We start from the raw sequence: 144,179 nt of genomic DNA, 5'->3' as shown, positions 1-144,179 counted from the left end.
TCTAGGAAATGGCACTTTGTTGTTGTTCTCCTCTTTAAACCAGGAGCCCCCCTCAGGCCCATAGTCTCATTACCTGGAACACCTATATACAGACTAGTCAAAGACCTCCACTAAAGACTAAAACACCAAGTCGAAGATTCATGCCACTCCATTCACTCCACCCAAGAATTCCTGAACACCAAAGACACCAAGATAGAAGAGGATGAAATAATGCTGTCCTTTGACATAACAGCCCCGTTCACATCCATTAACATCAACGTGGCCAAAGAAACACTGACTACACTACAAGAACCACCAAAGACACAAACACCAAACAGCACCAACTTCATCAGCAAAGATAACATTGTCAAGCTTGTGGACCCGTATCTTATCACCTACGTCACATTCAATAACAAGCCCTACAAACAAATCAACAGAACACCCATGAGACTACCAATATCAAGATTCCGAGCAGAAGCAATAATGCAGAGACTCGAACAAACAGCCCTCCCAATGCTCCAACCCAAATTTTGGGTCCGCCACAGTGATGACACCTTTGTCATCAGAAAATGAAACAAATTAGAGGAAACCTACAACACCATCAACAATATCCTTACTGGCACAAAATTCACAAAAGAGGAGAACAACAACAAAGTGCCAGTGGTTAGCACTGCTGCCTCACAGCACCAGAGACCCGGGTTCAATTCCCGCCTCAGGCAACTGACTGTGTGGAGTTTGCACATTCTCCCCGTGTCTCCCCGTTTCCTCCCACAGTCACAAAAATGTGCAGGTCAGGTGAATTGGCCATGCTAAATTGCCCGTAGGGTTAGGTAAGGGGTAAATGTAGGGGTATGGGTGGGTTGCGCTTCGGCGGGTCGGTGTGGACTTGTTGCGCTGAAGGGCCTGTTTCCAAACTGTAATGTAATCTAATCTAATATAAAAACACTATTTCAACGTGCCACTACACACTGCACCACCCAGGAACTACGAAGAGCAGAAAATAAATTCTTATACAGCATATTCAAGAAGAACGGTACCCAATAAACCCTGTCCGCTGATTTCTCAACAACAAACTCAAACAAGCAGACACACGCGAAGAAACCCTAGCCACATTACCTCACATCAAAGACATCTGTGAAATGATGTCCAGACAATTCAAACCTCTCCACATCATGGTAGCCCACAAATCTACCAACACACTTAAGCAGCAGCTAATGAACCTGAAAAAACAAATGTTATTTACAAATTACCATGCAAGGAAGTATAGACATGGACTCTACCCCCATAGTTCTCGGTGGCAAGAAATGCTGGGATGAGATAAGGAAGATTTTTTTCAGTCAGAAAGAGGTGACTCTCTGGAACTCATTGCCACTTAAACGAGGCAAGTAACTGAGTGCTTTTAAAACAGATAAAGATAGTAAGGAAATTACTATCATTAGTAAGGAAATCAAGGGTTACAGGGGGGATGCAGGAGAATGGGGTTGAGAAACATTGGCCATGATCGAATGGTGGAGCAGACTCAACAAGTCGAATGGATTGATTCTGCTTCTGTATCTTATGGATCTGTAACCACAAAGATCTGACTTAATTTTCACTACTTTTACTGTGTTCCTGTCGTATTTATGGCAAGCATGTGGCAATACGTTGTAGATTTCTCAAGCTAGATCTTCTAATTTCATATCAAATATTGATAATTGGAGCTAATATTAGAGAGAATAAAGGTGCTTATTTCTTGGATAAATAAACCTGTCATGCATTTTAAGCTTAAACCTTGCATACTTGCGAAATTAGAGTTGCCATTTTGCCCGCTGTCATCAAATCTCCAATAATACTTCCCTTTTACTTGATAACCCATTTTGGGAAATAATAAACATAACAGGTTTCGTGTTTTATGCAAGCGCTTTAAGCTTTTGATATAATGATTTTAAGCCATCTACACAGAGTGTGATTGAATTTCTAAACTTAAGTAACAGCCTTAAAGTATTGTTATTTGTGTCACTCACATAACTGTAATTAATGTAAATATTGAATTAAACTTATTGAAAAGAACATACTTGCTGAATTAGAGTCAGCATTGTTTTCAATCCTTTGTCCATTATTCCCTTTCACCTCATTACCTATTTTAGAGAAAGAAAAAGATTGCATATGTTTGAACATTTACTTTTTTTGGCAATATTTTAAAATGAAGAAAGCTGTTCAGTCAACTTCAATCTTCATCCGGTCACTTTTTAGAAAAGGTTTTGAGCACAGTTATAAAATAATACTTGATAGAGGTTTATAAGATAATCAGAGGAATAGATAGAGTAGACAGTCAGAAACTTTTTCCCCGGGTACAACAGAGTGTTACAAGGGGACATAAATTTAAGGTGAAGGGTGGAAGGTATAGGGGAGATGTCAGGGGTGGGTTCTTTACCCAGAGAGTGGTGGGGGCATGGAATGCGCTGCCCGTGGGAGTGGTAGAGTCGGAATCATTGGCGACCTTTAAGCGGCATTTGGATAGGTACATGGATGGGTACTTAATCTAGGTTAGAAGTTCGGCACAACATCGTGGGCCGAAGGGCCTGTTCTGTGCTGTATTGTTCTATGTTCTAATAATGCAAGGTTACCTAATTTGCACCATTGCTTGAGACAGATTTAATAGTACAAGAAGTTATGATCTCCATTCAGTAATGTCTTGATTTGAACATAGTTTAAGTTAAGCTAAGGGTGTTGCAGGAATTGAAGTCATTGTGAAAATGTTACCAGGGAAAACATTGGATAAAAAAAATTCTGGTTTGAGTTTGTTCTTTGGGTATAAACAGATACTGAATCCAAGTGTCCTCCCAATCTTCTTAAAATATCCCACAAAATAAACACAATGCAACCTAAATAAATCAGGCCCAAAAGAAATTCAGAACCCACACTAATATATGGCAAGGAGGAAAGTTTTAGACTACAGGGCAATAAAGATGGGTTGGTCAGATGGGCAGAACAATGACAGATGGAGTTCAATCCTGAAAAGATTGAGATGATACATTTCAGGAGGATCAACAGGCAAGGGAGTACATGATGAATCACAAGAACTTAGAATGTACTGAAGATCAGAGAAAGGTATATGTGTTCATAGATTCTTGAAGGCAACAGGACATGTGGATGAAATGGTTAAGGCAGCATATGAAATACTTGCCCTTAATAGTTAAGGCATTGAACATGAGAGCCAGGAGATCATAATGGAACTGTACAAGACATTCGTTGGGCCACAGCTGGAGTAGTGGATCTGGTCGTCACATTATTAGAAGGATGTGATGGCACTAGAAAGGGTGCAGAAGGGAATACTAACCCAGGGTGGTGCATGTTGGTGGGTTTCAGCTATGAGAGTGATTAGATCGGCTGAGGGTATTTTCCTTAGAGCAGAGAAGGATGGGTGAGGACCTGTTTGTACAGATAAGACACTTAGGGTCTAGATTGGAAGAAACTTTTCCCCTTGGTGGACGGCTTCAGCAATTAGGGGACATAGATTTAAGGAAAGAGATAGGACATTTTAATGGAATTTAAGGAAAAATATCACCTAGAATGTGCTGGAGATGGAGGAATTTACTTATGGGAAGAATTGGTTTGTTTGAAGGGATGGATATAATGAAATAAAACTAGTTCAGAAGATCATTATAATGTGCTAAGAAAAAGAACTGGAGGTAGAATAGTGGAAACAATCTAAAGAAGTTTCATTGTCCCATCTGAGAAAAACAATTCTGCTAAACTTCTCAAACGAACCCAAACATGTGTCAGAACTTGTTTGTTTAAAATCAATTGAATCTATTCCAAGTATTTAGGAAAATGAGAATCATCTTTAATCCTGGCCCTATTGGCTGCAACCAAAAGTGATAGGAAGCTTTTTCAGTTTCATTGAAATGGAGCTGTCAGAGATATTGGCTCATTAGAAGAACAGAAGAGGGTTGTTTGAGCTTATTGAGCAGTTTGTAGACTCAAACAAGGATCCAGAAAACAATTTTCTGTGGCGCAGAAGCAAGGACAATTAACAAGGATTGATGTTGGTACTGTGTGTCCAAGTGTCTCAGCCTTCAAAGTTCTAGATAAGTTAAACTTCTGAAAAATTGAAGGTGTCAAAGGAAGATCAGTAGGGAATCAAGGGTTTTGGGGAAAAGGCAGGAAAATGGAATTGAGGGTTATCAGATCAGACATGATCTCACTGAATGGTGGAGCAGAATGGCCAATACTGCTATTTCTTGCGGTAAATCGATCTGGGAGTTGATAAAAGCTTTTGTATGATTTTTCTTTGTAGTCAGCAACATTTTGTACTTGGAAGAAGTTGGCTTTTGTGTTGGATCTCAAATAACGCTTAAGGCTCCACTGAGCAACCGAGGTTACATATCATCAAGTTAAATCAAAATAAGCAGCAAAATATATGGTAAAAGTGTAGGTGTGACTGCTGAAGGCCAAATAAGACAGTTTCAGTCGTAAAAATGTCTTTACTTCATAATATTTCGTTTTACATGCAGTCAGCGACAACTCAAGCCAATCAAGGTGTCGCAGAGTAAAGTTAGGTCTCACCAAAACAGCTGACATGTCCGTACAACACTGTTGTAGCGCTCTTTAACCACAGGGTATATACTAGTGATTCATTTATTTTTCACTTTCCCCAACGCCCCAAATTAGGTTGAGGTTTGTTACAGCATCCTGATGGGAAGCCCGATGTAACGTGCTCAGATACTGCTGCAGTAGTGTGATGTGTTAAATTCCCAATGATTTTCAAAAAAAAAGGTGAAAGGCAGTGGTTGCATGTGTTGACACCACAGGTATTATTTATATTGGCTTTGAGATAGGGAACAACCATCACCTCCCAAATTGTGTTTTGTTTGCACAGCAACTTTGAGTATGAAAAGCATTCTATTTTTAGACGGCCTAAATGCATACATCGTTTCTTATCAGCATACCTTAAAATCAACATTAAAAAGCACAAACAATTCATTTTCACTGTAAATTACATATTTTAAATTCAAATATTGCAAGACATACAAACACATCAAGAAGTCAAAATTTGTGAAGAAAGCACATCTTTTTTGACAGTTCAGTCAGGGAAAATCTTTGTTCTTGTGGTGGTCACTGGAGACTTACTCGATCAAATATTAACTACCAGTGTATCTCACAGAGATGCTGTATAAATCAAGATCTTATTGATCACTGTTGACAAAATTAAACCTATTGACCTGACTCTTTACAAAATAAGAACAGATTTTAGTGCATAACATTTTCCCATAATACAGACATTTTCAGTAGTGCAGTTATGTGAAAAGAAACCTGCGTTGTTAATTTAGTTTGTTGCTCCAATTCATAAATGTTGTTTTCATTTATTTTGAAAAATCAACCCTTCCACTCTTTCTAAAGGTACATGACACTTTATTTTTTTTTCTTTGCCAATTTTCTTTCACAACAAAAGCATTAACTTTTTTGGCATTGGGTGGGGGAGCTCTGCCAGCTGCCAATTTCTTCCTGAAATTGTTTCACTTGACATGAGTCTTGCCAATAAATGACAGCAACAGCAGCAGCTAATACTGATGATAACATTTCAACAAAAGTATACCAAGGTGCTTCACATTATGTATCACCCAAGCTGGAGAAATGTGAGGATCTCCTTCTCGGCCTTTCCCCTCAGCTGAGGTGTGGTGACCCTCAAGATAAACCACCACCAGCCATCTCTAATGAGAGAGAACAGTCTAATCCTCTGGGAAAACTGTGATGAATGTGTTTAAAGTTGAAAGACTGTTGAAATATAAGTGGTTAGCACTGCTGCCTCACAGCACCAGGGACCCGGGTTCAATCCCATCCTGGGGTGACTGTCTGAGTGGAGTGTGCACAATCTCCCAGTGTCTGTGGTTTCCTCCAGATGCTCCGGTTTCCTCCCACAATCCAAAGATATGCAGGCTAAGTGAATTGGACATGCTAAAATTGCCCATAGTGGTACATAAGTCAGGGGTAATTGTACAGGAATGGGCTTGGCTGGCATACTCTCTACAGGGTCGGTATGGAGCTGTTGGGCCGAAGGGCATATTCCCACACATAGGGATTCTATGACTGTAACAAACACGACATCTGACAAACAGGAATAAAACTAGCCACCAGGATATATGAACATCAACTAGCCACAAAAACACATGATTCACTATCACTAGTATCTTTACATACAGACAAAGGAGGACACCATGTTGACTGGGACCATACATCCATCCTATGACAAGCTACCATCCAATAAACCAACCAGAAACACACACAAGACTTCCTTGGAACATGTCATTCCAACTGGAAATCTATTGATTTGGACCCCATCTACCATGCTCTGAGAAAAAAGAACGGAAATTATATCACCCATCCTAAAACCAAAAGACATAAATAGAAAGCAGGACATAATACCAGCGCTTCACTCGACTCACTGATGTTGTTACCCAGTATGGTGATGAAACATCTGAAAATGACCTTCCAGCTCAGCGAGCAAACTTACATCCAGAATGATAAAATTCTGGTTGACACAAAGGCTGCCACAAAGTTGGAATTCTCTCCCAGAAATGACAGTTGATGGTGCCCTCACCAAGATGGATGCTCGCGCTCCCCGCCCCAAGACAACATGCATCTTACCCTCACGAATATGGCGACCGGTTGCCCCCAGAGGTCCTTCCCCAAACAAAGTAAACACTGGGCCTGTAGAGCTTTTGTTCACGGCCTCAGGCCTCCCCTAGGAGTTTATAAACTCCCCAGTCTCCCTCCTCCCGCGGTTTCCAATCCTCTCCTGTCTCACTGTCTCCTCTCGGTAAAAACAATGACTGCAGATGCTGGAAACCAGAGTCTAGATTAGAATGGTGCTGGAAAAGCACAGCAGTTCAGGCTGCATCCGAGGAGCAGTAAAATCAACATTTCGGGCAAAAGCCCTTCATCAGGATTACAGGCAGAGATCCTGAAGGGTGGAGAGATAAATGAGAGTAGGGTGGGGGTGGGGAGAAAGTAACAGAGTACAATAGGTGAGTGGGGGTGGGAAGAAGGTGATAGGTATGGGGGGAGGGGGTGGTGGAGTGGATAGGTGGAAAAGAAGATAGGCAGGTAGGACAAGTCATGGGGACAGTGCTGAGCTGGAAGTTTGGAAGTGGGGTGAGGTGGAGGAAGGGGAAATGAGGAAATTGTTGAAGTCCACATTGATGCCCTGGGGTTGAAGTGTTCCAAGGCGGAAGATGAGGCGTTCTTCCTCCAGGCATCTGGTGGTGAAGGAGCAGTGGTAAAGGAGGCCCAGGACCTCCATGTCCTCGGCAGAGTGGGAGGGGGAGTTGAAATGTTGGGCCACGGGGCGGTGTGGTTGATTGGTGCGGGTGTCCCAGAGGTGTTCCCTAAAGCGCTCTGCTCGGAGGGGTCCAGTCTCCACATCTGGAGCAACGGATACAATGATATTGGTGAATGTGCAGGTAAAACTTTGACGGATGCGGAAGGCTCTTTTAGGGCCTTGGATGGAGGTGAGGGAGGAGGTATGGGCGCAGGTTTTGCAATTCCTGCAGTGGCAGGGGAAAGTGCCAGGATGGGAGGGTGGATCGTAGGGGGGCATGGACCTGACCAGGTAGTCAGAGGGAACGGTCTTTGAGGAAGGTGGAAAGGGATGGGGAGGGAAATATATCCCTGGTGGTGGGGTTTGTTTGGAGGTGGCAGAAATGTCGGAGGATGATTTGGTTTATGCGAAGGTTGGTAGGGTGGAAGGTGAGCACCAGGGGCGTTCTATCCTTGTTACGGTTGGAGGGGTGGGGTCTAAGGGCGGAGATGCGGGATGTGGACAAGATGCGTTGGAGGGCACTTTAACCATGTGGGATTGGAAATTGCAGTATCTTAAGGAGGAGGCCATCTGGTGTGTTCTGTGGTGGAACTGGTCCTCCTGGGAGCAGATACGGCGGAGGCAAAGGAATAGGAAATACGGGATGGCATTTTTGTAGGAGGTCGGGTGGGAAGAGGTGTAATCCAGGTAGCTGTGGGAGTCGGTGGGTTTATAAAACGCCGGTGTCGAGTCGGTCGTTATTAATGGAGATGGAGAGGTCCAGGAAGGGGAGGGAGGTGTCAGATGGTGCAGGTAAATTTAAGGTCAGGGTGGAATGTGTCAGTGAAGTTTGCTCAACCTCCTCGCGGGAGCACAAGATGGCGCCAATGCAGTCATGAATGTAGTGGAGAAAGAGGTGGGGAATGGTGCCGGTTTAATTACGGAAGATGGACTGTTCTACGTAGCCAACAAAGAGACAGGCATTGCTGGGGCCCATACGGGTGCCCATGGCTGTCCCTTTGGTCTGGAGGAAGTGGGAGGATTCGAAGGAGAAATTGTTAAGTGTGAGGACCAGTTCAGCCAGATGAATGAGAGTGTCGTGGAAGGGTACTGTTGGGGACGTCGGGAGAGGCAGAAACGGAGGGATTGGAGGCCCTGGTCATGGCGGATGGAGGTGTAGAGGGATTGGGTATCCATGGTGAAGATGAGGCGTTGGGGGCTGGGGAAACGGAAGTCTTGGAGGAGGTGGAGGGCGTGGGTGGTGTCTCGAACGTATGTGGGGAGTTCCTGGACTCGGGGGGAATAGGACAGTGTCGAGGGAGGTACTCACTGTCTCCTCTCCCCGGGCGCTCAGGCCTGGCGACCTCTCCGGGATGTTTCCGAAACCTGTTTCTGTTCTGAAGGAGGATCACTGGACCCGTAACGTTCCCTCGGATTCTCTTGACACATGCAGCCAGGGCTGCTCAGCTTTCCCAGCGGGTCCTGTTCTTGTTCCTTAAGCCACCGGCGCCATTCCTCTCCCACACTCAGTAACACTCCCTTTGTCTCGCTACATGACCTACACTGCACATGCGCCAACTCACAAGGGGCTAGGTGGCCAGACCGTGACGTCACCCCGCGTGTCGTGGGCGCGGTTCGACGAGGCATCCAGCCAATCGGAGACAATGGGGGCGGGGCGAATGTGTTCCCTGCTCCCCTCGCCAGCCACCTGAAAGGTGGGTTTGTCTTTAAGTTTTAACGTTGTTTTAAACATTTTCAGTCTTTTCCGAAATGTTATTCCAGACCTCGAAGGCTGAAACATTGGAAAACTTGCAAACATAAAACGAAGGTTCTACTAAAAAAAAATGAATAAAGATAAATTACGAAAGAAACCTAGCGAAAAATATCAAAAAGAATAGCAAAAGCTTCTGTTGGCATGCTAAAGGGAACAGAGTCGCTATGGTCCCTTGGAAAATGAAACCACTGAGTTAATAGGAGGAACACTGAAATGTCAGAGATGCTAAGTCAATACTTTTCCTCAGTTTTTCAAGCTGGAGGACAATAGTACCATTCCTATTGGAATGGGCAAGTCAGAGGTGATAGAAAGGATAGAACTTAAACAATCCACGTTGAGAGGGAAAAGGTACACAGCAAACTATTAGGATTGAGGGCAGACAAGTCCCCTGGGCCTGACGGCCTACATGCCAGGGTACTAGATAGACTTTAGTAAGGCGTTTGACAAGATTCCCCAAGGGAGACAGGTTCGCAAGGTTAGATATCATGGAATACAGGGAGAACTAGCCATTTGCATACAGAACCAGCTCACAGGTAGGAAGATAGAGGCCTATGATCAGTAGTATACCACAAGGATGGGTGCTGGGTCCACTACTTTTCATCATTTATATAAATGCTGTGGATGTCAATATACGAGTTATAGTTACTAAGTTTGCAGATGACACCAAAATTAGAGGTGTAGTGGACAGTGAAGATGCTTAGCTCAGAGGATAACAGGGTGGAGTTTAATTTAGATACATATGCGGCACTGCATTTTGGAAAAGCATATCAGAGGAGGACTTATACACTTAATGGTAAGATCCAAGGGAGTGTTGCTGAACAAAGAGACCTTGAAGTGCAGATTCATAGCTCCTTGAAAGTGGAGTCAAAGGCAGATAGGATAACGAAGGTGGCGTTTGGAATGCTTTCCTTTATTGGTCAGAGTATCAAGTTTTGAAGTTGGGAGGTGATGTTGCAGCTGTACAGGGCATTGGTTAGACCACTTTTGGAATATTGTGTGCAGTTCTGGTCTCCTTCCTGTCAGAAGTTTGTTGTGAAACTTGAAAGGGTTCAGAAAAGATTTAGAAGGACGTTGAGCTATTGGGAGAAACTGAATAGATTGGTGCTGTTTTTCCTAGAGCGTCGGAGGCTGAGAGGCGACCTTATAGAGGTTTATAAAATCATGAGGGACATTGATAGGATAAACAGACAAGGTCTTTTCCCTAAGTTGGGAGGAGTCTAGAACTTGATGGCATATATTTAGGGTGAGGGGGCAAATAAATAAAAGGGACTTAAGGGACAACCTTTTCACGCAAAGGGTGATGTGGGTATGGAAATTAGCTGCTTGAGGAAGTCATGAAAGCTGGTATAATTACAACATTTGAATGGAATCTGGATGGAAGGGTTTAGAGGGATATGGGCCGAGTGCTAGCAAATGGGACTAGACTGTTTAGGCTAACTTGTCAACATGGATGAGTTGGAGTGTCAAAGTAGGGATTTGAGACGGCCCAGGGAATCCCTCGTAGACCTGCAGCCTCTCACAATTCGTCCCGGAGTTCGTACTCTTTGAGAGTCTGGAATAAAAAAAATCCTCTTACAGGCAGTTTAGTTTAATTTTAGTTAACCCCTTTATTTAGCAATAGCTTCACTGATACCGATAAGCTAAACTAGCTAGGTTCTAGTAACCGAGAAGAGTAGGGGACCAACTCTTCAAGTGCCCTGGCAGGTTACTTTGATATACTGCTACAAAGTGGTTTCCTTTACACAAAGGTTTACAAAAACATTGCATGTTCTAAATTCGTAAGGAAGAAAAGTTAATTGACAGGTCCCTGTATGCTTGACTAATCACTCCTACAGGCCCTAAGCCTGTAGGGTGAGAAAAACATATCCAGCCGAGTTAGGTGCCTGCTAGCGAGATTAACTCCTATCATAAAGAGGTACCAGTCTGAGCTAATTGGAGAGTTCCTAACCTTGCACAGGTCACAAGTCAGATACAACTATTTTCCAAAACGGCTTCTTAGCAGGAGGGCAAACTTTTGACCATAAAATGGCTTCCTGACACATTGTGCCTGAATCTCTTCAATGTTAGGCTGAGAATAATTTCTAAGCTAGGAGTAAACTCCTGCTTTTTAGGCACTGAATCATACTGTACCTGAGGCTGAGATGTTACCAAATGGTTGCATTTAAACTGATTCATTAGTCTTCGAATTAAACATATTCTCTTTTCAGGGTTGTGATTCAAATAAGTCATAAGATCTGATTAGTTGGAATTGACAGTGGGGTAGTCTGAAAGGTCTGTAGAGTGGTCTGCAAGAACTGCAAGTAAGTTAAAGCTTCGTCAATGTTATCTTTTACAGAGTTCATATTTAATAACCGGTAATGGCTACTCAATACCATCATAAACTCAAAAATACAATTATGTTCAATCCAAAGCAGGTTTTTTTTAATGGCTTCGGGAGCCCCAGTGCTACAATGGTTTCTCTCTCTTGTCCTTTTGAACTCTCAAGTCAGGGACTTTTAACAGCAAAGATGTTTTCCCTCTGTTTGCCTAGCTTGCAAAGGGTAATAGGAATCTATTATAATTCACAGGACCTGACTGTCAATTACAAGGCTTTTGACAGTACCAAGTTTCGTTTCGGGGTCAGAATCAAACGCTGTCATTAATTTCACAAGGGAACAGCCATGAATGTTATCACTCTGTGTCCTATTTACACAGATTCACTGTTAAGGCAAATGTACTTAATTGCATCAGGGTATCCTGTTATCACTTGGTTATCTTCTGCATACCTTGAGTTCTCCCCTTTTACCAAGCCTCCCTGCCTGTCTATTTTCTAGTGTGCAGCAACTGTGCTCGATAATTCAATGTTATATTTTAGTTTAAATGTTTAAAAACAAGTTTTATGCTATAGACTTTCTTATTCCCTTCTTTTGTTATTTCATGACAACTACTTGACTTATAACAATAATTAGTCCATTCAGTCAATTTGTATTTTCAAATAAGTCAAGTGCCTCCTCTGCCAGGTCATCGTCCAGAGGAGCAGAGTCTGAAAGATACTGGATTTCAGCATGGAAGTTCAGGCATGGAGGTAGAGGGGTAGACAAGGGTCAAATAAGCAGACTCTTCTTTGGCTTAGGTGAAAAATAATGTACAGTCCATTTCACGCATAAGGATGAGACCAAGTACAATCCATCCACACAGCGATCATAGCCAGCAAGTAAACTTCCATCCATATGAATCAGACGACAGTTGGGCAGGTATCTTCCCTGCATCTTGACCAGTTTTGTTGATCACATCTGTGTTGTCCGAAAGATCAGGACATGGTTTAGTAACAAGTTCATGTATGAGAACACAATCATGGGGAGGATCAGGCAGTTCAAGCGGTTCTTCCTGCAGGAATGTAGGGGATTAATGTTAGAGCAGCATTGAAAGGAGAGAAACGGATTCAGAAGTAATGAAATCTCACAGCGACTGAGACGAACCTTAACGAGGTGTTGAGTATGTTTAGAAATCAGCAAGGATACTGCAGAATGTGAGGTACAGACTTCTACATTTTGATGTAAAGTTATATTAGAGGCAGCCACTACCATAGTATGGATGGCAGAGAGAATCTGGGTGCAGGAAGGCATACCTTGAGCAATGGGGTCAAGCTTAGTAGAAAAATAGGCAATAGGGCGCCAAGAGGAGCCATGTTGCTGGGTGAGAACAGCTGAAGCACAGGTATCAAGGATGCCAACATAAAGATGAAAGTGGCAGTCATACAAACGTTGGCCTAGCGTGGGTGCTGAAGAGAGGGTAGTTTTAAGCTCCATAAAGACTTGTAGTTGTTATGGGGTGAGTTCATACCGTTAAAGCTCATTAGACGAGGACAGGGGAGATAATGTTTGGGTCAGAAAGGCACAATTAGGAATCCATTGTCGGCAATAATTGATGAGGTCGAGAAACTACCGTATGTTTAGGAGTGGTTAGAGGGGCAATACAAAGAATAGGATCAATACGTTCAGGTGTCAAGCACCGATCGAATTCAGAAATGAGAGTACCTAGGAACTTAACTTCTTTCTGATTAGTCTTAACTTTGCTTGGGGGTACAATATAGCCACATTGATGTGGATGGTTGAGAAAGGTAGTGGAGTCAGTGTGATTGGACACTTTGTCAGGGCTAGCGAGGAGGTCATCGATGTATTGAACTAGGGTAGCATCGCCAGGAAATTCAAATAATTCAAGCTGGGCGTGAAGAGTCTCTGAAAAGAGTGTTGGCGACTGAATAAACCCTTGAGGTAGGCAAGTCCACATATATTGGTGACCCTTAAAAGGAGGCAAAAATGTATTGGGCTATCTGGATGCAAAGGAAGACAAAAGAATGCATGTTGGAGGTCAACGATAGTGAAGAGCTTGGCATCAACTGGAACTTGGCTGAGGATAGTAGCAGGATTAGCAACTGGAGGATTATGAGCCTCAATGATTTTATTTCCTTCACGAAGGTCGTGAACGACATTCAGGACATCCCGGTGTAGGGATCGGAAAGATAGGTGTATTGACAGAAGAATGGCATGGGACTAGAAGGCCTTGCGGTAGAAATGAAGCAATGACAGGTTGAATGACAGCTTCACCTTCTGGTTTCAGGGGGTATTGAGGTATAGACAGGAAGACAGAATTAGGTTTGATCAGAACAATGATGGGTGGGACCTTAGCAAGGCCCACTTGTGTTTTAGAGTCCACCCAGACTCCAGGGTATACTGCGTCCTGCGGGTGAGGGTGGGCATGATGATGATGAAGACTGCCATGAATCGACTAAGGCTGTGCATAAAATAGGATTGATCCTTGAGTGAGCAGCTGAATTTCACGGCAAGTTTGGTGTCAAAACCTACTTCTTAGGCTTTGTGTTCTGGGTTCAAGAGAGTGGTGACACAGGGGAAAATGAGAGGGCCAGTTTTCCAGCTATGAAGAGGAACTGACATGAAAAGAACGCCACCAGCTAGTGATCTGATCTCACCAATCACCCAAGCGTGCCGAGTAGTGCCCAGTAAGGGATTATAGTGTGTGTTCAAACCTGAGATCATTCCCGGATGAGTCATAAGCTAAAGTAATGTGGGGGTGAGGGACGTTATGTAAAATAGGATCGAAAGCATAAGGATCCAAATCAAATGACCACCATCGAGGAGGCTTTGGTTTTGATGCATTGAACAAAATGAGGTGGATCCTGAATCAGGATACCATCATCATGACATTCAATAGTAAGATTTAGAGGACAGAGGAGATCTCTAGCAAGTAGAGGGATACATAATCCATTAGTAACAACAAAGCAAAAAGGGAGCGTGGCACAATTTTTCCACACCACTGTCAGATGGACAGCGTATGCATGTTTATTAGAGGAACCATCAAAACATTGCAGGATTTCATCATCGTCCGAGTTTTGAAAATCAAAAGCATTAGCAAGATGGACGGGAAGTGATGAAACAGTGGCTCCTGTGTCAAACATAAATTCAATATTGTGGCCATTATGGTTAAGAATTAGCATAGGTCCATCCTCTGGGCTAGCGGTAAGTATGGGAAAATTCAAAGCAGGAAGCTGCCCTATATCCGGGAAGTAGTTTTGAAAAGGGTTTTGTGCAGTAAAAGGGGCAACCTGCTGAGGTCACTGGGGAGGGAGACCAGGAGATTGTCTGTTGTTTTTACTGCGGTGATGAACCAGGGACTGCTATGGAAAGGGCAGTTCTTGGACTAATGTCCTAGTTCACTGCAATTGAAACAAAGGTGTAGTTGTTGAGGGACTCTTGGGGGTAGGGGAGGCAGGGAAGAGTAATGAGGGGATGTATAGGGGCATCATGGACTGTTGGGGAAGGATACATAGGAGGACCGCAAGGTCCATTGGGATGTTGTGAATACACAGTACCATTTCTACTGAAGTGCCATACTGGACGATAGTATGAGGGTTTCATTTGCTAGCTTGACTGACCTTGCAGACGGAAAGGTCTTCTTTGAATCCTGCGTTTAAGGTTAGCCACTGTAGTTTGGGCAAGTTCGGTCTTGACCGTGCCGATGGTAGCCTTACTCTTGGGATCCTTTAGTTCTCAGAAATAACAAACCTCTCGGCTGAATTGTGCAACCTCAGCATCTTGCCAGTGGATATTGTGTGTTTTAATAGCTTTCTGTACCTGATCAGGTAAGAGAGTCATACATAGGGCATTAAATTGGGATGATCATCCTTGTGGTAGTTAGTGTCACCAGAAGAAGCGCCATAGCATTCCTTAAAATGGGTAAGGAACTCCTCAGCCTCTTCGCCCGAGCTGGGTTTACATGTTAAGACTTTACCCACATCAACTACATGATGCACTGCTTGATGGAGACAGGTAATAATCCAATCTGATAGTTTCCACCGGGTGCCGGACTACAAGCTGGGTATGATTATTACCTTGTAAAATTTCTCAGAACTCGCCCATTATTCAGGCAAAAAGCTGCATTCTGAGGTGAATTAGGTCTTGGGAGGCAGCATTATAAATGGTCTTAGTCCTATTAATGTAATTAACAGATCCCTCAGGATTCCTTCCATAATCTGCAGCCTTATTGATAATGCTTGAGTGTCATGAGGTTTCCATGGTTGGTAAAGATCCATAAATTGGGCTTGTCCTGGATTCAGAGCCTGTGGGTTAGGAACCTCTTCTATTCGGGAAATTTCTTTTTGGCCCTCCCACATCAGGGTGAGTGCAAGGTCTGATATTAAGGTCCCGAGACTTTGATTGCAAATCATCGGTGTCTTCGGGACTTATTAGTTTAGGGGCAGTGGAAATCAAAAGGAGTCTGTTCAGTGTTCCTTCCAGGTTTTAATTTTAATTGACTCCTAGTACAGTAGGCACCGGGTTTGTGGTAAGCCGAATTCTTATTCGGCAGAACAGCTGGGGGGAGGTCATGAGCCTTGGCACGTTCGTCATCAGAGTAAGGGGGGAGGGTTCAGGCAGGGAACCGGAGGTGGTCAGCTGACAGAATTAGAGGCATAAAATATTTCCTCCTCCGAATCAGTATCCCACCCACCATCTACAAACGGATCAGGATTCTTTCGTAATGGGTCTTTGGAAGAGGGGAGGGTGGGGTATAAGGAACAGTCCTTGTCAGCTTCGTCCTGCGCAGCTGCAATTGCAGTCTGTTGTTTATTCACCAGTTTCCTTTTTCTTTGGTGCCCTTGACGTTTCAACGTAGATTCTGAATCTTCGCGTTTTTGTAATTTTCTCCCTTGCCTATTCCAATTCTACTTCTAAATCATGTGCTTCACATTTATGTTTTAGTTCTGTCCAATTTAGTTCACATCCTTCCTCAGTTAATGGACTAACTCCCCTTTTAATACAGTTTTGTCTCCATGATGATTGCATGGATTTTTCCCATTTTTTCCCTGAGCTACCCTTTTCCACTCTGATTAGACTTCTTCCTGCTTACTTCCCTTTCTTTTTTCCCAAATCCCTTGTTCAATTTTAGTGAATAGAGTTAAATCATGTGCGCCTTCTAGAGACCAATCCTTATTCTGTTGAGCAGCTGCAGCTGATATTCTCCTTAATTGTTTCTCATAATTAATAATACAGACTTGTTATTTCTGTTAGGGGACATTTGTCTTCCATCTTATCTAGGGGCACACTCATAGTTATCCGACCTACTTTAAATCTTCATAAAACTACTGATCAACAAGGGCTCCAACCCCACAAAATACAAAAGCAAACATTCATTCATCAACAAGCAAATGTGCATCCAAACCAAATCTCACAGGATTAAACTTTCTGCAAGCTGCAGGGAATCAGTGCTGAGTCTCTGTCTGTCTCACACGCGCGCTCTCTCGTACATACACATGAACATTTTAAGAGAAATTAGGCACTCACATTCCAGATGTCTCATAAATCCTGGATGTGGCACATAGTTGCTTAACCAAGTATGCAAGAATTCTATCACTGGCCAGCATTTTTCTTATATACATGACAAAAGCAGCAGCCACCCTCTATATTACATAAACGAAGAACACCCAACAGAACAAAACTATAACTAACAAACAAGACAAAACAGCAAAGCAAGACAAGCCAAGTTGAACAGATACAACAGAGAAGATAATCTCGACTTAAAACTTTCACTAATCAACAACCCGACAATGAACAACAAGACTAATGATTTCTGCAAAACATTCTCAACATTGTAAAATCCTGACAGTTTCTGTTTTTAGTCCTATTTAAACGATCTCATTTAGGGTTCCGTCAGGGTACCGAGAGAGTGAAATGGGGGAAACACCACGCAGATGTAGACAGAGAGTAATCAAGGTACAATTTTACCTTATGGGCCCATTGGTCTGGAGTCCAACCCTTCGATGGAACTCCTCTTTTCCAGTTTCACTCAAATGTAGCCCTTGTTGGAACCCTGCTCGCAGTGCCAAATTGAGACAGCCCAGGGAGTCCCTTGTGGACTCAGACCTGTCAGCCTATCTGGGTTCATCCCGGAGATCGTACTCTTTGGAAGTCTGGAATAAAAATAAAACTCTTACAGACAGTTTAGTTTAATTTTAAATTATCCCCTTCATTAATACCATCACCGTTACAACATAACACTGATACCTATAAGACAAGCTAACTGGATTCTATTAACCCAGAAGAGTAGCAATCACTCTTCTTCCAAGAGCCCTGGCGGGCTACTCTGTATACTATCTTTATACACAAGTTTTTTTGCAAAGGCGGTGCTGTGACAAACACGCTTTCTTTATATGAATTTTTTTTTACAAAAGCACTGCATGTTCTGAACTAGACAGATAACAGTGAAAGGCAATAATTCGGGAGAGAAGTAATTGATACAGAGTTTCATTTCGAGGTCAGAATCAAACACTTATTCATTTCACAAAGGAACAGCCGTGAATGTGATCACCCAATATCCTGTTTATACAAATTCACTGATGTTAAGACAAATGTTCTTAAATGCCTTATCCTCCCTGCCTGTCTATTTTCTAGTGTGGAGCAAATGTGTTCTATAATTCAACATTACATTTTAGTCTAAATGCTTAAGGACAAGTTTTCCTTACAAACATTCTCACGACCCCTTTCAAAGTTTCATAAGTTCTTTCCTATATCAGGGGGAGCAAAACTTAACGTAGTTTCCAAAAATGCCCTAACCAATGTACAGCCACAATATGACCTCACAACTCCTTTATTCAATGCTCTGACCAATAAAGGAAATCATACCAAACGCCTTCTTCACTAGTCTATTGACCTGCAACTCAAAGATCTCTTTGTTTAGCAACACTCCCCTTAACTGTCAGTCCTGCCTGGATTGCTCAACCAAAATGCAATACCTCATTTCTCTGAATTAAACTCTATCTGACACTCCTCAGCCTGTTGCCCACCCCAAAAATTCTAACTTATAGGCCCCCTCTGTTTTCACTTTGTGAACCGAATCCCTGCTGTACCTCACTCTGAAGGGTCAAAATATTGACCAGCCGGGACAGAGTGGACGTTGGGAAGATGCTTCCATTGGTAGGAGAGACAAGGAGCAGAGGGCACAGCCTTAGATAAAGGGAAGATGTTTTAGAAAGAGAGAAGGAGAAACGTCTTCAGCCAGACAGTGATGAACCTATGGAATTCATTGCCGTAGACAGCTGTGGAGGCCAGGTCACTGAGGATATTTACAACATGAGATAGATAGGTTCTTGAGTATCAAGGGGATCGAGGGTTACAGTGAGAAAGTGAAAGAATGGGATTGAGAAACTTATCAGCCACAATTATGTGGTATGAACAGACCTGATGGGCTGAACGGCCTAATTTCTGCACCTATGTCTGATGGTCTTTTGCTGTCCTGGGCACAGAGTGTCAGAATTGGGAGCAGGAGTAGACCATTTGGTCTTTCGAGCCTGCACCAGCATTGAACACATCATAACTGGGAATTAATCTACCTACATCTTGGTAGATAGACTGTGACTTTTCTCACTGGAGCACAGGAGGTTGAGAGGTAACCTTGCAGAGGTTGTATAAAATCATGAGGGGGATAGAGGAGATGAATCGCAGGTGTCATTGCCCTTGGGTGGGGGTTTTAAGATTAGGCAGCAAATTTTGAAGGTGAGAGGAGAAAGATTTTAAAAAGACTTGAGGGGCAGAATTTTTTTTAAAAAAGAGAGTGGTTTGTGTGTGGAATGAATGTCCAGACATTTTCTCACTTTCCCCCCCATACACATCCACTTCTTTGTTGTTCAAAAATCACATGAACTCAGCCTTGAATATATTCAATGACCCCTTAACTGCAGGAAGAAATCCCCACTTCTGAACTCAATTCCTCTTGCTAATGTACCACTTGCACTACTCATTGCTCGCTGCACCTGACAACTGGCATTGTCTGGTGAGGAAGGATGCTGAGGCCTGAAAATGTGTTGCTGGAAAAGCGCAGCAGGTCAGGCAGCATCCAAGGAGTAGGAGAATCGACGTTTCGGGCATGAGCCCTTCTTCAGGAAACTCATGCCCGAAACATCGATTCTCCTGCTCCTTGGATGCTGCCTGACCTGCTGCGCTTTTCCAGCAACACATTTTCAGCTCTGATCTCCAGCATCTGCAGTCCTCACTTTCTCCTAAAGGATGCCGAGGCCCCTTTGTACATCCACACGTCATTCCTGATAAAGGGTTCATGCCCAAAATGTCAATTCTCCTGCTCCTGGAATGCTGTTTGATCTGCTGTGCTTTTCCAGCACCACACGTTTCGACTCTGATCTCCAGCAACTGCTGTCCTCACTTTCTCCATATCCCAAAACAGTATATCAACATTTAAACAATGCACCTCCTTTCTGCTTTTTTTTTAACACAGCAAAAGCTCTAACTTCACATTGGCCACGTGTTTGCCAATTGTGGTCTTCTCTACACTGGGGAAACTGAGCATAAACTTGGGGACCAGTCCGCAGAGGCTGACCAGACCTCCCAGTAGCCACCCATTTTAATTCCCCTTCCCACTCCATTTCTGATATGACCATCTTTGGCCTCCTCCATTGCCACAACGAACCAAACCGCAAATTGGAGGAACAACACATCTTCCACCTGGGCAGCCGACAGCCTGGTGGACTCAACATGGAGTTCACCAATTTCAAATAACCTCCCTCGCCACCCCTTGAATTCCTTCCTAGCCCCTCCCTGCCACCACCAACCAGATTCCTTCCTACCAGTGACCAACCAGGTTGTACCCTCTACCTGTCCCCGCCTATCCCCAATTCACCACCGTGCCCCCAGCACATCCTCGTTCTGCAGCTCTCCCTACACCCATCCCCAGTCCTCAACAAGGGTGACACCCAAAACATCGACTTGACCTCCTGATGCTGCCTGGCTTGCTACGTTCTTCCAGCCTCCTGCATGTCTATTTTGCCAATTAAGTCACAGACCTGGCCCAACTTTTCCCAAGTCTGTTCCCTCCCTGGATTCACTCCCTTTCCTTTCAGTTGCAGCAAGTCAACAATTGAACATCACAATGGAAAATAAATGGAAAAGGGGATGAGAAATGTGTGTGTCGTACTCTTGGTCAATCAAAAGAAGGTCTCACACCTTTTCTGCCGACAGTGAGGAACATGTGCAATGTTTTGGTGACACCGGTGAACATGGCCGTGCTTGTTAACACAGGAACGCACACAATATGCTCAGTGGCGCTGCTGGTATTATTGACAGATTTTAAGTGTCCAAATGCCAATAGGAGAAAAAAAGGGTAGAGCCACAATTGTTTTCCCCATACGGCACAACATTTTATTGCTTTTCCATCTTGTCTGGCTGCTCAACGTTTTTGACTTTTCCCCAGTGTAGGGGTGAAGTTCAGAACTAGAGGACATAGGTTTAGGGTGAGCGCGGAAATATATAAAAGGTATACCTAAGGGGCAACTTTTCCATGCAGAGGGTGGGGTGGTGTGTGTATGGAATGAGCTGCCAGAGGAAGTGGTGGTGGCTGGTACAATTACAGCACTTAAGAGGCATCTGGATGGGTATATAAATGGGAAGGGTTGAGAGGGATATGAGCCAAGTGCTGGCAAATGGGACGAGATTAATTTAGGATATCTGGTCGGCATGGACGGGTTGGACCAAAGTTGTCTGTTTCCGTGCTGTACAACTCTGACGACTCTAAATAATACAAAGTATAATTTGACAAATAACAAACTATATCCATGTTAACAAGGCTTAGCACACCACGTGCTTTACTAACAATTCTCCACAGGTCCTATCCCTTCAATGACTGAGGAACATATGCTGGTGCATAATCTCCTCCACTAGTATTTACACACTAGTCTAAGGAATTGCACAAGTAACAGAGAGGGTAAAAAGCACAAGGATTAAACACACAGTGAGGGTAAAAAGCACAAGCCCCAGTAAAAGCAGATGGAAAGTGAGTGTAAAATGTCACTATGACAGGACAGGCCCCACATTCCTTCCCCTCCGTCCCCCCCAACCTGCCTCACCTTTCACCTCCCGGGCCCAGTACCTTCCAGGTGGCCCCATAGTTGACACAGGGGCCGCCCCACGACCAGTAGAACTCCACCACCCAGGCGGCCGACGAGTTCCCAAGCAGGCCCTTAACCCCATCCGCCTCCAGAATGCTCACCGGCTCCTGGCTGCTGTACAGCCGGCCGGTGTGGCCGTGACACAGCAGCTGCGCCAGGAAGGCGGCGGTGCCCAGTGACGGGTGTCTGCCCCGGGCCGCACGGCGCCATTTTCCTAACGGCCGCCCTCCCGCCGCTTCCCCGCTCGAGCGCTTTCTCCTCCCAACCGCCTTCGCCCCCGCGTGACGTCTGCACGGGGGGATGGGCGGGGCCGGGGGAGCCTCACCGTCACCAAGCAACAGCCACCTCGCGCTACAACTGCTCATTCACAAAAACAAACTCTCCTGTCTCGCTCTGCAGCTGCAGGGGGGACACCGCCACGTTTCCAGGAGCCCTGTCTACATTGGGAAAGCTCACGGCTCAATTTAAACAGATATTCCGACATCTAACGGAACGGTGTCATATCTAAAGGGGGCAATCTGCATTTTAAAAGGCATGGACACTTTAACGGGCTATTTCTGCAAATAAAGAGATTTAAATGAACAAGATTATATTTCAAACGGATGCGTGCACATTAAAAGGAATATCTTAATATGTAAAGTGACGCAGTCATATCTAAATGAATCTACATTTCGAGGAGACGTTGCCCTATTGATAAGCAGAAATATCCCTTTAAGAGACAATAGGTGTGAATTCTGCCTGTCCCCCAATGTTGTCAGACTGACATTTTTCTTAGAAAAGCTCTGCATTTAAATTACATTCTCGAGAAGGCAATTTATAGATGAGGGTGCAGGTTAGGGTGGATTGGTTGTACTATATTGCCCATAGTGCCCAGGGATGTGGTGGACTGGCCATGGGAAATATGGAGTAACGGGTATGGGTGGGATGCTCTTAGGAGGGCCAGTGTGGAATAGATGGGCTGAATGGCCTGCTTCCACATTGTCGGGATTCTATGACTCCCTCCACAATGGAGCATTTTATCTGCATCTATCCTGTCAAGCCCCTTTCAGAATTCTATTGGTTTCAATAAGATCACTTCTTTGGTTCAGAGACATATAGCACAAAAACAGACCCTTCGTCCAACTCATCCATGCCGACCAGGATTCCCATACTAAACTAGTCCCACTTGCCTGCAATTGGCCCATATCCCTCTTAAACCTTTGACAAAGGGTCAGTGAGACTCGAAACGTCAGCTCTTTTCTCTCCTTACAGATGCTGCCAGACCTGCTGAGATTTTCCAGCATTTTCTCTTTTGATTTCAGATTCCAGCATCCGCAGTATCCCTCTTAATCCTTTCTATTCATGTACCCATCCAAATATCATTTAAACGTTGTAACTGCCCCTACATCTACCACATCCTCAGCAAGTTCATTCCACATGCAAACCACCCTCTATCAAAACGTTGCCCCTCAGGTTCCTTTTAAATCTCTCTCCTCTCATCTTGAAAAAAATGCCCCGAGTTTTGAGCTCCCCTTTGCTGTTCACCTTACCTCCACTCATGATTTTATAAATCTCAATAAGGTCATCCTCCTGTGCTCCAATGAAAAAAGTCCCAGCCTCTGCTTATAGCTCAAACCCTCCAGTCCTGGGAACATCCTGGTAGATCTTTACCGAACCCTCTTAATAGAATTCTTCCTGTTACAGGGCCACCAGAAATGCACTCCGTACCTGGAAAGTGTCCTCACCAACATCCTGCACAACCTCAACATGATGTCCCATCTCCTATCCTCAATGGTGTGAACAGTGAAGGCAATGGTGCTAAATGACTTCTTAACCACCATGTCTACCAGTGATTCAACTTTCAAAGAACTATGTACCTGAACTTCTCACTGTTTTGCAATACAACCCAAGGTCCTACCATTAATTGTACAAGTCTTGCACTTCCTTGTTTTAGCAAAACGCAACCCCTCGCTTTTATTCACACCTCTCTCATACACACACACATACAACCCCCAACACTCTCACAGGCTTATATTCCATCACACTCACAATTTACCAAGCATGCAAACACTCTTACACACACTCTCACGCACAAACTCTCATGCACACAATCACACTCTCTCATGCACGCACACACACACATATAACTCTAAGGGGTGAATTTGTATTGGCAGAATTACATTTGCAGATACTTTCAATTTTGCTCAAAATGTGCACAGTCTGCAGGCAGCCAATCTATGTAATATTTTATAAGGTTCCTACTTTGGAAATAGAACCAGTCTAATTCAAGATTGGGATACTGACAGACTCAAATCCCACACCGTTCACGCATTTTCTGAGCTGTCACTTTTTTTTTAATGAAATCTTAAGTCATCTTAAGAACGTGACAGAAAGGATGTTCTGGGATTTACATATTAATGAACTGAAACCTGCAACCCATTCTAAAAGGTGAATGACTAACAGCAATCTAGGTTTGTTCAATATATCCTATCAGTTGCATGACACTGAACTTTGACTACAAAATCTGTGCCTTTTGATCCTGCTTCACAGCTACCCAATGAAGGAGCACTGCTCCAAAAGTTAGTGCTTCCACATAAACCTGTTGGATTATAACCTGGTGTTGTGTGATTTTTAACTTTGTCCTTCCCAGTCGAACACTGGCTCCTCCATATCATTTCTAGTGAACGCAGCCCACACCTTGGTGCTGCCAGTAAATTTTACAATGCCGATGAAACGATGCACTCTGCGCTCCTGAAAAATTAACAATTTCTAATGATACCAGCTACTCATTCACTGCTCCACCTGATACACGACATTGGAAAGAAATGAGCAGCTTTAAAACAAAAACTCTTGGAGCTCAAAGCTTTCATTGAGAGTCTGAGCCCGGCCGTAAGTTCAGATAACCTTTATTGTGACTCAACTTTGTTACAGCTTCAGATCTCCCCAGCAAAAAGGTGTAGAAAAAGTAGCTACTTTTTAAACAGCTCGAGGTCAAAGCGCGCACACTCCCCTCCGCTCCCCCCCGCCACCTCACTTCTTTTACTATTGGTCCAGTTAATAATGGCACTCGGCCATTGTTCCTTCACTACCCTTGCGATGGCACATGAACTCGCTGGTGGCTCTGTCGGTGGGAGGTGTGGGTGAAGCCCTTCCCGCACAGAGTGGGTGATTGGCCTCTCCCCAGTGTGAATCTGCTGGTACTTCAGCAGGGTGGAGTAATTGCTGAACGCGTTCCCACACTCGGGGCACAAGAACAGCCTCTCCCCAGTGTGGACCCACTGGTGCTTCAACAGGGCAGAGGAATTGCTGAAGGCCTTCCCGCACTCGGGGCAAGAGAATGGACCCTCCCCAGTGTGGACCTGCCGATGCCTCAGCAGGTTGGAAGAATTGCTGAAGGCCTTCCCACATTCAGGGCAACTGAAAGGCCTCTCCCTGTGTGCAACTGCTGGTGCTTCAGTTGGTTGGAGGAATTGTTGAAGGCCTTCCAGCACTCAGGCAGCTGAAGGGCCTCTTCCCAATGTGGACCCGCCGGTGCTTCAGCAGGGAGGAGGAATTGCTGAAGGCCTTCCTGGACTTGGGGGAAGAGGCCTTTCAGCTGCCCCGACTGCGGAAAGGCCTTCAGCAATTCCTCCACCCTGCTGAAGCACTGGTGGGTCTACACGAGGGAGAGGCCTTTCAGCTGTCCTGTGTGGGCCCACCAGTGCTTCAGCAGGGTGGAGGAATCGCTGAAAACTTTCCCGCTGACAGGGCAGGAGAACGGCCTCTCCCCAGTGTGGCTGCGCCAATGAGACTCCAGGACAGATGGGACATGAAAGCCTTTTCCACGGTTGCCACACTTCCATGGTTTCTCCAAAGAGCAGGATTCCTCCGGTTTCTCCAAGGCCGAAGTTTGCGCTGCACACAAACGCGTGTACAGTCCCTCTCTGCCGTGAATTCCTTTTCCAGACCGTATCAGTGTTACATGATCCACATTCAGTGCGCTGCACCAATAGGATTTCTCATCCAGTCCCACTGACGCTGAAAATGTATCGAAACAGGAACCAAAAAGCTTTGCTCCTTCTCACAGAATTATAGTTGAAAATTGTTGCGGTCCCGATGGATTGAGTGACTTTCAGACATTGACGTCAAAGTGAGGACTGTTGACGCTGGAGAGTCAGTGTTGAAAAGTGCGGCACTGGAAAAGCACAGCAAGTCAGGCAGCATCCAAGGAGCAAGAGAGTCAATGTTTTGGGCAGGCGGCCTTCTCTGTTGACTTTGAAACTTCTGTCTTCAGATCTTCAAATACTCTGCAAAAAGAGATTACAAAAGTCATTATTACCATTGCAGGGTAGAAATTCAGAACAAGCAATTCTACTTTCTGCAGAATATTCTTTTCTTTTGTTATTCCACAAAAAGGAAAACACCATCCCACTCTCTCTCTCTCCCTCTGCTCTAACTAATCCTCCTGAAGGTGCTGATTCAGGATCTTACAGGGGCAGAAAAGCGAAAACATCAAGACTGACACCTCTCTGAATTTTGGGTAACTCCACCTGAAAGTTAATATCTTTCACAACATTGGGCTCCTGCTGACAGTGAACAAGTCTGATTTTGGAAAGCAAAACAAACGTTTGTCAATTCAGGGTGAACCTGCAATTCAGCTTCTTGATGAACAACCAGACATGAAATGGTTAACATCCCCAGAAAGGTGGGAACAAAATGAGACATCAAGGCATTAACACCGACACACTTCAGTCAAATTCTTCTGTTCCCAGTCAGAGCAAAACATCCTTGAAAGCTGCTCTGAAAGTCCAGTCTTCACAACGACCTTTTTGCTTTCACCGCCGACGATTAAAGTCATATAGCACGGAAACAGACCCTTCGATTCAACTCGTCTGTGCCAAACAGATATCCTAAATTAATCTTGTCCAATTTGCCTGCATGTGGTCCATATCCCTCTAAACCCTTCATATTCATGTACCCATCTAGATGCCTTTTAAAATTCCCCTCTCACCTCAAACTTCTGCCTTCTAGTTTTGGACTCCCCTACCCTGGGCAAAAGACCTTGGGTATTCACCCTATCCATGCCCCTTATGAACGTCTATAAGGTCACCCCTCAGCCTCCGATGCTCCAGGGAAAATATCCCCAGCCTATTCAGCTTCTTCTTGTATCTCAAACCCTCCAACTCTGGCAACAGCCTTGTAAATCTTTTCCGATCCTATTCAAAGTTTCACAATATCTTTCCTATAACAGGGAAACCAGAAATGAACGCAGTCTTCCAAATGTGGCCTAACCAATGTCCTGTACAGTCACAACATGACCTCCCAACTCCTATACTCAATGCTCTAGCCAATAAAGGAAAACATACCAAATTCCTTCTTCACTGTCCTGTCTACCTGAGACTCCACTTTCAAGGAACTATGAACCCGCACTGGAGGTCTCTTTGTTCTGCAACACTCCCCTTAACTGTGTCAGTCCTGCCTGGATCGCTTGACCAAAATGCAAACCACACACTTCATTAAATTAAACACCATCTGCCACTCCTTGGCCCATCAGCCCATCTGATCAAATCTAATTTATAATGAACTCTCTTTCCTCTCTTATTCCTTTGAAGCTGAAAATCTCTATCCCACACACACTCCCTCCATTCTCACTTTGTTGAACCTCATCCCTGAAGGGTGTGGTTCATGCTGATTAACAGGGCCACACTCAGGGGGGTTCCAATTGAAACATTCAAAATCCTGACCAGCTTGGACAGAGTGGACGACGTTTCCATTGGTTCTAGTCTCTCCAACCAGTGGGCACAGCCTCAGAGTAAAGGGAAGACCTTTAAGAATGGAGATAAGAAGAAACTTCTTCAGTCAGACAGTCGTGAATCTATGGAATTCACTGCCACAGAAGGCTGTGGTGGACAGGTCATTGAGGATATTGAAGACTGAGATAGATAGGTTCTAGAGTATCAAGGAGATCGAGGATTATGGAGACAAAGTAGGAGAATGGAGCTGAGAAACCTATCAGCCATGATTGAATGGCAGAGCAGACCCGATGGGCTGAATGACCTAAATGTGCTCCTATGTCTTATGGTCTCTTGCCGTCCTGGACACAGACTGTGAGAATTGGGAGCAAGAGTCAGCCATTGGGCCTTTGAAGCCTGCACCAGCATTCAACAGATGCTAACTCGACATGAATCTACTAACATCTAGATGAATAGGCTGGGAAGTTTTCATTGGAGCATAGTTTGAGAGGTGATCTTACAGAGGTTTATAAAATCATGATTGGCATAGATGAGATGACTGCTGGGTATCCTTTCCCGAGGGTGGGGTTTCAAGATTACACGGCAAATTTGAAGGTGAGGGGAGAAAGATTTTAAAAAGGCATGAGGGGCACTTTTTTTTGTTTACACAGAATGGTTTGTGTGTGGAATGAAGATCCAGAGGAAGTGGTGGATACAGGTACAGTAACAACATTTAAAAGACATTTGGGTAAGTACATATATTGGAAAGATTTGGAGGGTTATGGGCCAAACACTGGCAGGTGGGACTAGTTTGTGTGAATATAGTCAGCATGGACTAGTCCGACTGTAGGGTCTGTTTCTGTGCTGTATGACTCTGTAACTGTTCTGTACCGGTCTTAAAACCATTTTCTTGCCTTTTCCCATAAACATCCACTTCTTTGTTGTTCAAACATTAGATGAAGTCAGCCTTGAATATATTCAATGTCCCCATAACTGCAAGAAGACATCCCCACTTCTGAACTCAATTTCTCTTGCTAAGATACCACTTGCCTTGCTGATTGCTTGCTGCACCCATCTGACAACTGGTATTGACTGGTTCCAAAGGACGCTAAGGCCTCTTTGTACATCCACACATCAGTCCTGATGAAGGGCTCGTGCCCGAAACATCGACTCTCCTACTTCTTGGATGCTGTCTAACCTGCTGTGCTATTCCAGTACCACACTTTTGACTCTGATCTCCAGCATCTGCACATCCCATTATATCACCATTTAAACAATACACCTCCATTCTGCTTTTTCGTCACATCAAAAGCTATAACTTCACATTGTGGTACTGCATTTGCCACCTGTTTGCAAATTGTGGTCTTCTCTACATCAGGGAGACAGAGCGTAAACTTAGGGAATGGTTCGCTGAACATCGCAGCTGAGTCCACAGAGGCCAACCAGACCTCCCAGTCATCATCCATTTTAATTCCCCTTTCCACTCCCTTTCTGACATGACCATCATAGACTTTCCATTGCCACAACAAACCAAACCGCAAATTGAGGAACAACATCTCATCTTCCACCTGGACAGCCTACAGCCCGGAGAACTCAACATTGAGTGCTCCAATTTCAAAACAAAATCGCCCTGCCCTTCCCTTCCCATCCCTTGATTCCATTCCTCCCTCCCTCCCAGATTCATTCCTCCCATTGACCAACCAGGACGTACCCTCTACCTGTCTTCACCTATCTTCACCTATCCCCACTTCACCACCCTGCCCCCAGCACACCCTTTATCTGCACCTCTACCCCCAGCCCCACCCCCGTCATGAAGAAACTGAAACGTCCACTTCTCCTTCTCCTGATGCTATCTGGCTTGCTGTGTTCTTCTTCCAGCCACCTGTCTGTCTATTTTGCTCATTGCGTCACAGACCTGGACCAACGTTTCCAGAGTCTGTCCCCTCCAGAATTCACTCCCTTTCCTCTCAGTTTCTGCAAGTCAACAATTGAACTCCAGAATTAAAAAGAAATGGAACAGGGGGCGAGAAAATAGACAGCCGTACTCACAGATCTTAGACAGAGGAAGGAATTTGCAGTCTGGGTGAAGCACAATCTTCATTCAGAGAGAGAGCAGCAGCTTCAGAAGCTCATGCTGAAACCTCCGCATTCAGACAATGGGGTGGCTCTGATTGGCAGGAGGGCCAATCTCCTTCCGGTCCTCCAGGGTTCTCTATTGGTTCGTCAAAAGAAGGTCTCGCGCCTTTTTTGCGGACAGCGATGAGCATGCCCAGTGTTTTGCTGACACGGCAGACATGCGCACTGCGTTGCTGACACCGGCAAACATACATAGAATGCTCAATGGGAATGCTCGTGTTCCTTGACAGATTTTGAGTTCCAAATGCCAATAGGAGAAAAAAAGGTTGGAGCCACAAGTTTTTTTTCCCTGTGGCTCGACATTTTATTGCTTTTGCATGTCTTTTCCCCTTATGGCAAAATGCAAAACATCACATTTCTCTGAATTAAAGTCCCTCTGCTACTCCTTAGCCTATTGGCCCATCCGATCAATTCTAATTCGTAGCGAACTCTCTTTCCTCATTTATTACCAAGTAACTGAAAATCTCCATCCCACACACTCTCCCTCCACTCTCACTTTGCCTATCCTAATCCCTGCTGTACCTCATCCTGAAAGGTCTGTTTCATGCTGATTAACTGGCCCATACTCGGGGGTATCTTATTGAAACATACAGAATACTTAATGGCCTGGACAGAATGGACGTTGGGAAGATGTTTCCATTGGTTGGAGAGATTAGGATCTGAGGGCCCAGCCTTAAAGTGAAGGGAAAACCTTTCAGAACAGAGATAAGGAGAAACGTCTTCAGCCGGAGAATGGTGAATCTATGGAATTCATGCCACAGAAGGCTGTGGAGGTGAGGTCACTTAGGATATTCAAGACTGAGATAGATAGGTTCTTGAGTATCAAAGGGATCGAGTGTTATAGGGAGAAAGCGGGAGAATAGGGTTGAGAAACTTATCAGGCGTGTTTGAATGATTGAGCAGACCAGATGGGCTGAATGGCCTAATTTCAATTCCCATGTCTTATGGTCTCTTGCTATCCTGGACACAGTGCGAGAAAATTGGGAGCAGGAGTAAGCCATTCAGTCTTACAAGCTTGCACCAGCATTCAACAAATCATAACTGGATATGGATCCACCAACATCTAAGTGAATAGGCTGGGACATTTTCCGCTGGAGCACAGTAGGTTGAGAGTTAACCTTATAGAGGTTTATTAAAATCATAAGGGGGAGTAGATGAGGTGAACGGCAGGTGTCCTTTCTGTCGGGTGGGGGTTTTCAAGATTCACGAGCAAATAATGAAGGTGAGAGGAGAAACATTTTAAAAAGACATGTGGGGCACCTTTTCTTTCCCCACAGAGAGTGATTTGTATGTGGAATGAATGTCCAGATGAAGTGGTGGATGCAGGTACTGTAACAATGTTTAAAAGACATTTGGATAAGTACATGAATACGAAAAGTTGGAGGGATTTGGGCGAAACACAGGCAGGTGTGACTAGTTTAGTTTGTGAATATAATTAGCATGAACAAGTTGAACTGAAGGGTCTGTTTCTAAGCTGTATGACTAACTGTTCTGTACTGGTCTTTCAACCATTTTCTTGCCTTTCCCCATAAACATACACTTCTTTGCTGTTCAAAATCATTGAACTCAGCCTTGAATATATTCAATGACTCCCTAACTGCAGGAAGACATTCGGATTTCTGAACTCAATTTCTCTTGCTAACATACCACTTGCCTTGCTGATTGCTTGCTGCACCTGTCTGACAACTGGCATTGACTGGTGTAGAAGCATGCTGCGGTCCCTTTGTACATCCACACATCATTCTGATGAAGAGCTCATGCCCAAAACGTCAGCTGTGTTGCTCCTCGGATACTGCTTGACTTGCTGTGCTTTACCAGCCCACACTTTGTGGGTGGCACGGTGGCACAGTGGTTAGCACTGCTGCCTCACAGCGCCAGAGACCCGGGTTCAATACCCGCCTCAGGCGACTGACTGTGTGGAGTTTGCACGTTCTCCCCGTGTCTGCGTGGGTTTCCTCCGGGTGCTCCGGTTTCCTCCCACAGTCCAAAGATGTGCAGGTCAGGTGAATTGGCCATGCTAAATTGTCCGTAGTGTTAGGTAAGGGGTAAATGTAGGGGTATTGGTGGGTTGCGCTTCGGCGGGGCGGTGTGGACTTGTTGGGCCGAAGGGCCTGTTTCCACACTAAGTAATCTAATCTAATCTACTTTTCAACTCTGATCTCCAGCATCTGCAGTTCTCACTTTCTCCACGTCTCAATATATCATCATTGAAACAATAAACCTCCTTTCTGCATTTTTTCACAGCAAAGGCTCCAACTTCACTTTGAATTTGCCACATGTTTGCCAATTGTGGTCTTCACTACATCGGGAAGACTGAGTGTAAACTTGGGGAATGGTTTGCCAAGCATCGCAGCCGGGTCCGCGGAGGCCAACCGGACCTCCCAGTCACTGGCCATTTCAATTCCCCTTCCACTCCCTTTCTGACATGACTATCTTTGGCCTCCTCTATTGCCACAATGAACCTAACTGCAAATTGGAGGAACAACACCTCATCTTCTGCCTGGGCAGCCTACAGCTCCCAGAACTCAACACTGAGTTCTCCAATTTCAGATATCCTCCCTTACCATTCCCCAACTCCCTTCCACTCCTCCATGCCACCAACCAGATTCCTTCCACAAATTAACCAACCTGTTTGTACCCTCTCCCTGTCTTCACCTATTCCCACTTCACCACGCTGACCTCAGCACACCCTTGTTCTGCAGCTCTCCCTATACTCACCCCAAGTCCTGAAGAAGAGTTGCACCTGAAACTTCAACTTCTCCACCTCCTGATGCTGCCTGGCTTGCTACGTTCTTCCAGCCTCCTGCCTGTCTATTTACCAATTGAGACACAGACCTGGACCAACATTTCCTGAGTTGTCCTCCCTTTGGATTCACTCCCTTTCCTTTCAGTTGCTACAAGTTAATAGTTTATAGAATCCCTGCAGTCCAACACATCCACACTGACCCACCGAAGAGCAACTCACCCAGACCCATTCTCCTACCGTATTACTCTACATTTACTACTCAATAATGCACCTAACTTACACATCCCTGATGACTATAGGCAATTTAGCATGGTCAAAACCCACGCCCTTTGATCCCAGAATGAAAAAGGGGGTGAGAAAAAAAAAGAGTACCATACTCACAGATGTTGGACAGAGGAAGGAAGTTGCAGTCTGGGCTGGAGCTCGATCATCTTTCAGATAGTGGAGCAGTAGTAGGTTCAGAAGCTCATGGTCCACCTTCCGCATTCAGACAATAGGGTAGCTCTGAGTGGCAGGAGCACCATTCTTCTTCCGGTCCTCCTTGACTTTCTATTGATTCGTCAAAAGTTAGTCGCCCGCCTCTTCAGCGAGGAGCATGCGCAGTGATTTGCTGACACTGCCAAACATGAGTAGTGCCTTACTGACATCGAGGAGCACACGCAGTATGATCTGTGGAGATGTCGCTGTTACTGACAGTTTTTCAGTGTTCAAATGCTGATCGGAGAAAAAAAGGGTGGAGCCATTTTTTTTCTCCTGTGGTTCAACTTTTAATTCCTTTTGCATTCTGTCTGGCTGCTCAACTTTTGTATGCCTTCTCCCCAGGGTAGTCGGAGCGAGTCTAGGACTACAGGGTATAGATTTATGGAGGGAACTAAGGGGCAAATTTTTCACACAGAGTATGTTGTGCGTTTGGAATGAGCTGCGAGAGGAATTGGTGATGACTGCTACGATTACAACATTTAAAAGACATCTGGATTGGTATATGAATATGAAGAGTTTAGAAGGAGATGGGCCAAATGCTGGCAAATGGGTCATTAGATTAAATTGGGATATCTGGTCAGCCTTGCCTGAAAGGCTTTGTGTCCGTGCTCTACAACTCTATTTCTACATAGTTGGAACCAATTACACAAGACTAGGAATTGTCCATTCACCCCTTACAGCCAGTCCTGAGCTGTAGCCTAAATGCAAGTTTCAGAAAGATTTCAGCAGGTATTTAAAAAAAAAGAATGTATGTACTTTCAGACTTTAACGATGTTTCTGAATATATCATTTTAGCTATTGTCAATTGTAAAGATCAGCCATTTCTCATCTTTCCCTTCATCACCACCCATTCTCTCTATCTCTCTCCTTAGAAGGGCTTGATACAACGATCAAAGAGGGCTCAAGACACGAGAAAGACTGGAGTGAGGGGGAAGCTGGGGAGAAGAGAGACAGATTCGGGGGGGGGGGGGGGAGTAGAGAGAGAGAGAGAGAAAAAATGGACAGGGGGGCAGAGGGTAGAGCGGAGAGAAAGACTGGGGGTGACAGAGAATGAGAGAGGGGCAAGAGAGAGAGAAAATGGGGGAGGGGATGCAGAGTGCTGGGGAGGAGTGATACAGAATGGGGTGAGGAGAGAGCGAATTGGATATGCAGAGTGTTGGGAGAGAAAGAAACAGAGAGAATGCACAGGGGCACTGGGTGGGTAGAGAATGGATGGGGATGGAAGGTGGGGGGAAGAGGGAATGGGCTGTGTGGCAGAGGGTGGGGGAACTGATGGAAAATGAATGGCGACAGAGGGTGAGGGAGAGAGAATGGATGGAGGGGAGAGAGTGCGAAGAGAAATAACAGTGGTGCAGAGGGTGGCGTGAGAGACAACGGACAGGGTGTTAGAAGTAGAGAGGGAGAATGGACAGGGGGCGCTATGTGGGGGGGGTGGGGAGAAATTGACAGGGGGCGCTGTGTGTGCCGGCTAAATGGACAGGGGTGCTATGGGTGGTAGGGGGAATGGACAGTGAGGGTGATGGGAGCCATGGGTGAATGGACAGAGGGTACTATGAATTGCGGGGTAGTGGAATGGACAGGGGGTGCTTAGGGTGGGAGGGGAATGGACGGGTGTGCTGTGGGTGGCGGGGGAAATGGATAGGACACTGTGGATGGTGGGGCGGGCAGAATGAACAGGGGGCGTTGTGGGTGGCAGGGGTACATACAGGGGGCACTGTGGGTGAATGAATGGGGGCGATATGTGTGGCAGGGGAATGGACAAGGGGTGCTGTGGGTGATGGGGGGTTAGATCGAGGGATGTAAGGGACCATCTTTTTATGCTGATGGTTGTGTGTGTGTGGAACAAGCTGCTAAAGGAAGTTGTACAGTTGAGTACGATTACATCATTTAAAAGGTGTCTGGATGAATCATTTGGGTTTAGAGGGATATGGGCCAAATGCTGGAAATTAGGATTGGGTCAGTCTCGGACAATTCGTCAGCATGGATCTGTTGAACTGAAGTTTGTTTCAGTGCAGTGTGACTCTATAAGTCAATAACACTTAGAGTCATAGAGATGTACAGCATGGAAACAGACCCCTCGGTCCAACCCGTCCACGCTGACCAGATATCCCAACCCAAACTAGTCCCACCTGCCAGCACCCGGCCCATATCCCTCCAAACCCTTCCTATTCATATACCCATTTAAGTGCCTCGTAAATGTTGCAATTGTACCAGCCTCCACCACTTCCTCTGGCAGCTCATTCCGTACCCGTACCACCCTCTGTGTGAAAAAGTTGCCCCATAAGTCTCTTTTATATCTTTCCCCTCTCACCCAAAACCTATGCCTTCTAGTTCTGGACTCCCTGACCCCAGGGAAAAGACTTTGCCTATTTACCCTATCCATGCCCCTCATAATTTTGTAAACCTTTTATGAGCGAAACTTGACCTTTTTAGTGATAATCTTCCCACTGGATTTGTTATAATGCACTCACTGTCCGGAGCTTTTTGGTGGGTAAAAGTGGCACAAATCCACTAGATCTTGTGGAAGCAGTGCATTTGTCAAATACTTTCATCTGTCCATCTTCTACAAGGCACAATTTAGCAGTGAAGTGGAATACTCTCCCACCAGCTTAGATGAGTGCAGCTTCAACATCACTGAAAAAAACTTGATACCATCCAGGACAAAGTAACCTGATAGATTGGCACCATATCCACATACATGCACTCCCTCTGCTCCACTGTTCAGAACCAGTAGTGTGTACTATCTACAAGACGCACCACAGAAATTCAGCAAAGAACCTGAGAAAATACCTTCCAAACTAACAACCACTTCCAGCTAGAAGGACCAGGACAAAAGCTACTTGGGAACACAATCTCTTGCAAGTACCCCTCCAAGCCACTCATCATATTGACTTGGAAATATATTGCTGTTCCTTCAGTGTTGCTGGGTCTAAATCCTGGAATTCCCTCCCGAAGGACATTGTGGGTCATCGTGAAGCGTGTGGACCACAGCAGTTCAAAACGGCAGCCCATCACCACCTTCTCAAGGGGAACAAAATGCTGGCCAGCCAGCAACTCTCATGTACCACGAATAACTTTTAACAAATGATTGAAACAGAGTGTTCGAATGTGCAAACAAAAAACAAAATCAACGTTCAGGAGTGACAGGTGGAGGGAATTGACTCGGTCCTTATTTGAGGACAGATACAGAGCAACATACTGACACTGAACTGGAAATAGAGTTTAGAGGTAAACATCTGTAGTCTTTCATTCAGTGTATACATTTAAAATCGATTAAAGGTTGGTTCCTGAGATGTACTACAACAACACACGAGTAGGACAGTTAAGGAAGCATATGAGACACTTGATTTAATCTCTTTAATGGCAGCTATATCTCCCACACTCCCATGCGATGGAGAAACCCCTCTTCTGATGGCGGACAGTGCACGTGCGCTGAGAGGGAGGTGCTGTTGCGCATGTGTCAGATAGGCATGGGGCACCGCCCCTCATCGTTCTGGTCGATGGCTGACCAATCTTTGGGATTCCTGAAGAAGGGCCTGTGCCCGAAACGTCGAATCTCCTGTTCCCTGGATGCTGCCTGACCTGCTGTGCTGTTCCAGCAATAAAGTTTCAACTTTGATCTCCAGCATCTGCAGACTCACTTTCTCCTCAATCTTTGGGAAACCCTGGAGGACCGGAAGGAGTCATCCGGCCAATCAGAGCGCCCCGTATTGTCTGAATGCGGAAGGTGGACCATGAGCTTCTAAAGCTGCTGCTGCTCTTGCTCCTCTCTCTGAATGAAGGTTGAGCTTTAACTCAGACGGCAACTTCCTTCCTCTGTCCAACACCATCCAAATGGTCCAATTTGAAATCTAAATGTTGACCTTGCTTTTGTGCACCCCTTGTGCAGCCGGAACCCTGCACGCCTCGCTCGGTCTAAGCGCCGTATGACTTGCATGTCCTTGTTTGCTCGGATCTGACTGTACTGCTCACAAATCCGAAACTTTTGACATAGAACACAGAACAGTACAGGCACTTTATCCTACTCTCAGATGAGGCATACCCTTCATTGTACTAACTTCCATGTGCCTATCGCTTAAATGTTGCTAATATATCGGACTCTACTACCACTGCTGGCAGTGGATTCCATGCACCCACCACTCTGCGTGAAGAACCTACTCTGACATCTCCCCCAAACCTTCCTCCAATTACCTTAAAATTATGCCGACTTGTAACAATCATTTCTTCCAATGCTATCTACTCTATCTATGCCTCTCAACATCTTGTATACCTCTATTAAGACATCTCTCATCCTTTTTCACTCCAATGTCCATTTCATACCTTGTGCTAATATTTTTTGAAGGACTTCTTCAGAAGGATAATATATTACAAGGGGCAAAGACATACATAATATGATGTCTTTAAACTTGGTAACATTTTAATTAACAGAAGAGCTTATTTATTGTAAAATGGGTAAACTGAACACGCATTTTGAAGGGTGAGAGTGTGGAATATTTCGAGGTGCATGGTAAAACAGAACTGAATTGGCATGGCTTTGACAAGAGGAGGTCATGTCTGACAAATGTATTAGGATTCTTTGAGCAGCGAATGAGTAAGTTAGACAAAGGGAGAGCCAGTGGATGTGAGTGATTTGGATTTCCAGAAGGCCTTTGACAAGGTGCAGCGCAGGAGGCTGTGAAATAAGATGAGTCCCAGGTGTTAGGGGCAAGGTTAGATTAGATTAGATTAGATTAGATTAGATTACAGTGTGGAAACAGGCCCTTCGGCCCAACAAGTCCACACCGACCCGCCGAAGCGAAACCCACCCATACCCCTACATTTACCCCTTACCTAACACTACGAGCAATTTAGTATGGCCAACTCACCTGGCCCTGCACATCTTTGGACTGTGGGAGGAAACCGGAGCACCCGGAGGAAACCCACGCAGACACGGGGAGAACACCACACAGTCAGTCGCCTGAGGCGGGAATTGAACCCGGGTCTCTGGCGCTGTGAGGCAGCAGTGCTAACCACTGTGCCACCATGCCGCCATGGATTGAGGATTGGCTGGCAGAAGGCAAAGTGGTGGTATAAAGGGACATTTTTCAGGAGGGGGCAAGTGGAGTTCCAGAAAGGGTCCATGCTGGAAACACAAAGAGACTTAGGAGTTCCCAGCTCAGGATTCTCAGGGGAGAATTGTACCATTCTGGGGGGAATGGGTAACTGAGAAGGATCCTACTATTCATGGGTTGTGGTGGGGGGGGGGGGGGGGGTGGAAGGATTGTACCATTCACATGGGAAGGGGACAATTATACAATTCAGACAGCAAGTGTCATACCATTCATGTCAGATGTGGGTAGGGGAGGACTGTACCCTGAATGGGTGTGGGGGCGGAAAGGATTGTAATTGTTCATTGGAGAGGTAGCAGTGGGGAGGATTGTACCATTCACAGGGAGAACTATTTATTTTTATTTTCCAGAATTTCCATGATACAGGACAGATGCCAATTTTACCCACCAGAAATCTCCTGAAATTGGGTGCTCTAAAAAAAAAAAATCCAGCAGGAAGATTATCAGTGAAGAGGTCTGGTTTTGGTCATAGAGGATAGATATAGAGTCACACTACACGGAAACAGACCCTTCGGTTCAACTCATCCATGCCGACCAGATGTCTCAATCTGGCCCAGACCCAAGTTCCACATTTAGCCCATATCTCTCTAAACCTGAACCCTTCATCCAGATACGTTTTAAAATGTGCAATTGTACCCACTTCCTCTGACAGCTCATTCCATCCAAACATCACCTTCTGCATGAAAATGTTTCCCATTAGGTCCTTTGTAAATATTTCCCCCTCTCACCTTAAACCTATGCCCTCCCACCCCCTCCCCGAGAAAAAAAAGAGCTTGGCTATTCACTCTCTCCATGCCCCTCATGATTTTATAAATCAGTATAAGGTCACCCCTCAGGCTCTAACGCTCCAGGGTAAAAAAAGGCCCCAGCCTCTCCCTATAACTCAAAACCTCCAGTCCCAGTAACATCCCTGTAAATCTTGTCTGCAGCCTCACAAGTTTAACAGGGTCCTTCCAAATGAATGGCGACCAGACTTCTATGCCGTGTTATAAAAGTGGTCTCACCAATGTCCTGTACAACCACATGACGTCCCAACTCATTTAATCAATGCTGTGACCCACGCGAAGCAAGCACTTTCTTCATCACTCTGTCTACCCGCAACTCCACTTTCAAGGATTAACGTCTGCACTCCTGGAGCGATTCATTCAGCAACACTCCCCAGGGGTCTACCATTCACTGTATCAGTCTACCCTGCTTAGTCCTCTCCAATTTTGTTCCATTTGCTCACACAGGCATGTCTTGTTGACTTTGTTCTGAGCAGTGTGGATGCTTTCTCCCTTTCACACTTCCATTAACACCCATATGATACCTCAATCTCACCTTCACCATCATTAGCAATCTATCTCTTTGGCTCGGGGTACTTCTCACCAGATGTTCCCCTCGGTCTTACTCCCCCCTCTGTCTATACCATAAAAACGAGCATTTTCCAGCCCCTTTCAGTTCTGAATGAGAGTGAGATCAGACACGAGACATTAACCAATTCTCTCTCCACATACGTTCCCTGATCTGAAGACTTCCCCAGCCCCCACAAGGATAGAAATGTCAGCACCTATTTCTCCAAATGTCATGTTTGATCTACTCATGACACATTCCTTGGATTTGGAGTGTTCTGATGTAGCGTTTAATAGGGATCCATCAAAATCAACATCCAGTCTTGTCTGAGAGCAGAACCAACTCAACTGACCGAACAAGCTGCACAACTCTTCTGTCGGATCTGTAGATGTGACATCCTCTCTCTCTCGTTAACACAACAGGATGAGAGGGGCTTGGAGTACCATTCTCTCTAAACACGATTCCTAATCCACTGTTATTCCAGACTTATATGCATAACATCTAAACCTAAATAGTTAAAGCTCCTCAGCCTGATCTCCCACCAACAACAGAATGGTTTCAGTGCAGAAAGAACGTGCTCTAATGGAATGATGTCTGTTCTTAAATTCCACGTTAAAGTTATTATTGCATTAATCTGTTATAAATAGTGTCCAATTAAGAGAGCATTCCTTTTTGTGGAACTCTACAGGAGTTTTCTGATCACAGAATCATACAGTACAGAAAAGGCCCTTTGGCCCATCAAATGTGTACCACCAATATGTTATCACTTACACTAGATTCATAGAGCTGTACAGCATGGAATCAGACCCTTTGGTGTCCATAACTAGAGGGCATAGGTTTAAGGTAGATGGGGAAAGGGATCTAAGGGGCAACCTTTTCACACAGAAGTTGATGCATGTATGGAATGAGCTACCAGAGGGAGTGGTGGGATTGGTACAATTACAACATTTCAAAGTCATCTGGATGGATAGATGAATTGAGAGAGATATGGGTCAAATGTTGGCAAATGGGATGAGATTAACTTCAGATATCTGGTCAGCATGGCCAAGTTGGATGGAAAGGTCAGTTTCCATGCTGTCCAGCGCTATGGTGGGGACATAACCCATGTCCACATTCCCCCCTCTACCCTGCCACTTGTTGTGTGGCTCGGGAACATCGTTGGGTCACCCAGACCCTGACAATTTCCACATAGCTCCGGGCATTTCTCACAAACGCCACTCGGATTGTCAGCCACTGTCAGAAACTTTAGTTTTCCTTTTTGTCCAACCTTCAGCACTGGGCGAGCATTCTCTGTTCCTGTTGTGGGATCGTGTTCAAATAGTCTCTTTATTCAGCAACCGCAAGTTGCACAAGCTTGAGGTGGGGATGGAATCCCAAAATACCGTCCTGACAGCAGCCTCTTTACACACAGCTCTTACAGAGATTAACACCCGTCACTATGGTGTTCCATTGTTTTATCTATTGTACACAAACGCTGGCTGCTACTCCTGATAGGATTGAGATTGTCTGTGTGGTCTGCTTGCAGAATTAAGAGGTGTTAGTCCTTTCGTCTTTTAAGTCAGCAAATGTTAGTAAAACTACTCGGCCTATATGCTCTAAATAAGTTAGATATTGTACCTGCACTGAATAAAATAATAAAGGATATTAAACTGTTTATCACTGCTGGATTGTGAGATATGTTTAGTATTTGCCAGCATGAGTTTCATTCATTCCTGCAATTTCATAGAAGCACAGTCTCGATAGTCAGCTTCTTAAAGGGGACAGTGGCTGCGAGTCAGGAAAACTACTTGATGTATTTATGTATTGATGTATTTATTCAGGTCCCGATAGACAGTTGGCAAGTGCTGATTAATATTCTATTCTTTCATGGTGATAAGATGGCAGGGAGGTATTGTTCTGAAAACATTACTATGTTGACAGTTATTCAGAGGTAGCTTTTGATGCAGAAATAGGCCTAAAACACTGCTAGTAGCAAGGGCTGGTAAGGGATGAAGGTGTGAAAAAGCAGGAATGAGTCAAAAGAGGTGTTTTAACTTATTCTATTTTGTAATAGTAAAATATACTACAAAACTGCAATTTTATGAATGAACGAATAAAGCTATGTGATAGGAAAGAGTTATGAGTGAATGAAATGGGAATGCAGTATTATTAGATATAGGGCTCCTGTGAGCAGCTTAGAAAAGAGTTATGAATGACTAAATAGAAAGCGTTTGAGAGTGGGTTAGTAAAGAGACCTATAACACAATATGTCACATCATCCTGGCGGGGTTGGAGAAACTGGAGCCAGATTTCTTCGGAGTCAAACATGACAGATACACACCTCCTGACTTCAGTACATGCTCCAAATCAGTAAGTGTGTCTTAATAGGTGCTCAACTCACCAGGGAATATATGCCCTCTTGAATATTAAGGGAAAAAGTGAGGACTGCAGATGCTGGAGATCAGAGCTGAAAATGTGTTGCTGGAAAAGCACAGCAGGTCAGGCAGCATCCAAGGAGCAGGAGAATCGACATTTCGGGCATGAGCCCTTCTTCAGGAATCCTGAAGGGCTCATGCCCGAAATGTCTATTCTCCTGCTCTTTGGATGCTGCCTGACCTGCTGCGCTTTTCCAGCAACACATTTTCAGCTCTTGAATATTAAGACAAGTAACACCCACAAAGCATCCAAATGTTCACTACTCAGTGTGACTGGATTGGTATCTGAGCAGATGGCATGACTGACTGAATCCCTTCCCGCACTCGGAGCAGGTGAACGGTCTCTCCCCAGTGTGGATAGGCTGGTGTCTCCGCAGGGAAGACCAATCAATGAACCCCTTCCCACACACTGAGCAGGTGAACGGCCTCTCCCCGGTGTGGACCCGTTGGTGACTCTGCAGGTTAGAGGACTGAATGAATGCCTTCCCACAGATGGAACACGTGAACGGTCTCTCCCCGGTGTGGACCCGCTAGTGTCTCCGCAGAGAAGACGAATCAATGAAGCCCTCCCCGCATATGGAGCAGGTGAATGGTCTCTCCCTGGTGTGGACCCACCAGTGTCGCCGCAGGGTGGATGAATCGCTGAAGTGCTTACCGCACACTGAGCAGGAGAAAGGCCTCTCCCCGGTGTGAACCCGCTGGTGGTTCATCAAGGCAGAGGACCGTGTGAATACCTGCCCGCACACTGAGCAGGAGAAAGGCCTCTCCCCGGTGTGGACTCGCTGGTGGGTCAGCAAGGCAGAAGACTGGGTGAACGCCTTCCCGCACATGGAGCAGGTGAACGGCCTCTCCCCAGTGTGAATCCGCCGGTGGGTCACCAGGGTGGATAACTGAACGAACGCCTTCCCGCAGACAGAGCAGGTGTACAGCCTCTCCCCGATGTGGACCCGCTGGTGACTCTGGAGGTTGGAAGACTGGTTGAATGCCTTCCCACACACAGAGCAGGCTTCTCCCTAGAGTGGACCCGCTGGTGACTATGCAGGGTGGATAACTGAACGAACGCCTTCCCACACAAATTGCATGTGAAAGGCCTCTCCCCCGTATGAACCCGCTGGTGGGTCACTAGGGCGGATGAATGGGTAAACCCCTTCCCACACACACAGCAGGTGAACTGCCTCTCCCCAGTGTGACGGCGGCGATGGCTTTCAAGCAAGCATGGGAATTTGAATTCCTTCCCGCAGTCTCCACATTTCCACGGTTTCTTCATCACGTGGGAATCCCCACCGCCTTCTAGTGTTGACAATTAGTTGAAGGACCATTCACAAATGGAAGGTGTTCTATGTCTTGCTGCTGCGAACGGGATGTTGTTATTTCAGACTTTGTACCCGCTTAAAGCTCTTCCCACAGTCAGTTCACTGGTACACGATCACTGAGGCCTGTGTACTTCAGCCTCACTGAAGTTTGAAACATTTCAAAGCAGACAAGACAGAAGAGAAATAAAATTTCCAGTGAGATTCAAAAGACTGATAACATTCCTGTGCCAGTGAATCAATTGTCTCGATCAGATCTTGTTTTGAGATTTATGGCTGCAATTCCATCCATTCTCATATCCTGTAAAATAGAGAATGCAGAAGACATCACTATCTACAAAGGATAGAAATTCCAAACAGACAATTCTGGTTCCTGTGGTACATTCTTTCTTCTCAATGCCACAGTGTCCCTCCATTCTCACTAGTTAATATTGCCCCATGCTCCACATTCTCCTAAAAAATGTTGACTGATGGATCTATGCTCACCTCTTCCTGCCCTGACACAGGTTGTCACAGATTGAACCAGGAGTGAGCCATTCAGCTTCTGGGGTTTGCTCTGCTGTTCCATAAAATCATATCTGTGCTGCTTTGGCCGTCACTCCATTTCCTGCTGTTCTCCATAACCTTTCATATCCCTGTCATTTAAAATTCTCTTCAATTAAGTCTTGAATACATTCCATGAGCCAGTCTCCATTACCTTCTGTGGGGGAACATTCCATAAACTAACAAGAAAAGAATAAATTCCTCATTTCTCCCTGAAATGGGAGACCACTTCCAGGCAGGTGGAAACTAGCTAGTTTAGAATCATGTTCAGCATGGACTAGATGGAATAAAGAGTCAGAAACTGAGCAGTTTAACCCCAGAATAGAAAGGTGGGTGAGAAAAGAAAGTGCCGTACTCACAGATAGTGAACAGAGAAAGGAAGCTGCAGTCTGAGGTGAAGCTCAATATTCATTCAGGGAGAGAGGAGCAGCATCAGCTTCAGAAGCTCATTGTCAAACTTCCGCATTCAGTCAATACGGCGGTTCTGATTGGCCGGCGGACCAGTCTCCTTCCGGTCATCCAGGGATTCCAATTGGCTCACAGTTTAACTGTGTGATGTCATAACGCGTGGTCAATAGAAGAGAACCATCTTGGAACACGGAATCGTCATCGGCCAGCTCCCACCGTACGTCCCGCCCCGTATGAGGACGTCACAACGCGGAAGTAGTGCGATCAGTTTCAGACTGAGACCTCCCCAACTCTGGGCAATATCTGGGAGCAAAGCAATATCTCCCCCTTTCTATTCCTCATTCTGGGAGGGAGAGAGAAGAGGGAAGGCACTGTACACTTGTATCAACTGGCGGCGGATAGTGTGAATGCAAGCGAAGAGCTTTCAGATTCGCGCTCTCTTAAGGCTTTCTGATCCTCATGGCATTTATCAGAACTGGAACGTGAAAAGGGTCAGAGATTTGTCTAGTGTTATTGAGTTGTTAAACATTCAACGTGCTCTTCGTGGTTTTCTCACATTCGATTATAATTAATTGTTGTAATTATGTGTTGTAGCTATGTCATATACTTCCAATTATGCTGTTATTGAAGGGGACGGTAAGTGAGCATTGGACAGAGTCATAGAGATGTCCAGCGTGGGAACAGACCCCTCAGTCTAACTCGTTCATGCTGACCAGTTAATCTGGATAAATCTAGTCCCATTTACCAACACTTGGCCCATATCCCTGTGAACCTTTCTTAATTCATTCACCCATCCAGATGCCTTTTAAATATTGTAATTGTGCAAGCCTCCACCACTTTCTCTGCAGATCATTCCATTTGTACAAAGAGAGTCCATTCATCAGTCTAACAATGGCAGGGAAGAAGCTCTTTCTGAATCTGGTGCATGTGTTTCCAGATTCTGTATCTTCTGAAGTTGTGAGAGAGCATTAGGGGGTTGGCAGCATTTCTGCGGCAAAGAGAAGTGTAGGTGGAGACCATGGATGGTAGGTTGACGTCCATGATGGTCTGCGATGCGCATAAAACCTTCTGGGTATCTTATCATTCTGGACAAAGCAGGAGCCAGACGAGGTTGTTACACATCCAGATAGAACACTTTCTATAGTGCATCTGTAAAAGTTAGTGAGGGTCATTATTGATATACTGAATTGCATAAGCCTCCTGAGGAAGAAGTGTTGTTGTGCTATCCTGACTGAGATTGCCCCTTCATTTTTCCAGATGGTGAGAACAACCCACCGTGCAGTTTGCATTGCTGACAGAAAGCAGTTTGTGTTCAGCAGCAGCTTAGTCATTCACGCACTAGGTGCTGTGAGATTAAAAGTACTGACAGCCATGAGGAACCAGAGGTATTTCCAACCGACATTCAAACTGATCAATCTAAACCTTGAAGTCTCAAACGAAATCTAGAAGTTCACTTAGCCAAAAGCTAATGGAGGCATCCTCATAAAATTACCAGATATACTTGGAATCCTGAGAAGAATTCAAGTGAATCCTAGAAAGATATTGCATGTCTTGGACTATTCCCAGTAAGTGAATGAACTATCAAGATTCATATAAAGATTTGTGGGAACTATGGCAGGGAAGGAAAGAAAACTAGATTTACAATTTAATGCCATACATACTATTCTGCAAAGTTACTCCTGTTGATTAGGTTTTCACATTTTTAAACAAAAAAAAGTTGTTCTTCCAGTTAATGACTGGGTTTTCAAACTTCTCTTCAAAATGAATAATTTTTCTCTTCAAACTGAATGATTGTAACAAAACTGCATCTCATTGTTGAATTTTGAATCTGTAGGATGTGCTTGGTAAAGTTTGAATGAACAATATTTCAAAGTGAATTTTATCATGTTAAGTACCAAGACGTTCTGGAGAGGAAAGACTTGTCCTTGTGTGTTTTGCAACACTTAATCAAGGTCAGTTCAATAGAAGAAGCAGACAGGTTGATGCTCGAGTTGACAGCTCGGGCAAAACAGCTGAAATAATGCAGGCAGTAGCACAGCAATTAGGGTTCGAAAGTTAGCCAAAAATATAAAAACAGGTTGGAAAGTTTCTTCAGCTTTCTTTAAAAAAAGTTAACAAAATAAGTGTTGGTTCTATAGAAAATGAGTCTGGAGATTCAATAACGGAGTATAAAGAGATGGTAGATGAATTGAAAAGAGCTTGAATCTGTCTTCACGAGAGAGGATACAAGTAACACCCTGGAACTAGCTGTAAATCAGGAATTGAAAAGGAGGGAGGAACTGAAGAAAATTACAAATACCAGGGAAACTGACTAAACTGTTGGAACTATAAGTTGACAAGTTCCGGGTACCTGAAGGATTTCATCCAAGACTCTTAAAGAAACACTAACCAGTGAAATAGTTAAAACATTGGTTTTAATTTTCCAAACGCCATTAGTTTCAGGGAAGGTTTCTTTAAATTGGTAAACTCTTTTTTTTCTTCGAGGAGGGAGACAGAGAATGGGAAACTGCAGACCATTTACCTTAACATATGTCATAGGGAAAATGTCGAAAGGTATAATTAAAGATGTTATGACAAGGCACTTGTATAAATTCAAGGTAATCAGGCAGCGTGAATGTATTTTTGTCAATGGGAAATAATGTTGTAGTAATGTTTTGAAGAACTGCCTCTTCCCAATGCGACTGAGCTGATGAATCTCCAGTGCTGACAGGGAATGGTATCCCTTCCCCCAGTCCCCACATTCCCACGACTTCTCCGCAGTTCTGGTGTCCTTTTGGCTCTCTCTTTCTGATGAACAAGTGAAACTGTGATCACACTCAGGAAACGTGTACAGTCACTCCCTCCTGCGAATAGTGTAATAGTTCTTCAGTCTGTGTAACTGGTTAAAGCTCCTTCCCACAGTCAGCTCACTGGGGGACTCTCTGTCTGTCTGTCTTTCTCTCTCTCTCTCTCTCTCAACAAGGGGAAAAGATGTACAAAAGTTGAGCAGCGAGACAAAATGCAAAAGCAATAAAACAATTGTGGCTGTACCCTTTTTTTCCCTTTTGGCACTTGGACATTTAAATGTATAAATAACACCATCTCCAAAAAACGTATTACGCATGCCTGCCAGTGTCAGCAAAACACTGGGCATTGTCATCGCTGTCTGGAAAAAACGGCGCGCGACCTTCTCTTGATGGACCAATAGGACGCCCAGGAGGACCGGAAAGAGACTGGTCTTCCTGCCAATCAGAGCCATCCCATTGACTGAATGCGGAAATTGGACCATGAGGTGTTGAAGCTGCTGTTCTTCCTCTCTCTCTCTGCATGAAGATTGAGCTTTAACCAGACTGCAAATTCTTTCCTCTGTCCAATATCTGTGAGTGCGGTACTCTCTTTTTGCACCCGCTTTTCCATTTCTTTTTCGTTCTGGGGTTCAATTGTTGACTTGCAACAACTGAAAGGAAAGGGAGTGAATCCGGGAGGGGACAGACTCTGGAAACGTTGGTCCAGGTCTGTGTCGTAATGGGCAAAATAGACAGGCAGCAGGCTGCAAGACCACAGCAAGCCAGGCAACATCAGGAGGTGGAGGAGTCGATATCTTGGTGTAACCTTTGTTCAGGACTGGAATTGGGTACAGGGAGTGATACAGAGAAAAGGGGTGCTTGGGACACGATGGTGAAGTGGGGATAGGTGAAGACAGGTGGAGGGTGCGACCTGATTGGTCAATGGGAGGAAGGAATCTGGTTGGTGGCAGAGAGGAGTGCAAAGGAGGGGTCGAGGCTGAGAAAGTAATCGGGGGATGGGAAGTGAAGTTATTTGAAATTGGGGAACTCTGTGTTGAGTCCTCTGGGCTGTAGGCTGCCCAGGTGGAAGATGGGGTGTTGTTCCTCCAAGTTGTGGTTTAGTTTGTTGTGGCAATGGAGGAGGCCAAAGATGTTCATGTCAGAAATGGAGTGGGAAGGGGAATTAAAATGGGTGGTGACGGGGAGGTCTGGTCAGCCTCTGCGGACCCGGCTGCAATGTTCGGCGAACCATTCCCAAGTTTACGCTCGGTCTCCCCGATGTAGAGAATACCACAATTTGCAAATGGATACCGTAATGTGAAGTTATAGCCTTTGTTGTGAAAAAAAGCAGAAAGGAGGTGTATTGTTTAAACGTTAATGTATTGGGTTGTGGAGAAAAGGAGAACTGCAGATGCCGGAGATTCGAGTCAAAATGTGGCACTGGGAAAACACAGTAGGTCAGGCAGCATCCAAGGAGCAGGGGAGTCGATGTTTCGGACCCGACCCCTTCATCGTGAATGCTGTATGGATGTACAAAGGGGCCTCAGCGTCCTTCGACACCAGTCAATACCAGTTGTCAGACAGGCGCAGCAAGCAATCAGCATGGCAAATGGTATTTTGCCAAGAGGAATTCTGTTGTAAAGTGCAGATGCTTTCCTCCAGTTAGGTGGTCGTTGAATATATCCAAGGCTGCATTCATCTGATTTTTGAACATCAAATAAGTGAACGCAAGAAAATGATTTTACAGAGTTACATTTAGAGTCATACATCACAGAAACAGACCCTTCAGTCCAACTAGTCCGTGCTGACTATATTCACAAACGAAACTAGTCCCACCTGCCTGCGTTTGGCCCATGCCCCTCCCAACCTTTCCTATTCATGTATTTATTCAAATGTCTTTTCAATGTTGTTACTGTACCTGCACCCACCACTTCTTCTGGACATTCATTACACACACAAACCACTGTATGCCAAAAAAAGTTACCCATCATGCCTTTTTAAAGTCTTTCTCCTCACCCCTTCAAATTTGCTGCCTAATCTTGAAACCCCCACCCGAGGGAAAGGATACACGGCGGTCACCTCATCTATGTCCCTCATGATTTTATAAACTTCGGTAAGGTCACCTCTTAGCCTCCTATGCTCCAGTGAAAATGTCCCAGCCTATCCACGTAGATGTTGGCAGATTCATATCCAGTTATGATCTGTTGAATGCTGGTGCAGGCTTGAAAGACCAAATAGCTTACTCCTGATTCCAGTTCTCACACTGTGTCCAGGACAGCAAGAGACCATAGGACATAGGAGCAGAAATTAGGCCATTCAGCCCATCGGGTCTGCTCCGCCATTTAATAATGGCTGATGGGTTTCTCAACCCCATTCTCTCACTTTGTCCCCGTAACCCTCTATCCCCTGAATATTCAAAGTCTCCATCTCAGTCCTAAATATCCACAATGACAGGCCTCCACAGCCTTCTGTGGTAGTGAATTCCATAGATTCACCACTCACCACCATACCACTTGAAGGCTGTGCCCACTGGTTCTAGTCTCTCCAACCAATGGAAACATCTTCCCAATGTCCACTCTATTCAGGCCGTTCAGGATTCAGTATTGTTTATGTTTCAATTAGAACCCCCCTCCCCCCAAGTGTGGGCCTGTTAACCAGCATGAACCAGACCCTGCAGGTTGTGGTACAGCAGTGATTAGGTTGAGCAAACTGAGAATGGAGGGAGATTATGTGGGATGGAGATTTTCAAATTCTAGGGAATGAGAGAGGAAAAAAGAGTTCACTATAAATTAGAATTGATTGGATGGGCTGAAGAGCCAAGGAGTGGCAGATGAAAATGCGTGGTTGCATTTTGGTCAAGCAATGCAGGCAGGACTGACACACTTCAGAGGGGTGTTGTAGAACAAAGAGACCTTGGAGTGCAGGTTCATAGTTCGTTGAAGGTGGAGTCGCTGTAGACAGGATAGTGAAGAAAGCATTTGGTATGCTTTCCTTTATTGGTCAGAGCATTGAGTATAGGAGTTGGGAGGTCACGTTGCAGCTGTACAGGCCATGTTTGGAAGACTGCATTTGTTTCTGGTCTCCCTGTTATTGGAAAGATATTGTGTAACTTTGAAAGGGGTGAGAAAATATTGACAAGGCTGTTGCCAGAGTTGGAGGGTTTAAACTACAGGGAGAGCCTGAATACACTGGGGATATTTTCCCTGGAGCATCGGAGGCTGAGGGGTGACCATGTTGACATTCATACGCGGCATGGCTAGGGTGAATACCCAAGGTCTTTACCCCAGGGTAGGGGAGTCCAAAACTAGAGGGACATATGTTTGAGGTGAGAGGGGAATTTTAAAATTCTTCTGATTGCGTACATGAATAGAAAGGATTTAGAGGGATATGGACCACATGCAGGCAAATTGGACTAGATTAATTTAGGATACCTGTTTGGCACAGACAAGTTGGACCGAAGGGTCTGTTTCCGTGCTGTATGACTTTAATCGTCTTCTGTGAAAGCAGAAATCTGATGGTGAAGACTGGAGTTTCAGGATGTTTTGCCCTTACTGGGAGCAGAGATGTTTGACTGAAGTGTGTTGGTGTTAATGTCTTGATGTTCCATTTTGCTCCCACCTTCCTGGGGACGTTAACCATTTCGTATCTGGTTGTTCATCAAGAAGCTGCATTGCAACCTGAATTGACAATTTTTTTTTTTGCTGAGTGAGGCAATACTTCCTTCGAGTTACGCTGTACCAAGGATCCAGTTACAAAGGGACAGCTTGGTGGTGACAAACAGTAAAGAAGGTGAGGTGGGATGGGTGGAGAGTGTGTGTGCTTTGAACTGTTTAAAAAGCAGTTCATTTTTCTACGTTTTTTTGCTGGGGGGCTTCTGAAGCTGTAACAAAGCTGGGTCACAATAAAGGTTACCCGAACTTACTGCCGGGCTCAGATTCTCATTGAAAGCTTTGAGCTCCAAGAGTTTTAATTTTTAAAGCTGCTCATTTCTTTCAGCCTGCTGCACTAAGTTTCCAATGTCGCATATCAAATGGAGCAGTGAATGAGAAGCTAGTATCTTGAGAAATTGGGAATTTTTCAGACGTGCAGAGTAAGTCATTTCATTGGCATTGTAAAGTATAATAGCAGCACCGGGAGGTGTGGGCTGTGTTCACGAGATACGCTATGGAGGGGCTGGTATTGGAGTGGGGTGGATAGAGTTAAATATCTCACAACACCAGGTTATAGTCCAACAGGTTTATTTGGAAGCACTCGCTTTTGGAGTGCTGCTCCTTCATCGGGTAGCTGTGGAGCAGGGTAATAAGACAGAGATTTTATAGCAAAAGATCACAGTGTCATGCAACTGATAGGATATATTGAACAAGCCTAGATTGCTGTTACCTCTTTCATCTTTTAGAATGGGTTGCAGGTTTTGGTTCATTAATATAAATCTTTTAAATCACATTCTCGAGATGACTTAAGGTTTTATAAAAAATAGGTGACATCTCAGTTCAGACAATGCTTTAAAGGTGTGAGGTTCGAGTCTATCAGTATCCCAATCTTGAATCAGACTGGTCCTATTTCCAAAGTAGGAATTTATAAAATATTACATGGATTGACTGCCTGCAGTTTGCGTGGTAACAGTTGTTATTTTGTGATCCATTCCAAGTGAAAATTATCCTCTGCGCAGACATGGGTGAACAGTCTGTTTTTGTGCATTGTGCGGGATCAGGCTAGCAGCTTTTAAATCCTTATGTTCAGCAGCAGAAGCAAACTGTAGATCAACAATCGTATTCTGAGAGTGGTACTTCCAGCCCTGGTTAATCCCATTGGGTCAACAGAGAGAGAGAGGGAGAGGATGTCACATCTAAAGTTCATACAGAATAGTTGTTTCGGTTGTTCAGCCAGTTGAGTTGGTTCTGCACTCAGATGAGACTGGATATTGCTTTTTAATGGATCATAATTGAAACAACAATGGAACACCTTAAATTCAAGGAATTTTGATGGGCAAATCGAACCTTGAAGAGATAATGTTCTTCCATTAATAACGTTGGGTGACCCAAATTAGACATTTTTAGTGATAGCTCCACAATCATATTCCTGCTGGATTTTTTTTCTGGGCAAACAATTTCAGATGAGAGAAATTCTGTATCCTGGGAAGGCAGTGAAATAAAAAACGGTTGTTTAAAGCATTTTAACTGTGGACCCACGAGCTCTTGTCCATTAAATCTCTTTATTTGCAGAAATAGCCCTTGAAAATGTTCACGTCCCTTTAAAATGCAGATTGCCCCCTTTAGATATGACGCCGTTCCGTTATATGTCGGAATATCTGTTTAAATTGAGCCGTGAGCTTTCCCAATGTAGACAGGGCTCCTGGAAACGTGGCAGTGTCCCCCCCTGCAGCTGCAGAGCGAGACAGGAGAGTTTGTTTTTGTGAATGAGCAGTTGTAGCGCGAGGTGGCTGTTGCTTGGTGACGGTGAGGCTCCCCCGGCCCCGCCCATCCCCCCGTGCAGACGTCACGCGGGGGCGAAGGCGGTTGGGAGGAGAAGTCGCTCGAGCGGGGAAGCGGCGGGAGGGCGGCCGTTAGGAAAATGGCGCCGTGCGGCCCGGGGCAGACACCCGTCACTGGGCACCGCCGCCTTCCTGGTGCAGCTGCTGTGTCACGGCCACACCGGCCGGCTGTCCAGCAGGCAGGAGCCGGTGAGCATTCTGGAGGCGGATGGGGTTAAGGGCCTGCTTGGGAACTCGTCGGCCGCCTGGGTGGTGGAGTTCTACTGGTCGTGGGGCGGCCCCTGTGTCAACTATGGGGCCACCTGGAAGGTACTGGGCCCGGGAGGTGAAAGGTGAGGCAGGTTGTGGGGGGGCGGGGGGAACGGAGGGGAAGGAATGTGCGTCCCGTCCCGTCCCTACACTCTCGTTCCATCTGCTTTTACTGGGGCTTGTGATTTTTACCCTCACTCTTTTAATCCTTGTGCTGTTTATCCTCTCTTTTTCAAAATCCCTGCGCTGTTTACTCCTTGCTATTACCTGTGCAATTCCCCAGCATGTATATGTTCCTCAGTCATTGAAGGGGTAGGATCCTGTTGAGAATGGTTAGTAAAGCATGTGGTGTACTAAGCCTTGTTAACAAGGACATACACTAGTTTGTAATTTGTCAAGGTATGCTTCTCATAGAGTTGTACAGACCCTTTGGTCCAACCTGTCCATGCTGACCAGATATCCAAAATTAGTGTTGACAGTATAGTGCTGGATAAACACAGCAGCTCAGGCAGCATCCAAGGAGCAGGAGAATCGATGTTTCGGGCATAAGCCCTTCATCATAATGAAGTGCTTATGCCCGAAACGTCAATTCTCCTGCTCCTCAGGTGCTGCCTGACCTGCTGTGCTTTTACAGCACTACACTCTCTCTCCTCTGATCTCCAGCATCTGCAGTCCTCACTTTCTCCTAGTTGATTTCAACATTACTGCGAAGTCTCTTCCATGGATGCCTCCCTGGAAGAGGTTCTACTCCTCTGTCTATAAAGATCTGAGAGTCCCTCTCTCACTGTAACCCCCCCCCCCCCCCCCCAAGTCCTCTCCTCTGCCCAGAATTTCTTCAGCCATGTCCTCAAACAATTTGACTACCACAGCCATATCTCCTTTCTCATTGCTTAGCAATGGAACCATCTGATCCCACATGGACTCCAGACCACATTCAGACCAACCCAATTTGGACCTGAACAGGATACCCCAGTACACACTACAAATCCAAAACCTTCACCAACGATTCTCTTTTTGGATCCTCCACTGCACACTATCAGCCATCTACTTTACCTGCAGTCAGTCCTGCCCAAGCTCAGAGCCTCACTTTTCCCAGAACTGCAACCCAGATTCTACATCCTCAGAAAAGATTCCTGTTGAAGGGCTTATGCCCAAAATGTCAATTCTCCTGCTCCTCTGATGCTGCCTGACCTGCTGTGCTTTTCCAACACTCTCAACTCTGATCTCCAGCATCTGCAGTCCTCACTTTCTCCGAGATATCCTAAATTAATCTAGTCCCATTTGCCAGCACTTGGCTCATATCCCTCTAAACTCTTCCTATTCATATACCCATCCAGATACCTTTTTAAATGTTGTAATTGAACCAGCCTCTACAACTTCCTCCGGCAGCTCCTTCCATACACGCACCACACTCTGCATGGAAACGTTGCCCCTTAGGTACCTTTTATATCTTTCCGCTCTCAACCTAAACCTATGCCCTCTAGTTCTGAACTTTACCGCTACACTGGGGAAAACACAAAGAGATTGAGCAGCCAGACAAAATGCCAAAACAATAAAATGTCAAGCCATGTGGGAAAGAAAAATTGTGGCTCTACCCTTTTTTCTCCTCTTGGTATTTGGACACTTAATATCTGTCAGTAACACTAGTATCGCCACAGAGCATATTGCAGGGCGCGTGTTCAGTGGTGTCACCAAAATATTTGGCATGTTCCTTGCTGTCGGCAGAAAAGGCGCAAGATCTTCTTTTGATGGACCGATAAGGAACACTGGAGAACCTGAAGGTGACTTGTCCTCTTGCCAATCAGAGCTCCCCTACTGTCTGAAAGCAGAAGCTGGACCATGACCTTCTGAAGCTGCTGCTGCTCCACTCTCTCAGAATGAAGATTGAGCTTCAGCCCAGACTGCACCTTCCTTCCTCTGTCTAACATCTGTGAGTACAACACTCTTGTCTCACCCCTTTTTCTATTTATTTTTCATTCTGGGGTTTAATTGTTGAGATGCAGCAACTGAAAGGAGAGGGAACAAATCCAGGGAGGGGGCAGACTCGGGAAATGTTGGTCCAGGTCTGTGTCTCAATTGGCAAAATAGACCGGCAGGAGACTGGAAGAATGCAGCAAGCCAGGAGGCATCAGGAGGTGGAGAAGTCGACATTTCGGGTGTAACCCTTGTTCCAGACTGGGGATGGGTGTAGGGGAGGATGCAGAACAAGGGTGTGCTGCGGACAGGGTGGTGAAGTGGAGATAGCTGGAGAGAGGTAGAGGGTACAACCTGGTTGATAAGTGGGTGGAAGGAATCTGGTTGGTGGTAAGGAAGAGTGGAATGGGAAGGACTGGGAAGGGAGTCGGTGATGGAAAGGGAGGTTATTTGAAATTGGAAAACGCGGTGTTGAGGCCTCCGGGCTGTTGGCTGCCCAGGCGGAAGATGAGGTGTTCCTTTAATTTACAGTTTGGTTCGTTGTGGAAATGCAGGAGGCCTAAAGTGATTATGTCGGGAAGGGGAATTAAAATGGGTGGTGACTGGGAGGTCCATTCGGACTCTGCGGCTTCAGCTGTGGACCATTCCCCAAGTTTACGTTTGGTCTCCCCGATGTCGAGAAGACCACATTTGGCAAACACATGGCAAATACAGTACCGCAATTTGAAGTTATTGCCTTTGCTGTGAAAAAAAAACAGAAAGGAGGTGCATTGTTTAAATGGTGATATATTGGGATGTGGAGAAGATGAGGTCTGCAGATACTGGAGATCAGAGTTGAAAAGTGTGGTGCTGGAAAAGCACAGCAGGTTAGGCAGAATCCGAGGAGTAGGACAATCCACGTTTTGGGCATGAGCCCTTCATCAGGAATGATGTATGGATGTACAAAGGGGGCTCAGCGTCTAGCGATCGCCAGTTGTCAGACAGGTGCAGCAAGCAATGAGCAAAGCAAGTGGTACATTAGCAAGAGGAACTGAGTTCAGAATTGGGGATGTCTTCCTGCAGTGAGGGGCTCATTGAATGTATTCAAGGCTAGGTTCACTTGATCTTTGAACAACAAAGAAGTGGATGTTTATGGGGGGAAAGCAGAAAATGGTTTTAAGATCAGTACAGAACAGTTAGTCATACAACACAGAAACAGACCCTTCAGTCCAACTACTCCATGCTGACTATGTACTGAAACTAAACTAGTCTCACCTAGATTGGCCCATATCCCTCAGAACCTTTCCTATTCATGTACTTATCCAAATGCCTTTTAAACATTGTAACTGTACCTGCATCCACCACTTCCTCTGGACATTCATTCCACACAAACCACTCTGTTTAAAAAAAAAAAATCATGCCCCTCATGACTTTTTAAACCTTTGTCCTGTCTCCTTCAAAATTGCTCTCTAATCTTGAAACCCCCACCCAGGGAAAGGGCCCCTGCCTTTCATCTCATCTATCCCCTTCATGATTTTGTAAACCTCTATAAGGTCACTTCTCAATCTCCTGTGGTCCAGTGAAAACGAGTGTGGTGCTGGAAAAATACAGCTGGTCAGGCAACATCCGAGCAGCAGGAAAATCTACGTTTTGGGCATAAGCTCTGATGAAGGACATATGCCTGAACCGTCGATTTTCCTGCTTTTCAGATGCTGCCTGACCTGTAACTTTCTAGCACCGCACTCTGGACTCTGATCTCCAGCATCTGCAGCCCTCACTTACTTCCAGTGAAAACGTCTCAGCCTATCCACCGAAATGGAAGTAGATTCATATCCAGTTATGATCTGTTCAATGCTGGTCCAAGCTCGAAAGACCAAATGGCCTACTCCTGCTCCCAATTCTGACACTGTGTCCAGGACATCAACAGACCACAAGACATAGGAGCAGAAATAATGCTATTCTGCCCATCAGCTCTGCTCCATCATTTTATCATGGCTGATGAGTTTTGTCAAACCCATTCTTCCACTTTCTCCCTGTAACGCTCAATCCCCTTGATACTCAAGAACCGATCTGTCTCCGTCTTAAATTTTCTCAGTGACTTGTCCTCCACAGCCTTCTGTGGCAATGAATTCCATAGATTCACTGCTCTCTGGCTGATGAAGTTTCTCCTTGCCTCTATTCTGAAAGGTTTTCCCTTTACTCGAAGGCTGTGCCATCGAGTCCTAGTCTCTCCTACCAGGGGAAACATCTTCCCAATGTCCACTTTGGCCAGGCTGTTCAGTATTCTGTATGTTTCAGTTAGATCCCCCTGAGTGTGGACCTGTTCATCGGAATGATCCAGACCCTTCAGGCTGAGGTTCAGCAAAGTAAAAATGGAGGGAGAGTGTGTGGGATGGAGATTTTCAGCTTCTCAGGAATAAGAGGAAAGAGAGTTCATTATGAATTATAATTTATCAGATAGGCCAATGGGCCGAGGAATGGTAGATGGAGTTTATTTAGAGAAATGTGAGGTGTTGCATTTTGGAAAGGCAAATTGGGACAGGACTTATACACTTATACACTAAATGGTCAGGTCCTGGGGAGTGTTCCTGAACCAAGAGACAGGGAGTGTAGGTTCCTTTCCTTGAAAGTGGAGTCACAAGTAGAAATGGTAGTGAAGAAAGTGTTTGGTATGCTTTCCTTTATTGGTCAGTGGATTGAGTATAGGAGTTGGGAGGTTATGTTGAGGCTACAAGGCTGTTGCCAGAGTTGGTGAGTTTGAGCTACAGGGAGAGGCTGAGTAGGCCAGCAATGTTTTCCCTGGAGTATTCAAGGCTGAGGTGACCTTAGAAGTTTCTAAGGGGCATGGATAGGGTGAATAGGGTTTGTTCCCAGGGTAGGGGAGTCCAGAACAAGAGTGGCATAGGTTTAAGGTGGGTGAGGAAAGGGACCTGAGAGGCATTTTTTTCTTGCAGAGGGTGGTGTATGTATGGAACAAACTAACAGAGGAAGTGGAGGAGGCTGGTACAATTACAACATTTTAAAAGGCATCTGGCTGAGTACATGAATAGGAAGGGTTTAGAGGGATGTGGCCTAAATGCTAGCAAATGAGACGAGATTAATTAGGATATCTGGTCGGTACGGACGGGTTGGACGGAAGGGTCTGTTTCCATGCTATATGATTCTAATCGTCTTCAGTGAAAGCAGAAATGTGGTTATGAAGAAGTGGGAGCAGAAGAAGTTACAGTAAAATCTTTCAATTGTGAGACTGCAACTGAGTACACCCGGGATTTTGGTGGGAGATGGGAATTCATTGCACTGTGGAATGCAGCCCTACCCTATCCACACATTTCTGCTGGTGGATGAGACCAGGTCTCAAGATTAGGGGGAGTAGATTTAGGACAGACATTAAGAGGAACCACTATTCCCAGAGAGTCATGAATCTATGGAATTCTTTGCCTGTGGAAGCAGTAGAGGCAGCTTCATTAAGTATATTGAAGACACGGTTGGATGGGTTTTGCATGGTCAGGGACTTAAGGGTAGTTGGTACAATGCAGGGAGGAGGAGCTGAGATGATGGATAAATCAGCCATGATCTTAATAAATGGCGGAGCGGACTGGGCGAGCCAAATGGCCTACTCTTGCTTCTATTACTATGAAACTATAACCCTGCATTTCCCATGGTTCACCATGGCATGTTGGAACCGGCGGTCAATGAGTTGAGCATCCCTGAATACTTCTAAGTGCCCGTCACATTCCTCCTCATCTGAACAGATCCTGTGTATGCGTAGGGCTTGTCCATAAGGGGATGGCTGTTTTGGGTGGAAGCTGGAGAAGTGTAGCATCGTGAGGTTATGTGTGGGTTTGAGGTTGTGTGTGGTGCTGAGTTGCTGCCCATCCTTGATGGAGATGCAGGTGTCCAAGAATGAGACAGATAGTAGAGAATAGTCCAAAATGAGTTTGATGGTGGGATGGAACATGTTGATATCACTGTGTAGCTTTTTCCGTGACTCCTCTCCATGCGTCCAGAAGAAGAAAGTGTCGTCAATGTACCTGGTGTATAGTGTTGGTTGGAGGTCCTGCGTAGAGAAGTCGTCTTGTTCGAACCTGTGCGTAAAAATGTTGGCATATTGGGGTGCAAATTTGGTCCCATGGCTGTTCCATGTGTCTGAAGAACTGGTTGTCAAAGGTGAAGATGTTGTGATCGAGGATAAAGTGGATGAGTTGTAGGACGGTGGTCAGAGATTGGCATTGAGTAATGAGGCTGTTGCCGTGATGCCGACATTATGAGAGTACTGGTCCATGGGTGCTGAGTTTCTGTAAGAAATCTGTAGTGTCGTGACAAAAGCTAGGGGTTCCCTGAATGATGGGTTTCAATGCCTTCGACATTGTGTGAGAACCTCTCCAGCTGAGTCCTATTGCCAGGGATGTGCAAGTTAGGATGGATTAGCCATGGGAAATACGGAGTAAGGGGGTAGGTATGGGTGGGATGCAATATAGAGGGCCAGAATGGAATAGATGGGCCGAATGACCTGCTTCCACGTTGTCAGGATTCTATGACGCCCCCAACAAAGGAGAATTTTATCTGCATCTATCCTGTCAAGCCCCTTTCAGAATTCTACTGGTTTGAATAAGATCACTTCTGGTTCATAGAGGTATACAGCACGGTCCAACCCCTTCATACTGACCAGGATTCCCAAATTAAACTAGTCCCATTTGCCTGCATTTGCCCATATCCCTCTCAACCTTTCTCTTCATGTACCCATCTAAATGTTGTTTAAATGTTGTAGCTGTACCTGCATCTACCACATCCTCAGCAAGTTCATTCCACATGCAAACAACACTCAGTCAAAACGTTGCCCTTCAGGTTCCTTTTAAATCTCTCTCCCTCTCTCATTAGAACAATATGCGCCCCCACCCCACCGTTTTGAGCACCCCGATGCTAAGGAACAGCCCTTTGCTATAATCCTTACCTCCACTCCTCAGATTTTATAAATCTCAATGAGGTCACCCCTCAACCTCCTGTGCTCCACCCTCTCCTTATAACTCAAACCCTCCAGTCCTGGTGACGTTCTGGTAAATCTTTACCAAACCCCCTCTAATAGAGTTCTTCCTATTACAGGGTCACCAGAACTGTACTCAGTACTCTAAAATGGCCTCACCAACATTCTGTATAACCTCAACATGATGTCTCAACTCAGAAACTCAACAGCATGAACAATGAAGGCATTTGTGCTAAATGCCTTCTTAACCACCCTACCTACCAGTGATGCAACTTTCAAAGAATTGTGTACCTGAACTCCTACTCCCCCATGTCTCTCTGTTTTACAACATGACCCAAAACCCTACCATTAACTGTACAAGTCCTGCCTGCCCTTGTTTTAGCAAAACACAATCCCTCACTTTTATTCATAGCACACACACACACACACACACACACACACACCCCAACACTCCACCACACACACTTTACCAAGCATGCGCACATGCTTACATGCACTCTCCACACAAACCCACATGCACACAATCAGACTCTCTCATGCATGCATGGACACACACACTTAACTCTATGAGATTACTTTGTATTGGCAGAGTTATATTTGCAGATTCATTCAATTTGGCTCAAACAGCACACAATTTGCAGGCAGTCAATCCATGTAACATTTTATAAATTCCTATTTTGGAAAAAGAACCAGTCTGATTCAAGATTGGGATACTGACAGACTCGAACATCACACTTTTCATGCATTGTTTGAGCTGAGATGCCACCCTTTTTTTAAAAATAAAACCTTAAGTCATCTCGAGAACGTGACTTAAAAGAGAAGCGAGTCAAACAGTCAGGGCAGGCAGGGACAAGGTAGGACTAATAAGTTAAACTGCATTTATTTCAATTCAAGGGGCCTAACAGGGAACGCAGATGAACTCAGGGCATGGTTAGGAACATGGGACTGGAATATCATAGCAATTATAGAAACGTGGCTCAGGGATGGGCAGGACCAGCAGCTTCATGTTCCAGGGTACAAGTGCTACAGGAAGAATAGAAAGGGAGGCAAGAGAGGAGGGGGTGGGGTGGCATTTTTGATAAGGGATAGCATTACAGCTGTGCTGAGGGAGGATATTACCGGAAATACATCTAGGGAAGTTATTTGGGTGGAACTGAGAAATAAGAAAGGGATGATAACCTTATTGGGATTGTATCACAGACCCCCTAATAGTCAGAGGGAAATTGAGAAACAAACTTGTAAGGAGATTTCTGCTATCTGGAAGAAAAATAGGGTGGTAATGATAGGGGATTTTAACTTTCCAAACATAGACTGGGACTGCCATAGTGTTAAATGTTTAGATGGAGAGGAATTTGTCAAGTGTGTACAAGACAATTTTCTGATTCGGTATGCGGATGTACCAACTAGAGAAGGTGCAAACCTTAACTTACTCTTGGGAAATAAGGCAGGGCAGGTGACTGGGGTGTCAGTGGGGGAGCACTTTGGAGCCAGCGACCATAATTCTATTAGATTTAAAATAATGATGGAAAAGGATTCACCAGATTGTAAATTGGAGAAAGGCCAATTGTGACGGTATTCGGCAAGAACTTTTGAAAGCTGATTGGGGACAGATGTTCGCAGGTAAAGGGACGGCTGGAAAATGGGAAGCCTTCAGAAATGAGATAATGAGAATCCAGAGAGAGTATATTCCTGTTAGGGTAAAAGGAAAGGCTGGTAGGTATAAGGAATGCTGGATGACGAAAGAAATTGAGGGTTTGGTTAAGAAAAAGGAAGCATATGTTATGTATAGTGAATCCTTAGAGAATAAAAGAAGTAGAAGTATACTTAAGAGGGAAATCAGGAGGGCAAAAAGTGGACATGAGATAGCTTTGGCAAGTAAAATTAAGGAGAATCCAAAGAGTTTTTACATATATATATTAAGGACAAAAGGGTAACTAGGGAGAGAATAGGGCCCCTCAAAGATCAGCATGGCGGTCTTTGTGTGGAGCCGCAGAAAATGGGGGAGATACTAAATTAGTATTTTGCATCAGTATTTACTGTGGAAAAGGATATGGAAGATATAGATTGTAGGGAAATAGATGGTGACATCTTGCAAAATGTCCATATTAGAGGAGGAAATGCTGCATGTCTTGAAACCACCTAAAAGTGGATAAATTCCCAGGACCTGATCAGGTGTACCCTAGAACTCTGTGAGAAGCTAGAGAAGTGATTGTTGGGCCTCTTGCTGCGATATTTGTATCATTGATCGTCAACAGGTGAGGTGCCGGAAGACTGGAGGTTGGGTAACGTGTTGCCACTGTTTAAGAAGGGTGGTAAGGACAAGCCAGCAAACTAGAGACCAGTGAGCCGAAGTTTTTGGAGGGAATCCTGAGGGACAGTATGTACATGTATTTGGAAAGGCATCGACTGATTAGGGATAGTCAGATTGAGTTTTTTGAGGAAGTAACAAAGAGGATTGATGAGGGAAGAGTGGTAGATGTGATGTATATGGACTTCAGTAAGGCGTTCGACAAGGTTGCCCATGGGAGACTGATTAGCAAGGTTAGATCTCACGGAATACAGGTAGAACTAGCCATTTGGATACAGAACTGGCTCCAAAGGTAGAAGACGGAGGGTGGTGGTGGAGGATTGTTTTTCAGGCTGGAGGCCTGTGACCAGTGGAGTGTCACAAGGATCAGTGCTGGGTCCTCTACTTTTTGTCATTTACCTAAATGATTTTGGATGTAAGCATAAGAGGAACAGTTAGTAAGTTTGCAGATGACACCAAAGTTGGAGGGGTAGTGAACAGCGAAGAGAGTTACCTCAGATTACAACAGGATCTTGACCACATGGGCCAATGGGCTGAGAAGTGGCAGATGTAGTTTAATTCAGATAAAAGTGAGGTGCTGCATTTTGGGAAAGCAAATCTTAGCAGGATTTTTTCACTTCATGGTAACGATCAATGAGGCAAAATGAGGACTGCAGATGCTGGAAACCAGAGTTTCGATCAGAGTGGTGCTGGAAAAGCACAGCAAGTCAGGCTGCATCCGAGGTGTAGGAAAATTGATGTTTCAGACAAAAGCCCTTCGTCAGGAATAAAGCTCTATTCCTGATGAAGGGATTTTGCCCGAAATGTTGATTTACCTGTTCCTCGGATGCTACCTGACCTGCTGTGCTTTTCCAGTGCCACTCTGATTTAAACACTTAATGGTAAGGTCCTAGGGAGTGTTGTTAAACAAAGAGACCTCGGAGTGCAGGTTCATAGCTCCTTGAAAGTGGAGTTGCAGGTAGATAGGATAGTGAAGAGGGTGTTTGGTATGCTTTCTTTTATTGGTCAGAGTATTCAGTACAGGAGTTGGGGGGTCATGTTGTGGCTGTACAGGACATTGGTAGGGCATTTAAGAGGCATTTGGATGGGTATATGAATAGGAAGGGTTTGGTGGGATATGGGCCAGGTGCTGGCAAGTGGGACCAGATTGGGTTAGGATATCTGGTTGGCATGGACAAGTTGGACCGAAGGGTCTGTTTTCATGCTGTACATCTCTGTGACTCTGTGTTCTGGGATTTACATATTAATGAACTGAAACCTGCAACCCGTTCTAAAAGAGGAAAGACTGAATAGCAACCTAGGGTTGTTCAATATATCCTATCAGTTGCATGACACTGATTTTTTTCTATAAAATCTCAGTCTTATGATCATGCACCACAACTCCCCGATGAAGGAGCAGCGCTCCAAAAGCTAGTGCTTCCAAATAAACCTGTTGGACTGTAACCTGGTGTTGTGTGATTTTTAACTTTACCCACCGCAGTCCAATACCGGCACCTCCACCACAATTCTAGTGAACACAGCCCACACCTCCTGGTGCTGCCAGGAAACATTACAATGCTGATGAAGCGAAGCACTCTGCACTCCTGAAAAACTTACAATTTCAAACAAAACTAGATACTCATTCACTGCTCCTGCTGATACATGACATTGGAAATTCAGTGCAGGAGGCTGAAAGAAAGGATCAGCTTTAAAACAAAACCTCTTGGAGTTCAAAGCTTTCAATGAGAGTCTGAGCCCGGCGATAAGTTCAGGTCACCTTCAATGCGACCCAACTTTGTTACAGCTTCAGATCTCCTCAACAAAAAGACACATAAAAGATAGCTCAAGGTCAAAGCTCACACACTCCCCACTCCACTTTCTTTCCTATTGGTCACCACCGAGTTGTCCCTTTGTAATTGCATCCTTGGTACAGCCGTAACCCGGAGGAGGTATTGCCTCACCCAGCAATTTCATCCCATACACTGCATCCAAGTCAGTTTCTCCCCACACATTTGCCCGGCTGGGGCAGTGTTGAGTCAACCATATTGCTGTGGGTCGGCAGGGCACAGGCATGGGTAAAGCTCTTACTGCACTCTGGGCAGCTGAAGGCCTCTCCCTGGCATGGACCCACTGGTGCCTCAGCAGAATGAATAACTTGTATAGGCCTTCCTGCACTCTGTGCAGAGGAACAGCCTTTCCCGCAGTTGCCACACTTCCATGGTTTCTTCATGGGGCAGGATTCCTCAGGTTTGTCCATGGCCAAAGCTTCAGCTACAAGTGAGTGAGTGTATAGCAACTTCATGCCGTGAATTCCTCTTTCCAGGCTGTTTCAGGTTCCAAACTCCAAGGTCATGTTGCGGCTGTATAGGACATTGGTTAGGCCATTGTTGGTATATTGCGTGCAATTCTGGTCTCCTTCCTATCGGGAAGATGTTGTGAAACTTGAAAGGGTTCAGAAAAGATTTACAAGGATGTTGCCAAAGTTGGAGGATTTGAGCTATGGGAGAGGCTGAACAGGTTGGGGCTGTTTTCCCTGCAGCGTCAGAGATTGAGGGGTGACCTTACAGAGGTTTACAAAATTATGAGGGGCATGGATAGGGTAAATAGACTAAGTCTTTTCCCTGGGGTCGGGGAGTCCAGAACTAGAGGGCATATGTTTAGGGTGAGAGGGGAAAGATATAAAAGAGACCTAAGGGGCAACTTTTTCACACAGAGGGTGGTACGTGTATGAAATGAACTGCCAGAGAATGCGGTGGAGGCTGATATAATTGTAACATTTAAAAGGCATTTGGATGAATAGGAAGGGTTTGGAGGGATATGGGCTGGGTGCTGGTAGGTGGGACTCTATTGTGTTGAGATATCTGGACGGGTTGGACCGAAGGGTCTGTTTCCATGCTGTACATCTCTATGACTCTTATGATAATTGGTAAACGAGTTAAGTCATAAAGGTTAGGTCATCTTTATCTTGAGATACAAAGGACTTGCAGCTTGCAGAGTGTGGTTAGTACTTTCTCATTGGTCTACTTCTGCATTCTAGTGGTTTTAGTAGTTAGTTGTTTATACAGCTATAGACACAAGCAGCAGCTCATCACGTAGCAATGCAGAAGCCATCTTGTGCAGCTCCTTCAGCCATTTTATCCTACCTTCCAGAGGCCCCATATCCTCTCTCACTCCCTCCATTCTCACTTTGTTGAACCTAATCCCTGCTGTACCTCATCCTGAAGTGTCTGGTTCTTGCTGATTAACAGGTGTCACAAAGCTAGTACCTTTTTTTCCTAAAAGATGTTCCTTGGCTCAAGGAGACTGTGTCTTTGACTTTTTTTCCCAGAGGGGTAATAAACTGGGTCAATCTCCGAGCAGTCTGGTTTGGTACAGAGATGAAAAGGATTTTAAGAGGCCTTTTGTTTATATGTAAACTGATGAGATTTCAGGCCAACGTGGTCATTTTAGAAGTGACCTGTATAAATAAAGGGACGTAGTCAGCTCTCGAACTGGTTGGAAGTTCAGGGAGCTGTGTGGAAACTCTGTCTCTCTTTTCTGCCTCTCAACTTCAATCTGTAAGTATGTGTTCTATTTATACTGGTTTTCAAATTGAGTTTGCTTATTGGGACTGTTGTATATATTCGAACAGCATAATTAAGTCTAGTTGGATAGGCTGAGTTCTGTAGGGGTTCTTTATTCTGATCTTTGTGTTTTAATTGTGTAATTTTGTGAATAATTGTTGTCTGTTTTAAAATCTAGTAATCAACCAAGCTAACTTACTCCAGGTAATTTTTACTGTACACTTACTGAAACAAATTGCAAAGTTATAGTGTGGGGCTGCCTGCTTAAGAATGTTTTGCATGGTCTGGTTTAGTCCATAACACAGGCCCCCACACAGGGGAGATCTAATTGCAACATACCGAACACTGAACGGCCTGGGCAGAGTGGATGTTGGGAAGATGTTTCCACTGACAGAAGAGACTAGAAACCGAGGCCACAGCCTTTGAGTAAAGGGAAGACCTTTTAGAACCGAGATAAGGAGGAACCTTTCAACCAGAGAGTGGCGAATCTATTGAATTCATTGCCACAGAAGGCTGTGCAGGCCAGGTCGCTGAGGATATTTAAGACTGAGATCGATAGGCTCTTGAGTATCAAGGGGATCGAGAGTTACGGGGAGAAAGCTGGAGAATGGGATTGAGAAACTTATCCGCCACGATTGAATGGTATGAAGATACCTGATGGGCTGAATAGCCTAATTTTGTGCTCCAATGTTTTATGGTCTCTTGCTGTCCTTAGACTCATGAGGGTGAGAATTGGGAGCAGGAGTAGGCCATTTGGTCTTTCGGGCCTGCACCAGCATTGAACAGATCATAACTGGATATGAATATACCTACATCGAGGTGGATATGCTGGGACACTTTTCACTGCAGCACAAGAGGTTGAGAGGTGACCTTAGTTTATCAAGTCAAGAAGGGATATTGATGTGCATGGCAGATGCTGTTTCCTTCGGGTGGGGGTTTCAAGATTAGGGAGTACATTTTTAAGGTGAGAGGAGAAAGATTAAAAAAAAAAGACATGAAGAGCACCTTTTTCTTTTGGTTTAAGTGTGGAATCACTTTCAATGTCCTGAGGAAATGGTGGATGCAGGAACTGTCAACATTTAAGACATTTGGATAAGTACATTAATAGGAAAGGTTTGGAGGGATATAGGTCAAACTAGATGGGACTAGTTTAGTTTGTGAATATAGTCAGCATGGACTAGTTGGACTGAAGGGTCTGTTTCTGTGCTGTATTACTTTGTAACTATTCTGTACTGGTCTTAAAAACATTTTTTTTAATTTCCCCATCACCATCCACTTTGTTCAAAAATCAGATGAATTCAGCCTTGAATATATTCAATGACCCTTCACAACTGCAGGAAGACATCCTCACTTCTGAACTCAATTCCTCTTGCTAATATATCACTTGCCTTGCTGATTGCTTGTTTCACCTGTCTGACAATTGGCATTGACTAGTGTAGAAGGACGCTGAGCTGAAAATGTGTTGCTGGAAAAGCGCAGCAGGTCAGGTAGCATCCTAAGAACAGGAGTATCGCTGTTTCGGGCATGAGCCCTTCTTCAGGAATGAGGAGAGTGTGCCAAGCAGGCTAAGATAAAAGGTAGGGAGGAGGGACTTGGAGGAGAGGCATTGGAAATGCGATAGGTGGAAGGAGGTTAAGGTGAGGGTGATAGGCCGGGGTGGGGGTGGAGAGGTCAGGAAGAAGATTGCAGGTTAGGAAGGTGGTGCGGAGTTCGAGGGTTGGGACTGAGACAAGGTGGAGGGAGGGGAAATGAGGAAACTGGAGAAATCTGAATTCATCCCTTGTGGTTGGAGGGTTCCTAGGTGGAAGATGAGGCGCTCTTCCTCCAGCTGTCGTGTTGCAATGGTTTGGCGATGGAGGAGTCCAAGGACCTGCATGTCCTTGGTGGAGTGGGAGGGGGAGTTGAAGTGTTGAGTCACAGGGTGGTTGGGTTGGTTGGTCCGGGTGTCCCAGAGGTGTTCTCTGAAACATTCCGTAAGTTGGCGGTCTGTAGAAGGCCCTTTGTACATCCACACATCATTCCTGATGAAGGGCTCATGTTGGAAATGTTGACTCTCCTGTTCCTCGGATACTGTCTGACCTGCTGTGCTTTTCCAGCGCCACACTTTGACTCTTAACCTCTAGCATCTGCAGTCCTCACTTCCTTCACATCCCAATGTGTCACTTTTAACAATGCAACTCCTTTCTGCTTTTTATTCCACAGTAAAGGCTATATTACCACATTGTGGTAATGCAATTGCCATGTGTTTGCCAACTGAGAACAGATCTGGACCAACGTTTCCATAGTCCGTCCCCTCCCTGGATTCACTCCCTTTCCTTTCACTTGCTGTAAGTCAACAATTGAAGCCCAGAATGCAAAACCAGAAACGGAAAAAAGAGTGCTGTACTCACAGATGTTGGACAGAGGAATGAAGTTGCAGTCTGGGGTGAAGCTCAACCATCATTCAGGGAGAGATTAGCAGCTTCCAAAGCTCATTGTCCAACTTCCGCATTCAGAGAATGGGGAGCTCTGAATGGCAGGAGGTCCAGTCTCTTTCTGATTCTCCAGGGCTCTCTATTGGACCATCAAAAGAAGGTCACAAACCGTTTGTGCTGAAATCTAGGAGAATGCGCAGATTTTTGCTGACACCGAAGAGCATAAGCAGTCCTTTGCTGACTCTGTGACTCTTGTTCTACATAGTTGGAACCTATATCACAAGACTAGGAATATGCCATTCACCCATTACAGCCTGTATTCAACTGTGGCCTAACTGCGCATATTTCAATGCAGGTTCAGAAAGGTGTCTGCAGCTTTTTAATAAAATTGAAGATGCTTTAATGATGTTTCTGAATATATAATTTTAGCTATTCTTCATTTTAAAGATCAGCCATTTCTCATACACCCCCATCTCTCATATAGACTCATCAACATCCATTCTCTCTCTTTTCTGAGAAAGTCTTGATACAGCAATCAAAGAAGTCTTGAGGCACAAGAAATAACAGGTGCTGGGGGGAAAAAGGGAAAGAGAATGGCTGGGGGTCGAGAGAGAGAAAATGGACAGGGGTTGGGGGGACAGGGAGAGAATGGACAGCGGGCAGCGACACCACAAATCCCACCTTTCCCAGGACCACAGCAGTCACTTCTCAATATACATGTGGTCATGGCAGCAGAATCATATAATCCCTGCAGGCTATTTGGCCCATTTAATTCACACCAAACTTCCAAACAGCTTCCCACCAGACCAACTCACCTACCACATAGCTCTGCAGCTTCCCCTGGCTTATTACCCTAAACTGCAGATTGTTGGACTGTGGGTAGAAACCGCAGCACCCAGAGGTAAACCATGCACAAAGTCCACACAGACAGTCCTCGGAGGCTGGAATCAAACCCAGGTCCCTGGCAATGTGAGGCAGCAGCACTAGCCACAGAGTCACTGTGCTGCCCATAGCTTTGGGGTTCTGCTTTGTCTTTGTAGTTTCTGACTGGCTGTCGTCTCCTGACATTGTTGGACCACACCCACTGCAGCCTCCCTTTCCCACTTCTCCAGCCCTGAGCACATTGGTTCCTGAATCCTGCTGCCAACTGCAGAGAACAGAGACGATCTCTGTCACTATTGTCCCTTACCACCACCACCTTCTCTTCCCCCCCCCCCCCCCCCCAAACTTTGTTCTTCCTCCCACCACCCAGCCAGTTAGCTCCTCCCCCCTGCAGCCCTCTCTCAGATCCTCTTTACCTGCGTGATTCACACTCATACCCACCTGATCCTGTCCACTGACCCAATGAGAAGGCTCTGTCTGGAGATGAATGACCATTACCCGGAATAAAAAGCTGGTTAAGTTTTCCCCTGATGTGTATGCAGCCTGGCTTCCAGCTCCAACTCTGAGCTGAAGGTCTTCCAGCATGTGTTTGCTCTCATCCAGAGCCTCCCACCTTCTGCAAAGCAAAAGATAAGTTCCACCCAGTACGCTCCAATGCATGTTGTATAACTGCTCAATTGTTTTTAGTGGCCAAGCAGAGGCTGATAGCCAAGTTCGGAACCCATGAGGATGGTCTCAACAGGGACCTTGGGTCACTCCACTACATTATACACTCACACGCTCTCTTACATACACATGGTCTCTCAGACACACACATACAAACACACCCCACACACACCTTCTCAGAGGCTTATACTCCATCACACAAACGTTACCAAGCATGCACACTTGCAAACACATACACATGGGTCTATGTGGTGAATTTGCATTTGCAGATACATTCGATGTGCGCTTTGAGCAGAAATCGGCAGGTAGTCAATCCATGTATTATTTTATAAATTCCTACTTTGATAATAGAACCATTCTGATTCAAGATTTGGATACAGACACACTCAAACTTCACACCTTTCATACATTGTGAGAGCTGAGCTGTCACCTATTTTTATAAAACCTTAAGTCATCTCGAGACTGACTTAAAAAATATTCTGGGATTTATACATTAATGAAGCAAAACCTGCAACCCATTCTAAAAGATGAAAGACTTAACAGCAATCCAGGTTTTTTTTCAATATATCATTTCTGTTGCATGACACTGATCTTTTGCTTTAAATTCTGTGTCTTATGATCCTGCTCCACAGCTACCTGATGAAGGAGCAGTGCTCTGAAAGCTAGTGCATCCAAATAAACCTGTTGGACTATAACCAGGTGCTTTTTAACTTTACCCACCCCAGTTCAACACCGGCCCCTCCACATTGTTTCTAGTGAACTCGGCCCACACCCTTTACTGCTGCCAGTAAACTTTACAATGCTGATGAAATGGTGCAGTACCTGCACTCCTGAAAAATTTACAATTTCTAACGATAGTAGCTACTCATTCACTACTCCATCTGATACACGACATTGGAAACTTAGTGCAGGAGGCTGAAAGAAATGAGCAGCTTTAAAACAAAAACCATTTGGAGCTCAAAGCTTTCAATGAGAGCCTGAACCCGACGTTAAGTTCAGGTAAACTTTACTGTGACCAACTTTGTTACAGCTTCAGATTCCCCCCAGCAAAAAGGCATAGAAAAAATAGTTCTTTTTAAAAAAACAGCTCAAGGTCAAAGCGCACACACTCTCCACACCCAACACCACCACCAACCCGTTGCTCCTTCAATCCTCCTGCAATGGCGCGTGAACTCGCTGGTGGCTCCGCAGGTTGAAGAAGCGTGTGAAACCCTTCCCACACTGAGAGCAGGTGAAGGGCTTCTCGCCCGTGTGGACCCGCTGGTGGTTCAGCAGGTTGGAGGAATTGCTAAAAGCCTTCCCGCACACGGTGCAGGGGAACGGCCTCTCCCCCGTGTGGACCCGCTGATGGGTCAGCAGGTGGGAGGAACTGTTGAAGGCCTTCCCGCACTCTGGACAGCTGAAGGGTCTCTCCCCTGTGTGGACACGCCGGTGGGTCAGTAGGTTGGAGGAATTGCTGAAGGCTTTCCCGCACTCTAAGCAGCTGAAAGGCCTTTCACCCGTGTGGACCCGTTGGTGGTTCAGCCTGTAGGAGGAACTGCTGAAGGCCTTCCCACACTCGGGGCAGCTGAAGGGCCTTTCCCCGGTGTGGACCCACCGGTGGGCCAGCAAGGCAGAGGAATAGCTGAAGGCCTTCCCACACTCGGGACAGGAGAACGGCCTCTCCCCCGTGTGGACCCGCTGGTGCTTCAGCAGGTCAGAGGATTTGCTGAAGGCCTTCCCGCAGTTGGGACAGCTGAAGGGCCTTTCCCCTGTGTGGACCCGCCGGTGGGTCAGCAGGGCAGAGGAATCACCGAAGGCCTGTCCGCAGTCAGGGCAGGAGAATGGCCTCTCCCCTGTGTGGACCCGCTGGTGCTTCAGGAGGTCGGAGGAATTGCTGAAGGCCTTCCTACACTCAGAGCAGCTGAAGGGCCTCTCCCCCGCCTGGACCCGCTTGTGGGTCAGCAGGGTGGTGGAACTGCTGAATGCCTTGCCGCACTCAGGGCAGCTGAATGGCCTCTCCCCTCTGTGGATCTGGTGGTGCTTTAGCAGGTCAGAGGATTTGCTGAAGGCCTTCCTACAGACTGGGCAGGAGAATGGCCTTTCCCCGGTGTGGCTGCGCTGATAAGTCTCTGGGGCAGACGGGGCATGAAAGCCTTTCCCACAGTTACCACACTTCCATGGTTTCTCCACAGGGCGGGATTCCTCCAGTTTCTCCATGGCTGAAGCTTCAGCTATACGCAAACACTTGTACAGCCCCTCCCCACTGTGAATTCCTGTTTTCAGGCCGTATAGCTGTTACACACTCCACGCTCAGTGCGCTGCAACAGTAGGGTCTCTCATCTAGTCCCATTGATGCTGAAAAAGTACTCAAACAAGAACCAAAAAGTTTGTTTCCTTCTCACAGAATCATGGTTGAAAATTGTTGCGGTCCTGATGAATTGGGTGACTGTCAGACATTGATGTCAAAGTGAGGACTGCAGTCGCTGGAGAGTCAGAGACAAAAAGCGCAGCACTGGAAAAGCACAGCAGGTCAGGCAGCATCCGAGGTGCAGGAGAGTCAATGTTTCCGGCATAACGCCTGTACCTGTTCATTTTGAAACTTCTGTCTTCAGATCTTCAAATACGCTGCAAAAAGAAATTATAAAATTCATCACTGTCAGTGCAGGGTAGAAATTCAGAACAAGCAATTCTACTTTCTGCAGAATATTCTTTTCTTATTTCACAAAATTGAAAACACCATCCCACTCTCTCCCCCTCTGTTCTCACTCTGCTCTAATCAATTCTTACGGGGCAACCAACAAGGTGACTTTGTCACTGTATAAGTTCAAAATTAATATGAAAGAAGTCTTTGATAAGCTGTTGGCACTTAGAAGTTGACAAGGCACTGGGACTTGATGAAATATATCCAAGGATCTTGAAGAAAGGGACGACAGAAATTGTGGGAGCATTCGACATAATTCAACAGTCTTCCATGGAATTGGAGGAAGTGACTGGAAAACTGCAAACACTTTAGCCTTGTTTAAGAAAGGTTGTAAAGATATACTCAGCAATTAGAGGGCAGCCAGTTTAAATTTGGTGGAAAAGCAGAAATAGTTATTCTGGTCAAAATTTGTAGTCACATGGAGAAAGGTGGATTAAGAAGAGCCAGCGTGGGATTGCTGAAGGGGACATTGCATTTAATTAACTTGATGGTGTTTTTTGCAGAAGTTACAGGCTTGACGAGGATAACACCTCAGCTCTCCTCTTTGTTATCCATCCTGGCTGTCCTCGGGAGTCTGGTACACCTACAGCCTTGACGTAATGCTGAATTTGAGGGGATTAAAGCACCAAAGTGTGACTTCAAATTACTTGGCTTCACGGGTTTTGCTATCATATCTCTCCCATAAACGCTGACAGAACAGGCTGTGTGCAGGAGTCTGCTGGGCACCATCTTCATTAATCAAAAGGGAAAGAGCTATTGATTCAGCACCTCAGTAAATCTTGAGGCAGTCTTGGCTCCTATGCACGTGTTGGGATACATGTAAGGAGATGTTTATATTTTGCTTCTGTACTTAGAATTCAGAAATTGAAGCCAGTGTACATTTTAAAAATATTCAAGATTAAAAGTACAGAGGAGATCAATATTATACAACAATCCAACAACCCCGTCCCAAGACAACAGGCGCCTGACCCTCACAAAGCTGGCGGCCGGTTGCCCGGGCAACCCGAGAGCTCCTTCGCCGGTGAAGTAAACACTGGGCCTGCGGGGCTTCTATTGGAGGCCTGAGGCCTCCCCCTAGGAGTTTATAAACTCCCCAGTCTCCCTCCTCCCGCGGTTCCCAATCCTACCCTGTCTCACTGTCTCCTCTCCCCGGGGGCAGGAGCCAGGTCTTGGCGCTCGGGCCTGGCGACCTCCCCGGGATGTTCCTGAAACCTGGTCCTGTTCTGAAGGAGAATCCCCGGACCCGAAACACCTCCTCACATTCCTCCCGACACGAGCTGCCGGACCTGCTCAGCTTTTCCAGCGGCTCCTGTTCTTGTTCCTTCAGCTGCCGGCGCCATTCCTCATCCGCACTCAGTCACACTGTCTTTGTCCCATTGCACATGCGCCAACTCAGGGGGCGGGTCCCTCCTGGTGACGTCATCACCGCCGAAGTGGCGCGGTCGGAGGAGTCCTCCAAGAATTCGGTGACAATGGGGGCGGGGCGATCGCTTTCCCCGCCCCCAGCCACTTGCAAGGTGAGTTTCTTTTAAGTTTGAACGTATTTTCTTTCAATTTTCAGAAATGTTATTCCAGACCTCTGGAAGGCTGAAGCATTGAGAAACTTTCAGACATAAACAAACGGATATGAATAAATTTCATAAAAATAGGTAAGGTAAATTGCGAAATAAACCCAACACAAAATATCAAAAAGAATAGCAAGAGCTTGTATTGGAATGCTGAAGGGAACAGAATCGCTGAAGTAAATGTTGGTCCCTTGGAAGGTGAAACCGCTGAGTTAATAGGGGAACACTGAAATAGCAAAGCTGCTAAATCAAAACTTTCCTCAGCTTTCACATTGGAGGACAGCAATACTATCCCTATTGGAACAGGCAAGTCAGAGGCTGTAGAAAGGGTAGAACTTAAACAATCAACGTCGATAGGTACACTATCGGGATTGAGGGCGGACAGGTCCCCTGGGCCTAATGGCCCACATTCTAATGTACTAAAGGCAGTGGATACATTAGTTACAATATTCCAAAATTCCTTGGACACAAGAAAGATTTATTGAGTTTATTTAAGACTGAGATAGGTAGATTCTTAATTGTCAAGGTGATCAAAGGTTACGAAGAGAAAGCGCCAGAAAGGAGTTGACTTCAGCCATGATTGGGTGACGGAGCAGACTTGCTGGGCTGAATGGCCTCTGATATCTTATGAATCCACTGGAGTGGAAAAATACTAATGTAACACCTGTATTCAAAAAGGGAGAGAAGCAATACGTGAGAAATTGCAGACCAGTTAGTTCAACAGCTGTTAATGGGAAGTTGTTAGAATCAATTATCAAGGAAGCAATATCAGGATGTTTGGAAAGTCAAAACTCTTTAGATAGCTCCTTTCAAACTACTACCGTTAAGAAGGTCAAGAGCAGCAGTTACATGGGAGACCATTACCTGCAAGTTCTGTTCAAAGACACTCACTATTGGAGCAGCACACTCATCTTAACATACAGAGATTACAAAGATAAAGATGGGAGAAACCATTGGAGAGATTTGAAGACTAAAATGAGAATTTTAAAATTTGGTTGTTGCTTGAATGGGCACCAGCACAGGTCAGTGGACACATGTGCCACAGAGGAATGAGAATTGTTGCCATGATACAAGAGCAAAGTCTTAGATGATTTCAAGTTTACAGAAGGGCAAATGCGTAAAATTATTGATTGCAGCAGTGAAGTAGTCAAGCCTGGATGTAAGGAAGGGACCAAAGATGATTCCGGCAGCAGCAGCTACTTTGGGAATGGGACAGGCTCGAATGAGATGACAGAGGCAGATACAGGAGGCTTTGTGCTGGCACAGGTCAGAAGCTCCTCTCAGAGTCCAATGCAGCAAGTTATGAACAGCCTGGCTGAATCTGAGAGTTATAAGGGAGAGAATGGAGGCTGAGGAATGAAGATGGATGCAAAAACTGGAAACCAGTGGCTTCATTCTTCCCAGTGTTTAATTGGAGTGGATCCATCAATATGAAGAATTTCAGCAACCAGATTGGACCATGAAACTGGTGAGTTTTGAGAAGGTTTGTAGCTCAGGGTGAGGTTCTGGATGTAGGTTTGCTCGCTGAGCTGAAAGGTTCATTTTCCATCACTATACTAGGTAACATCTGCAGTGAGCCTCCAGATGAAGCACCAGTGGTGTAGCCCACTTTCTATTTAGATGTTTGGGTTGGTGATGTCATTTCCTGTGGTGGCATCATTTCATATGGCAATGTCATTTCCTGTTCTTTTTCGGGGGGGGGGTGTAAATGGGATCCAAGTCAATGTATTTGTTGATAGCATTCCAACCAGAATTCTATGCTTCTAGGAATTCTCATGCGTGTCTCTGTTTGGCTTGTCCTGGGGTGGATGTGTTGTGCCAGTCGAAGTGGTGTCCTTCCTCATGCATCTGTAAGGATACTAGGGATAGTGGGTGATGTCTTTTTGTGGCTAGTTGATGTTCATATATCCTAGTGGCTAGTTTTCTGCCTGTTTGTCCAATGTAGGGAACACCACATCCATCCTCGGATAAGGGTCTGTTTCTGTGTTGTCTGACTTTAACTCTTCTTTTACTGGTCATCACAACCATTTTCTTGCCTTCCCCAATACCCATCCAATTCATTGTTGTTTAAAATATCAGATGAACTCAGCCTTGAATGTATTCAGTGACCCCATACCTGCAGGAAGACATCCCCACTTCTGAACTCAGTTCCTCTTGCTAATATACCACTTGCCTTGCGCATTGCTTGCTGCACCTGTCTGACAACTGGCATTGATTGGTGTGGAAGAACATGTTGCTGGAAAAGCACAGCAGGTCAGGCAGCATCCAAGAAGCAGGAGAATCAGCCCAAAACGTCGATTCTCCTGCTCCTCTGATGCTGCCTGAACAGCTGTGCTTTTCCAGCAACACTCTCAACTCTGATCTCCAGCATCTGCAGACCTCAATTTCTCCTGGTGTGAAAAAACGCTGAGACCTCTTTGTCCATCCACACAACATTCCTGATGAAGGGCTTGTGCCTGAAACATCAACTCTCCTGCTCCTCGGATGCTGTCTGACCTGCTGTGCTTCCAGTGCCACATTTTTTGACTCTGATCTCCAGCTTCTGCCATCCCAATATATGATCATTTAAACAATGCTTTGTGCTGTTTTCTTTTTCCACAACACCGGCTATAACTTCACACTGAGGTAATACATTTGCCATGTGTTTGCCAATTGAGACACAGACTTGGACCAACTTTTCCAGTCTGTCCCCTCCCTGGATTCCCTCCCTTTGCTTTTAGTTGCTTCAAGTCACAAATTGAACCCCAGCATGAAAAAAAAGAGTAGAAGAGGGGGAGAGAAGAGAGATCGCTGTGCTCACAGATGTTGGACAGAGGAAGTTCCAGTCTGTGGTGAATCTCAATCTTCATTCATAGAGAGAAGCAGCAGCAGCTTGAGAAGCTAATGGTCCACCTTCAGACAATAGAGAGGCTGTGTTTAACAAGAACACTAGACTCCTACCGGTCCTCCAGTACTCCTCATTGGTCCATCAAAACAACATAGCGCCGTTTTTGCGGACAGCTACAAGCATGCGCGGTGTTTTTGCTGACACTGAGGAGCATGCGTAGTAGACTCTGTGGAGATGGAGTTACTGACAGTTTCTAACTATCCAAAGGCCAATGGGAGAAAAAAAAGATAGAGCCACACTGCTGTAGGTCTGGAGTCAGTCATGCGTAAGCCAGACCAGGGAAACAATGCAGCTGGGACGGCTGAGTGAATCCTTTCCCCTAACAACAGTTTCCTTCCCTAAAAAGGACATGAGTCAGTCAGATGGGGGTTTTCTTTGCCCCGAAAAATGGTTTCATCGTTAAATACTGAACTCCAGGTTTCTGACCGAATTCCAATTCCATCATCTCCCGCGGCAGGATTCGCCGGAACTGGGTTGTTAGTCCAGTTGATAATGGCACTAGGCTGTCATTCCTTCAACCCCCTGCGATGGCAAATGAACTCGCTGGTGCCTCCGCAGGAGGGAGGAGCAGGTGAAGGCCTTCCCGCACTTGAGGCAACTGAAGGGCCTCTCCCCTGTGTGGACCCGCCGGTGGGTCTGGAGATTAGAGGAATCGCTGAAGGCCTTCCCGCACTCAGGACAACTGAAGGGCCGCTCCCCCGTGTGGACCCGCCGGTGGGTCTGGAGATTGGAGGAATCGCTAAAGCCCTTCCCGCAGTCGGGGCACCCGAAAGGCCACTCCCCCGTGTGGACCAGCTGATGTCTCAGCAGGGCAGAGGAATCACTGAAAGCTTTCCAGCACTTGGGGCAGCTGAACGGCCTCTCCCCGGTGTGGAGCAGCTGGTGCTTCCTCAAGGTGCCCACTTGACTGAATCCCTTCCCACACTCGGGACAGCTGAAGGGCCTTTCCCGCGTGTGGACACGCCGGTGGGTCAGAAGGTGGGAGGAATTGCTGAAGGCCTTCCCGCATTCGGGGCAGGGGAATGGCCTCTCTCCTGTGTGGACCCGCTGGTGGGTCAGCAGGATGGAGGCCCGGGTAAAGCCCTTCCCACACTCGGGACACCTGAAGGGCCTCTCCCCTGTGTGGCGCCGCTGGTGCCTCAGCATGGAGGCGGCCTGGGTAAAGCCCTTCCTGCACTCAGGGCAGGAGAATGGCCTCTCCCCCGTGTGGACCAGCTGGTGCCTCAGCAGGGTGGAGGCCTGGGTAAAACCCTTCCTGCACTCGGTGCAGGAGAATGGCCTTTCCCTGGTGTGACTGCGCTGATGAATCTCCAGGGCAGACGGGACACGGAAGCCTTTTCCACAGTCGCCACACTTCCACGGTTTCTCCACAGGGTGAGATTCCTCAGGATTCTCCATGGCCAAAGCTTCAGCTGCACACAAACACGTGTATAGCCTCTCCCCACCGTGAATTCCTCGTTCCAGGCCGTATCACTCTTCCAGGCTCCACATTCAGTGCGGTTCAACAGTGGGTCTCTCATCCAGTCCCACTGATGCTGAAAATGTACTGAAACAGGAACCAAAAAGCTTTGCTCCTTCTCACAGAATCTAAGTTGAAAATTGCTGAGGTCCTAATGGATTGAGTGACTGTCAGATATTGATGTCAAAGCGAGGATTGCAGATGCCGTACAGTGAGTTGAGAAGTGTGCTGGAAAAGCACATCAGGTCAGGCAGCACCTGAGGAGCAGGAGAGTTGATGTTTTGGGCATAAGCCCTTCATCTGTTGATTTGAAACTTCTATCTTCAAATACTCTGTAAAAAGAGATTACAAATGTCATCACTGTCAGTCCAGAATATAAACTCAGAACAAGCAATTCTACTTTCTGCAGAATTTTCCACAAAATTGAAAGCACCATCCCACTCTCTCTCTCTGTTCTCACTCCCTTTTAACTAATTCTCCTGAAGGTACTGATTCAGGATCTTACTGGGGCAGAAAAGCAAAAATATCAAGACTGACACCTCTCTGAAGTTTGGATGACTCCACCTGAAAGTTAATATCTTCCACGACATTGGGATGCTGCTGCTGAGAGCGAACAGGTCTAATTTTGGGAAGCAAACAAAAATGTTAATTCAGGGTGAACCTGCCATGCAGCTTCTTGAGGAACAACCAGATACAAAATGGTTAACGCCCCCAGGAAGAGGGGAACAAAATGAGACATCAAGGCGTTAACACTGACACCAGAGAGAAACTGAACATACAGATGTGGCAAACATTAGTGGAAAGCCAGAGTCATAGAGATATACAGCACAGAAAATGACCCTTTAGCCAAAGTCTTCCAGATATCCTAAATTAATCTAGTTGCATTTGCCAGCACTTGGCCCATATGCTTCTTAACCCTTTCTATTCATACACCAATCCAAATGTCTTTTACATACTGTAATTGTACCAACCTCCATCACTTCCTCTGGCAGCTCATTCCAAACATGCACCAGGCTCTGCGTGAAAAATTTGCCCCTTCTGATGCTTTTAAATGTCCACCCCACCCACCCTCACCCTAAACCTTGTTACTACCTCGTCCTGGACTCCCCTATCCCAGGTAAAAGACCTTGTCTATTTACCCGATCCACACCACTGATGATTTTATACAAGTCTATAAGGTCACCCCTCAGACACTGCCGCGCTAGGGAAAACAACCTATAGTTCCATCTTCACTCACACGGGTAATTAAGATTCATAGTGGAGTTTGTTCACTCCAGTTGCTAAAGTGAACAAATGTCCCTCCCTTCTCTCTCTCGCCCCCAGGATGAAGAGTTGCCCAGACGGAAAGAGTTTCACTCTGAAACTGACAGGGCCACTTCCGCGTTGTGACATCAATAATGATTCACAAGGGCGGACCGAGGCCAACACCCAGCCCCCGCACTGCGCCGGCTCCGGACTCCGGCGTGCGATTGACCCGCATTACGCCTGCTCCAGATGGCCGGCGTCCCACTGACCTGCATTACACGTGCTCCGGAGGGCCTGGATCCGGCTGGCCCTCGCTGCGCCCGCTCCGGACGGAAAGCGTCCGGCTGACCCTTACTGCGCCTGCTCGGATTGGATGGCGTCCGGCTGGCCCTCACTGCGCCTGCTCCGGACGGACGGCGTCCGGCTGGCCCTCACTGCGCCTGCTGCGGACGGACGGCGTCCGGCTGACCCTCACTGCTCCTGCTCCGGACGGACGGCGTCCGGCTGGCCCTCACTGCGCCTGCTGCGGATGGCCGGCGTCCAGCTGACCCTCACTGCGCCTGCTGCGGTCGGTGTCAGACTGACCCGCATTACGCCCGCTCCGGACGGCCGGCGCTGCCCTGCACAGTTGGGAAAATCCCTTCCCTTCAACAAATCCCCATAGTGTGGAAGCAGGCAATTCGGCCCAACAAGTCCACACCGACCCTCCAAAGGGTAACCCACCCACACCCATTCCTCGACATTCACCCCCTGACTAATCCACCCCAGCCTGCACAACCCTGGCACTATGGGTAATTTAGCATTGTCCAGGTAAAGGTGGATTGGCAAAGTTAAAAATCACACAACGCCAGGTTATCATCCAACAGGTTTATTTGAAAGGAGTAGCATTTGGAGCGCTGCTCCTTCAGGTGGTTGTGGAGAATAAGATCATAACGCATAGAATTTATGAAAAAACATGACAGTGCCCTGCCACTGAAATGATCTATTGAACAAACCTGGATTGTGCAATCTTTCATCTTTTAGAATGTGTTGCAGGTATCACAAATATGTAAATCCCACAATTTCCTGCAAGGCACCTTCGGGATAACTATGGTTTTATAACAAAAGATGACATCTTTCAGTCTGGGGGGATGGGGGGTTGGGGGGGGTTGGGGGGGGTTGGGGGGGGGGGGTTGGGGGGGGGGGGGGGAGGGGGGGTTGGGGGGGGGGGGGATGGGGGGTTGGGGGGGGTTGGGGGGGGGGGGGAGGGGGGGTTGGGGGGGGGGGGGATGGGGGGTTGGGGGGGGGGAGGAGAGTGGGGGGTTGGGGGGGGGGGAGGAGAGTGGGGGGTTGGGGGGGGGAGGGGGGAATGGCAGAACTAGAGGGCATATGTTTAGGGTGAGAGGGGAAAGATATAAAAGAGACCTAAGGGGCAACCTTTTCACAAAGAGGGTGGTACATGTACGGAATGAGCTGCAAGAGGAAGAGGTGGAGGCTAGTACAATTGCAACATTTGAAAGGGATCTGGATGGAATATATGAATAGCAAGGGTTTGGAGGGATATGGGGTGGGTGTGAGAAGGTAGGACTAGATGGGTTGGGATATCTAGTCGGCATGGACAAGTTGGATCGCAGGGTCTATTTCTGTGCTGTACATCTCTACGACTATTTCAGCTCAGACAATGCATGAAAAGGTGTGAGATCAGAGTCTGTCTGTATCCTAACCTTGAGTCAGGCTGGTTCTATTTTCAAAAGTTGAATTTACATAATACTACATGTATTGACTGCCTGGAGATTGTTCATTTTAGGAGCAAAATAGAATGTATCGGCAAATATAATGCTGCAAATACAAATTCACTGCAATGGACTTGTGTGTATACACACACACGCATGAGAGAAATAAAAAGTCTATTTCTGTGCTGCATATCACACAGACATTGAGATAACATGCTTTATTTCTGTGGTTGTAAATGTTGTTGTAAATTATAGCTGGGGACTAATAGTTAGATGTAAGGGACAGAATTCCTCAAAATAGGGCACTATAAGAATCCTGGGAGAACCCTATTCTGGTTTACTTACTAGTGAACAAACATTAAGCACGATGATCTATTTATTTTTAATTTTGATTCGTTTTTCTTGTTTGATTCCCTGCTATGACAACAGGGAAATTGACCCAATGTTTTATTGTTCCAAATGGTGTAAAAATGGGTGTCAAAGCTTCAGCAGAAATCCAGCAGAGCTGACAGGCCAACATCTTACTCTAAGCGAACAGGGAGATCAACAGAGGACAGAGAAATCAGGACCTGAAATCTGAGCTGACACCAGACTACCCTGTGATCAATGCTTTGATTAGCAGTGCCAACCCTCTACCTTGACCTCGCTTCCCATTTGACTACCCCCTCAATATTCAGGATCCAATCCTTGTCATCCTGAAGCTGGGTTAGCCATGGGAAATGCAGGGTTATAGTTCCATAGTAATAAAAGCAGGAGTAGGCCATTTGTCCTGTCAGGCCTACTCTGCCATTCATTAAGATCATCGCAGCTCCTCCTCCCTGCATTGTCAAAGCTACCCTTAATTCACCAACCATGCAAAAACCCATCCAACTGTGTCTTCAATATACTGAAGTGGCCTTTACTGCTTCATTGGGCAGAGAATTCCATAGATTCTCTCCTAATCGGTGTTTGAAAGCTACTCCCCCTAATCTTGAGGTCTAGTCTCACCCAACAGCAGAAATGACTGGATAGGGAAGGGCTGCATCCCCAAAGTGCAATGAATTCCCACTTACACCCAAAATCCCGGACGGACTCACTCACTCAGTTGTTTGCTCATAAATGAAAGATTTTACTGTTACAACTTCTGCTCCTAGTCATGGCAAAACATCTTTGACAGCTGCTCTGAAAGTCCAATCTTCACAACCACACTTATGAATCATTCTCCTCTCACCTCAAATATGCACCGTCTAGTTTTGGACTGCACCATCCCGGGGAAAAGATCTTGGGTATTCACCCTATCCATGCCCGTTACAACGTCAATGCCCTCAGTCTCTGATGCTCCAGGGAAAATATCCCTGGCCTATTCTCCCTCTCCCAGTAGTTTAAACCCTCCACGTCTGGCAACAACCTTGTAAATCTTTTCCAACCTCTTTCAAAGTTTCATAACATCTTTTCTATATCAAAGAGACTAGAATTGAATGCAGTGTTCCAAAAGTGGCCCAACCAATTTCGTGGACAGCGGCCACATGACCTCCCAACTCCCATATTCAATGCTCTGACCAAGAAAGGAAAGCATACTGAATGCCTTCTTTACTATCGTAGCTACCTGAGACTCCACTTTCAAGGAATTATGAACCTGCACTCCAAGGTCTTTGTTCAGCAACACTCCCCTTAACTGTGTCAGTTCTGCCTGGATTGCTTGACCAAAATGCAACTCCTCACATTTGTCTAAATTAAACTCCATCTCCCACTCCTCGGCCCAATGACCCATCTGCTCAATTCCCATTTATAGCAAACTCTCTTATTCCCTAGAAGCTGAAAATCTTAATCCCACCTAATTCCTGCTGCATCTCATCCTGAAGGGTCTGGTTCATGCTGATACACAGGCCCACACTCTAATTGAAACATACAGAATACTGAATGGCATGGACAGACTGGATGTTGGGAAGATGTTTCCATTGGTAGGAGAGACAAGAACCTGAAGGCACAGCCTTAGAGTAAAGGGAAGGCCTTTTGGAACTGTGATAAGGAGAAACTCCTTCAACCAGAGAGTGGTGAATCTTTGGAATTCATTGCCACAGAAGGCTGTAAAGGACAGGTCATTGAGAATATTTAAGACGGAGGTAGACAGGTTCTTGAGTATCAAGGGGATCAAGGGTTACGGGGAGAAAGCAGGAGAATGGGCCTGAGAAACTTATCAGCTGCGATTGTGTGCTATCAGCAGACCTGATGGGCTGAATGGCCTAATCTCAGCTCCAATGTGTTATGGTCTCTTGCTGTCCTGGACACAGAGGGTGAGAATTGGGAGCAGGACTAGGACATTTGGTCTTTCGTGCCTGGACCAGTATTGCACAGATCATAACTGGATATGAATATACCTACATTTTGGTGGACAGGCTGGGACATTTTTCATTGGAGCAGAGGAGGTTGAGAGGTGACCTTACTGAGGTTGATTAAATCATGACAGATCTAGCTAACGTGAATGGCAGATGTCCTTTCCCTTGGGTGGGGGTTTCAAGATTAGGGAGCAAATTTTGAAGGAGAGAGGAGGAAGATTTGAAAAACATGAGGGACATTATTTTTCATTTTACAGAGAGTGGTTCGCGTGTGGAATGAATGTCCAGAGGAAGTGGTGCAGTTATAGCATTTAAAGGACATTTGGATAAGTATCTGAATAGGAAAGATTCAGAGGATATGGACCAAATACTGGTAGGTGGGACTAGTTTAGTTAGAGAACATAGTCAGCATGGACTAGTTGGACTGAAGGGGCTGTTTCTGTGCTGTCTGACACTGTAACTGTTCTATGCTGGTCTTGAAACCATTTTCTTAATATCCCCCATAAACATCCATTTCATTGTTGTTCAAAATATCAGATGAACTCAGCAGTGAATACGTTCAATGACCCCCCTAACAGAAGGAAGACATCCCCACTTCTGAACTCAATTCCTCTTGCTAATATACCACTTGCCTTGCTGATAGCTTGCTGCACCTGTCCGACAACTGGCAGTGACTGGTGCAGAAGGACACTGAGGTCCTATTGTACATCTACACATCATTGTTGATGAAGGGCTTGTGCCCAAAACATCAACTCTCATGCTGCCTGATTAGCTGTACTTTTAGGAGAAAGTGAGGACCGCAGATGCTGGAGATCAGAGCAGAAAATATGTTGGTGGAAAAGTGCAGCAAGTCAGGCAGCATCCAAGGAGCATGAGAATCGACGTTTCGGACATGAGCCCTTCTTCAGGAATGAGGAAAGTGTGGCAAGCAGGCTAAGATAAAAGGTGGGGAGGAGGGACTTGGGGGAGGGGCGTTGGAAATGCGATAGGTAGAAGGAGGTTAAGGTGAGGGTGATAGGCCAGAGTGGGGGTAGGGGCGGAGAGGTCAGGAAGAAGATTGCAGGTTAGGAAGGTGATGCTGGGTTTGAGGGTTGGGACTGAGACAAGGTGGGGGGAGGGGAAATGAGGAAACTGGAGAAATCGGAGGTCATCCCTTGTGGTTGGAGGGTTCCTAGGCGGAAGATGAGGCGCTCTTCCTCCAGCTGTCATGTTGCCATGGTCTGGCGATGGAGGAGTCCAAGGACCTGCATGTCCTTGGTGGAGTGGGAGGGGGAGTTGAAGTGTTGAGCCACGGGGTGGTTGGGTTGGTTGGTCCGGGTGTCCTAGAGGTGTTCTCTGAAACGTTCTGCAAGTCGGCGGCCTGTCTCCCCAATGTAGAGGAGGCCACATCGGGTGCAGCGGATGCAGTAAATGATGTGTGTGGAGGCGCTGGTGAATTTGTGGTGGATATGGAAGGATCCCTTGGGGCCTTGGAGGGAACTAAGGGGGGGGGGGGGAAGGTGTGGGCTGAAAATGTGTTGCTGGAAAAGCACAGCAGGTCAGGCAGCATCCAAGGAGCAGGAGAATCGACGTTTCGGGCATGAGCTCTTCTTCAGGAATCTGAAGGTGTGGGCGCAAGTTTTGCATTTCTTGCGGTTGCAGGGGAAGGTGCCGGGAGTGGAGGTTGGGTTGGTGGGGGCTGTGGACCTGACGAGGGAGTCACGGAGGGAGTGGTCTTTTCGGAACGCTGATAGGGGAGGGGAGGGAAACATATTCCTGGTGATGGGGTCCGTTTGGAGGTGGCAGAAATGACGACGGATGATACGATGTATATGGAGGTTGGTGGGGTGGTAGGTGAGGACCAGTGGGGTTCTGGCCTGGTAGCGATTGGAGGGACGGAGCTCAAGGGCAGAGGAGCGGGAAGTGGAGGAGATGCGGTGGAGAGCATTGTCGATCATGTCTGGGGGGAAATTGCAGTCTTTGAAGAAGGAGGCCATCTGGGTTGTTCGGTATTGGAACTGGTCCTCCTGGGAGCAGATGCAGTGGAGATGAAGAAATTGGGAATATGGGTGCAACTCTGATCCTCAGCATCTGCAATCCTCACTTTCTCCACATCCCAATGTATCACATTTAAAAACGCACCACCTTTCTGCTTTTCTTGCCACGGCAAAGGCTATAGCTTCACATTGAGGTACTGCATTTGCCATGTGTTTGCCAACTGAGACACAGACCTGGTCCAACATTTCCTGAGTCTGTCTCCACCCCAGAGAATCACTCCCTTTCCTTTCAGCTGCTGCAAATCAACACTATATATGAACAGGGATATCGGCTGGGTGCTGGCAAGCGGGACTAGATTAGGTTGCAATATCTGGCCGACATGAACGAGTTGGACCGAAGGGTCTGTTTCCGTACTGTCCATCTCTATGACTATAATTGAACACCAAAATGAAAACTAAATGGAAAAGGGGGTGAGAAAAGAAAGTGCTGTACTCACAGATGTTGGACAGAAGAAGCAAGTTACAGTCTGGGCTGAAGCTCAATCTTCACAGCAGCTACAGAAGCTTATGGTCCTCCTTCTGCATTCAGACAATAGGAGTGCTCTAACTGGCAGGAGGACCAATCTCCATCCGGTCCTCCAGGCTTTACCATTGGTCCATCAAAAGGAAGACGCGTGCCGTTCTTCGGACTTCGAGGAGCATGCGTACTACTTTGCTGACACCGGTGAGCATGCGCCTTCCTCGCTGACACCTCGGAGCATGCGCAGTGTGCGCTTTGGGGACTACTGTTAATGACGGATGTAAAGAATCTAAAGGCCAAAAGGAGAAAAAACGGCTGGAGCCACAATTTTATTTTTCCCTGTAGCTCGACGTTGTATTCTTTTTGCATTTTGTCTGGCTGCTCAACTTTTGTAAGTCTTTTCACCAGGGCAGATGAAGTTGTAAACTGGAGGGCATCGGTTTAAGATGAGGGGAGAAAGATTTAAAATGGTCCGAAGAAGCAACTTTTTCGCACAGAGGGTGGTGTGTGTACGGAATGAACTGCCAGACGAAGTGGTGGAGGCTGGTGCATTTACAATGTTTAATCGGAATCTGGATGGGTATATGAATAGGAAGGGTTTAGAGGGATATGGTTAGGTTCGGATATGATTAGATTAGATTAGATTCCCTACAGTGTGGAAACTGGCCCTTCAGCCCAACCAATCCACACCAACCCTCCGAAGAGTAACCCACCCAGACCCATTTCTCTCTGACTAATGCACCTAACACTATGGGCAATTTAACATGGACTATTCACCTGGCCTGCACATTTTTGTACTGTGGGAGGAAACCGGAGCACTCTGAGGAAACCCACGCAGACACGGACAACATGCAAATTCCACACTGACAGTCACCAGAGCCTGGAATCGAACCTGGAACTTTGGTGCTGTGAAGCAGCAGTGCTAACTACTGAGCCACCGTACCGTCATTCAAGTAAATTTCTCCCCGGGGGGAGGAGGGACAGTCAAGAGTCAACCATACTGCTACATGTAGGCCAGACTGGGTAAAGAATGCAGCTAGGACAACTGAGTGAATCCTTTCCCACAACGGCAATTTCCTTCCCTAAAAAGGATATGAGTGAATCAGATGTCTTTCCCCCCCTACCAATTCTGAACTCAATCCTTCTGACCGAATTCCAATTCCGCCATCTGCCGTGGCAGGATTTGAACCCATGAGTCCCCAGAACTGGGTTGATCGTCCAGTTGATAATGGCATTCAGCTGTCACTCCTTCAATTGCCCTGCGATGGCACATGAACTCACTGGTGCCTCTGCAGGTGGGAGGAACTGGTGAAGCCCTTCTTGCACTGACAGCAGGTGAATGGCCTCTCCCTGGTGTGGATTCGCTGGCGTGTCCACAGGGTTGCACATCTGACTGAATCCATTCCCACACTCCGGGCAGGTGAATGGTCTCTCCCCAGTGTGGACCTGCTGGTGCATGAGTAAGGTGGAAGAATCGACAAATCCTTCCTGCACACACAGGTGAACAGTCTCTGGTGGTGTGGTTTTGATCCCCCAAGCTGAGTTAATCATTAAAGTGCCTTTCACAGTCAGTGCCCTGAATCTTCCTCACTTGCGTATCTGTGTCTCAATGTTCTTCCTGCCACACCAGTATCCAAAATCTCTCACGCAGACAAAAACAAACATTTCTTCTCGATTTGTATGGGTGCTGATATTCTAGTCCCAATGAATCAAGTGGCTATGTCAAAAGTCGATGTATCATTTGCTTTCATATTTCTTTCCGTATGTCTTCCTGCAAAAATAAAAACAAATTGCAAAATAAGTGATCACGGTCAGTACAGTTAAAGAAACATAACATTGGTGGCAATTCTTGTAGATTGCCAGATGCCTGATGATCACATATTATCCAGGACACAAACCTGAAAACCCTCATGCAGCCAGATAGGCCGAAGTGTATATGGAGAACTTCCTAAAGGAGCCAATAGGAGCTACGGTGACAGGTACTGATATTCCATGCTCCAAACAGCTCGTCTGTCATTGGCCAGCTGCCTGGAATCACACAAGACTATTGTTCAGGAATGTAATATTAAACAAATTTAGCTTAAAACTTTCATCTTTTCAAAAGATGAATTAGTTTTGGTTCCTTCATATGTAAATCCCAGAAACTTTTAAAAAGTTACATTCTCAAGATAGCTTTAACAATAGATGCCATCTCAGCTCAGATAATGCATTGAAAGTATGAGGTTAAAGTCTGTGACCCAATATTTCTATCCTACCCATGCCCTTCATGATTTTATAATCCCTATAAGGTCACCCCTCAGCCTCCAATGCTCCAGGGAAAACAGCTCCAGACTTTTCAGCCTCTCAATATAGCTCAAATCCTCCAACCTTGGTTACATCCTTGTAAATCTTTTCTGAATCCTTTCAAGTTTTACAACATTCTTCCAATAGGAAGGAGACCAGAATTGCATGCAATATTCAAAAAGTGGCCTAACCAACATCCTGTACAGCCGCAACACGACCTCCCAACTCCTATACTGAATGCTCTGACCAAAAATGGAAGGCATACCAAACATGTTCTTCACTATCTTATCTACCTGTTTCAAAGGGAGACTCCCTTCCTCTGGGCAACATCTGGGAACAAAGCAATGTCTCCCTCTTTCCATTCCTTATCCTGGGGGCGGGGGGGGGGGGTTTGGACTCGCCCACACTGGGGAAACAGCATCAGTATTCACCCTATCCATACCACTCATGATTTTGTAACCTCTATAAAGGTCACCCCTCAACCTTTGATGCTTCAGAGAAAACCAGTCCCAGCCTATTCATCCTCTCTCTTTACCGCAAACCCTTCAACCCTGGCAACAGCCTTGTAAACTTTTTCTGAATCGTTTAAGTGTTAAATCCTTCCCAAAGCAGAGAGACTGGAGCTGAACATAGTATTCCAGAAATGGCCTCATCAATTTGGGATATCTGGTCGGTAAGGACGTGTTGGACTGAAAGGTCTGTTTCTGTGCAGTGGAGTTTTATGGCTCTATGGTAGGGACACAACCCATGTCTACATTCCCCCCTCCATCCTGCCACTTGTTGTGTGGTTCAAACCGTGGATCTCAGTTGGTCACCAGACTCTGACAATGTCCAAATACCTTGAGGCATTTCTCACATAAGCTACCAGGATTGTAGCCGCAGTAAGAAAATTTATTTTTCCTAATTTTAATTATCCAACCTTCAGCACTGGAAGAGCTCTCTCTTTTACCCATGTAATCATCCTGACAGCCTCACTGGGAAGGGAGAAAGTGGAGCCAATCTTTACACGGGCAGATTTCGTCACAGACTCAGAGGCAAGGACTGCAGATACTAGAAAGTCAGTGTCAAAAAGTATGGCGCTGGAATTTGATGAAGGGCTTATGCTCGAAACATCAACTCTCCTGCCCCTCGGATGCTGCCTAACCTGCTGTACTTCTTATAGTGCCACACTTTCCAACTCAGATTTCTTCAAAGAGTCAAACATTTCAGGTATATACCTCCTGATGTCACTGCATGTTCCAAATCATTAAGAGACTCTTAATAGATGCTCAACTGACCAGTGAATGTGTGCTATCTTGAATACTAATACAAGTCACACCTACACAAAGAATTAAAAAACTCTCTACTCGGTGTGGCTGAAGAGGTGTCTCAGTCGATGGGACAACCGACTAAAGGCCTTCCCACACACTGAGCAAGAAAATGGCCTTTCTCCGGTGTGAACACACTGGTGTATCTGCAGGGCAGAGGAATCTGTGCTCCCTGCAGGTGGAGCAGGAGAACGGCTTCTCGCTGGTGTGAATGTACTGGTGAGTTAGCAGAGAAGTCGAATGGGTGAAGTCCTTCCCACAAACTGAGCAAATGAATGACTTCTCCCCGGTGTGAACCCACTGGTGAGTCACCAGGGTGGATAGGTGAACGAATGCCTTCCCACGCACTGAGCAGGTGAATGGCCTCTCCCTGGTGTGACCACGATGATGGGAATCGAGCAGACACAGGAATTTGAATTCTTTCCTGCAATCCTCGCATTTCCACGGTTTCTCCATCACGTGGAAGTCCTGATCTCTCTCCAGGTTTGACAACCAGTTGAAAGACCACTCACATGGAATGTGTTCTGTCTCTTGCCACTGCAAATGGGATGTTGCTATTTCAGGCTGTGTATCCGCTTAGAGCTCTTCCCACAGTCAGTTCACTGGGACACTCTCACTCAGGTCTGTGTGCCTCAGTCTCACTGATGATTGAAACCTTTCGAAGCAGACAGGGCAGCAGAGAAATAATAAATCCTGAGAGATTCAAAGGCTGATGATGATTGTCTTGTTTTGATATTTCTGCCTGCAATTCCTTCCCTTTCTCATACCCTGTAAAAGGAGATTACAGGAAGCATCACCATCTGGACAGGATAGAAATTCAAAACAGACAATTCTGGTTCCTGTGGAACCCTAGGTCTGAATATCATGCATAGGTTGAAGCATTTTATCCATATCTGCCCTGTCAAAATCCCACAGGATGTTTACAAAACCTTCAACCAAAATAATCCATTCAGCCCATTGAATCTGCTCCACCATTCATTACCATAATGTCTAATATTATAATCCACATTAATGCCTTATTATTGATTAAAATTCTGCCCACCATCTGCCTTGACTATACTTAGTGATAGAACTTCAATAGCCCTGTCAGTCATTACCCTCAGAGAAGATATCCACCTTATCTCCATCATAAATATGCAAACACTTAAGATTAGAGACTATTCCTTCTGGTCTGAGACTCTCCCACAAATGAACATTACCTTTTTGGCAACTAACCTTTCAGGCCCACTAAGATTCTGATATTTATTCATTAAGATCTCCTCTAATTTTTCCAAACTCAAATGAATGTGTAACTAAGCTACTCAACCTTGCATCTTTAGCAAACACGTCAATTCCCGGGATTAATTTTGTGAACGTTCTCTCACTAGCATCCAATGTTTCTGTCATCTCCTCTACTTTGAGGGACCAGAAGTACAAAACACGCAAGTTATGGCATAATAAAAGAATGATAAATAATAGACATTTTTCTAGCAGCAATTCAAAGTTATGCAAAAGTTTCAGATAGAAAGAGAGTCCAATCATATAGTGTTAAGGAGTCTGATGGCTTGGGGGAAGAAACTGTTGCACAGTCTGGTCGTGAGAGACTGAATTGGGAGGTGGGTGGGGGCTTGGAGTTCCTCGCTGCCACATCATTTTGTGCCTCAAACTATGCATAAAAAGTTGTTCAACTCATCCAGCAGTGGGGAGGCACCACCAGCACAACCAGGCAATGCTGTTCGGTGGTTAGTGATGGCTTGGATGCCCTTCCACACGCTCAGTTTATCACTGCTGTCCTGAAAGTGGCTGTATATTTTCTGTGTATGCACATTTTGACTCTTCGTGCCCGGGTCAGGTTGGCCCTCACTGTTGTTAGGCCCGCCTTATCATCTGCTATGAAGGTAGAATCACAGGTCCTCAGCACTGCACACACCTTTACAGTCATTCATAGCTTCTGGTTGGGGCAAGTAGTGATGGTCTTGGACACAATGACACCGTCAATACACTTGCTAATGTAGGAAATCACCGACATCATGTACTCCTCTAAATTGATGGAATCGCTATCATTTGTCGTCTCCCTGAACACCCACCAGTCAGTGCGCTCAAAACAGTCTTGAAGAGCAGAAATGGCTCCACCTGGCCAGGTTTTCACCTGCTTCAGAACCAGTCTGATACGCCTGTATACTGGGATTAGCATAACAGAGATGTGGTCTGAGGAGCTGAGGTAGGGCAGGGATATCAGTTTAACCCCAGAACGAGAAAAGAAATTGAAAAGGATGGGAAGGGTGTAGAAAGAAAGTGCCGTACTCACAGATGTTGGACAGAGGAAGGAAGTTGCAGTCTGGGGTGAAGCTCAATCTTCATTCAGACAAGTAGTAGCAGCTTCCCGAGCTCATTTTTTTTTTAGTGTTTATATTTTCTCCTAGTGATATATATTTTATTAAACAAATTACAAAACAATTTACAAAAAAACATTGACAGCTGTACACAAAAGACAGCAATTTTACAAGGGAGAGGAGCAGCAAAGCTAGGCCCCGAACCCTACCGTTCAACCATTTTACAGGGAGAGGAGGACAAACCTCAAATCCCAGTTCCACATATGACAAGACAGTGACAATGACATTTGTACATTAGACAATACCGTTACATACAAAAGTGCAGACAATACAGACCCAGCAAGCCCCCGCCCCTCCCACCTTCCGCTTCCCGAGCTCATTTTTTTTTTCCTGGTTATATTATTTTATTAAACAAATTACAAAACAGTTTACAAAAAAACATTAACAGCTGTACACAAGAGACAGCAATTTTACAAGGGAGAGGAGCAGCAAAGCTAGGCCCCAAACCCTACCGTTCAACCATTTTACAGGGAGAGGAGGACAAACCTCAAATCCCAGTTCCACATATGACAAGACAGTGACAATGACATTTGTACATTAGACAATACCGTTACATACAAAAGTGCAGACAATACAGACCCAGCAAGCCCCCGCCCCTCCCACCTTCCGCTTCCCGAGCTCATATTTTATTAAACAAATTACAAACAAACAGTTTACAAAAAACATTTACAGCTGTACATAAGAGACAGCAATGTTACAAGGGAGAGGAGCAGCAAAGCTAGGCCCCAAACCCTACCATTCAACCATTTTACAGGGAGATGAGGACAAACCTCAAATCCCAGTTCCACTTATGACAAGACAGTGACAATGACATTTGTACATTAGACAATACCATTACATACAAAAGTGCAGACAATACAGACCCAGCAAGCCCCCGCCCCTCCCACCTTCCGCTTCCCGAGCTCATATTTTATTAAACAAATTACAAACAAACAGTTTACAAAAAACATTTACAGCTGTACACAAAAGACAGCAATTTTACAAGGGAGAGGAGCAGCAAAGCTAGGCCCCGAACCCTACCGTTCAACCATTTTACAGGGAGAGGAGGACAAACCTCAAATCCCAGTACCACATATGACAAGACAGTGACAATGACATTTGTACATTAGACAATACCGTTACATACAAAAGTGCAGACAATACAGACCCAGCAAGCCCCCGCCCCTCCCACCTTCCGCTTCCCGAGCTCTTTTTTTTTTTCCTGGTTATATTATTTTATTAAACAAATTACAAAACAGTTTACAAAAAAACATTAACAGCTGTACACAAGAGACAGCAATTTTACAAGGGAGAGGAGCAGCAAAGCTAGGCCCCAAACCCTACCGTTCAACCATTTTACAGGGAGAGGAGGACAAACCTCAAATCCCAGTTCCACATATGACAAGACAGTGACAATGACATTTGTACATTAGACAATACCGTTACATACAAAAGTGCAGACAATACAGACCCAGCAAGCCCCCGCCCCTCCCACCTTCCGCTTCCCGAGCTCATATTTTATTAAACAAATTACAAACAAACAGTTTACAAAAAACATTTACAGCTGTACATAAGAGACAGCAATGTTACAAGGGAGAGGAGCAGCAAAGCTAGGCCCCAAACCCTACCATTCAACCATTTTACAGGGAGATGAGGACAAACCTCAAATCCCAGTTCCACTTATGACAAGACAGTGACAATGACATTTGTACATTAGACAATACCATTACATACAAAAGTGCAGACAATACAGACCCAGCAAGCCCCCGCCCCTCCCACCTTCCGCTTCCCGAGCTCATATTTTATTAAACAAATTACAAACAAACAGTTTACAAAAAACATTTACAGCTGTACACAAAAGACAGCAATTTTACAAGGGAGAGGAGCAGCAAAGCTAGGCCCCGAACCCTACCGTTCAACCATTTTACAGGGAGAGGAGGACAAACCTCAAATCCCAGTACCACATATGACAAGACAGTGACAATGACATTTGTACATTAGACAATACCGTTACATACAAAAGTGCAGACAATACAGACCCAGCAAGCCCCCGCCCCTCCCACCTTCCGCTTCCCGAGCTCTTTTTTTTTTTCCTGGTTATATTATTTTATTAAACAAATTACAAAACAGTTTACAAAAAAACATTAACAGCTGTACACAAGAGACAGCAATTTTACAAGGGAGAGGAGCAGCAAAGCTAGGCCCCAAACCCTACCGTTCAACCATTTTACAGGGAGAGGAGGACAAACCTCAAATCCCAGTTCCACATATGACAAGACAGTGACAATGACATTTGTACATTAGACAATACCGTTACATACAAAAGTGCAGACAATACAGACCCAGCAAGCCCCCGCCCCTCCCACCTTCCGCTTCCCGAGCTCATATTTTATTAAACAAATTACAAACAAACAGTTTACAAAAAACATTTACAGCTGTACATAAGAGACAGCAATGTTACAAGGGAGAGGAGCAGCAAAGCTAGGCCCCAAACCCTACCATTCAACCATTTTACAGGGAGATGAGGACAAACCTCAAATCCCAGTTCCACTTATGACAAGACAGTGACAATGACATTTGTACATTAGACAATACCATTACATACAAAAGTGCAGACAATACAGACCCAGCAAGCCCCCGCCCCTCCCACCTTCCGCTTCCCGAGCTCATATTATTTTATTAAACAAATTACAAACCAGTTTACAAAAAACATTGACAGCTGTACACAAAAGACAGCAATTTTACAAGGGAGAGGAGCAGCAAAGCTAGGCCCCGAACCCTACTGTTCAACCATTTTACAGGGAGAGGAGGACAAACCTCAAATCCCAGTTCCACATATGACAAGACAGTGACAATGACATTTATACATTAGACAATACCGTTACATACAAAAGTGCAGACAATACAGACCCAGCAAGCCCCCGCCCCTCCCACCTTCCGCTTCCCGAGCTCATTTTTTTTTCTTTTTTCATTTTTTTTTCTTTTTTTCTTTTTTTTTCTTTAACACCCACACTACCACCTAGGTGCGGTAGTGCTTATTTTATCCCCAGCACCCATGGTGTGTGTGTGCAGGTGTGAGACACAGTGAGAGACACAAGGTGCACGAATCTTTATTCAAATTCCACCACCAGGAAGATAGGAAAACACCCGAGTGGCCAGTGACAAACACTGCCCTTCACAGCAAGGGACAGTGCTGTGTGATCAAAACAGTGAAGGGGAGGGTAGGGACTAAATCAAAATAGAGTTGGAGGGAGAAATGATGCACTCCACTCCCTGCGGCGCCCACCTCTCCCTGAACAACTCCAGGGTGTTGGTGGACACCGCGTGCTCCTTCTCCAAAGACACCCGGGCTTCCCGAGCTCATTTAGACAATAAGTGAGCTCTGATTGGCAGGAGGACCAGACTCCTTTTTTTTTTTCTTCTTCTTTCTTTTTTTCTAGGGATAGTCACCTTCAAGGAGAGTCCTTGCGCAAACACCCGGGTGGCCAGTGACAAGCACTGCCCTTATGAACACTCCTGTCTTTTTTTTTTTCTTCTTCTTTTAACCCCCACACTACCACCTAAGTGCGGTAGTGCTTATTTTTTCCCCAGCACCCATGGTGTGTGTGTGCAGGTGTGAGACACAGTGAAAGACACAAAGTGCACCAATCTTTTATTCAATTTCCACCACCAGGAAGATAGGAAAACACCCGGGTGGCCAGTGACAAACACTGCCCTTCACAGCAAGGGACAGTGCTGTCTGATCAAAAACAGTGAAGGGGAGGGTAGGGACTAAATCAAAATAGAGTTGGAGGGAGAAATGATGCACTCCACTCCCTGCGGCGCCCACCTCTCCCTGAACAACTCCAGGGTGTTGGTGGACACCGCGTGCTCCTTCTCCAAAGACACCCGGGCTTCCCGAGCTCATTCTTTTTTTTTTCTTTCAGTGAAGGGGAGGGTAGGGACTAAATCAAAATAGAGTTGGAGGGAGAAATGATGCACTCCACTCCCTGCGGCGCCCACCTCTCCCTGAACAACTCCAGGGTGTTGGTGGACACCGCGTGCTCCTTCTCCAAAGACACCCGGGCTCTAACGTAACCGCGGAAGAGGGGCAGGCAGTCATGCTCCTGTTCTTTTTTTTTTTCTTTTTTATTTTTTTTTTTTATTTTATCCCCAGCACCCATGGCGTGTGTGCAGGTGGGAGACACAAAGTGCACCAATCTTTATTCAATTTCCACCACCAGGAAGATAGGAAAACACCAGGGTGGCCAGTGACAAGCACTGCCCTTCACAGCAAGGGACAGTGCTGTGTGATCAAAAACAGTGAAGGGGAGGGTAGGGACTAAATCAAAATAGAGTTGGAGGGAGAAATGATGCACTCCACTCCCTGCGGCGCCCACCTCTCCCTGAACAACTCCAGGGTGTTGGTGGACACCGCGTGCTCCTTCTCCAAAGACACCCGGGCTTCCCGAGCTCATTTAGACAATAAGTGAGCTCTGATTGGCAGGAGGACCAGACTCCTTTCGGGTCCTCCAGGGTTTGCAATTGGTCAGTCGCCAAGATTGGTTCATGTCTTTGTGCGACGTCCCAAAAGGACTTGGAACACAGCGACATCACCGGTCGGCGCTGCGATTTCTATTGGCTCCTTCATGACCCCCCGCCCTCCATCGTGAACGTCACAACGCGGGACGAGGTCAGTTTCAGAGGGAAACTCCCTCCATCTGGACAACATCTGGGAGCAAATCATTGTCTCCCCTTTCCATTCCTCATCCTGGGTTGGAGATGGGGAGTGAGAGGGGGAGGGGTAAAACCATTCAGTTATAGCAGCTGGAAAAAGAGGAAGTGAATCAAATGGAAGGGGTTTCAGATTCTCTCTGTCTCTCAAGACTTTCAGGTCGGCAAGGCATTTATCAGGACTGGAACTTGAGAAGGGACAGAGATCTATCTAGTGTTATTAAATGGTTATATATTCAATATGCTAGTCTCCGAGATTCAAATACAATTATATGTTGTATTTTTGTCCTTTAGCTATGTCATATACTTCCATATACTTCCAATTATTGAATGGAACAGTAAGTGACCATTGGACAGAGACCTCCCAATTCATATACTCAATGCTCTAAACAATGTAGGGCTACTTTCTCTGGAGTGTCAGAGGGTGAGGGGTGACATTATACAGGTTTATAAAATCATGAGGGGCATGGATGGGGGAAATATACAAGGTTTTCTTCCTGGAGTGGGGGAGTCCAGAACTAGCAGGCATAAGTTTACAGTGAGAAAAGGGACCTAAGGGACAACTTTTTCACGCAGAGGGTGGCACGTGTATGGAATGCGCTATTAAAGGAAGTGGTGGAGGCTGCTACAGTGACAACATTCAAAATGACATCTGGGTGGGTATATGAATAGGAAGGGTTTGAGGGATATGGGCCAAGTGCTGGCAAATGGGACTAGTTTAGGTTTGGATGTCTAGTCAGCAAGGACAATTTGAAATGAATGGTCTGTTTCCGTATGTACATCTCCATGATTCTAAGACTCTATGACTCTCCCTAGAGCTCAAACCCTCCAAGCCTGGCAACATCCTTGTACATCTTTTCTCAGCCCTTTCAACTTTAACATCCTCTGATAGCAAGAAGGCCAGAATTGAACACAATATTTCAGAAGTGGCCTCACCAATTTGGGATAACTGGTCAGCATGGATGAGTTGGACGGAAAGGTTTGTTTCCATGCGGTCAGGTTCTATGACTCTATGGTAGGGATATAACCCATGTCTGCATTCCCTTCTTCATCCTGCCATTTTTGGTGTGGCTCAGACTCTGGGAACATCAGTGGGTCACACAGACCATGACAATTTCAAAAATACCTCCAAAAGCCACCAGAATTGCAAGACATTATCAGAAACTCTCATTTTTCCAATTTGTCCAACCTTCAGTACTGGACAAGCATTCTCTGTTTCCCATGTCATCGTCCTGACAGCCTCCTGGGGAAGGGACAAACTGGAGCCAATCTTTCCATGGGATAGGCTTTTTCACAGAATAAAACATGACAGGTATACATCTCCCGACTCCACTGCATGTTCCAAATCAGTAAGTGTGTCTTAATAGCTGCTCAACTGACCAGTGAATGTAAGCGCTCTTGAGTACTAATAGTCGAGAGTGTGTTGCTGGAAAAGGACAGCAGGTCAGGCAGCATCCCAGGAGCAGGAGAATCGATGTTTTGGGCATAAGCCCTTCATCAGGATCGATGTTCAGGCAGAAGCCCTTCATCAAAATCAGCTATTCCTCCGAACTGCCTATGGAACCATCTGATCTCACATGGACTCTGGACCACATTCAGCCCAACACAGTTTGAACCTGGACAGGATACCCAATACACACTACAAATTCGAAAGCTTCAGCAACAATTCTCTTTCTGGATCCTCTGCTCCATGCTATCAGCCATGCACCGCCACCTACTCTACCTGCAGTCAGTCCTGCCTCAGCAATACTACCCTTTCTCTTGAATACTAATACAAGTCACACCCACAAAGAATCCAAACGTGCTCTACTTGACTGGATTGGTGTCTGAGCAGATGGGATGACTGACTAAATCCCTTTCCGCACACGGAGCAGGTGAAAGGACTTTCCCCAGTTTGAAACCGGTGGTGTCTCTGCAGCTGGAATAATCTGTGAATCCCTTACCATACACAGACCAGGAGAACGGTCTATCCTCAGTGTGGATGCGCCTGTGCGCTAGCAGGATGGATGAATGGCTAAACCCTTTCCCGCAGACGAAGCAGGTGAACAGCCTCTCCCTGGTGTGAATGTGCCGGTTTGTCTGCAGGTCAGGGGAGTTAATGGATCCCTTCCCACACTCGGACCAAGTGAATGACCTCTCCCCAGTGTGAACCTGCTGGTGAGTCACCAGGGTGGATTAATGAATGAACGCCTTCCTGCACATAGAGCAGGTGAACAGCCTCTCCCTGGTGTGAATGTGCCGGTTTGTCTGCAGGTCAGAGGAGTTAATGGATCCCTTCCCACACTCGGACCAAGTGAATGACCTCTCCCCGGTGTGAACCTGCTGGTGGGTCACCAGGGTGGATAAATGAAAAAACGCCTTCCTGCACATGGAGCAGGAGAACAGTCTCTCCCTGGTGTGAACCCGAAGGTGCATAAGCAGGGCAGACAAATTAATGAATACCTTCATGCAGACAGAGCAGGAGGATGGTCTCTTCCCTCATATGGACCTATTGGTGGATCAGCAAGGCAAATGACTGGGTGAATCCGTTCATGCACTTAGAGCAGGCGAACGGCCTCTCTCTGGTGTGAGCCGGCTGGTGGGTCACCAGGGTGATAAATAAATGAACTCCTTCCCACACAAAGCAGATGAAAGACCTCTTCCTCGTGAAACTCTGCCAGTGGATCACCATTTTAGATAAATGAATTAAGCCCTTGCTGCACATGGAGCAGGCGAACGGCCGCTCCCCGGTGTGACCGTGGCAATGACGTTCAAGCAAAGATGGAATTTTGAATTCCTTCCCACAGTCCTCACATTTCCACGGTTTCACTATGATGTGGGAATCTATGTCTCTGTCCAGCTTCAACAACTGTTTGAAGGATCACTCACACATGGAACGTGTTAAATCTCTTGCCACTGCTATTCATCAGGCTTACTTTCCAATTAAGAAGATCATGCATGTCCTGCTGTGGCCTTAACTTCATTTGCTACCTGTACTCAATAACTTTTCATTCCCTGTCTCTCAAAATTCAGTTTAATTCAGCCTTGAATACATTCAAAGAGCCAGTCTCTATTACTCTCTGTGTGGGAGCATTGCAATAAAGAAGAGAGAATAAATTCCTCATTCTGCCTGATATGGGAAAGCCCTTATTTATAATCTGCGTCATCGAGTTCTAGATTCTCTGACAAGGAAGTATTTTATCGGCATCTATCCTGACATGTTCCCCCCCACCCCCCACCCCCTCAGAAAGTGCCGTACTCACATGTTGGACAATGGAAGGAAGTTGCAGTCTGGAGTGAAGCTCTATCTTCATTCAATTTCAGTGTAAAACTCCCTCCTCTAGGCAACATCGAGGAGCAAAGCAATGTCTCCCCTTTTCCATTCTTCATCTTGGGAGGGAGAGATGGGGGAAAACTGTTCACTTATGGCAACTGCAGTGAATCCGGGGAGGGACAAGACTCTGCAAAGGTGCTCAGATGCTCTCTGTCCCTCTTAAATGTATTTTCACTTTTTTTCTTAATTTGACACATTCATTTGAATACAATTTGCATTCTAGAAATGGATTGCTTCTTTCCTCAGGTACACAATTAAAAGTGTAGTTTCTCATGGAACTGAGCAGCATTTAAGGGATTAGCACATTGATATAAAAATACATATGTGTTGCTTCATTTTGTGTATATCTAATATTATTCACTGTTGTAAAACTTTCATGGCTAATATGTTTCACCTTCTAATAACATTCTATATTTCTTGTCATCTTTTTCATTTATTAGGATAGAAGGAAGTCATTCAGCAACTTAAATGGCTTTCTTTTCTCAAGTAGCCTTGATATTTCATTTTCATGTCCTTGATTCAGCTCCATTTGCAGCATCTTTGACAGCATCTTGTTCCAGGTCATTGTGTATGGAGGAAAGCTTCACTTAGGTGATTCTTAAGGCTGGCTGGCTGCATGACAGTTTTCAGGTTTTGGTGTCCTGGATAACATGTGATCAGAAGGCATCTGGCAGTTTGCAAGAATTTGGTGTCTATGCTATTTTCATTTAACAGTACACTTACTTTGTTAATTTTTCTGAAGGATATCAAGTGGAAGACATGCAGAAATAAATCTGAAATCAAGTGTAATATCAACTTCTGACAGAGCCATTTGATTTATTAGAACTTGAATATCAGCAGTCATTTAAATCAAGAATAAATGTTTGTTTCTGTGTGCTTCAGAGATCTTGGACACTGGTGTGGCAGGAAGAACATAGCGGAATAGGTACCCAAGTGAGGGAGATTCAGGGCATTGACTGAAAAGCGCTTTACCAAATTACTCAGCTTGGGGTATCAACATCACACCACTAGAGACTGTGTGCCTGTTCTGTTTGCTATTGCAGCTGGCCGGCAAACCCAGAACAACGCCAGAAGAACCCAAGCTCAAACATGAAAAACAAACTATGGAAATGTGGGGACGCTAGGAAAGGATTCCCTTCCCTTTCGGCACTTGAAATCCACAGATGCTTTCACAACGGGGAGTGGCCCTTCACCTGCTCTGTGTGCGGGTAGAGATTCATTGATTCTTCCACCCAACTGACGCACCAGGGGGTTCATACCAGAGAGAGGCTGTTCACCTGCCCCGAGTGCGGGAAAGGCTTCAGTCAGATGTGCAACCTGTGAACACTCCAGCGGGTCCACTCGGGGGGAGAGGACATTCACAGCCCTGCGTGTGGGAGGTGGTTTGCTCAGTTAGCTGCTCTGCTGATCCACCAGCAAGTCCACACTAAGGACAAGCCATTCACCTGCTTTCAGTGTGGGAAAGAGTTCATTGACTCCTCCTACCTGCGCAAGCACTGGTGAGTTCATGTGCCATCACGAAGGGATTGAAGTAGCGACAGTCTCGTGCTATTATTGGCTGGATGATTAACCCAGTTCTGGGGACTCCCGGGTTCGAATCCCGCCGTGGCACATGGTGGAATTTTAATCCGGTCAGAGGTCTGAAGCTTAGAATCTAACGATAAAATCACTTTCGGGAGGGGGGGGGGGGAGAAAGGCCATCTGATTCACTAATGTCTTTTATCGGGAAGGTAAATGTCATCCTTTACCTGGTCTGCCCCACACATGACTCCAGACCCGCAGCAGTGAGTTTGACTTTTGACAGTCCTCGCTCCCGCCGGGCAAGAAATGCTGGTCTAACCAGTGACGCTCTAATCCCACAGAGTCATGGGGTTGTACAGCACTGAAACAGATCCTTCGGTCCAACTCGTCCGTACTGACCAGATATCCGAACCCAATCAAGTCCCATTTGCGAGAATTTGGCCGCGTAAAATTTCCAAAGGGCTAACTACGCATGCTCCTCGGTGTCAGCAAGCACTGTGCATGTGCAGTTGTGTCAGCAAAGTATCGCGCATGCGCATAGTTCTCCGCGGAAGAGCCGCGCGACTATCTTTTACGGACCAATGGAGAACCCTGGAAGGAGTCTGGTCCTCCTGCCAATTTGAGCCCCGCTATTGTCTAAATGTGGAAGTTGGACTATGAGATTTTGAGGGTAAAAACAATGACAGTAGTTGCTGGAAACCAGATCCTGGATTAGTGGTGCTGGAAGAGCACAGCAGTTCAGGCAGCATCCAAGGACAGCCACAATCGACGTTTCGGGCAAAAGCCCTTCATCAGGAATAAAGGCAGTGAGCCTGAAGCGTGGAGAGATAAGCTAGAGGAGGGTGGGGGTGGGGAGAAAGTAGCATAGAGTACAATGGGTGAGTGGATGAAGGTGATAGGTCAGGGAGGAGAGGATGGAGTGGATAGGTAGAAAATGAGATAGGCAGGTAGGACAAGTCATGGGGACAGTGCTGAGTTGGAAGTTTGGAACTAGGGTGAGGTGGGGAAGGGGAAATGAGGAAACTGTTGAAGTCCACATTCATGCCCTGGGGTTGAATTTTTCCTAGGCGGAAGATGAGGCGTTCTTCCTCCAGGCGTGCGGTGGTGAAGGAGGCCCAGGATCTCCATGTCCTCGGCAGAGTGGGAGGGGGTGTTGAAATGTTGGGCCACAGGGCGGTGTGGTTGATTGGTGCGAGTGTCCCGGAGCTGTTCCCTGAAGCGCTCTGCTCGGAGGTGTCCAGTCTCCCTAATGTAGAGGAGGCCGCATTGGGAGCAACGGGTGCAATAAATAATATTAGTGGATGTGCTTTGAAGGATGTGGAAGGCTCCTTTAGAGCCTTGGATGGAGGTGAGGGAGGAGGTGTGGGTGTAGGTTTTGCAGTTCCTGCGGTGGCAGGGGAAGGTGCCAGGATGGGAGAGTGGGATATAGGGGGGCGTGGGATATAGGGGGGCGTGGACCTGACCAGGTAGTCACGGCGGGAACGGTCTTTGCGGAAGGCAGAAAGGGGTGGGGAGGGAAATAGATCCCTGGTGGTGGGGTCTTTTTGGAGGTGGCGGAAATGTTGGCAGATGATTTGGTATATGCGAAGGTTGGTAGGATGGAAGGTGAGCACCAGGGGCGTTCTGTCCTTATTACGGTTGGAGGGGTGGGGTCTGAGGGCGGAGGTGCGGGATGTGGATGAGATGTGTTGGAGGGCATCTTTAACCACGTGGGAAGGGAAATTGTCGTCTCTAAAAAAGGAGGCCATCTGGTGTGCCCGGTTCTACCTCCTTCCCAAGATCCACAAGCCTGACCACCTTGGCCGACCCATTGTCTCAGCATGATCCTGCCCCACTGAACTCATCTCTACCTACCTCAACACTGTCCTATCCCCCTAGTCCAAGAACTCCCCAAATACGTTCGAGACACCACCCACGCCCTCCACCTCCTCCAAGACTTCTGTTTCCCCGGCACCCAACGCCTCATCTTCACCATGGATATCCAATCCCTCTACACCTTCATCAGCCATGACCAGGGCCTCCAAACCCTCTGTTTTTTCTTCTCCCGACGTCCCCAACAGTACCATTCCACCGACACTCTTATTCGTTTGGCCGAACTGGTCCTCACCCTTAACAATTTATCCTTCGAGTCCTCCCACTTCCTCCAGACCAAAGGGGTAGCCATAGGCACATGTATGGGGCCCCAGCTATGCCTGTCTCTTTGTTGGCTACATAGAACAGTCGATCTTCCGTAATTACACCGGCACCACTCCCCACCTCTTCTTCCGCTACATTGAAGACTGCATTGGCACCACCTCATGCTCCCGTGAGGAGGTTGAGCAATTCATCAACTTCACCACCACATTCCACCCTGATCTTAAATTTACCTGGACCATCTCTGACACCTCCCTCTCCTTCCTGGACCTCTCCATCTCCATTAATGACGACCGACTTGACACTGACATTTTTTACAAGACCACCGACTCCCACAGCTACCTGGATTACACCTCTTCCCACCCTACCTCTTGCAAAAATGCCATCCCGTATTCCCAATTCCTCCACCTCCGCCGTATCTGCTCCCAGGAGGACCAGTTCCACCACAGAACCACACCAGATGGCCTCCTTCTTTAGAGACCACAATTTCCCTTCCCATGTGGTTAAAGATGCCCTCCAACGCATCTCGTCCACATCCCGCACCTCTGCCCTCAGCCCCCACCCCTCCAACCGTAACAAGGACAGAATGCCCCTGGTGCTCACCTTCCACCCTACCAACCTTCGCATAAACCAAATCAACCGCCGACATTTCCGCCACCTTCAAAAAAACCCCACCACCAGGGATAAATTTCCTTCCCCACCCCTTTCCGCCTTCCGCAAAGACCGTTCCCTCTGTAACTACCTGGTCAGGTCCACGCCCCCTTACAACCCACCTTCCCATCCTGGCACCTTCCCCTGCCACCGCAGGAACTGCAAAACCTACGCCCACACCTCCTCCCTCACTCCCATCCAAGGCTCTAAAGGAGCCTTCCACATTCATCAAAGTTTTACCTGCACATCCACTAATATCATTTATTGCATCCGTTGCTCCCAATGCGGTCTCCTCTACATTGGGGAGACTGGACGCCTCCTAGCAGAGTGCTTTAGGGAACATCTCTGGGACACCCGCACCAATCAACCACACCGCCCTGTGGCCCAACATTTCAACTCCCCCTCCCACTCTGCCGAGGACATGGAGATCCTGGGCCTCCTTCACCGCTGCACGCCTGGAGGAAGAACGCCTCATCTTCCGCCTCAGAACACTTCAACCCCAGGGCATCAATGTGGACTTCAACAGTTTTCTCATTTCCCCTTCCCCCATCTCACCCTAGTTCCAAACTTCCAGCTCAGCACTGTCCCCATGACTTATCCGGACTTATCCTACCTGCCTATCTCCTTTTCCACCTATCCACTCCACCCTCTCCTCCCTGACCTATCACCTTCATCCCCTCCCCCACTCACCTACTGTACTCTATGCTACTTTCTCCCCACCTCCACCCTCCTCCACCTTATCTCTCCACGCTTCAGGCTCTCTGCCTTTATTCCTGATGAAGGGCTTTTGCCTGAAACGTTGATTTTGCTGCTTCTCGGCTGCTGCCTGAACTGCTGTGCTCTTCCAGCACCACTAATCTAAAATCCATGAGATTCTGAACTTGTTGGTGTTGCTTCTATTTCTGAATAAAGATTGAGCTTTACCCCAGATTGCAACTTCCTTCCTCTATCGAACATCTGTGAGTACAGCACTCTATTTTCTCACCCCTTTTTATACTTTTTTTTTCATTCTGGGCTTTAGTTGTTTATTTGCAGCAACTGCATGGAAAGGTAGTGAATCCAGGGAGGGGGCAGACTCTGGAAAATTTGGTACATGTCAGTGTCTCAATCGGCAAACACGTGCCAAATGCAGTACCATAATGAGAAATTATACCCTTTGCAGTGAAAAAATGGATAGAAAGAGAGGGAAGAGAGGAGTGGGAGTTGTATTTTTGATAAGGTATAGTATTCCTGCTGTAGTCTGGAAGGATATTCCTGGGAGTACATCCAGGAAGGTGATTTGGGTGAAGCCTGGAGATAAGAAAGGGATGATCACCTTGGGGTTGTATTATAGACCATGTAATAGTCAGCAGGAACTGACGAGATTTCAAGTATCTGCAAGAATAATAGGGTGGCTATGGTAGGGAATTTTAACTTTCCAAACATAGACTGGGACTGCTATTGTGTAAAGGGTTTAGATGGAGCGAGTATTGTTACAAAGGGACTTAAGGGGCAACTTTTTCATGCAGAAGGTGGTGCATGCAAGGAAAGAGATGGCAGAGGAAGTGGTGGATGCTGGTCCAATTATGACATTTAAAAGACATCTGGATGGGTCTGTGAATAGGAAGGGTTGATAGGAATGTGGGCCCAATGCTGACCAAATGGGATTAGATTAGGTTAGATATCTGGTTGGCATGGACAAGCTGGACTGAAGGGGCTGTTTCTGTGCTCTGACTCTGGCTTGCCATTAACATTTGCCATATGTAGGTGTCAATACCTTGAGGTTTCATTCCAACCACCAACCCCCCCCCCCCCCCCCCCCCCCCCCCCACCCTATCCCAGATTGACAGTGATGAATATTGTAGTGTCTTAGAGTATTTGAAAATCTGAAGATGGAAGTTTCAAAATAAACAGATGAAGTGCTTATGCTTGAAACATTGGCTCTCCTGCTCCTCGGATGCTGCGTGACCTGCTGAGCTTTTCCAGCACCGCTACTCTTCGACTCTGACTCTCCAGCGTCTGCAGTCCTTACTTTCACGTCAATGTCTGACAGTCACTTAATGCATCGGGATCGCAACAATTTTCGAATGTGATTCTGTGAGAAGGAGCAAAGTTTTTTGGTTCTTATTTCAGTACATTTTCAGCATTTATGGGACTGGATGAGAGACCCTACTGTTGCAGCACACTGAGTGTGGAGTCTGAAACAAGTTATACGGCCTGGGAAGAGGAATCACGGTGGTGAGGGGGCTGTACACACTTTTTGTGTATGGCTGAATCTTTAGCCACGGAGAAACATGAGGAATCCCGTTTTGTGCTGGACCGTATTGCCCCCCCCCCCCCCCCCCCCCCCCCCCGTTGGATTTTGGAATCCAAAGTCGGCAAGCAGGAGGCTGGGAAAACACAGCAAGCCAGACAGCACCAGAAGATGGAGGAATGAGCATTAACCCTTCTTCTACCAAAACGTTGACTTCTCTATCAGACATGATTTACCAGGATGTTGCTGGGGGTTGGAGGATTTGAGCTGCAGGGAGAGGCTGAATAGACTGGGGCTGTTTTCCCTGGAGTGTCGGAAGTGGAGGGGTGACCTTAAAGGATTACAAAATTATGAGGGGCATGGATAGGGTAAATAGACAATGTCTTTTCCCTGGAGGAGGTGAAGGAGCAGTGCTCCAAAAGCTTGTGACTTCAGCTAAACCTGTTAGACTCTCACCTGATGACGTGTGACTTCTGACCTTGATCCAGCCCGATCCAACACCAGCACCTCTGCATCAGCGTTGACGAATGAGATCGGATTTTATTTGGCATGATTTAGTGAGATGCTCATCTGGAAACTCAACTGTCAGAGCAACAAAGAGACACGAGTCATAGAGTCCGACAGCACAGTGACAGGCCCTTTGGCCCAAACTGGTCCACGCCAACCAAAACGTCCATCAACACAAATCCCATTTCCCTACTCTTGGCCCGTACCCTTCTAAACCTTTCCTATCCATGTATTTGTCCAAATTCCTTTTAAATGTAGTTAGTATACCCGCCTCATCAACTTTCACTGGCAGCTCATTCCATATGCATACCACACTGCATTTAAAGAAAATTTACCCCTCAGGTTACCTGTTATTCTTTCCCCGCTAACCATAACCTGATGTCCTCTAGTCCTCGTTTCCCAACTCCAGGAAAAAGACTGAGCTCATTCACACTATCCATGCCTCTCATGATCTTGGACACTTGTATAAGGTTCCCCCCTCAGTCTCCTATGCTCTAAAGAAAGAAGTCCTAACTTGTCAAACCTCTCCCATAACTCAAACCCTTGAGTCCTAGCAATATCCTTGTAAATTTCTTCTGCAATCTTTCCAGTTTAATACCATCCTTGTTATAGTAAGGTGACCAAAACTGAACACAATACTCCAAGTGTGGCCTCACCGATATCTTTGATAACTGCAACGTAGCTTCCCAACTGTTATACTCAGTGCCCTGACTGATGAAGGCCAGTATGCCAAAAGACTTCTTCACTGTCCTGTCTACCTATGTTGTCAGAAATATAGGACTTGCTCCAAACTGTATTCATAATCCAACTGATGGGACAGGAAACTGCTTCCTTTCTTGAGACTAGTCTCCCAGTGGGAACTTGCTGGCTGACTGTCTGATGTACTGAACTTTACAGTGCTCCATTGCCCTGAGTTATCTGGAAGGAGTCCACACGCAAGTGCCCAAGGTGATGCTCGAAACCTTTATCATCTCTTTGGAATTAATCACCATTCAATGCTCTTGAGTCATATAGTCCAGAAATAGTATGACTCCAACCAGTCCATGATGCCCCATTAAACTAGTACAACCTACTTGCTCCAGGCCTGTATCCAGTAGTAATAGTCAGAGATGCACAGCACAGAAACAGATCCTTCAATCCAACTTGTCCATGCTGATCAGATATGCTAACCCCATTTTGTCTCAGCGTATTTTGAGATTTGTAGCTCGGGTTGAGGTTCTGGATGTAGGTTTGCTCACTGAGCTGAGAGGTTCATTTCCAGATGTTTCGTCACCCTACTAGGTAACATCTTCAGTGGGACTCATGTACATTGCTTCACCTGAGGCCCACTGAAGATGTTACCTAGTAGGGTGACGAAATGTCTGGAAATGAACCTCCCAGCTCAGCGAGCAAACCTACATCCAACTCATTTTGACCCATTTGCCAGCACTTGGCTAATATGTCTCTAAACTCTTTATATACTTACACACATGAGGATGCCTTTTACATGTTGACATTGTACCAGCCCTTCACCGCTTTCAGTGGCAGCTCATTCTGTACACACATCACCCTCTGTGAAAAGGTTGCTCCTCAGGTCCCTTTTAAAACTTTCGCCTCTCACTTAAAACCTGTTCCCTTTTGTTCTGGACTCCCCCAAACCCAGGAAATGTCCTTGACTTTTTACCCTATCCATGTCCTTCATGGTTTTATAAACCTCTATAAGGCAAACCCTCAGCCGCTGACACCCCAGGGTAAACAACCCCAGCCTATTCAGCCTCTCCCTTTCCCTCCAAACCTTTGCTATTCACGTACTTATCCAAATGTTGTAATTGTACCCATGTCCACCACTTCCTCTGGAAGTTCATGCCACACACGAACCATCCTTTGTGTAAAAAATTTGCCCCATCTCTGTTTTTCAAACTCTCTCTCCTCTCACTGTAAAAATGTGTCCCCTGATCTTGAAATCCTCCATCCTTGGGAAGAGGCAACTACCATTAACCCTAACTATTCCTCTCATGGTTTTATAAACATCGCCTCTCAACCTCCTCTGCTCTGGCAGAAAAACATCCCAGCCGATCCAGCCTTAATTCCAATTTGATAATAGTGGCGCAGTGATGATTTCAGCTCTTTGTGTGTCAAGGATCTCTCAATTGTAAACAGTGCCTCTTAAGTTCACCTCATCTTAAAACGAATGGCACCCCATTCATTTAAAATGTCGATGTTTTCTGTGCAAAGTCAGTCCTGGTCGGAAAATAGCCAGTGGTGTCATACGCTACTTGTGACCAGATTTGTAAGATATGTTTTGAGATGGAGGAGTAAAACTTCACAATAAAAGATTAATGCAGCCTTTATTCACAATTCATTATTAAACACACTTTCTCCATTTACAGATGTGATTGAGAGGCTTCTCCGAATGAATCTTTGACTGATAACTGAGTTTGTCAGGATTTTGAGAGTCACTGTAGCTCTGTTGTAGCACAGGGGAGTGCGCTTTCAGGCAGACCACACATTGCGCAGAAAGCTCTCCCGCATCAGACGAGTAAAGTCGACGTGTTTGTAACAAATTGTGAAACTTGAAAGGGTTCAAAAAACATTTGCAATGGTGTTGCCAGTGTTGGAGTGTTTGAGGGAGGAAGAGGCTGAATAGGCTGGGATTATTTTCCCTGGAGCATTGGTTGCTGAGTGCTAAGTTTATAGAGGTTTATAAAATCCACAAAGGGCGTTGATAGCGTAAATAGGCAAGGTAGTTTCCTCAAGGTGGGAGAGTTTAGAACGAGAAGGCGCAGTTTTAGGGTGAGAGGAGAAAAGTTTAAAAGGGATCTCAAAGTGGTAAGTTTCTCACAGAGACGAGAGAGATTGAAAAACAGACATGGGGCAATTTTTTTACACAGAGGTGGTTCGTGTGTGGCATGAACTTCCAGAGGAAATGTTGGAGGCTGGTACAATTACAACATTTTAAAAGTATCTGGATGGGTTTATGAGCCAAATGCTGACACATGGGACGAGATTAATTTTGGATTTCTGGTCAGTATAGACGAGTTGGACTGAGGGGTCTGTTTCCCTGCTGAGTATGTCTCCGCCTCTATAACAAGACACATAGGGCCCTCGGGTTCACACACAAATAAACTGTCAGTAACATTGAGTCTCGGAGTTAGGTTGAGTCAATGTGGTAATTTTTGAGGCAGACAAATGTACCTCAGGGAGACACAGCCTCAGTGGAAAGGGGCGGAGACACGCCGCGATTGCGCCATGTTAGGGCGTGTCTCCGAAAGTCGGCCGCCATTGGTCAGGTGAAGTAAGGTGCGCTCTGATTGGAGGGGACGCGGATGACGCGCGTCACTGAAGGAGGAGACGGAAAGAAGAAGAAAAACAAAGATGGCGGCGCGAGGCTGCGGTTTTCTCATCGACTCAGCGGGCGGTTTCTGACGGAGGGAGGGGGGGCAGACAGGCATCGTTTACCTCAGAAAATATCTTTAAAATACATTTCAAATTAAAGCCGGAACTTTTCAAACAAAAGTTGTGAAGAAAAGGAGACAGTCCCCGGTGGGGTTTATTGTTTATTTGTGTATAATTCCCGGGGCCCGGGAAGGGGGAGGTGACGGTTACCGGGTGAACGAGAAAACAAATTAAAAATGTCGGCGGTGGAGGAGAGAGAGCCGGCGCCCGCGGCTTCTTCGGCGGCGGCCGGAGCCCAGGAGCTCAACAACCCGGAGCTGGAGGAAGGTCCGAGCTCCAAGAAGCGGGGGGTCCGGCTGGAGGCTGGATTTGCTCAAGGCTTGTATCTATTAACTTATTTAAATGGTACCTACTGTATGGGGCTATGGTTTACATTAAAACCGGAGGATCATGTCAGAGTGTTTGTTTATATTGAGCAGTTGTAGTTGGTAAAATACACTCCCTGGAGGAGCACCTTCTATGATGCTGCATTTCTTACCTTCTGCGCTTCCCCTATTTGATTTTACATTTTATTTGGTCAAATTTAATTTCACAATAATCGGACATGGTATTCACTGTGTGCTATCAATTTGTTTGTTGGAATATTGTAAGACAAAATTAATGGTGTAATATCATTTCTGATGTCAGAGTTTGACATTGAATGTGCAGATGTGAATACCAGTAAGATGTGAAAATAAATCAAGAACTCATGGTTTTAACAAATGCAGTTCACTGATATTAATGGCTTTGTCTCATTTCAGGGTGCTGATTCAAGTCTGACCAACAGACTCTTTCATCCCGTCATCCAACTTAATTAAAGTCTGATAGAAAATAACTCTGGCAGGCTAAAATTTATACAATTTATTTATAAGATTTATTTACACGTCCGTTGTGCTTGACGTGGTCTCCTTTGCTTTAGGGAGACTGGACTTGCAGAACGTTTCGGAGAACACCTCTGGGACAAGCGAAGTAAATGATCCACTGTCCTGTGGCTGAACACTTTAACTACCCCTCCCACTCAGGTAAGGCATGTGTGTCCTGGGCTGCCTCCATTGCCAAACTCTAGCCACCTGACACCTGGAGGAAGAACACTTCATCTTCCATTATGGGACCATCCAACAATTGGGATCAGTATAGATTTCACTAGTTTCCTCAATTCCACCCTCCCCCTCCCCCTTAACAAGCTTTATGGGATAGTTAAGTATGGGATCAGAAAAAAAATGCATTTTCATCTTATACTTTGGTAAACATGGTAACTAGACTTAGTCTACAATAATCTATAAAGAGAAAAGGATCATAAGTCACGGTAATGGAAAAATTGATAAGGAATGAAAGGGGGAATGCTAGCTAAGATACAGTGGAAATGGGGGGAATTTCATGCAAAACTAATTTAGAGGTATGTGGGAAAATATAGACACTGCAGTACTGAACATGACAGCAAACTGTCCTTTTCAGAAAGGTGCATTTGCAAGACGTCAGACAGAGATGCATAAAATTCCTACAGTGCAGAAAGAGGCCATTTGTCACATTGAGTCTGCACTGACCCACCAAAGAGCATCCCATTCAGAATCACCCCATGCCCCTGCATTTACCATGGCTAATCCACCTAGCCTACACATCATGGAGCAATTTAGCCGGTCAGTCCACCCACCCTCCATATCTTTGGACTGTGGGAAGAAACGCCTGTAGACAGGGAGAACATCCAAACTCCACACAGTCGGTCACCTGAAGTTGGAATTGAACCTGGGTCCCTGGCGTTGAGGTAGCAGTGCTAAGCACCGTACTACCCCAATATGTTATAAAATTTGAAAAAACGCACTAAGTTGTAAATTTGTTCGTATGAAGAAATTACTGCAAATGATTGGAAGCAATAGTCCAAATGAAATCTTTTTGAGTGTGATCCAAAACGTAATTCTAATCTAATGATTGAAAATGCTTCGACCTCTGGAATGGTCTGTGAGAGTATGTGTTGGAATTAGATTCAATTATGGCATTCAAAAGAGAGTTGGAACATTAAACTGAAAAGTAAAGTAATTGCAGTGTTCGGTGAAGAGAAGTACTAGGTTCTGTGGTGATTATAATGTCAGTTAGGTGGATCGCACAGAATATGAGTTCCTTGATTGGGGCTGTTAACCTGGTCCAATCGGGGAGCCCTGGCTGACAGAAACAGGCATGTCAGAGGTTCTTTTCACTCTGAGCAAACTGGACCAGTGTCAAGGTTTCTGCACATGTAAATAAAGGGTAACATGGTGACACGCCTCTGTGGGGTTGTTTCAGGTACAATCCCCATATTTCCAGGCTGGCTGTCTCCCATTGGATAGTTGACATGTGAATCTCCTGGTCAAGGAGGCGCATGTCTGGGGATTGACCAATAGGAAGCCCAGAAGGACTGGAAGGTGCCTGCTCCTCCTACCAATCAGAGTTCCCCACCCCCTCCCCATGTCTAAATGCAGAAGTTGGACCATGAGCTTCTGAAGCTGCTGCTGCTCCTCTCTCAATGAAGATTGATCTTCACCTCAAAGTGCAACTTTCTCCCTCTGTCCAATATTTGTTGGTACAACACTTTTTTTTCGAAGGATGCCATCTTTTCTGATCATCACAGTTAAAGGGGTGTCTTCCATATGATATTCAAAGGGACGGTCAGTTAGGAAGGCAGGGTCATGTCTTGTGTTATTGTGTGGTATGTGTGAAAGCGGCAAAAAGACATCTCAACTGCGATGCTCAGTGCTCTGACTGATGAAAGCAAGCGGGCCAAAAGCCTTTCCTGTCTACCTGTGACTCCACTTTCTAGGAGCTATGAACATGCACCCTAGATCTCTCAGTTTGAATACTGCATGTGAAACAGATTCGATGCTTATTGGTAGACATTATTAGTTGGTGCTTATCTCGACTATTTCAGTACCTTATCTCGATACATAATTCCTGGCTCTCTAATCGTATACTTTTGTTATTCTTTTCTGCCTTTAACATAGCACTGAATCTATTTCACATGCAGTGTCTCCAACCAAGAAGTTCGAGACACTGCATGTGACACTGCAGTGTCTCGAAGAAGTCCTAGAAAGTGGAGTCATGGGTAGACAGGGAGGTGAAGAAGACTTTCAGCATGCTTGCTTTCATTGGTCAGAGCATCGAGTATAGAAGTTGGGACATCTTGTTGCAGCTGTACAAGATGTTGGTAAGGAGTACAGCATGCAATTCTAGTCACCCTACTGTTGGAAGGATATTACTAAGTAGAAAGGATGCAGAAAAGATTTACTAGGATGCTACTTGGCTGGAAGGTTGTTATAAGGAGAGGCTGGATAGGCTAGGACTTCTTTTTTCCCCAGGAGCACAGGGGACTGAGACGTGATATAAAATCACGAGAGGCATAGATAAGATAGACAGCCAAAGCTTTTTCCCCATGTGGGGGTCTAAACTTAGAGGACATAAGTTTAAGGTGAGTGGAGGAGAGGGGCAAACGTTTACACGGAGAGAGTGGAGAATGTCTCGAACAGATTGGCAGAGGTGGTGGTGGAAGCGAATACAATTTTGTCGTAGAGTCATGGAAACAGACCCTTTGGTCCAACCCGTTCATGCTGACCAGATATCCCAACCCAATCTAGTCCCACTTGCCAGCACCGGGCCCATATCACTCCAAACCCTTCCTATTCATATACCCATCCAAATGCGTCTTAAATGTTGCAATTGTACCAGCCTCCATCACATCCTCTGGCAGCTCATTTCATACACGTACCACTCTCTGCGTGAAAAAGTTGCCCCTTAGGTCTCTTTTATATCTTTCCCCTCTCACCCTAAACCTATGACCTCTAGTTCTGGACTCTCCGACGCTAGGGAAAAGACTTTGCCTATTTATCCTACCCATGCCCCTCATAATTTTGTAAACCTCTATAAGGTCACCCCTCAGCCTCCGACGCTCCAGGGAAAACAGCCCCAGCCTGTTCAGCCTCTCCCTGTAGCTTAGATCCTCCAATCCTGGCAACATCCTTGTAAATCTTTTCTGAACCCTTTCAATTTTCACAACATCTTTCCGATAGGAAGGAGATCAGAATTGCATGCAATATTCCAACAGTGGCCTAACCAATGTCATGTTCAGACGCAACATGACCTCCCAACTCCTGTACTCAATACTCTGACCAATAAACGAAAGCATACCAAACGCCGCCTTCACTATCCTATCTACCTGCGACTCCACTTTCAAGGAACTATGAACCTGCACTCCAAGGTCTTTGTTCAGCAACATTCCATAGGATCTTACCATTAAGTGTATAAGTCCTGCAAAGATTTGCTTTCCGAAATTGCAGCACCTCGCATTTATCTGAATTAAACTCCATCTGCCACGTCACAGCCCATTGGCCCATCTGGTCCAGATCCCTGTTGTAATCTGAGGTCACCCTCTTTGCTGTCCACTACACCTCCACTTTTGATGTCATCTGCAAACTTACTAACTGTACCTCTTATGCTCGCATCCAAATCATTTATGTAAATGACAAAAAGTAGAGGGCCCAGCACCGATCCTTGTGGCACTCCACTGGTCACAGGCCTCCAGTCTGAAAAACAACCCTCCACCACCACCCTCTGTCTTCTACTTTTGAGCCAGTTCTTATCCAAATGGCTAGTTCTCCCTATATTCCATGAGATCTAACCTTGCTAATCAGTCTCCCATGGGGAACCTTGTCGAACGCATTATTGAAGTCCATATAGATCACATCTACTGCTCTGCCCTCATCAATCTTCTTTGTTACTTCTTCAAAAAACTCAGTCAAATTTGTGAGACTTGATTTCCCAAGCACAAAGCCATGTTTGACTATCCCGAATCAGTATTTGCCGTTCCAAATACATGTACTTCCTGCCCCTTAGGATTCCTTCCAACAACTTGCCCACCACCGAGGTCAGGCTCACCAGTCTATAGTTCCCTGGTTTGTCTTTACCCCCCTTCTTAAACAGTGGCACCACGTTTGCCAACCTCTTGTCTTCTGGCACCTCACCTGTGACTATCGATGATACAAATATCTCAGCAAAAGGCCCAGCAATCACTTCTCTAGCTTCCCACAGAGTTCTTGGGTACACCTGATCAGGTCCTGGGGATTTATCCACTTTTAACCGTTTCAAGGCATCCAGCATTTCCTCCTCTGTAATCGGGACATTTTGCAAGATGTCACCATCTATTTCCCTACAGTCTATATCTCCCCCATTTTTTGTGGCTCCACACAAAGGCCCCCTTGCTGTTCTTTGAGGGGCCCTATTCTCTCCCTAGTTACCCTTTTGTTCTTAATATATTTGTAAAAACCTTTTGGATTCTCCTTAATTCTATTTGCCAAAGGTATCTCATGTCCCCTTTTTGCCCTCCTGATTTCCCTTTTAAGTATACTGCTACTGCCTTTATACTCTTCTAAGGATTCACTCTATCTATCCCTGACATATGCTTCCTTCTTTTTCTTAATCAAACCCTCAATTTCTTTAGTCATCCAGCATTCTCTGTACCTACCAGCCTTCCCTTTCACCCTGACAGGAGTATACTTTCACTGGATTCCCATTTTCCAGCCGTCCCTTTACCTGCGAACATCTGCCTCCAATGAACTTTCAAAAGTTCTTGCCTAATACCGTCAAAATTGGCATTTCTCCAATTTAGAACTTCAACTTTTAGATCTGGTCTATCCTCTTCCATCACTATTTTAAAACAAATAGAATTATGGTTGGTGGCCCCAAAATGCTCCCCCACTGACACCTCAGTCACCTTCCCTGCCTTATTTCCCAAGAGTAGGTCAAGTTTTCCACCTCCTCTAGTAGGTACATCCACATACTGAATTAGAAAATTGTCTTGTACACAATTAAGAAATTCCTCTCCATATAAACCTTTAACACAATGGCAGTCCCAGTCGATGGTTGGAAAGTTAAAATCCCCTACCATAACTACCCTATTATTCTTACAGATAGCTGAGATCTCCTTACAAGTTTGTTTCTCAATTTCCCTCTGACTATTGGGGGCTGTATAATACAATCCCAATAAGGTGATCATCCCTTTCTTATTTCTCAGTTCCACCCAAATAACTTCCCTGGATGTATTTCCAGGAATATCCTCCCTCGGCACAGTTGTAATGCTATCCCTTATCAAAAATGCCACGCCCCTTCCTCTCTTGCCTCCCTTTCTATCCTTCCTGTAGCATTTGTATCCTGCAACATTAAGCTGCCAGTCCTGCCCATGCCTGAGCCATGTTTCTGTATTTGCTATGATATCCCAGTCCCATGTTCCTAACCATGCCCTGAGTTCATCTGCCTTCCCTGTTCGGCCCCTTGCATTGAAATAAATGCTGTTTAATTTATTAGTCCGACCTTGTCCCTGCCTGCCCTGACTGTTGACTCACTTCTGTTCTCAGCTGTACCCGTCTCAGATCGATCTCTTTCCTCACTATCTCCTTGGGTCACACCCCCCCCCCCCCCCCCCCCCCAACCTTGCTAGTTTAAATCCTCCCAAGCAGTTCTCGCAAATTACCCTGCCAGTATATTCGTCCCCTTCCAATTTAGGTGCAATCCGTCCTCCTTGTACAGCTCACTTCTACCCCAAAAGAGATTCCAATGATCCAAAAATGTGAATCCTTCTCCCATACACCAGCTCCTCAGCCATGCATTAATCTGCTCTATCCTCCTATTCCTGCCCTCACTAGCTCGTAGCACTGGGAGTAATCCAGATATTACTACCCTTGAGGGCCTCCTTCTTAAATTTCTGCCTAACTCTCTCTAATCTCCCTTCAGAGTCTCAACCTTTTACCTTCCAATGTCATTGGCTCCAATGTGGACAATGACCTCCTACTGGCCCATCTCCCCTGTGAGAACATTCTGCACCCTCTCTGGGACAGCCTTGATCCTGGCACCAGGGAAACAACACACCATTCTGCTTTTTCTCTGCTGGCCACAGAACGTCTGTCTGTACCTCTGACTACAGAATCCCCTAACACGATTGATCTCTCATTGCATTAGAGCCAGTCTCAATACCAGAAACTTGGCTGTTCATGCTACGTTCCCCTGGGGATCCATCACCTCCTACATTTTCCAAAACACCATACCTGTTTGAAATGGATATATCCACAAAAGACTCCTGCCCTTGGTGCCGGCCTCTCTCACCCTCCCTGGAGTGAACCCATCTATGTGACTGTATCTGTGACTTTTCCCCCTTCCTATAACTGCCATCCATCACATACTGTTGCTGTTGCAAATTCCTCATCGCTTCTATCTGTCTGTCCAACCGATCCACTCAATCTGATAAGATTAGCATCCAACAGCATTTATGGCAGATATAATCCACAGTAACCCTTAAACTCTCTTTAAACTCCCACATTTGACAAGAAGTACATATCACTGCAAAGGCCATTTTTGCTCCTTCACAATCTACAGACCCAGAAAATAATACCGTTTTATTCCTCTACAAACACTGCTCCAGGTTAAATTAATAGCTATGGCTTATATTTTATGTTTAATCAAAAGACTTGTCTCCAAAAACACATCATCAAGAAAGAATCCACTATACTCACTACTGCAGCTTTTCTCTTGGGACAGACTTAAAACAACAATTAACTTATCTAATTCTGTGCTGTGAACTTCGCCCAATAGTTCCTCCAAGATTAGTTGTGAATTTCACTGTTTGTTAATTTTCCCAGATGCACTCCGATGTCCAGCGATACACGAATTCAAACAGTCATTGAAGAAACATTTAGACAGATACATGGATGGGAGGGGTATGGAGAGATATGGCCTAAATGCAGGGAATGGGACTAAATTAATTGTGAAAACTAGGCATCATAGGAACTGTTTCCATGCTATAGACCTCTATGACTCAATTTCAAGACAGAGGGTTAGAATCGTAGAATCCCTACAATGGGGAAGCAGGCCATTCGGTCCACCAAGTTGCCACTGACCCTCCAAAGAACATCCCACTCAGATCTATCCCAACCCTGCATTTTCCATGGCTAATCCCCTGAGCTTGCTTATCCCTGGACACTGGTAATTTAGCATAGCCAATCCACCTAACCTACACATCCCTGAACACTATGGGTACTTCTGCACGGCCAATTCACCCTAACCTGCACCTCTTTGACTGTGGGAGGAAACCGATGCCGACACTGGGGTAATGTTCACACCCCACATGAACATTGCCCAAGGCTGGAATTGAACCTGGTCCCTGGTGCTGTGAGGCAGCAGTGTTAACCACTGAGCCATTGTGCTGCCCCATGGTTATTATGATACTAAAGGTTTTAATTTGATATTTTAAGTTAAGAACAACACCTGTGCCCCCTGTAACCCTGCAAGTTTATTTTTGTTTCAAATACCCATTCAGTTTTGAAATCATTGATCCTTTGACTGGTGGGGAGAGTTTCAAAGAGATTTACCAGATGTTGTTGGGGATGGAGGGTTTGAGCTATGTGGATAGGATGGATCGGTTGGGACTCTTCTCACTGGAGCTTCAGACATTGAAGGTGACCTGGTAGAGGTTTATAAAATCTTGAGGGGTATAGATAAAGTGAATGAGGTGTATTTTCCATAGGCTGGGGGATTTCAAGACTAAGGGGCACATTTTAAGGGTGAGAGGAGACAGAAGTGGCAAAGGTCTTTTACACAGTGGTTCATGTGTGGAATGAACTGCCAGAGGGAGTGGTGGTGCTGCTACAATTACAACATTTAAAAGGAGAGGTGTGGGGGGGATATTGGGTCAGCAGCAGGCAAGTGGGACGAGTTTAGTTTGGGATTATGTTCAGCATGGACTAGTTGAACCGAAGGGTCTGTTTCCATGCCTTACAACTCGAGGAGTCATTCAGGTTACGATGGTCTGACTATCCAGATAACGCATGTGCTCACATCCCTATTAGTCTCTGATCAAATGTTACGGTATATAAGATAACAGAATGTAAAGGAAGATCTTTTGGTTTTGGGGATGTGGAAACCAGAATTATCTGTTCTAAATCTCTGCGCTGACTTTCATAATCCCTTTATACAGGTTACAAGAAGGGAAGGATCTACAGAGAGAAGTCTGAAAGCAAAAGTCATTTCAGGTCTGAAACAGACACTCAACTCGCCATGATCTGAAGATCACAAGCCTCTGGACCTCAAATGTGAAACATTTATCTATTCTGTTGGCTTCAAAAGTTTTAAACATCAGTGCGATTGGAAATGCATGGAGTGTGAGAACACGCACAGATGTGTGTGAAAGTGTTCGACTGACCATCAGAGGAAGTATTCCCAGGAACACTACCTGAGTGAGAGTCTTCCTGTGTACTTGGCTGTGGAAGGAGCTTGAACCAGTTAGACAGATCGAATCCTCACTGCACAATTGTTACGGACCAGACCGGATCCCCGGACAAATACTTTAAGAAGGTAGCCGTGACCCTCATTTTTTTTCTCATTTTAAAGCCATATGTGAAATGTGACTGCTGGCCGTTAAGCAAAACATGATTTGCTTAAAGGCTGTCATTAAAATACAGCTAAAGAGAGGAATTTAGGATAATTCTGCAGACTGGAAACTTAATAGACACAGAGTAACTGTTACTAACTAACTATTCCGATACAGTAACATCCCTTTAAACACACCCTTTTTGGCAAAAAGGCGAATTCCAACACACATTTTCACATCGTGTTCTCCAGAAGGAACAAACCAACGAGCAAATTCAGAGAGAGTAGCAGCCAAGAGACACTCACTGAAGCTTCCAACTCCTCCTGCTTAAGGCAAAAATCTAAAATAAAAGTAGGAAATGTGGTCGAGGATGCTGGACACACCCAAGCTGCTTCCATTGGTCTGTTCTGAATGTTGTGGGTGCTAGCCTCCGCCACTTCCTCTAATGGCACGTTCTGTGTGCGCACCACCCTCTGGGTTGGGGGTGGAGGTTGCCCATTGGGTCCTGTTTGTGTCTTTTCTCTCTCATCTTGGACCTATGCCCCATGGTTCTGGACTCCCCCATTCTTGGGGGTGGGGGGGGGGGGGGAATCCTTAACTATTCACCCTACCCACACCCCTCATGATTTTGTAAACCTCTATAAGGTCACCCCTCTTCTTGTAAATCTCATTAATGCAAAGCCAAAGATTCATCAATGTCCAACTGACAGATGTCCAGCTCCCAAAATAGTCTCTCATATTAATTTCCATCAGAAAGTGGTGATGCCAAGACAATGTCTTGCTCCCTCTGAGGTAAGGACTTGGCCACTTCATCCGGCCGATAGTTGTATGAATCGTAGAAGAATCATGGAATCTCTACAGTGCAGAAACAGGCCCTCAGCCCAACAATCCATACTGAGCCTCTGAAGAGTAACCCACCCACACCCATTCTTCTACCCTATTGCTCTACATTTACCCCTGACTAATGCACCGCACCGACACATCCCTGAACACTATGGGACAATTAAGCATGATCAATTCACCCTAACCAGCACATCTTTGGATTGTGGGAGGGAATGAAGCAACCAGAGGAAACCCACACAGACACTGGGAGACAACTTGGAAACTCCACACACACAGTTGCCCCGAGGGAGGAATCGAACTCTGACTCAGCCAGCAATTAAGACCCTGGCAATTTCCACTCACTTCCAGCCTCTTGTCTCAAAAGTGACTGGAATTGAAAGATTCCATCTGAAGTTTTATTTCTCTTCAGTTCCGACCTTCACTGTCGGTCAACGAATCTCTGTTTCCTTTGTCACAATTCTGACAACCTTACAGAGGGGAGGGAGCAACTGGAGATTTATTTTCAGAGTCTAGATTTATTTTCAGAGCAACTCCAATTCACGCTGTGTCAGTCGGTTTCCCTTCGTATGATCAACCTTACCCATGTCGTCTTTTCCCCAGAGATGGGGAATTGAAGATTAGAGGGGATGAATTTGAGATGTGAGGGGAAAGACTTAGGAAGGACCTGAGGGGAAACGTCTTCATGTAGAGGGTGGTGCAACAGTTCTGGTCGCCACATTACCAAAAGGATATGGGCGCTTTGGACAGAGTGCAGAGAAGGTTTATGAGGATGTTGCCTGGTGTGGAAGGTGCTAGGTATGAAGAGAAGTTAGGTTTGTTTTCATTAGCAAAAAAGGAGATTGAGGGGGGACCTGATTGAGGTTTACAAAATCATGAAATGTATAGACAGGGTGGATAGAGATAAGCTTTTTCCCAGGGTGAAGCCCTTCACCCTGGGAAAGGTCATGCTTTCAAGGTGAGAGGTGGAAAGTTTAAAGGGGATACATGCGGCAAGTACTTTACACAGAGGGTGATGAGCACCTGGAACCATTGCCAGCAGAGGTAGTAAAGGTAGGCATGGTAGATTCATTTAAGATGCATCTAGGCAGATGCATGAGTAGGTGGGGGAGCAGAGGGATACAGATGCTTAGGAAGTGGGCAACAGGTTTACACAGTAGGTTTGATCGGCTCAGGCTTGGAGGGCTGAAGGGCCTGTTCCTGGGCTGTAAATTTTCTTTGTTCTTTGTATGTGGAGTTGGCTGCCAGAGAAAGTGGTTGAGACAGATACAATAACAACGTTTAAAAGGCATCTGGATGGGTTTTTGGATCATAGAATTATAGCATCTCTACAGTGTGGCAACAGTCCCTTTGGCCCAAAATATTCACACTGGCCTTCTGAAGAGTATCTCACCCAGACCCATTCCCCTATTATTCTCCATCTTCCTCTATAAGAGTACCCTTCAGTTTCCAGAGAAAAAAATCCCAGTCTATCCAACCTCTCCCTATAACTCAATTTTTCCAGACTCAGTAGCATCCTAGTAAATCTGTTCTGCACTCTTTCTAGTTTAATAATTTCCTTTCAATAGTAGGGTGACTAGAACTGAAGGCAGTATTCTGAAAGTGGTCTCACGAAGATCTTATAAAGCTGCAACAAAATGTCTCAACTCGATAAATACTGAGAATCTGGACATTGGTAATCAGAAACAAAAACAGAAGTTGCTGGAAAAGCTCAGCAGATCTGGCAGCATCTGTGGAGAGAAATCAGAGTTAACATTTTGGGATCAGTTTTGAGGGGCACCAGACACAAAACGTAAACTCTGATTTCTTTCCATGGGATGCTCCAATGCTCAGTGCTCTGACCAATGTAAGCAAGCGTGCTGAAAGTCATCTTCACCGCCCTGCCTACCTCTGAGTCCACGTTCAAGGAACTATGCACCTGCACCCTCTAGCTCACTTACAATTGACATGTATGTCCTGCCCTGGTTTGACCCACCAAAATGCATTGATCGAAATTAAACTCCATCTGCCAATCTTCAGTCCATGGCCCACTTAGAGTCATAGAGTAAGACAGCATGGAAACAGGCCCTTTGGCCTAAACTGGTCCATGGTACCCACCCAGCTAGTTTCAATTAGAGTCATAGAGATATACAGTACAGAAGTGATCCTTCAGTCTAACTCATCCATACTTACCAGATATCCTAACCTAATCTAGTCCCATTTGCCAGCACTTAGCCCATATCTCTATAAGCACTTCCTTTATTCATATACCCATCCAGATGTCTTTTAAATGCTGCAGTTGTACCAGCCTCTACCACTTCCTATGGCAGCTCATTCCAAACATGCACCACCCTCTGCTTGAAAAAGTTGCTCCTCAGGTCCCTTCCCCTTTCACCCTATACCTATGCCCTATAGTTCTGACTTTCCCACCGCAGGGAAAAGACCTTGTATATTTACCCTGTCCATGCTCCTCATGATTTTATCAACCTCTAAAGTCACCCCTCAGCCTCCGATGCTCCAGGGAAAACAGCCCTCTGATTTTGGTGCAGCATCTTGTATAGTTTCAGCTGACCTCAATGTATTTCCAATGAAGTTAATCATTTCACTGAATGATAAAGAGATGGACAGGGTTGTGGTCTGGCCCCGGACCTTTGTGACGTTTCCCAGACTCTGATCTCCCTCCTTGAGGCTTTTTCACACTGGATCCTGTATTCATATAACATTTACCGGCTGCATCGTGGCAACCGCCAATTCATTGGATACTTGCCCATCGCTTCAGGAACCTTTTAAATTCCTCATTAAAGATGATCCAAATGCATATTGATCTTTGATCAGTTCCATCAAATTTATGGTTACACCTACTGTTAGAATTCTTTAGCTAATAAGTTGTTGCTTCCCATGTTTACCAGTCACCTCTATCTTTATCCTTGGGTGTCTTATGATGTATTCATTCACCTCACATTCCAATGTCTGCTAATTTCTGTATCAATGATTCGTTCCTCTCCGTATGGTATGGGGCTGCTTTCACTATCTGAAACTGGTTGGAATCTTTTCTTCTAATGCTTTAATGATTTTTTTGTTGTGCAGGTAGATCTGTAACTACTAAAGGACCTATATCTATAAATATTTGAAGGATCTTCGAGTCATAGAGATGTACAGCACAGAAACAGACCCTTTGGTCCAACCTGTCCATGCTGACCAGATATCCCAACCCAATCTAGTCCCACCTGCCAGCACCCGGCCCATATCCCTCCAAACCCTTCCTATTCATATACCCATCCAAATGTCTCGTAAATGTTGCAATTGTACCAGCCTCCACCACATCCTCTGGCAGCTCATTCCATACACGTACCACCCTCTGCGTGAAAAGGTTGTCCCTTAGGTCTCTTTAATATCTTCCCCTCTCACCCTAAACCTATGCCCTCTAGTTCTGGACTCCCCGACCCCAGGGAAAAGACTTTGTCTGTTTATCCTATCCATGCCCCTCATAATTTTGTAAACCTCTACAAGGTCACCCCTCAGCCTCCGACGCTCCAGGGAAAGCAGCCCCAGCCTGTTCAGCCTCTTCCGATAGTTCAAATCCTCCAACCCTGGCAACATCCTTGTAAATCTTTTCTGAACCCTTTCAAGTTTCACAACATCTTTCTGATAGGAAGGAGACCAGAATTGCACGCGATATTCCAACAGTGGCCTAACCAATGTCCTGTACAGCCGCAACACGACCTCGCAACTCCTGTACTCAATACTCTGACCAATATAGGAAAGCATACCAAATGCCTTCTTCACTATCCTACCTACCTGTGACTCCACTTTCAAGGAGCTATGAACCTGCACTCCAAGGTTTCTTTGTTCAGCAACCTAATCTAAATATTAGAACAGATTGATTAAATAATTAAAGAGTCGACAGAGTTATTATCGTTTTACTTGTCAGAACTATCTTAAGCAAACATTTTTCCCAAGATGTCTAACTCCTGTCAACTATGTTCCGCTGCATTAACCATGGCTAGTTGTCTGTGTCCTGCTCAGTTATGGCCAGTCAGAACAGGAAAAGACTTTGGCTCTTCACCCTATCTGTGCCCCTCATCATTTTATAAACTTCTGGAATTGTCTGAAGACAAGTATCTGTGATGCTGGAGATCACTGGAGGAGGCCAAGATGGATTATCCACTTGGTACTTCTGGCTGAAGATTGCTGTGAGTGCTTCAGCCTGATTTTTTTGTGCTGATGTGCTGGGCTCTTCCATCATTGAGGATGGGCATATTAGTGGAGCCACCTCCTCCAATGAGTTTGTTAATTGTCCACCACCATTCACTACTGGATAGGGTAGGACTGCAGAGCTTTGATCTGATCCATTGGTTGCATTATTATTATTCACAATTTATAATAATGATTTGGAGTTGGGGACAATGGGTCACAGGTCAAAGTTTGCAGAGGACTGTGAAACTTTGCAGAGGAACATAGATATTTTGAGTGAGTGGGCAAAGGTCTACAGATGGAAAACAATGTTAATAAATGTGAAGTCATCCATTTTCATGGGAATAGCAGTAAAAAGGACTATGACTTAATGGTGAGAAGTTGCAGCATGCTGCTGTGCAGAGGGACCTGGGTGTCCTTGGACACGAATCAGAGGGTTGGTCTGCAGGTGCAACGAGTAATTAAGACGGCAAATGGAATTTTGTCCATCATTACTAAAGGGATTGAGTTTAAAAGGCGGGAGTTTATGTTGGCCGTTCCGACAATCAAGTTTACGCCATTCCCTCCGAAGAACGTTTATCACAGATCCCCCTCCCACCCTATCCAGTCATTTCTGCTGGTGGGTGAGACCTGGACTAGGGGTATTGGCCTCAATATGAGGGGGAGTAGAATTCGGACAGAGATGAGGAGAAACTGTTTTTCCGGGAGAGTACTGAATCTTTGGAATTCTCTGCCCAAGGAAGCAGTAGAGGCAGCTTCATTAAGTATATTCAAGACACAACTGGATGGGTTTTTACATAATAGGGGAATTAAGGGTAGTCGGGATCATGCAGATAGGAGCTGAGACAATGAATCGATCAGCCATGATTTTAATGAATGGCCGAGCAGGTTCAATGGGCCAAATGGCCTACTCCTGCTTCTATTACTATGAAACTATAACCCTACATTTTCCATGGCTAACCCATCTAATCTGCACATCCCTGGACACAATGGGCAATTTAGCATGGCCAATCTAAATTGAGGCTTGTGAGCATTGTAGTGATGTGAATAATGAACATCAGAGAATGATAGAAAGGGACAAGGAGGATAAAGGGACAAGGAGGATAAATGTACCAGCACTCAAAATTGGATTCTAAAAGTCACAAAACTTGAAACTAAAGAGTGTGTCTGAATGTGTGCTGCATTGTCACAAAACTGAATGAATTGACTGCACACGTTGAAGAGAATAATTATGATCGGAGACTCTTTACAGCGATGTGGCTTCAGGATGACAAGGATTAGATCCTGAATATTGAGGGGGTGCCATTCAAGTCAAATGGGAAGCTAGGTAAAGGTAGAGAGTTGGCACTGCTCATCAAAGCACTGATAACATGGGAGTGTGGTGTCAGCTTGGATTTCAGGTCCTGATTTCTCATCCTCTGTTGATCTCCCTGTTCCCACAGAGGAAGATGTCAGCTGTTCTCAGCTCTGCTGAAGCTCTGACCTTCACCCCCACCCCCACCCCCCAGCCCTAACACCTTCTGGAACAATAAAACATTCAGTCGATCAAGGCCCATTCCACAATCTCCCAGCCTTATGTCGCTTTTAAATCTTTGCCCTCTCACCCTAAACCAATGCCCTCTGGTTTCAGACTCCCCCACCCTGGGGCAAAGATGTTACCTATTTCCCCTATCCGGGCCACTCATGATTTGATAAATCTCGACAAGTTCACCCTCTGCTTCTGACGGCCCAAGGGCAACATCCCCATCCTATTCAGTCTCATTTTATACACAAACCCTCCAACCCTGGCGACATCCTTATCAATCTATTGGAGTTTCACGATATCTTCCTATCCTATAGGAGGGAGACCAGAATCAAATGCAACATTCCAAAGGTGGCCTAACCAATGTCCTGTACAGCTGCAACTTGACCTTCCAACTCCTATACCCAATGCACTCAGTGGGTCAAATGGCCTCTTTCTGCACTGCAGGTGTTTTATGATTTTAATTGATATAATATGTAGATTTATATTAAATATAAATTGCTTCATATGGTGTAAGTCTGATATTCACTGTTGTACAAGCTGCATGGCTATGATCTTTTACCTAATATAGTAATGGAATTACATGCTGTATTTCTTGTCATCAATTTTATTTAATAGGTGAGCAGGAAGTCATTCAGCAACTTTACTGGCTTTATTTTATCGAGCAGTGGAGTTTAATTTAGATAAATGTGAGTTGCTGCATTTTGGGAAAGCAAGTCTTAGCAGGACTTCTGCACTTAATGGTAAAGTCCCAGAGAGTGTTGCTGAACAAAGACACCTTGGAGTGCAGGTTCATAGCTCCTGGACAGTGGAGTCACAGGTAGATAGGATAGTGAAGACGGCGTTTGGTATGCTTTCCTTTATTTGTCAGATTACAGGAGTTGGGAGGTCATGTTGCTGCTATATAGGACATTGGTCAGGCCACTGTTGAAACATTGCGTGCAGTTCTGGTCTCTTTCCTATCGGAAAGGTGTCGTGAAACTTGAAAGGATTCAGACAAGATTTACAAGGATGTTGCCAGGGTTGGAGGATTTGAGCTATAGGAAGAGGTTGAATAAGCTGGGGCTGTTTTCCCTGGAGCGTCGGAGGCTGAGGGGTGACCTTATAGAGGTTTATAAAATCATGAGTGGCGTGGATAGGATGAACAGACAAAGTCTTTTCCCTGGTGTCGGGGAGTCCAGAACTAGAGGGCATAGGTTTAGGGTGAAAGGGGAAATATGTAAAAGGAACCTAAGAGGCAACCTTTTCACTCCGGTACATGTATGGAATGAGCTGCCAGAGGAAGTGGTGGGGGCTAGTACAATTGCAACATTCAAAAGGCATCTGGATGGGTACATGAATAGGAAGGGTTTGGAGGGATATGGGCCCGGTGCTGGCAAGTGGGACGAGATTGGGTTGGGATATCTGGTCGGCATGGACAGGTTGGACTGAAGGGTCTGTTTCTGTGCTGTACACCTGTATGACTCTATGATGTTTCATTTTCATATCCTTATTCAGTTTCATTTCCAAGTCATTGTAACCAAATGAAGTTTTCCTCAATACACACTTGAGGCTATCTGGCTGCCTGATGTGTCCTGGATAATATGTGATCAGCAGGCATCTGGTAATCTACAGGAGTTGTCATTTTTTTTAGATTACTTAGTATGGAAACAGGCCCTTCAGCCCAACAAGTCCACACCGACCCACCAAAGCGCAACCCACCCAGGCCTATTCTCCTACATTTACCCCTACACCTAACAGTACAGGCAATTTAGCATGGCCAATTCACCTAACCTGCACATTTTTGGACTGTGGGAGGAAACCGGAGCACCTGGAGGAAACCCACACAGACACGGGGAGAATGTGCAAACTCCACACAGTCAGTCACCTAAGGTGGGAATTGAACCCGGGTCTCTGGCGCTGTGAGGTAGCAGTGCTAACCACCATGCCGCCCACATTATATTTATTTCACTGTACTGACAGTGATCACTTATTTTGTGAATTTCGTTGCAGGAAGACATGAGGAAAGAACCAAATGTTACGTCAACCTCTGATGGAGCCACTTGATTTATTGGGAAAGGAAATCAAGGAAATCAAGGAAATCGTACCAAACATCATCTTCACTATCCTATCTACCTGCAACTCTGAAGGAATTATGAATCTGTACTCCAAAGTCTCTTTGTTCAGCAACACTCCCTAGGACCTTACCATTAAGTGTATAAGTCGTGCTCTGATTGGCTTTTCAAAAATGCAGCACTTCGCATTTATCTGAATTAAACTCCATCTGCCACTCCACAGCCCATTGGCCCATCTCATCAAGATCCTGTTTTAATCAGAAGTAAACTTCTTCGCTGTCCACTATACCTCCAATTTTGGTGTCCTCTGCAAACTTACTCCACCTATGTTCATAGCCAAACCACTTATATAAATGATGAAAAGTAATGGACCCAGCACCGATCCTCGTGGCACACACCTGTCTGAAAAGCACCCCTCCACCACCACTCTGTCTTCTACCTTTGAGCTGGAACTGAAAAAAATAATTCTGAGGTCAAAATGCCTCCCCTCGTTGTGGTTCTGTTTGCCGAGCTGGGAATTTGTGTTGCAGCCGTTTCGTCCCCTGTCTACGTGACATCCTCAGTGCTTGGGAGCCTCCTGTGAAGTGCTTCTGTGATCTTTCCTCCGGCATTTATAGTGGTTTGTATTTTCCGCTTCCGGTTGTCAGTTCCAGCTGTCCGCTGCAGTGGACAGATACAAATCACTACAAATGCCGGAGGAAACATCACAGAAGCGCTTCACAGGAGGCTCTCAAGCACTGAGGATGTCACCTGGATAGGGGACGAAACGTCTGCAACACAAATTCCCAGCTCGGCGAACAGAACCACACCAACGAGCACCCGAGCTACAAATCTTTTCCCAAACTTTGAATGCCTCTCCTCTTCTTCTCCTGCTCACAGTACGCTGGCTGTAGCCAGCCAGCTGAGAGTCAGTCCTCAACGGAGGAGATTCCAATCTCCTGGTATTGTTTTTTACTGAGGTGACTAAATCTCTTGGTTAAACTTTTTTTAAAATCCCCTCTTATTTTTTTCCCCAGCACCCATGTGTGTGTGGAGATGTGAGATAGCAGATACGTTCAATTTTGCTCAAAGCACACAATCTGCAGGCAGTCAATCCATTTTTTATTTGGAAGTAGAACCAGTCTGACTCAACATTCGGAGACAGGCAGGCTCTAACCTCACACCTTTAATACATTCTCTGAGCTGAAATGTCACCTTCAAATTACATCGAGAATGTTCCTTATAAGTAGTTCTGGGATTTACATATTAATGAACTGAAACCTGCAACCCATTCTAAAAGATGAAAGACTTGACAGCAATCTAGATTTGTTTAATTCAGTTGTATGACACAGAATTTGTACCAAAAAATTACAATGTCTTGTGATCCTGCTCCACAGCTACCTGATGAAGGAGCAGCACTTCGAAAGCTAGTCCTTCCAAATAATACCAGGTTGTTCCAATACGTTTGTCTGATTTTTACCTTTGTTTCTCGTGAACACAGCCCACACTTTCTGCTGCAGGCAGTAACCTTTACAATGCTGATGAAATGATGCAGTACCTGCAGAGATGAAAAACTTAACAGTTTTAATTTTAATTCTGTCTTATGATCCTGCTCCACAGCTACCCGATGAAGGAGCAGTGCTCCAAAAGCTTGTACTTCCAAATAAACCTGTTGAACTATAACCTGGTGTTGTGAGACTTTTAATCTTTGTTTCTAGTGAATACAGCCCACATCTCCCACTGCTGCCAGTAACCCTTACAATGCTGATGAAACAATGAACCCGAACTCCTGAAAAATTTATACTTTCTCACAATTCTGCCACTCATTCACTTCTGATCCAGGACATTGGAAACTTAGTGCTGGAGGTTGAAAGAAATGAGTAGCTTTAAAACAAAAACTTGTTGAATCTCTCAACTTTCAATGAGAGTCTGAGTCTGACGGTGAATTCTGGTAACCTTTATTGCAACCCTGCTTCATTACAGTTTCAATTTTTCCCAGAAAAAGTGCACGAAAAGTAGCGTTTTTTAAAAAAACAGTTCAAGGTCAAAGCGCACACACTCCCCATCCCCCACTTTCTTTACTATTGGTCAGCACCAAATTATCCCTTTGTAACTGGATCCTTGGAACAGCCTTCACCTGGAGGAAGTATTGCCTCACTCAGCAGTTTCAGCCTACACTCTGTATACAAGTTAGTTTCTCCAGCTCATTTGCAGGAGGGAGGTGCAATCATGAGTCAACCACACTGCTGTGGGTCTGGAGTCACGGGTAGGCCAGACCGGGTAAAGGATGCAACTGGGATGACAGTGAATCCTTTCCTGCAAAGGTAGCTTCATTCTCTAAAAAGGACTTGAGTGAATAAGATGGGAGTTTTCTTCCCCTGAAAATGGTTTCATCATTTGATTCTGAACTCCAGATTTCAATTGCGCCATCTACCATGGTGGGATTCAAACCTGGGAGACCCCAGAACTGGGTTGATTGTCTAGTCGAAAATGGTTCTTATCTGTCACTCCTTCAATTTCTCTGTGATGGCACGTGAACTCGTTGATGTCTCTGGAGGTAGGAGGAGCAGGTGAAGCCCTTCCTGCACTTGGAGCAGGTGAATGGCCTCTCCCTAGTGTGGATCCGCTGGTGGGTCAGCAGGTGGGAAGAATTGGTAAATCCCTTCCCACACTCAGGGCAGGTGAATGGCCTCTCCCCTGTGTGGACCCGCTTATGCTGCCGCAAATTGCTCAAATGATTGAATCCTTTCCCACACACAGAGCAGGTGAATGGTCTTTCCCCTGTGTGGATCCGCTGGTGGTTCAGCAGGCTGGAAGAATCAATTAATCCCTTCCCACACTCTGGGCAGGTGAACGGCCTCTCCCCTGTGTGGAGCCGTTCATGCTTCCTCAAGTTGCTCACACGACGGAAAGCCTTCCCGCACTCTGAGCAACCGAACGGCCTCTCCCCAGTGTGGACCCGCTGGTGGGTCAGCAGTGCAGATGAATGCGTGAACCCCTTCCCGCACACCAAGCACGTGAACGGCTTCTCTCCCGTGTGGACCCACTGGTGCGCCCGCAGGTTGGAAGAATTTGCGAATCCCTTCCCACACACTGAGCAGATGAACGGCTTCTCCCCGGTGTGAACGCGTCTGTGAATTTCCAGCACTGAGGGGGAAGGGAATCCTTTCCCACAGTCCCCACATTTCCACGGTTTCCCCATGGGGAGAGTGTTCCTTGTGTCACTCTGGGTTTGAAATTACAAACAGAACGGGTACACAGTCTGTCCCCACCGTGAGGGGTGTGATTTTGATTCCCCCAAGCTGAGGAAATGGTTTGAAGCACTTTTTCACAGTCAGCACACTGAATCTCCCTCACTCCCTCACTTAGTATTCTTCCTGCCACACTCGTGTCCAAAACCTCTCAAGCAGACCAAAGCAAACATTTCCTCTCAACTTGAATGGCTGCTGATATTCAAGTCCCAATGAATCAATGAGCTCTGCCAGAAGTTGATGTATCAATTGCTTTCAAATTTCTTTCCCCATGTCTTCCTGCAAAAATAAACTCACAAAATAAGTGATCACGGTCAGTACAGTTAAGTAAAGATACATTGATGGCAATTCCTGTAGATTGCCAGGTGCCTGCTGATCACATTATCCAGGTCACAGAAACCTGAAAACCCTCATGCAGCCAGATAGCCTTAAGTGTGTATGGAGGAAAACTTCATTTAGGGGACAATGACCTAGAACAAGCTGCCTACAAAGGTGCTGGATCAAGATATGAAAATAAACTGTCAAGACTGCTTGCAAAAAGAAAGCCAGGAAAGTTGCTGAATGAGTAAGGTGGGGGATAGGTCCCAGGGAAATAGTGAGGAAAGAGATTAACCCGAGATTCGTACAGTTGGGAAAGGGAGTGAATCAAACAGTCAGGGCAGGAAGGAATAATGCAGAGAACAACGTAGGACTGAAGTTATACTGCATTTACATCAAAGCAAGAGACCTAACAGGGAAGGCAGATGAAATCAGGGTTCATGGTCAAAAACATGGGACTGGGACATCATAGCAATTACAGAAATGTGGCCCAGAGATGGACAGCTCAATGTTCCAGGATACAAATGCCATAGGAAAGATACAGGGGGGACAAGAGAGGTGGGGAGTGGTGTTTTGATAAGGGATAGTATTACAGCTGTACTTAGGGAGGATATTCCTGGGAATACATCCAGGGAAATTATTTGGGTGGAATTGAGAAATAAGAAAGGGATGATCACCTTATTGGGATTGTAATATAAACCTCTAATAATCAGCAAGAAATTGAGATACAAATTTGTAAGGAGATTTCAGTTATCTGTAAGAATAATAGGATGGTTATGGTAGGGGATTTTAACTTTCCAAACATTGACTAGGACTGCCAGCGTTCAGGGTTTAGATCAAGAGGAATTTGTTAAGCGTGGACAAGACAATTTTCTGAGGCAGTATGTGAATGTTCCTACTAGAGAAGTTGCAAAACCTGACCTACTTTTAGGAAATAAGGCAGGGAAGGTGACTGAGGTGTAAGTGCTGGACCACTTTGGGAAAGGGACAGACCGGATCTAAAAGTTGAAGTTCTAAATTGGAGGAAGGCTAATTTTGATGGTATTAGACAAAAACTTTCAAACGTTGATTGGGAGGCAGATGTTCACGGGTAAAGGGATGGCTGAAAAATGGGAAGCCTTCAGATATGAGATAATAAGAGTCCAGAGACAGTATGTTCCTGTTAGGGTGAAAGAAAAGGCTGGTAGGTGCAGGGAATGCTGGATGACTAGAGAAATTGAGGAGCTGGCGAACAACAAGAAGGAAGCGTATGACAAGTATGGACAGAACAAATCGAATGACTCCTTAGAAGAGTATAAAGGTGGTAGGAGTATGCTTAAGAGTGAAATCAGGAGGCAAAAAGGGACATGAGATAGTTTTGGCAAATAGGGTTAAGGAGAATTAGAAGGGTTTTTATAAATTAAGGACAAAAGGGTAATTGGGAGAGAATAGGGCCCCTCAAAGATCAACAAGGCAGCCTATGTGTGGAGCCGGAGTAGATGAGGGAAATACTAAATGAGTATTTTGCATCAGTGTTTACTGTGAAGGAGGACATGGAAGATATAGAATGTGGGGACATAGATGGTGACGTCTTGAAAAATGTCCACATTACAGAGGAGGTAGAGCTGGATGTCTTGAAACACATAAAAGTGGATAAATCCTCAGAAGCTAGGCAAGTGACTCTTGGGCTCCTTGCTGAGATATTTGTATCATTGATAGTCACAGGTGAGGTGTCGGAAGACTGGAGTGGCTAACGTGGTGCCACTATTTAAGAACGGTGGTAAGGAAAAGCCAGGGAACTATAGATCAGCGAGCCGGACATCAGTGATAGGCAAGTTGTTGGAGGGAATCCTGAGAAACAGGATTTACATGTATTTGGAAAGGCAAGGACTAATTAGGGATAGTCAGCATGGCTTTGTGCTTGGTAAATCAATCAGACAAAGTTCCTCATGGAAGACTCATTAGCAAGGTAAGATCTTATGAAATACAGGGAGAACTAGTCAACCGGATACTGAACTGGCTTGAAGGTAAAAGAAAGAGGATGGTGGTGGAGAGTTCCTTTTCAGTCTGGAGCCTGTGACCAGTGGTGCCACAACGATCGGTGCTGAATCCACGACTTTTTGTCATTTATATAAATGATTTGGATGTGAACATAGCAGGTATAGTTAATAAGTTTGCAGATGACACCAAAATTGGAGATTCAGTGGACAGCGAAGAAGGTTGCCTCTTATTAAAATAGGATCTTGGGCTAAGGAGTGGCAGATGGAGTTTAATTCAGATAAATGCGAGGTGCTGCATTTTGGAAATGCAAATCAGATCAGGACTTATTCAACCTCAATGTCATGGAGATGTACAGCATGGAAACAGACCCTTCGGTCCAACTTGCCTATGCTGACCAGATATCCAAAATTTATCTAGCTGCATTTACCAGCCCATCTCTCTCTTGACCTTTCCTATTTAAACACCCATCCAGAGGCCTTGTAAATGTTGTCATTGTACCAGCCTCCACCACTTCCTCTGACAGCTCATTCAATACATGCACCACCCTCCGCATGGAACTTTACATCGTTCCACTCTCATTCTCAACCTCTGCCCTCTACTTCTGGACTCCCCTACGCCAGGAAAGAGACCTTGTCTATTTACCCTATCCATGCCTCTCATGAATTTACAGTAAGATCACCCCTCAGCCTCCAACACTCCAGGGAAAACAGCCCAATCTATTCAGCCGCTCCCTGTAGCTCAAACCCTCCAACCCTGGAAACTTCCTTGTAAAGCTTTTCTGAACCTTTCCATCCTTGCTACTCAAATACTAATTTTACACAGAGGGTGGTTCATGTGTGGAATGAACTTCCTGAGAAAGTGGTGGATGCCGGTAGAATTAAAAGACATTTGTTTCAGTACATGAATAGGAAAGGTTTAGAGGGATACAGTCCAAGAGCAGGCAGGAGAGACTGGTTTAATGTGGGATTATGGTTGGAATGGACTGGTTGGACTGAAGGTCTGTTTCCATGCTGTATGACTCTATGGCAGGCTTTCAGTTCTTGAAAGTGGAGTCACAGGTAGACAGGACAGTGAAGGTGGTGTTTGGTACACTTCACAGGACATTAGTTAGGCCACTTTTGTAGTATTGCATGCAATTCTGGTACCAGTGATCCCACCCTGACATGCCATGCACTAGAGATAATGACTAAAATTGACTGGGTCACAGAATAAAATCATAAAACCCCTGCAGTGCACAAAAAGGCTATTTGGTCCATTGAATGCATCGGGTATAGGAATTGGGAGGTCATGATGCAGCTGTACATTTGTTAGGCTACTTTTGGAATATTGCATTCGATTCTGGTCTCCCTGCTACAGGGTAGGAAGGATGTTGTGAAAGTTGGAAGGATGTTGTGAAACTTGAAAGGATGCAGGACAGATTGATAAGGATGTCGCCAAGGTTGGAGGGCTTGTGGTATAAAGAGAGGCTGTTTCCTTGGTGCATCAGAGGCCGAGGGATAACCTTGTCAATGTTTATAAAATCATGAGGGGCATGAATAGAATAAATAGGGAAGCATACTTCCCCAGGGTGGGGGTGTCCAAAACCAGAGGTCATAGGTTTAGGGTGGGAGGGGAAAGATTTAAAAGTGACCTAAGGGTCAATGTTTTCACACAGAGGGTGGTGCGTTTATGCACTGAGCTGCCAGAGGAAGTGGTCAGTACAATTACATTTAAAAGGCATCCAGATGGGTATGTGAATAGGAAGGGTTTGGAGGGATAAAGGCCAAATGCTGGCAAATGGACCTAAATTTACATAGGATACCTTGTCTGCAAGGATGTGTTGGATCGCAGTCTATTTCCGTGCTGTATGTCTCGATGTCTATTTGATAACAGATGCTTTATTTCTGTTGATGCAAATATTTTTATCAATCATGCCTGGGTGGTAATACTTAGAGTCATAGAGATGTACAGCATGGAAACAGACCCTTCGGTCCAACCTGTCCATGCCGACTAGACATCCCAACACAATCTAGTCCCACCTGCCAGCACCTGGCATAGATGTAAGGGAGCGAGAATTCCTCAATTAGGGCACTATAAGAACCCTGGGAGACACCGATTTCTGGTTTACGACCTAACGAGCAAACATTAAGTACAAGCACCTATTTATTCTCAATTTTGTTTCATTTTTCTTGTTTTATTCCCTGCTACGATGATTCTCTCTGTCTGGATGGTTGACAGGCTGGGAGATTGTGAGTTGGGCCTTGATTGACTGAATGTTTTATTGTTCCGGAAGGTGTAAAAGGTGGGGGGGGGGGGGGGGGGGGGTCAAGGCTTCCTGCAGAGCTGAGAACAGACTGACATTTTACTCTGTGGAAACAGGGAGATCAACAGACGGCAGAGAAATCAGGACCTGAAATCTGAGCTGACACCAGACTACCCTGTGATCAGTGCTTTGATTGGCAGTGCCTCTACCTTTACCTAGTTTCTCATTTGACTAGAATGCCACGTACCCCTTCAATATTCAGGATCCAATCCTTGGCACCCTGAAGCCATGTCTCTGTAAGGAGTCTCAGATCAGAATCATTCTGTTCGATGTGTGCAGTCTATTCATTCACTTTTGTTATGATGCAGCACACCTTCAGACACACAGTCTTCAGTTACAATTTTTGTGATCTATAGAATCCAGCTTTGATTGCTGGGACATTTACTCTCCTTGTCCCTTTCTATCATACTCTGATGTTCATTTTCACATCACAACATTGTTCACCTGCCTTGATTTGGACTGGCCATGCTAAATTGCCCAGGGATGTGCAGGTTAGCTGGGTTAGCCATGGGAAATGCAGGGTTATAGTTTCATAGTAATTGAAGCAGGAGTAGGCCATTCGGCCTGTCAAGCCTGCTGTGTCATTCATTAAGATCATAACTGATCTATCCATTGTCTCAGCTCCTCCTACCTGCATTATCCCAACTACCCTTAATTCCCCACCATGCAAATACTTACTCAACTGTGTCTTGAACATTCTTAGTGAAGCTGTCTCTACAGGTTCCATAGGCAGAGAATTTCATGGAGTCACTACTTTCCGGGAAAAGGAGTTCCTCCTCATCTGTGTCTTAAACCGATTCCCTCTAATCTCGAGGCCATGACCTCTAGTCCTAATCTCACCCACCAGCAGAAATTACTGGATTGGTTGGTGGTGGTGATGGTGGGGTGGGGGCGGGATGAGGGCGAAGCATTTCGGAGGGACCAACGTGGACTTGAGGGGCTGAACAGCCTACTTCCACACTGTAGGACTTCTATGATTTACCGCACTTATTTTTGCCTTGGATCACAGCTCCCAGAACCTCCCAGCTTCTGCAAATTAAAAGACAAGTCCCATTCTGCCCTCTCGTATGTCTATTATTTAACTGCTTTATCATTTCTAGTGAATATAGCCCACACCTCTCACTGCTGCCAGTAATGATTAGATTAGATTACTTACAATGTGGAAACAGGCCCTTCGGCCCAACAAGTCCACACCAACCCTCCAAAGAGCAATACAATGCTGATGAAACAATGCAATACCTGCAGTACTGAAACCCGTAAGGCTTCTAACGATACCAGTTACTGATTCACCGCTCCTTCTGATGCACAGCATTGGAAATACAATGTTGAAGGCTGAATGAAATGAGCAGTTTAACTCAAAAATCCACCTAACCCTTCACTAGGCTCCCCGCTCAGCCCACTTTACTTACTGCTGGTAAACCTTAAACCACTTCATCCCCACAGTGCAATGAATTCCCACTTTCCACCGAAATCCTAGACGTACCCATGTACTCAGTTGCTTTCTCACAATTGAAAGATTTCATTGTAACTTCTTCTGCTTCCAGTAAAGGCAAAACATCTTTGAAAGCTGCTCTCAAAGTTCAGTCTTCACAATCACACTTCTGCTTTCACGGAAGATGATTAGAGTCATACAGCACAGAAACTGAGCCCTCAGTCCAACTCATCCATGCCGGCCAGATATCCTAAATTAATCTAGTCCCATTTGCCAGCATTTGGCCCGTATCCCTCTAAACTCTTCTTATTCATGTACCCATCCAGATGCCTTTTAAATGTTGTAATTGTAGCAGCCTCCACCACTTCCTCTGGCAGCTCATTCCAAACATGCACTACCCTCTGTGTGAAAAAGTTGCCCCTCAGGTCCGTTTTAAATCTTTCCCCTCTCACATGAAACCTATGCCTTCGCCTGCCATGGGGAGGCGCCTGCCATGGGGAAAAGATTTTGGCTATTCACCCTATCCATACCCCTTATAAAATTCTGTAAGGTCACCCCTCAGCCTCCGATGCTGCAGAGAAATTATCCCTGGCCTATTCAGCATCTCCCTATAGCTCTAACCCTCCAGCTCTGCCAACATCCTTGTAAATTTTTCCTGAACTCTTTCAAGTTTCACAACATTGTTCCATAGGAGGGGGCCCAGAATTGCACACACTATTCCAAAAGTGGCCTAACCAATGTCCTGTGCGGCCATGACAATGACCTCCCACCTCCTATACTCAATGCTCTGACCAGTAAAGGAGAGCGTACCAAATGCTTTCTTCACTATCCTGTCTCCCTGCAATTCCACTTTCAAGGAACTAGAACCTGCAAGGTCTCTTTGTTTAGCAACATTCCCCATTAACTGTGTAAGTCCTGCCCTGATTTGCCTTACAAAATGCAACACCTCATTTATCTAAATTAAACTCATTCTACCACTCCTTGGCCCATCAGCCCATCCTATCAATTCTAATTTATATTGAACTTTCTTTCCTCTCTCAGCCCCGAAAAGCTGAAAAATCTCCATCCAACACACACTCCCTCCATTCTGACTTTGCTGAACGTAATTCCTGCTGTACCTCAACCTGAAGGGTCTGGTTCATGCTGATCAACAGGCCCACACTCGGGAGGGGGGGGGCAGGGGGTGGAATCTAGTTGAAACAGACAGAACACTGAATGGCCTGGACAGAATGCACATGGGGAAAATGTTTCCATTGGGAGGAGAGACTAGCACCTGAGGGCACAGCATTAGAATAAAAGGAAAACCTTTTAGAACAAAGATAAAGAGAAATTGTTTCAGCCAGAGAGTGGTGAACATGTGGAAGTGACTGCTACAGAAGGCTGTGGATGCTAGTCACTGAGTATATTTAAGACGGAGGTAGATAGGTTCTTGAGTATCAAGGGGGAAATCGAGGGTTACGGGGAGGAAGTGGGAGAATGGGATTGAGAAACTTACCAGCCATGATTTAATGGCAGAGCAGCCCCAATGGGCTGAGACACCTAATTTATTCTCCTGTGTTTTATGGTCTCTTGCTTTTCTGGACACAGAGAAAGAATTGGGAGCAGGAACAGACTGTTTAGCCTGTCGAGCCTGCACCAACATAAGTGGATATGAAGATACCTACATCTAGGTGGATAGGCTGGAAATATTTCCACTGGAGCAGAGGAGGTTGAGAGGTGACCTTATCGAGGATTATAAAATCATGAGGGGTATAGATAAGGTGAATGGCGGATATCTTTTCCCTTGGTGGGGGTTCAAGATTAGGCAGCAAATTTGAAGGTGAGAGGAGAAAGATTTTAAAAAGGCATAACGGGCACTTATTTTTAAAAACACAAAGTGGTTTGTGTGTGAAATGCATGTCCAGACGAAGGGGTGGACACAGGTACAGTTAGAACATTTAAAAGACATTAGGATAAGTACATGAATGATGAAGTTGAATTCAGATAAATGCGAGGTGCTGCATTTTGGAAAAACAAATCAGTGCAGGACTTATACACTTTATGGTGAGGTCCTGGGGAATGTTGCTGAACAAAGAAACCTTGGAGTGCAGTTCATAGTTCCTTGAAGGTAAAGTCGCAGATAGATAGGATAGTGAAGGCAGTATTTGGTATGCTGTCCTTTATTGGTTAGAGCATTAAGTAAAGGAGTTGGGAGGTGATGTTGCATCTGTACAGGACATTGGTGAGGCCACATTTGAAATATTGCGTGCAACTCTGGTCTTCTTGCCATCAGAAGGATGTTGTGAAACTTGAAAGAGTTCAGAAAAAATTCACCGGGATGTTACCAGGTTTGAAAGATTTGAGCTCTTGGGTGAGGCTAAATAGGCTGAGGGTGTTTTCCTTGGAGTGTCAGAGGCTGAGGGGTGACCTTACAGAGGGGCATGGATAGGGCAAATAGACAATGTCTTCTCTGTGAGGTGGGGAGTCCAGAACTAAAAGTTTAGGGTGAGAGGGGAAAGACATAATAGGGACCAAAGGGGAGCTTTTTCACAGGAGAGTAGTGCGTGTATGGAATGACCAGCCAGAGGAAGTGGAGAAGGCTGGTATAATTACAGCATTTAAAAGGCGTCTGGATTGGTCTATAAATAGGAAGGGTTTAAAGGGATATGGATCAAGTGCTGGCAAATAGGACGAGATTATGATAATTGATCATCATGGACTAGTTGGACTGAAGGGTCTGTTTCTGTAACCAATCTATACTGGTCTTAAAACCATTTTTTTGCCTTCCCCCATAACCATCCACTTCTTTGTTGTTCAAAAATCAGATGAACTCAGCCTTGGACGTATTCAATGACGCCCTAACTGCAGGAAGGCATCCCCACCTCTCAGCTCAATTCCTCCTCCTAATACACCACTTGCCTTGCTTGCTGCATCTGTCTGACAACTGGCACTGACTGGTGTGGAATGACATCTACATCTGTACATCTACACATCATTTCTGATAAAAGGTTCCTGCATTTACCCTGTGTTTTTCAATTGAGACACAGAACTGAACTAACTTTCCCAGAATCTGTCCCCTCCCTGGATTCACTCCATTTCGCTTCAATGTCTGCAAGTCAACAGCTGAACCCCGGAATGGAAAATGGGGTGAGAAAAGAGAACACTGTACTCACAGATGTTGGACAGAGGAAGAAAGTTGCAGTCTGGGCTGAAGCTCAATCTTAATTCAGAGAGAGAGAGAGAAACAGCACCAACCTCAGAAGCACACGGTCCTCCTTCCGCATCCAGTCTATAGGTTTGCTGTGATTGGCAGGAGGACCAGTCCCCATCCGGTTCTCCAGAGCGTCCCATTGGCTCACCAAAACAAGATCGTGGGGCGTTTCCCGTGTCGCATGACCAACACGCGAAGTTGCTGACACCGAGTAGCATGCGCAGTATGGAGCCGCTGGTTATTACTGACAGATTTTCAAAGTTAAAAATCACACAATGCCAAGTTATAGTCCAACCGTTTATTTATTGATTTCCAATTTATTTGGAATCACTAGCTTTCGAAGCGCTGCTTCTTCATCGGGTGGTTGTGGAGCAGAATCATAATACCAGACTCTTTAGCAACAGGATTGCAGAGTCATGGAATGTAATATTAAACAAATTTAGCTTACCTCTATCATCTTTTAGAATGACCATGTTAGTTTCGATTCCTTCGTATGTAAATCCCAAAACTTTTTAAAAGTTATGTTCTCAAGATAGGTTTTAACAATAGGTGTCATCTCAATCAGATAATGCATTGAAGGTGTTAAGTTAAAGTCTGTCTGTGTCCCAATGTTACGTCAGACTGATTCTATTTCTATCGAGACGCATGTGTCCAAAAATGAGACAGATACTAAAGAGTAGTGAGTGTGATGGTGGGATGAAACTTGTTAATATTAGTGTCATTAGTTCAGTGACTCCTCGCCATGGGTCCAGAGGAAGAAAGATCATCAATATATCTGGTGTATAGTGTTGGTTGGAGGTCCTGTGCAGGAAAGAAAGACATAAGACTATGGGGTGAATTTGCATTTGCAGAAATATATTTGTAGATACATTCTATTTTGCTCAAAAAGTGCACAATCTGCAGGCAATCACTCCATGTAATATTTTATAAATTCCTACTTTGGAAATAGAACCAGTCTGGCTCAAGATAGGCTCAAACCTCACACCTTTCATGCATTGACTGAGCTGAGATGTCACCTCTTTTTATAAAACCTTCAGTTATCTCGAGACTGTGACTTAAAAGAAGTTCTGGAATTTATATATTAATGAACTGAAATCTGAAACCCATTCTAAACATGAAACACTTCAAAGCAATCTAGGTTCGTTCAATATATCATTCAATGTAATTTTGCTACAAATACAGTGTCTTATGATCCTGCTCCACAGCTACCCAATGAAGGAGCAGCGCTCCAAAAGCTAGTACTTCCAAATAAACCTGTTGGACTATAACTTGGTATTGTGTGATTTTTAACTTTGTTTCTAATGAAAACAGCCCACAACTCCCACTGGTGCCAGTAAACTTTACAATGCTGAGGAAATGATGAACCTGCAGTCCTGAAAAATGAACAATTTCGAATAATACGAGCTACACATTGACTGCTCCTTCTAATATATGGCATTAGAAACCTCGCACTGGAGATTGAAAGAAACGAGCAGCTTTAAAAAAAAACCTGTTGGATCTCATAGCCTTCCATGTCTGAGTCCTTCGGTAAGTTCAGGTAACCTTTATTGTGGCAAAAGTGAGGATTGCAGATGCTAGAGATCAGAGTTTGGATTAGAGTGGTGCTAGAAAAGCACAGCAAGTCAGGCAGCATCTAAGGAGCATGAAAATCGACATTTCGGGCAAAAGCCCTTCATCAGGAATCAGATTCCTGATGAATGGCTTTTGCCTGGAACGTCGATTTTCCTGCTCCTCAGATGCTGCCTAACTTTTATTGTGACCCACTTAGTTACAGCTTCAGATCTCCCCAGCAAAAAGGCATAGAAAGAGTAGCTTATTTGTATTTTTAACAGCTCAAGGTCAAAGCGTACACACTCCCCTGCACCCCACGTTCTTCACTGTTGGTCAACTGAGTTGTCCCTTTGTAATTGGATCCTTGGAACAGCCTTAACCTGGAGGTAGTATTGCTTCACTCAGCAATTGCAACCCATACCCTGTATCCAAGTAAGATTCTCCCTGCTCATTTGCCGAGGGGCTTTCAAGCATCAACCACACTGCTGTGGATCTGGAGTCACGTGTAGACCAGACCAGGTAAAGGATGCAGCTGGGACGACTGAGTGAATCCTTTCCAACAACAGCAGTTTCCTTCCCTAAAACATGAGTGAATCAGATAGGGATGTTTTTCTCATCATGAGGTTCTGAACTCCAGATTTTTGACTGAATTCCAATTCCACCATCTGCTATTCAAACCCGGGAGTCCCCAGAACTGGGTTATTAATTCAGTCGATAATGGCACTCGGCTGAAGCTCCTTCAATCCCCCTGCGATGGGATGTGAACTCACTGGTGTCTCTGCAGGTGGGAGGAGCGGGTGAAACCCTTCCCGCACAGAGAGCAAGTGAATGGCCTCTCTCCGGTTTGAACCTGCTGGTGGGCCAGCAGTGTAGATGACCGAGTGAACTCCCTCCCACACATGGAGCACTTGAATGGCTTCTCTTCCACATGAACACGCTGGTGCTTCTGCAGATGGCCCATCTCACTAAATCCCTGTCCGCAGGGTGAACAGCCTCTCCCCTTTCCTCCATGTGAACGCGTCTGTAGGTTTCCAGCATCGATAGGAAAGGGAATCTTCTCCCACAGTACCAACATTTCCACATAGGGGGGAAACTTTCCTTGTGTCACTCTGTGTTTCAAATTACAAACAGAAAGGGTACACAGTCTCTCCCCACCGTGAGTGGTAAGATTTTGATCCTCAAAGCTGAGTAAATGGTATGAAGCAACTTCCACAGTCAGCGCACTGGATTTCCCTCACTCAGGTGTCTCAGTATTCTTCCTGCCGCACCAGTGTCCAAAATCTCTCAAGCACACAAAAGGATACATTTCTTCTCTATGTGAATGGCTGCTGATATTAAAGTCCCAGTGAATCAAGTGGCTCTGTCAGAAGTTGATGTATCTTTTGGTTTCAGATTTCTTTCCCCATGTCTTCCTGCAAATAAAATCACAAAATAAGTGACCACGGTCAGTACAGTCAAATGAACATAACATCGGTGACAATTTCTGTAGATTGCCAGATGCCTGCTGATCATATATTATCCATGACACAAAAACCCAAAAACCCTCACGCAGCCAGGTAGCATGAAGTATACATTAAGAGGAAAACTTCATTAAGGTGACAATGACCTGGAACAACCTTCCTATAAAGGTGCTGGAAATGGAGCTGAGTCAAGATTTTGAAAATGAAATGTCAAGGCTGCTTCAGAAAAGGAAGCCAGAAAAGTTGCTGAATGACTTCCTGCTGACTTATTAAATAAAAATGATTACAAGAAATACAGGATGTAATTCCATTATTATATTAGAAGGTGAAAAATCATAGCCATGCAGCTTGTATAACAGTGAATATCAGATATACACCATATGAAGCAATCATAAAATCCCTGCAGTGCAGAAAAAGGCCATTTGGCCCATTGAATGCATTGGGTGTAGGAGTTGGGAGGTCACGCTGCAGCTGTGTCGGACACTGGTTAGGCCACTTTTGAAATATTGCATTCGATTCTGGTTTCCCTGCTATAGGACAGGAAGGATATTGTAAACCTTGAAAGGATGCAGGACAGATTGATAAGGATGTTGCCAGTGTTGGTGGATTTGTGGTATAAAGAGAGGCTGAATAGGATGGGGCTGTTGCCCCTGGAGTGTCGGAGGCTGAGGGTGACCGGATAGAGGTTCATACATTCCTGAAGGGTGGATAGAGTAAATAGGCTAGAGTGGTGGTGGAGGCCGGTACAATTACAACATTTAAAAGGCATCTGGATGGGTGTGTGAATAGGAAGGGTTTGGAGGGATATGTGCCAAATGCTGGCAAATGGGTCACCAGATTTATATAGGATAGCATGGATGTGTTGGATCAAAAAGTCTATTTCGGTGTTGTATATTTCTATGTCTATTTTATAACAGATGTTTTATTTCTGTCGTTGAAAATATTGTTATAAATCATAGCTGGGTACTAATACTTAGATGTAAGGGAGTGGGAATTCCACAAGTAGGGCATGATAAGACGCCTGGGAGACCCCAATTCTGGTTTACTATCTAATGAACAACCTTTAAGCACGAGCACCAAATGTGCATTTATGTTTAATTTTGTTTCATTTTTCTTGATTTA

The 144,179-nt window shown here is 45.5% G+C and overlaps 4 protein-coding genes, 3 long non-coding RNA genes and 2 pseudogenes across 24 annotated transcripts in view; 3 read left to right on the top strand and 6 right to left on the bottom strand.

Annotated features, from left to right (window-relative positions):
• Positions 1-21,587, bottom strand: part of LOC148144411 (uncharacterized) — a 269,470-nt pseudogene extending 247,883 nt beyond the window's left edge. Inside the window, exon 1 of the transcript XR_015751484.1 lies at positions 21,439-21,587. The product of XR_015751484.1 is annotated as an uncharacterized LOC148144411 (transcript). The remainder of the gene's footprint in view (positions 1-21,438) is intronic.
• LOC148144410 (uncharacterized) overlaps positions 1-21,704 on the bottom strand; it is a 25,938-nt gene extending 4,234 nt beyond the window's left edge. Inside the window, exons 1-3 of one of the 7 annotated variants that reach the window (XM_087974709.1) lie at positions 21,582-21,704; positions 17,312-17,496; positions 2,034-2,096 (exon numbers count right to left, since the gene is read on the bottom strand). The gene's annotated coding sequence lies outside the window, so the exon portion shown is untranslated. The other 6 variants (XM_087974711.1, XM_087974712.1, XM_087974708.1 and 3 more) reach the window with 6 other exon arrangements.
• A 19,865-nt stretch (positions 21,705-41,569) lies between these two features.
• Positions 41,570-42,783, bottom strand: LOC148144409 (uncharacterized; annotated as a pseudogene).
• A 1,116-nt stretch (positions 42,784-43,899) lies between these two features.
• On the top strand, positions 43,900-45,512 carry LOC148144408 (uncharacterized). The gene is made up of 2 exons (XR_015751507.1): positions 43,900-44,138; positions 44,905-45,512. It is a non-coding gene; the product is annotated as an uncharacterized LOC148144408 (long non-coding RNA).
• A 6,586-nt stretch (positions 45,513-52,098) lies between these two features.
• LOC148144407 (uncharacterized) lies at positions 52,099-67,693 on the top strand. Its single transcript, XR_015751494.1, has 3 exons — positions 52,099-52,235; positions 53,878-54,071; positions 67,079-67,693. It is a non-coding gene; the product is annotated as an uncharacterized LOC148144407 (long non-coding RNA).
• A 2,206-nt stretch (positions 67,694-69,899) lies between these two features.
• LOC148144405 (uncharacterized) lies at positions 69,900-85,240 on the bottom strand. Of its 6 annotated transcripts, none has more exons than XM_087974721.1 (2): positions 85,178-85,240; positions 69,900-71,445 (listed from the first exon to the last, which is right to left on the bottom strand). In XM_087974721.1, the coding sequence occupies exon 2, from the start codon at positions 71,035-71,037 to the stop codon at positions 69,985-69,987; it is 1,053 nt and encodes a 350-aa protein (XP_087830847.1). In that variant the 5' UTR covers positions 71,038-71,445; positions 85,178-85,240; the 3' UTR covers positions 69,900-69,984. The 6 variants fall into 6 exon arrangements, with proteins under 6 accessions (XP_087830847.1, XP_087830849.1, XP_087830851.1 ...); XM_087974723.1 differs by lacking the exon at positions 85,178-85,240 and adding an exon at positions 78,947-79,016; XM_087974725.1 differs by lacking the exon at positions 85,178-85,240 and adding an exon at positions 75,466-75,660.
• LOC148144406 (uncharacterized) lies at positions 72,880-79,014 on the bottom strand. Of its 2 annotated transcripts, XR_015751474.1 has the most exons (3): positions 78,947-79,014; positions 75,887-77,764; positions 72,880-73,750 (listed from the first exon to the last, which is right to left on the bottom strand). XR_015751474.1 is itself a non-coding variant. In XM_087974753.1 (2 exons), the coding sequence occupies exon 2, from the start codon at positions 77,369-77,371 to the stop codon at positions 76,472-76,474; it is 900 nt and encodes a 299-aa protein (XP_087830879.1). In that variant the 5' UTR covers positions 77,372-77,764; positions 78,947-79,014; the 3' UTR covers positions 75,700-76,471. The 2 variants fall into 2 exon arrangements, 1 of the variants encoding a protein (XP_087830879.1); XM_087974753.1 differs by lacking the exon at positions 72,880-73,750 and having other exon boundaries at positions 75,700-77,764.
• Positions 85,241-109,801: 24,561 nt separating the features above from the next.
• Positions 109,802-140,071, top strand: LOC148144403 (uncharacterized). 5 transcript variants are annotated; one of them, XR_015751491.1, is made up of 3 exons: positions 109,802-109,965; positions 110,388-110,648; positions 118,613-119,368. It is a non-coding gene; the product is annotated as an uncharacterized LOC148144403 (long non-coding RNA). The 5 variants fall into 5 exon arrangements; XR_015751489.1 differs by lacking the exon at positions 109,802-109,965 and adding an exon at positions 139,661-140,071 and having other exon boundaries at positions 110,019-110,648; positions 118,613-118,989; XR_015751490.1 differs by lacking the exon at positions 109,802-109,965 and adding an exon at positions 122,912-126,122 and having other exon boundaries at positions 110,019-110,648; positions 118,613-118,989.
• LOC148144404 (uncharacterized) lies at positions 130,086-140,059 on the bottom strand. The gene is made up of 2 exons (XM_087974761.1): positions 140,009-140,059; positions 130,086-131,103 (listed from the first exon to the last, which is right to left on the bottom strand). The coding sequence occupies exon 2, from the start codon at positions 130,773-130,775 to the stop codon at positions 130,086-130,088; it is 690 nt and encodes a 229-aa protein (XP_087830887.1). The 5' UTR covers positions 130,776-131,103; positions 140,009-140,059.
• Positions 140,072-144,179: the final 4,108 nt, after the last annotated feature.

Source organism: Chiloscyllium plagiosum, unplaced genomic scaffold (assembly GCF_037043375.1).
Source record: "Chiloscyllium plagiosum isolate Xiang-an unplaced genomic scaffold, Cpla_swu_hap1 HiC_scaffold_27, whole genome shotgun sequence".
NCBI lineage: Eukaryota > Metazoa > Chordata > Chondrichthyes > Orectolobiformes > Hemiscylliidae > Chiloscyllium > Chiloscyllium plagiosum.
This window is presented reverse-complemented; position numbering and strand designations above follow the sequence as displayed.

Coding starts and splice junctions, on each gene's coding strand:
- LOC148144405 (XM_087974721.1), bottom strand. CDS start 71,037: ATGGAGAAACTGGAGGAATCCCGCCCTGTGGAGAAACCATGGAAGTGT.
- LOC148144406 (XM_087974753.1), bottom strand. CDS start 77,371: ATGGAGAATCCTGAGGAATCTCACCCTGTGGAGAAACCGTGGAAGTGT.
- LOC148144404 (XM_087974761.1), bottom strand. CDS start 130,775: ATGGGGAAACCGTGGAAATGTGGGGACTGTGGGAAAGGATTCCCTTCC.